At 42.5% G+C, this 130,485-nt stretch overlaps 3 protein-coding genes across 3 annotated transcripts; 2 read left to right on the top strand and 1 right to left on the bottom strand.

Moving 5' to 3' along the window:
* The first annotated feature begins 3,557 nt into the window (after positions 1–3,557).
* Positions 3,558–9,343, top strand: ackr3a (atypical chemokine receptor 3a). Its single transcript, XM_068329034.1, has 2 exons — positions 3,558–3,693; positions 6,390–9,343. The coding sequence occupies exon 2, from the start codon at positions 6,437–6,439 to the stop codon at positions 7,565–7,567; it is 1,131 nt and encodes a 376-aa protein (XP_068185135.1). The 5' UTR covers positions 3,558–3,693; positions 6,390–6,436; the 3' UTR covers positions 7,568–9,343.
* Positions 9,344–34,546: 25,203 nt separating this feature from the next.
* rpe (ribulose-5-phosphate-3-epimerase) lies at positions 34,547–37,763 on the top strand. The gene is made up of 6 exons (XM_068329558.1): positions 34,547–34,726; positions 34,966–35,045; positions 35,165–35,304; positions 35,587–35,721; positions 36,998–37,084; positions 37,167–37,763. The coding sequence occupies exons 1-6, from the start codon at positions 34,608–34,610 to the stop codon at positions 37,287–37,289; spliced, it is 684 nt and encodes a 227-aa protein (XP_068185659.1). The 5' UTR covers positions 34,547–34,607; the 3' UTR covers positions 37,290–37,763.
* Positions 37,764–44,200: 6,437 nt separating this feature from the next.
* Positions 44,201–114,249, bottom strand: igsf3 (immunoglobulin superfamily, member 3). The gene is made up of 9 exons (XM_068328740.1): positions 113,757–114,249; positions 97,907–98,287; positions 72,505–72,924; positions 69,238–69,624; positions 65,910–66,317; positions 61,364–61,789; positions 51,333–51,743; positions 48,180–48,620; positions 44,201–48,106 (listed from the first exon to the last, which is right to left on the bottom strand). The coding sequence occupies exons 1-9, from the start codon at positions 113,794–113,796 to the stop codon at positions 47,856–47,858; spliced, it is 3,165 nt and encodes a 1,054-aa protein (XP_068184841.1). The 5' UTR covers positions 113,797–114,249; the 3' UTR covers positions 44,201–47,855.
* Positions 114,250–130,485: the final 16,236 nt, after the last annotated feature.

Below are 130,485 nucleotides of genomic sequence, written 5' to 3'. Positions count from 1 at the left end.
ACACAAAAGATCCACATCATCATCATCATCATCACAAGCCTGAGCTGCTGATCTTGATTATATTAAAGGTCCGTCGCTCCATGGTGTTCACGATCTCCTTCGAAAGCTCCTTCCAGCACAGCCCCAATCACACAGACCATTATCCTCCTGAAAGATGGCCGCAAATGAAAGAGTAATTAAACAGAGGATGAGTGAGGATGGAAGATCAGGAATGTGAGCAATGTGCAAACAGCAGCAGAGTAGGAGGGAAGTCGACGGTTGAGAATGAGTCCGAGAGGCACCCTCCTGAATGAAGATTTGCACAAAAATAGATCCTGTCAGACCCCCGCTGTCACGCAGGCTCACACTACAATAGAAACAGCAGCCATTAGCAATAACTCTCTCCATCTTTCTTCCTCCTTTTTTTCTCCAACATTTTTTCTCCCACATCCACCCCCTTCAAACTTTTACGTCATATCTGTTTTCCTCTTCCAGTCACCTACCCCGTTCCCATTTTCTAATCTCTTCATCTGTTTTGTTCTAAATGTGTTTTGCAGTGTGTGGGAGCATGAACACACACACAAACAGTGGAAGAAACTCTGCATCCTAGCAACACAGTCTTCATCCAAACTTAGATCAGGTCGATTTTGGATCATCAGCCTAATCACAAATTAGTCATAAAGGACTGCACAATTTGTATGATAAAAATCATTTTTTAACAAGGAGGAATGTAGGGGAATCTGCAGTAGCGGTAAGAATGACTCCTCTTTTTGAACACATAGCGAATAAAATAACTGTTAAACTTTTTTTTACTTTGTTTTTTCTCTTTTTTTTTTACCTAATCCAGCTGATGTGCAGCAGAAGTTTGATTCATGACTCTGGAAATCTAATGAGGGTCAAATATTCACTCGCTGTAAGCTCCTTTTGGTCTCAGTCGACCTCTGGGGGAATTAGTTTGGTTAAATAGAGTACGGGACATAATATTCAGTGAAACGGGATTCATGCTAGAAGAGAAGTGTTTGAGGTGCAGTAAAACATCAATTAACTTTGCAACCTAATTTAATTTCACTTCATTTCATTTCATTTTATGCTCTTTTTTTAAAATTCTATCTGCGTTTCACTTGAGTGCTGAACTCAAGTGCTTTTTTTTCTGAGCGACTGTTTTGCCCAAACTACCCTCTCCTTCAGCCGTAACGTATAGTGTAACTGGGGGTGCTTTTACTCCAGAAACAGCCACATAAACCCCACCACACACCCCTGCTGTTCCAGCCTGGCCTCTCTGTGAATGAGGACTGCAGAATAGAGTTTGGCAGCTGTCTGCTGGGTCGGGGATGCTTATCAGAGGGTTTACAAATCCCCCCCCCCCCCCCCCCCAGATGCTCCTGATATGAAGGACAATGGTTATGCGTAGTGGGAGCTTTCTTTATAGCCTCATTGAAACCGACTTCACTACTCTGGTCTTTAATGAGGTCAGAGAAGCCTGCTGGCTGTATTTCATCACAAAATCCTGCCATAATAAACTTCAGAAGGGCGACCTGTATGAATCAACAATATCTGCTTCCAAAGCAAACATGCCGGACATTCTGCACCAAGTTATATCAATGCTTCAATCATTGGGCAGCACATCAAAAGAAACACTCCCTCACAGACTCCACCAAAGTATATTATCATGATTTGACAATTCAAGCATCAATTGGAATACCTTCACAGTTTGCTCAGTTTCATCCAGAGTCTCCATCTCTGTTGAACTTGGGGTTTGTTTCCCTGATGGGCGCAAATGGGAGGCTCAAAGAGCTGCAGTGTCTTTCTGTTAATCCCTCACACCTTTTTGCTGTTTCCATATAATGTGGAAGAAATTCAACAGCTCAAAACAGCGGGGCTTTTGCAGCTGATGCTGTTTGTCATATAGTTTGAGGATGCATTTTATTAGAAGAAAGAAACTTGAATGCATCTCCTGCACCATCACATTGTCAGACTGTTCTTATATAAAGTTATTCTTTAAAATGGAGAGTTTGCATCAGATTGAAACTCTCATGAATGTTGTTTGTTATTCAGAAAGTGTTTTCCGTTAACCGTCTGGGAGTGGATGCTGGACCCAACCAGTTTTTTTTGTTTTGGGTGGAACCCCGAGACAGTAATGTGGTTTACCAACTGTCTGAAGCTGTGGTTTCATATCTAGGTAACTGGGTGGGGCACTGCGGGGGGCCCAAAGAGGTACGCTTGTAATTTGGTTTCATGTGGTTACCATTTATGCTATGGCAGAAAAACTGAGCGACGTCTCTCACAACTGTGTTAAGAGAAAATTTCATTTTGTGAGCATCAGTATATACTATACAGCTTCAACATATATACTAGATTTTATTTTTAGAGTTATGGCCCTGAATGAATCATTTTCACCTGTCTCAGAACGCAGGAGAATGAAAATGAATGACAAGAACAAGCAAAGAAATTAATAAAATTACTGTATTGTGTAATAATAACATCGGTCATTATGAATGAATATTAATGCAGAATGCTGCACAAGATACAGAAAATGATTGAGGAAAATAACATATAAACGAAATATACTGTTTGATATGAATTGGCTGTATTATTTATTATTACGTATTATTAAAGAGCAATAACTATATCATAACAAAAACAAAAAAAGTGAAAACTGTCAAATTTTCTAACTTCAGATGGATGGATGGATGGATGGATGGATGGATGAGGATGGATGGATGGATGGATGGATGGATGGATGGATGGATGGATGGATGGATGGATAGATAGATAGATAGATAGATAGATAGATAGATAGATAGATAGATAGATAGATAGATAGATAGATAGATAGATAGATAGATAGATAGATAGATAGATAGATAGATAGATAGATAGATAGACATACCCATTAAGACCTTGGAAATTGTAATCCACATTTGAAAAATCCAATAACAAATGGACTGGATGCAAATTGGATCGTATATATATCAAATGACTAAGTTTTGATTCATAGGAGCAAAAATTATTTTACTCTCTATACCATGTTACTACAATTTAATTTAATTTAACTGTACTGCACAATCGATGCTGCTGGGTTCCCAGTTTTCTTCAGGATTGAACTATCTTTGGTTTGATTTGATTGATTTCCCCATTTTTCCACAAGGGTTTGTTTGTGAGGAAGATAAAAAGGTAACAATCCTGACGCTGAATTTTGCAGGATTTGTCCTAGTGTTCATTAAGATTATAATAGTTTCTGAAAATTTCATCAAAACTTCTCATTGTGCAAAAATGACTGAATTAACCTGCTCAGTTGTTGCTTAAAATATTAAAATATATGCAGACCGGCATTCTACGTGAAAACGTGCATGAAGTAACACGTGTTTTTCTGCCATGCTAATGTGTTGTATTATGTAGTTGTTTTTTTTACATATAAACAGGAAATTCCCCTCTGCTTTGCGCCCCAAACTGGCCCGGCCGGGTGATGGCTGTTTGTCGAGCGCCGGGGGCCGCGTCGTGTCAGAGCGCACGGTGGACAGGTCCAGCCTTGGAGGCGTAGCTTCTCTCAGTATCGGCAAGTGCAGAACTTAAACGGGCTCAGATTCATTGAAGGAGGCGGAGGGTGAGGCACTCAAAGTCCTCACAGAGGAGTTGGTTATCATTCAGCGCCAAAAAACTAAGCGACTGCAAATTTGATCTCTGCAAGAAGGGAGGGAGAAGGAATCAGAACAGGTAAGCTGCCAAACGAGCTGACGCAGGGAAAGGAAGCGAGTGCGCAATGAAAGTTCTTAGTTTTATAGTATTTATAGATTCAGATGTGCTCCATCGGTACACATAAACTACGTGTATCATGCTACTAAAGGGAATTTAGACTTTATAACTTTATTATTATGTTTTCCACACTGAGATAAAAACATATTCTGAATATTATCAGTAAAACAGAGACAGAACGTCCATGCAGAATTATGCAAATCAGCTTTAGTTGCGCTTCTTCAGTTTCGCGCTGTTTATTCTCTCCTCTCAAACACGGAGTCAAGCTGCTGTGTACCGAGCTGACATCCCATAAGAATAGTCTGTTTGCAGCCTGAACTGATATAAATCAACAATGACAACAGTGAAACTGTAAGTGATTACGGTCTGAGTCCTTTGCCTGGGTTCTTTACCTTCATTGCGTAAAGTACGCGCGCACGCACACACACACACACACACACACACACACACACACACACACACACACACACACACACACACACACACACACACACACACAAATCTACGCGCAAAAAAAAAAAAAAAAAGTCTTTTAAAGATTTCAACTCCAAACTTAAAGCGTGGAAACTAAGAACAAGCTGCACCTGCGCCATTCTTCTGCGCTGCATTAGCACATGAAACTGGTCACCAATCGCTTTTATTTTGTGTGTATTGAGTAACAATAGACTTTTTCAGCTAATTTGTAACTGGATGCTCGAGGGTTTAAAAGGGGGGAGACACAAGGGGGGGAGAGAGAGGGAGAGAGAGAGAGAGGTGGGCAGCCTGCACTATGCACTATCTTATGGTCCGGGTGTTAAAAGGTTAATTGGCTTGAAGCCTGTGGGGCTACCTGGCACCTCCAGTTACTTTCCATATAATAAAGAGTAATTAGACAGAGAGCATTGTGAGGGATTATCTCAGCATAGAAAATCCCTAGATTGAGTCGTACTCTCCAAACCCGCAAAATAATTGAAAGCAAAATTACCCGGCAGGAGTCTGACACTACTTGAAAGTGCTTCATCACCACGCAGTGACATAAGTGTGGAGATTAATTACTGAGTGGAATAATAAAAAAAAAGCAGCGCATGACTTGAGTAAGATCAAAATTCAAAGTTAAGTAGTTCCTCATTGTTTAGGAGGGAAAGGGCAAAAAGTTGCATCACGGCTTATGATATTTAAGATAACATAAAATACGTACAATATATAATTGAATATATTATATGAAGAGATGAAATGTCTGCCTTTGGCTGCTCCAGTGCATTAAATATGAATAAATATATAGGTGAGTTCAGGTTTCAGGCTTATTAGTTCAGATTTATAGAAAAAAGAAATCTACAGCACCATCTACGGTAACCTTGTACTCACATACGTTATGTCAGTATTCATTAGATTATTTATGCATAAAAGGAATTTTATTTTCTATTCTATCTGTCACCATTCACTATATCACACTGAATGTTTATGATGTATAAAAGCTTCAACGTCTAGTGTAGACATCAGATAAATGTTAAAGATTTAAACGGACAGTGTTTGGCTCCTCGAATGTGTTGTTGTGAAAGTTTGAAGTACATGGAAACACGCAAGTAAACCGAAGCCTCTTAACAAAAACAGACGGAACACACGCTAAAACACCGCACATTTTATGTATTCCAGGTGTCCTTGTATGCACTTATTTTCAAAATGACTTTCCTTTCATCATCCTCTGAGACTCTGTACCAATTATCCCGTGTGCAGCCTGCAGACAGATGTCTGACACGGTCACATTTCACTGCTTTCCGGCATGCTGTGTCACCCACTGGTCACTGACCCTGTTTTTAACCTCGCTTAGACCGTTTTGCAGGCGTGAAATCTCCCACTGATCTCTACACACGAGTTCACCTCGGATGCACAATTCGGTGTGAGGCAACAGCAGGGTTAAGTCACTTGTGTTCTGGTTTTGATCCATTACCTGCCACCTCTGATCTTTCACACTGAGGCGAGCTGCCAGTTAGAGGAGTTGAAAGAGACATCACGTTAAAAAAAACTTTCCACGTTTGAATGTTCTTTCAGGCTTAAAAAGAACCGTCCTGTGTGACTGGCACGCCAAGCTGCTGTAGACTACTGCCCCTGTGATCTTACATATTGCTGCAGTCACCTTTCCCATAACAATAACGCACCTCACACATGTGTGTGTGTATGTATAGGTTATGAGATTCAGCTGTGAAATGACGTATTGGGAAGCCATTTGTTTGATGGTCCGGGTGGTGAAAGCTCCTTTCTCACCCTCTCCTCCAGGAGCACAAGAGAAACATGGGATTTTTTTTTTTTTTTTTTACTATAACAAGCACGTTAATGGAAAACACTCTTTAAAATGGCATCAAGTTTCCCACCCCGAGCGAAGTCTTTATCTTGGAATGCCCAGAAAGCTTCGTGTATACACCCTGTTTGGATTTCTTGATCCCACTTCCTTATGTCAAATGTACTCTGTGCTAGTGGACCAAATGTAAACATTTATTGTACTGCACATCAGTCACACGGAACTCATTTGTGACATAGTACAGAGAGCCCCCATTACCTCCTGAAAACAGTGTTTGAACAAGTTAGTCAAATTAAGATTCCTCAGGTTCTGACGGCATACCCCCAGAGATTAAAGTTATATCTGCACTCAGAAATTTTGATGCGTTCTTCTATTTTTGCAGGATCTACCCCAGTCAGACGTGGCGTGTCGTTCTGCTGTCACAGAAAGATGAGTCTGAGCACCAGCGAGTTGGAGGACCTGTTCGAGTGGTTCGGAGACCCCAACGTTTCCGAAGCCTTCAGCAACCTGACCAGCGTGGACGCGATGGTGTGCGCCACGGCGTTCAACCGTAGCGCTCTGCTCCACTCCATGTGCGTCCTCTACACCTTCATCTTCATCGTCGGGCTGGCCGCCAACGCTCTGGTCCTCTGGGTGAACATCCGCGCGCAGAGAGACTCCACCCCTCGCCACGAGACGCACACGTACATCGCCCACCTGGCCGTGGCGGACCTGTGCGTGTGCGCCACCCTCCCGGTGTGGGTGAGCTCGCTGGCCCAACACGGCCACTGGCCCTTCGGCGAGGCAGCGTGTAAACTCACACACCTGCTGTTCTCCGTCAACCTCTTCAGCAGCATCTTCTTCCTGGCCTGCATGAGCGTCGACCGCTACCTGAGCGTGACGAAGCACAGGGACGACCAGGGGGGCGTGCGCAGGAAGCTGATCCGCCGGGGGGTGTGTCTAGGGGTGTGGCTTCTAGCTCTGGTTGCATCCTTGCCAGACACCTATTTCCTGAGAACCGTGAAGGCCACACACGGAGACGCCATGCTATGCCGACCCGTGTACCCAGACGAGAACCCCCGGGAGTGGATGGTGGGGGTGCAGCTGAGCTTCATCCTGCTGGGCTTCGCCCTCCCCTTCCCCGTCATCGCAATGTTTTACGTCCTACTGGCCAGAGCTTTCATCCTCTCCTCGTCTTCGTCATCCTCGGTGGACCAGGAGCGTCGCGTGAGCCGCAGGGTGATCCTAGCCTACATCGTGGTGTTTCTGGGCTGCTGGGGGCCCTACCACAGCGTCCTCCTGCTGGACTCCCTGTCCCAGCTGGGCCTGGTGCCGCTGACCTGCGGGCTGGAGAACGCCATTTACGTGGCCTTACACCTGACCCAGTGTCTGTCCCTGCTCCACTGCTGCTTCAACCCCATCCTCTACAACTTCATCAACAGAAACTACCGTTACGACCTCATGAAGGCCTTCATCTTCAAATACTCCACGAGGACGGGCTTGGCTCGGCTCATCGAGGCTTCCAACATGTCTGAGACCGAATACTCTGCTGTAGCCGTAGAAAATCCACCTCAGATCTGAGACTCAAGTAGCGTTTGATGAACACTGTTTGTAATGAATGGAAATACTGTATTGCTATGTAAAGTTACAGCTGATTTGTTCGCATCAGAATGTGTCTGACGTTCCTCTGTACAAGGAACCTGCTTTAGGAAAGCTTGAAGACAGGACAAGATCGACTCTGATGGACTGATTTAAAAGCACTTAAACAGTTTTATTATAGCAACTGTTACTGAAATCACATGAATATTGTCTTTTGTAAATCCAAAACAGTGACTTTAAGTGTGTGAACTCATTGCCTGTAAGCAGCGGAAGGATTGCATTGTGTGTGTGTGTGTGAGCGTGGCGGCAGGCTTTGAGTATAGATGGTTATCGGCTGAGTAGCATTTTAATCCTTTCTGTATCAACCTGTATTTATGGACTGCATATTTGAACTGTTTTTGCGTCTTTCACTTTGGTAATCAAAGTCTTCACACACTGATATCTGCTCAGTGCTCCACTTTGTGCGGCGCTGCCTCATCAAGTTAGTCGGGGAACCGACGACTCATCGTTTCAGTCCTGCTGCCTCACCGACGAGCACAACCTGACGACACATCGACTGGACCCGACAAATGACATAAATATAATTTGTGTACATTATACATGCATTATTTAAAGAGTATGTTGTCAGTGTGTCATGGTTAAATAATCAATATATATATATATATATTTTTTTTTTGGTGTTAAAGACTCTTATATGTACATTAAATATGAAACTATAGCCGGCTGCTCATGAACTCAATGCAAAGACTTGAACCAGAGGAACGTAGGTAGCCTCGCCCTGTCTGAAGGCAAAACAAAATCCATCTACAAGCACAGTCGACGCTAGCTAATTAGCACAGTACATCACCTATTTAAACTTTACAGAAACCAAAGTGTAAAAATGGACAGTTTCTCAGCCATTGCGCCAATCTGAGACAATTATAAGACATATTAAATTTATATTTAGCATACGAACATGAGAAAAGTGTTTTATCTTCTCATTCACAACTGGAACCCTGTAACTAAATAAATAAGCTTGTTTACCAAAACGTGGCATAGTGCCCTTAAAGAAAGCTTAAATGTATTTAAAATAGATTTACATCATCTGCAAATTATTAACTTTTAATGTCCCTTTTGGTTCCAAATAGTTAATGTTTAATAATTCCCTGGTGCCTTCAACTAGGACTACTGAGCTTAAAGTGAAGATAAATATACCTCCTGTATCCGAAACGTATGTTATGACACATTAATTGTGTAGTGCAGGTATTATATTTTTGCATCAGTGCAAACTGAACGATATTTACACCAACATGTGGTAATAATTCTGCTGTGTCAGCACAGTCCATCGATGACTGAAACCTTTATGACCAAATGATCTGAATGAATAATTTCACATTTTTTCCCACATTGGCAGCAGCTGCAGTGAACAACAGCCAAATGTTTAAAGGACCAAATAATAGACAGACATAATGTCATTAGTGTTTCAGAGTGACAGTGTAAGTGTGTCAGCGTGAACCCCAGAGATGACATCTTCTGTGTAAGCAGACTTTGTTTTGCTCACTGTGTGTTGTGGGGAGACATCTTCTTTTGATAACGTTTGTTAACACGGAACACATTTTATCATGTGATTGGTAACACGTACACTGAAAAGATTTCATGATGCCATTGGAAGAAACTGGAGACATGCACATGTGTCTGCAAGATCATAGGCATTCCTATGTATTGTGATGTGTAACATTTGTTTTGTCGTGCATTAAACTCAAGATTTCTTTTTTTGAATTTGTGATTTCTTTACTTCTTATCAAAATAATCTCACAATGTAATATTTTCCATGCCTGAAGACAACTACCATAGAGTGATTTAACGGAGAAGTGTGGAAACATGTTCCAGAAGGGCTTTTACTGCTCCGTTTGAGGCAAACAAAGTCATCCAGCCTCAGCCAAAACATCAGTATGTGTAGCTTATCCCAGCTGCCGTGTGACTTCATAAGTCATAGTTCAGTAATGAAATATGGGCTAAACCTGATGTAGAACATAGATTTCATAGACAACAAATTTAAAGATACCGACTGTTTACTTTTACCACCAGTCAAACGAGAAAGTTTAAATTGCGTTCTTGATTTGCATCCAGAACAAATTTATTGAAGCATGAATGAAGCACTCCTCAAAAGAGCCAACATGCCTCCCACCACCCCACAGGATGGTACAGCATGCTCATACCTGTGTGGCTTTGCTGTCTGATCCCACTTCTCACTATTTTCTCGCACAACTGTTACATGGGATAAGCGCTCCTGATTGCTTTCACCCTTTCGCTGCAGTACCAGACCTCCTGCGCTGTGGGAGAGACAGCACCCTGACAAAGCTTCAAGACCTCAGGCCTCCTTGCAATCAGATGTCAAATTTTGAGTACTTCAGTCTCCAGAGGGAAGCTTCTCTCCCCTCCTCCCAAAAGATAATCACAGTCACTGTTTCAAGGCTGCCCTTGTGCTTCTCGCTGTTCTGTTAGAAACGTCTAATGGTGTTATCCTGCTTCACAGCCGATGGGAGGAGGACTGACAGCACTGAATTGTCAGGAAACTAGCAACACAGATGGACAGGAAGTAATATCTGCAGGTATAAACTGGAAGATTTAAGAATTGTTTTTTGTCTGCATGTATTCTCATTGTTTAACCCCATAAAAGGGGGTCAACTTTGAATGAAATCAATGCTTGTTTTAGTCTTGCAGCTAAATTTTTTGTATATTTAAAAATAAAATGTAAAATAAATAAATAAATAAAAAATATATATGCAGTGATACCTCTACTTACGAATGTCTACTTACGAAATTTTCTACTTACCAAATTTCTCAGCAGGAAAATATTACCCGTACTTACGAAAGAAATTTAGACTTACATAATGTAAAAACACAGTATCGGATGATACTTGAATCACCCACAGGTTCCTGAACGCATCATCCTCTTAGCTGCTCTGCCATTGGCTATTACCTATTAAGTATCTTCCTGGCATCCCATTGGCTAAGAGGGATGCCACTCCACCTCTGTGTGGAGCTAGAACGGTGCTTATGGAGTGTCTCTGGCACTGCACACGACCTGTGAGGTGTTCTGATAATTTTGCGCAAATATAATAACTTTTTGAGTTCGTATTCGCTATGGACCCCAAGAAATTGACAGAGAAAATAGGAAAAGAAAAGACGAAGAAAAGAGTTTTTTTGTCCATACAAACAAAGCAAGAGATCATAGAAAAGCATGAAAAAGGGATGCGTTTGGTTGATCTCGCCAAAGAATTATGGCCGAAATGCATCTACAATTGCCACGTTATTAAAACAACAGGAAGTTTAAGGAGTTTAAGGCATCGTGTGGGTGGTTGGAGAAGTTCAAAAGGAGGACTGGGATTTTTCGGCATCGTGTGATAGGAGTGCATGAACCAAAGAGGGCAAAAAACAATGAGGACAGCAGTTAAAAGGTAAATAACCATCATTATTATATACTCTATTCTTTGTTTTTTACCTTATGCACAACTCTCATTTATTGTGTAATAATCTAATTGTAACACGTATTTGTTACATGTTTTGATGCATTTTTATGCTTTATAAAACATTTATGTGGGAATTTTTGTGGGCTTGGAACGGATTAGGGCATTTGCATGGAAAACGCGTCTCTACTTACGTAATTTTCTACTTACGTAACCAATTAATTTAGTAAGTAGAGGTACCACTACCACTATCAATTCTCTTCTTCTCGTGACTTCATTATTTCATTGTTTGCAGAAGGCTGCCTGACGCATATGTTAAATGTCACATTTGCAACTGGCGCTGCAGTTATCCGATACACACGGGAGCTGCGTGATTTTGTTCCATGTAAACAAACAGTGTACAAACAAATCTGTAGTGAAGGGTGTTCATTGCAGAGCTGTTACTAAATGTAATAAGAGTTTGGAGGGGCCTCTTGGTGGCCAGGGACCACATCACTATCCGGGTGTAGAGACGTTTTGATCGTCCTGCCAAGCCTACGGTTTGTTTTTGAGTGAGAAGAGGAGCGTTGATCCAGCGCCTCGTCTGTCTCATGATGCATGGATGAGTCATTTAACTCCCTAAAATGAAAAGTAGAAATTTTGATCACGAGCTACTCACTCACATGTACAGTACATAATTTATCGTGTGCCGGTTCTTTCTGAAATTAACTTCGGATGTTTCAATTTAAACATCTCACCCTGTTAAATTTCCAGTGTCTAGTGCTTTTTGCAGAATCGTGTCTGGTCGCCGACCTGTCAGACATTACAATCGCGCTAAAAGTTATGCTCAGCATTGGCTTTGACAAGAGAAGGGCCGCTCTGATGCCAGGCTCGTCTGATGAGCAAACCAAGGAGGGATTTCCAAAGTTGAAACCGAGTGAGTGATCTTCTTCCAGCCTCCTCCTCTCCCTGTGAAGCCTTGATCTTCCAGAGCCTGATGTGTGGTGCTAACCTCTGCCACAGCCTTGGCCTCCCTCTCATTTCTTGTTTGAATGTTTGCCCCCCCACCACACCACAGGCCGCTGACATCTCGCTCCAGGTCAGTGAACTTTGGCCGACAAAGTTACTAACCAAGTGGTGATATGTGAACAAGCGAGCTTTGTTGTAGCTGCAGTAAACGTGAAAAGCTCTATTAAATGATCATCGTAAGGTGGACATTGAAATGAAGAATATTCACTTTTTAACACAATCACTGAAAGTTTTTTCTGTTTGTGCACGTACATGATGACATTAAAGGCATTCTGTTCTGTTCTATTCTATTCTAAAAATAAAAAACTTTGTTCGTTTGTTTTGTTAGAATAAGAACCTTGACTAGGTAGGGCTGACAATCTAACAGAGTATGTTAAAACTGGCCATCGACTTTACCCATAATGTAAGTTTCTTTGATCATATATTGTTATATCATTTCAAATGAGGCTGTACGCATTAGAGATGATATGCGCACAAAAAAAAGGGGGATTTTTTTAAATGAAGGTTAAATAAAAAAAGGAACTGGGCTACAAAAAAACGTGTATTATTTCTTCTATTTCTGAACTTCAAAATATATCAAGTTTTCTCAAGCTCCCTGTGGAGTCACAAAAGGCTTCATAAAATCTTTTTTTTACATGAGTAGCAGTGATCCCCGGCACCGGTAAAAAGAACTGAATTTGTAAACTCACAGGAGGATCCATTTGCACTTAGTTCCTGCAAAACAGTCCAGCCTGTCGGCTTTCACCACTTGAATAATTCACCTCTTCTGTTCACACAGAGGCCAAAAGCCATGATTCTCTTTAACTGGCTGAGTCTGGGTCTTATGGTGAGTCTACTTCCTTACAGACAGACAGACAGACAGACAGACACACTGTAGATGGACGTGGACTATGAATGTAATTTTAATCATAATTATTTATGATTCCAGATGAAGTGCATGCAGGGCATTTAAGAGGAAAACCCATTACTCCAAACCACCCCACCCAGATGTTTAGGCGCTGCGGTAATATGTGAATATACCCAACAGAGCGTAACACACACTTTTGCTCTTTCATGACTGAACAGGCTGCATTATATTTGGCACACACACACACACACATGCTATGAAGTGTTTTCCTTCCTTTTCAGTTTCTCAGTTAGCATTTCTCTGCTGTTCCCATCATTAGTTGCTTCTAAATGACTTTCCATACAAACTACTCAATCAGTGCTCTATGCGTAATCCCAAACACAGTAAAAAGTGAGAAAAATGTGTGTAAAATGTGTGTAAAAACTCTGAAAGACTGCCGTCGTGACACCTTAACTCTAAGACATCTAGTTGTTGACAGGTTGGTGTTGTCACTGCCTGGAACTCTTCCTTTGGTCTAAATTTATCCTCCAGAGAGCAGAGATTAGATTTACAGCAGCAAATTCAGGGGTCAAAAACAGAACAATGAATCAAGCCCCTCTCAAACTTTTGTTACGAACGGTTCATTTATGAGCTGTAGTGGATTCTTAATGGAGCTATCTGTATTAGTATGATTTAAAAACATGGGAAACAGGCCAGAGATGAAGTCGATTAAGGGAGTGCTGCTTTACAGCACAATGATAATCTACACCCTATGCAGCGCAAAGATAACATTGATGAATAATGAAAGAAGGAGGATGTGAAAAGGTGAAGCGTAATTTAGAACAACTGGATTTTTATGCTCTCTGCAGGAAGGAGCATGTTTAAAAAAAATCTACACCCCGTGCATGTGTAGTTATAAATGTAGCTTACATTATTTCTGGTCCATTTTCAAGCATAGAGAATAAGTTCAAGACTCAATTAAGTCTGAGGGTTTTTTTTTTTCCGTACGTGTGGAAAGTATTTCTCACAAGCACTTAAAAGTGAATATAGGCTGTTGAATAATTAATGAAAGACGGGGAAATGAAGCAGCTGCTTCTCTTCACGGGGAGTTTGTGGTGTGAATATAAAGAAAGGGTTCGTTTGCTTTTCCAGAGCTGCTCTCCTCTCAGGAGAGAAGGGTAAGTGATGTGGTCAGATGTTGGACAGATGTTCTGTCGGAGGATAGAGGATAGCTAAAGACCAACCTGAACTTGGATCAAACATCAATGGTGCACATCAGTTTACAGAGTCACGGCTTATTTAATAACCTCCCAGGTTTTTAGGCCAAGATTAATCTGAGGGCAGATTTTTGTGTGTGACAGGAATACATCAACCGAAGCTGGGCTTGAACCAACGGTGCAATTCATGCTGCTGTGTTTAAGACGAATGTGGATACTGTGAGGGTCTTTGAGGGCCAATGACCCACTCACTCTATATTTTCTGTTTCTGACAAGGTGAAACAGAGCGAAAATTCCTTAGACCCCAAAGCGCGCAAACACACACACACCAGGCCGACTTCTTCCATAGCTCCGTGGTCCAGTCCAGTTCCAGGTGCCCACTGTTTGAGTAGACAGGGGTCGGTGTGACCACCCTGACTGATCTGCATCAATGCAGCACGATACACCACCAGCTGCGATTTACTGTGTGTTCTGACACCTGTCTGTCAGAACCAGCATCGCCTTCTTCCAAACATTAACTCATTCGTCGGATTGGACCACAGGGGTCAGGGTTTTTTTTGTAAATTGGTGTCTTTCATTGCTGCTAATGCTAACATGAAAATTAATCTTGCCTCAAGGATCTGGAGGCAGACACCGCTCTTCACCTTCAACACACCCAGGTCAAATAAAATCTAAACTTTTTGACATCAATCCGCTCATCCATATCCGTATGTCCTTTAGTCTGTCCGGGTCGGAGGTCAGGTACACCCTGGAGAGCTGCTGTGGTGTCTGGTATTAAAAAGGGAGCAGGGCTTCTGATAGAGAGTGATTTTGTAAACAATAGTAATATGTGTGTCTCATTACAAAGACTGAATTAACAAAACAGTGATTTACCTTGGCTGTTTGGTGGAGAGTGATCCCGTCCTGGAGCTGTGTGTCCTCTTTAAGTTATTCCTGACTGATTTTCTCCCCTCTTGATTTAGCTCCTGCTATTAGCTATAAGTCCTTTCCATGCATATAAAACCTCATCAAATGTCACAGGCCAGGTCCGTTTTCCCATCTCCCGTTAGCTTCACCTCTGTTACAACCTCCATTGTCATCCCAGAGCTGGAACAAAGCCCACCCACATCACACCTTCATTGTGTTTATACAGAACATCAGGGCAGAATAAAGGAAAGTCTGTGTGACTGTGGTTTTATACACAAACAACCATTCACGCCCACATTCCCAACGATGGACAATTGAGAGTTGTCAGTCCTTCTAACCTAAATTTCCTTTGGGTAAATGGAAGGAACCCATGCAGACAAAGGAGACCGTGCTAAGTCAGCAGAAAAAAAACACCACAGGATTGTGTTTAAAGCCAGGCTATAGTCCAAACCACAGCACCCTGATAGAAAACATGACTCTAACCATGACCTTATATATTTTTATTTAGCGGAATAACACTTTTGTGGACTCAGGTTTAAGATGAATTGTGCTGGGGAGAGCATTCCTTCAACAATAATCTGAATAAAGAATGTAAGCAACTGCCCCTTAAAAATATAAATATCTATGGCTTAAAACCATAAAAGAAGCTCTTGGCTTCTTACACTCCCAGTAAGATTGCTTGACTGAAATATCCATCATAGCCTCTTGTACTTATTTATGGTCCAAACACAGATTAGACAGACTCCGCTTCAAAATAAGCCTCACATGTACCCTGACTTATGTGTTGTGATGTGCTCTCCAGTTACCTACCGCCCGATGTTTGATAATGACCAACTACTCATAAAGCATCCCATAGCTTATAGTTAGTGTGAAAGCTTTAATCTCTTCCAGATCCACAGATGTAACCGATAGGCCAGCCACACACGGCTGGAGACGTTCGATATTTTGGGGGGGATCTGATTTATTCGGCACTCCGTGCCCGAGATACGGATCCGGTGTTTAGACGTCACCCAATTCATCCAGCGTCCTGTCGACTCTAAGAGCCCAGCCTGATGCGTGACGCTAAGTTCATCGTCACTCGTTTTCAAGACATGAGGAAACCTGAGAGACGTGTCGGAGAAGAAAAGGCAGCTGCTTTATAGATGAATGAGGCTCACAGATGCGCAACAACAATTCACTTTTGTTAGTAATATCTGTCACAAATGTAAATGTAATGAACTCCATAAGTTTTATGTGGCTTTATTTAATCATTGCGTATTTAACTAATTTGTCTTGTTACATTTACACATTAAATATGCTACTTTATGGCTGCAGTCTGAAGCTGATGAGAATAAATTAGACGTAACATCACAACATCAAGACCTAATCCTGCTCTCAAAGAGCAACACTCCAAAAAAAAAAAAAAAGTTCAAAATTCTTTAGTCCATTTATGTAGTATATAATTTTTCACTCATTCAAGTCAGCTGTTTTGAAACTAGATGGAAAATGAATGACCTGTCTCCAGCTCTTAGAGACAGCCTGCTGGTGCGATAGCTTTCTTTGGCCTCTGAGAGGGAACGATAGAACAAAGGTGTCGACACACTTTTATCTCAGCTGAGCGTGTGTGTGTTGACGTTGACGGCTAAAATCAACAGCAAGATTTATGCGCTTCTCCGAGGGAAACAAAAAGATCCACTTGGGTTCGCTGCTGAACGGGATGTTGTGTCTGTGACAGTGTTTGAGGAGCATCACAGACAACACACTGTTCTCTTCTGCTTCCTGTTTGAGGTCAGACAAACATTCTCCAGTGAAAAACATTCGCTCAGAAAAAAAACCCAAAAACCTAGGGTGTTCCAGTCTATTCAACACGACATCACCGCCCCAGGACCCGGTTTAATAAGCTTCATAAACTTGGTGCTGTCTCCTCGGTTGGTCTAATTCGCAAGAAATGTCAGGTTCATGAGACTTTCCTAGGAAAACAGACTTTGTGGGACTCACTCCACCCCTGAGTGTAAGGGACCTTTCAGGGGTCTTGATAATATTCTATAGTTTATATTGGCTTTGAAAAGCATATAATAAGATCTACGTAATATTTTTTTCCAAAGAAGCAAGATACGTTACCAAACTAGACACTGCTAGCCTCTCCCCTCATAAATGAACGCAGCCCAGACACTCTGATGTTCTTATTTCAATCACTGGGTGTGTTTTTGTAACCAAAGATGAAATAAACCATTGGGACACATGCCAGTGCTTGCTAACCACTATATTCATCACTGCATATAGAACACACAGTATCCTCCAAGTCTGAGGTTGTAAATGATCGTTCTTCAGTTTTTCTGGATATTATTAAAGGTCATTAGAAGACCTGATGTCTCCAGAATACTCCATGTAAAGCAATACTCTTAAATCAAAGACATCATAGTACATCCATACCATTATATTTTGTGAAATTAAGTTCTGATTTTACTTTTGTAAGGAGGTATAATTGAATGCTGGACTGTTTTTCCTTATAAAACTTTTTTGTAGTCTTGGAAACATCACATTAATGTTTGGTGATACTACGGTTGATAAAAACAGCCACTAGAAAAACTGAACAGGTCGCGTCTTGTCCTCCGAGTCGCGTTAGATATTTAACAAGACAGTCTTCTGAGTGTATCAACATAACCATTAAGAGACTGAGTCACGCTTTGATTGCTGCACATGCATAAAGTATCACGCAAGAAAAAACACTGCGGGCAAAGTGAGATGTGTTGTCACTGATCATCTTACTGATAACTTTAGATGAATTTTACCCAAAACCTGACCAATCACGTGTTATGTTTAAAAGAAAAACAATCAGGGCACTGTTAAGTTCTATTTAGATTTAACATTTACATTTCTCCATTTCTTCGTTTTTTCCATTAGTAAATCTCATTGTTTATCACAGATATTTAATTGCAAATAAAGAATGTTAGTTTGTTATTTATATGTCATTAATGATGAGTCTTTGTCATTAAAACTAAAAGTCCATCTGCTTCCTTCTCTGCTGTCTTCTTCTCTGAATAGCGATGCATGGTGTCATCTCAACGGTAGCCATGACACACACTCACAAATTCCCACCCTGAGGTGAAAGTGAACGTCTGTGTGTCATTTAACAACCAGCGCAGCGTTTCTTGGTTTAAATGAGAGGTGTTCATCATCCTTCACAGCCCTCCAGTTCCTCCCTCCACAGGAGAGAATCGTCCTCTGTTCCTCCGGCGCTCACTTTATTCTTCCTCTAGTGGGTTGTTTTGCTTTCAGACTCCAGCTCGGCGACCTCTGATGCACATCCTACACCCTGCTGTGACAAGAAGTGTTATGGCCTTACACATACCCATACAAACAAACTAAATTACATGAGACTGTTTGGGCAAAAACCTGCTTTGCTATTGAAGGTGAAATGTCGTGTCTCATCGTGGCTGAGGTTTGCTGGAGTTGGCCTCCGTACCAGCTGATTGTGGTTTCTGTAATCCTTTGTGCCTGGAAAAGACTGTTTTCTTCCCACTGTTTCCCCAAGCTTGGCTTCACAGGCCTCAATAAACTTTAGTACGTCTTGACAAATGAGTTTGGAAAACAGCTCCTGAGAAATAAAACAAAATTGTAGGGAGATGAATGAGGGAGGAAGTTGTAGTTTGTTGTTGGGCATTGGGGCAGTTTGAATGGGGAAGCTGAGCGCTGACACGCCCAATGTCTGTATGTGCATGACACCGAATCTCAGCATTCACCCACACAATTGACCAAATGAAAACATGCCACAGATTGTATTTCGCCCCTAGCTCTATGAATAGAAGATTTCCAGAAGCCAAACTCCGGGTTTCTTCTTTGTTTGTCCCTTTCTTTCCATGGCAGCGGTTTGGAGCGGCCCCCATGTATCTGTGACCTCTCATGTTTGCTTCGGGTCATCAGTTGTCTCAGCTGCAGCAATCACGTAGTTCAAAAACAGACTTCTTTAAATGTAGAAACACAAAAATATGAATGTTGTAAATTTAGTTAGGACTGCTAAAGGACTTATTGGTGAAACAAAACGAATCCACAGAACTCATTTTTCTTGATCCAAGTTTATTATACTCCAGTTGCCTGGATTGAGGAACATCGGGTCAATAAATAAAACTTTTTCTTGGATGAAAAATATATCAATAAGAGAAAATCCCTGATGTCAGCATGTGAGTGCAAGTAAAGAAATTACTCAACATATAGATATGGAAAAATAGAAAAAAAACATGCCTGCAGCAGCATTCCTTCTTTTAGATCTTCTGCATCTGAAGCAAAATTTATGATCTTGAATTTGTGGCTTTGTCCAATTTAAGTTAAACATAAAACATCAAAGGATCATCGTTGCTGATGGGGGCCAAAGAATGTCAGAGACGACAGAAAACATGGAGAAAGTAGCAGTCGGTGGAATGCATCGTTTTCTTATTTAAAAAAATCCTCTTGATTGAAAAGAAGATGCTTTAGATACAGAAATCATTAAAGGTTGAAGAAAAACACAGAGGAGCATGATTCATCTCGCTGCACTTTCATGTAACTCAGAAGAATCACATTCTTGGGGTAATCTCTGCTCACTGTCAGAGACGGGTACAAATGTGGACGGAGTCGTCCATAGCTGTGTTAATTCTCTCCAGATGTATGCATATTTGGGGATGGAGTGAAGCAGCACAACCAAAAAAAAAAAATCTTTGAGGCCAGTGCCACCATAATTCAAGCAAGACAGAACAAATATCCGTGGACACAAACTAACAAAAATAAAAACGAATTGACATGAAAAAGTTTTTGTAAGCCTGTTCACATGTTGTGGTGTGTTCAATGACTTTTATTTGCCGCTTTATGACCACCTCCTCCGTTGTTGCTGTTAATGTGCCTTCAGAGAAGTGTGTATGAAGTTCACATACATAGGAGCCCATATTAAAAACATTAGACCTAAACTTTGCACCAAAATTTAGATAGAGATAAAAAATACATGAACTGTGGTCACTCTGATTAACTTTGCACTAGATGTGTAGAGGGTCTGGACTAATGGAAGCTAAATCATCTCTCCTTATGTATTGAACCAGAAGCAAAACAAACATAACTTTTCAAATACTATTTTAAACGCAGTAGAATTTGTTAATCATAAATACTCAACAGCAGAATCCCAGTACAGTCACTGGATTACTGTTCTTTTCTCTCTTTCTGATGTTGCGCAAAAATTAATCTTTCCATATTAAATGTTTGATTTTTTTTTTCTTTTCGTTTTTTTATATAAATGCCTCACAGAGTATAGTAGAGGAGAAGAAGAGGAGCATTGGTACAACAATGAGGTGAAAACATATGTTGGAGTACTTACCTGTAGGAACACAAGCTCTTTGTTTAATATCATGCACAGATATTCTCAGCAGACAGACGAAGAGGTTCTGTCAGGAATCACATTTTTGCTTTCCAAGCCTCTTGCGATGAAACCAGATGAAACGTCTTCTCATCTGTAAACCCATACTTACCTGTGGTGGAGATTGATGGATGAATGATTTCATCGAGGTGGATATCTCACAAGTAAAGACTGGAATCCAAACTTGGCTTCCCATCTTAGCCTTACACTTGGTAAATAGTTGGTAACTCTATAGGGGAAGTGAGGGAGGGGTTTGAACAAACAGGTTTAAGGGGAGATGTACGTAGGTGTGTGTTTCACCACTCTCTGCTACAGTATTAAATAGCTTTGCTTCACATATGTGTTTTCTTGTAATCAATAATGCTAGAATAACACCCGAAACACAGCGGCCATCGGTGAGAACTTATTCATGCGGATCCCAACGTATCGACACAAGCGTACAAACCCACGAGCATCCATCATCCATGACTGCCAAGTAGCTGCTCAGAAATCACTCATTTGAACAGCTTCAGAGCTTCCAGGCATCATCCATCACCTCGGCCCACCGGAGGGGGTCCACGGCTGGGACGCACACACACACACACACAGACGGACAGCGAACCTGATCCCCAGCAGGCCACAGACTGGACATACACACAACTATACCTCTGGGGCTGTACAAACACAAACACACCTAAAACACCGGACACTTACAAGCACACAGGTGCCGTTTACATGTTTCACAGAGACGGGAAGAAAAGGGAAACGTACCCCCCTCCTTCTCCGTCAGTACGCTGTGTAATTATTTATTGTGACTAATCCACATTCTTAATTAAATCCTCACATATTTTTCCACTACTTTGCTCCTATTCTCTCGCGCTGTGCGGATTATGTTTGCAATGCAGAGTATAAATAGTGCTCGGTAGGCGGCTTTATAATAGAAACAGACATACAGATATCAAAGGCTCAGCTGTTTCTCTCCAATTCTACACATATTTATCAAAACTTGTGCTTCGCAGATGCTGAAAATGTGCACGAGCACGCGTGTCTCGAAATGCGCATGTAATGCCAGCAGAGGAGAAACACGTGACGGCAGAGTTTACCATTTTTCAGGAAAAGCTTCAGGCAGAAGCAGATTCGTGCCTCTTTGTTTCATCTTTCGGGCCGTTTCACAGCCAAGCCGAGGCGTAGCGACCGACAGGAAAGAGAACAGAGGTAAAGGTGTTCGTGACAAACAGTTCTGAGTAACATTATCGACTCTGCTTTTTCCATTAGCATTACTCATGAGATGCTCGGTGTACTTTAAAGTGCATTTGGTCCCTCTTTCTTGATCCTATTCCCATGGCCTGGTTCTTCTCAAATGGCCGAGAGCATGGACTGACAGAACAGCGTTAGTTACTCCAAATATTGCAATGAAAAGTTTTGGTACAAAAGTCAGGGTCTAAAGGTCAAAGGTGAGCATCTAGATTGACTTCTATGAATGTATTTTGTAACACAAACATCTGGTACCTGATTTTTTTTCAGGTTTTCTGGTTCAGGGTGATTTTAACCATTTCTGCTTCTGTGCTCAACATCGGTGATCTGTTGTAACGAGAACATTTCAGTTTAACCCGGGTTCAGGTTGTAGACACTTTAGGTACTATTAGCAGATGTCAGCCCAAAGCAAGGGGCGATCAGTGTCATTCAAATACAACCATGTTTACTTTCCAGGTCATCTTGAGCCCTCTCCCTCCCAACCTTTTTCCACCACTGTCTCCTCTTCTGCTTCCAGGGCTCATGAAAGGCTCCAGCATTTGAAGCGAGATGATTGATGGAGGTATGACGGAGTATTTAAGTGTGTCCCTGCTGCTGAGCAGGATGATGAATGTGAGATGAATGGGATGACAGTTTGGGTTCAGGAATGAGGCGACGCTGCGGTAACTGGGGTCTTCAACATTACCTCATTTCTTTCGCCACCAGGAATTCAGCATGATCTTGACAAGAGCTGCCTAAAGGAAACTCTTTCCTCCATAGGAACACCGATTATCGTGATTTCAAAAATGAGAGGTATTCACATAAAGGTTAGTGTTTGTGATGCACACTGAAGTTTGGGCACCTCATATTTTGTGATTTGGAGAGTGACAATTGCAGCTAGGAATGTCTCAACTTGAATGGCAATATAAGTGGTCTCTACAACTCTAGTGCGGACACAATACCGACTTGTAAAGTAGAAGCAGAAGTGTGCACGTAACCCAAATTGGCCTCTGGAGCCAGATAAATTTCAAACGTTAGCAAAAGGAAACCGCAGCCTGTCCAGGGAGAATCATAACATCGCTCACACACATGCAGGCTTCACAGAGGATTTCAAGCGTGTGTATATTTGCTGATTTGTGACATGGGACAGTAGCTTGACAGCTCAAAAGTTTTAGACCTGCATTAACAGACTGGGCCAAACTGTAAAAAAAATACTTTGACATCAATTACATTTAAAGTTTAAGTGATAAACTGCTGGTAAACAACCGGCTTTTGCTCCACTAGTTGATTCATTTAACGTTCACTGAAAGCTGTTCTTCTAAAGAGTTCTCAATGTCTCAGTCGCTGTCATCCACCAAGGTAAATACCTTTAGCAAATGTCTTCTACAACGCAATGTTTGTCAGCCAGGTGATAACTTGTGCAGGTTGTGTACAGAAGATTTTTTAGAACATCTTAGCTTAAACCAGCTGCCAGTTGCAGGCAAAAAAGAAAAAAAAAGAGCGCAGAGATTGTGCTGAAAAAACTAATAAAAACACACAGAGAGGACTCCAAAAGTCTGGTGTCGATTATCAACTGATTTGTGACGATGAGCAACTCTTGTCTCATCACACTTTGATCCACAATTACTTATGAAATATTTCTGATAGCGGTTTATTATAATGGAATCCGAATGTTTTACTGTGAAACACAGATAGTGGGGTAGCTGTGGGGCACAGAGGGGTAGTATCACAGTGTTCACTGTAACCCAGAAACACATCTGGACCTGATATCTACCGCCGCCTCCCAGGGACGACGTGGAAGGAAAACCAAGAGTCCCACCCATGCAGCCCACGTCTCCTTTCTCCTGATCTTTGCCATCCTTGAATATGTTAAAAAACTCATGGAAGTTTTCAAACCCATGCGAGACAAGGTGATCGATTACAGTCTCTATTTACCTATAAACTACTCAGGGAGCACGTCTCAAATGTGGCTCTGGAGAGAACGGTGAAAATTGGCCCCTGATGGCAATGAGTGCAGCGCTCTGACGTGTTGCCAAGGTAAGGACATAAATCACTGTGTGTTTTTCTGGTATTATTTATAACTTATTTTTATATTATATATTATTCTTTGTCTCTGGCCAAAGGATTACCCCCACCAATCACAACCACAATCATAGCAATGTGTTATCCTGCTATTTATTCATGGATTTCTTAAATATTATATTTTGTGTTTGTAGTTGTCAAAGATGTCAGACAGCACACAATGAGCACATTGGGACACAAGATTACACAACGCAATGAACGAAAACAAACCCACATTACTATGATTGTTTTAATTTGTAATTCAAGAACTTGCCAAAAGTATGCAAAATATATGAAAACCAACCAATGTTATGCGTGTTGAAAAATGAAGATGCTTTTTTTCAGATTCCAGATTTAGTGTGGTTGAACTTTCCCTCACCTCCGGAGGCAGAGCAGGGACACAGCAGAGAAAACAAAGAGGGAGCCAGGGGAAATTCCTGCTCGCGATCCATAAGTGTCTTAATACCACAGGAATGCACTCGTAAAATTGACATGACTATCATGACAGCTACAGATAGACCAGCACATCTCAAACTGAATTATGGATGATTTCTACTGCGAGTGTCCTTTCTTTTTGTTTGTTTGTGTGGACCAAACTATTTGTTTCCAGTTTTGTTGCAACGTTATACACAATTTACGAACTACAAAATACTGCAACAGTATTTATTTGTTTATTGTAATCTTCATCTCAAGCATCATGGAAAGCATGCGGGTTCACACAAGACTCATTATGTTGACATGCACAAGCATCAAAACATACTGAAAATAATACCAAATTTGAATCCATTTCCTTGCAGAAAAACTAGAAGTTGTTGGGGGTTTTTTTTTTCTCCACCAAACAAGATACTTCTTTATTTGGAAAAATTCGTTCCACATTGTACAAGTTCAAAGCAGTTCATTTCAGGATAAAATATGATATTACAACACCCACCAGCACGCCGCAATATCAAAGCACAGTCATTCTTTACTTTTTAAGATGTTAAAACTGAGTTTTCTGAGAGGTAGTAAGTCAGCAAAACTAAGAAAGCAGAGAATGCACAGGTTGGTGAACCCAACAACAAGAAGTGTTTGGGAACCCATACTGGACCGATGAGATTTAATAGCATACACAGCCTTTCTGCATACCGCATGTTAAATTCTCATTAATCCCATTGAACTGGAATCAGCTGTGATTCACCAGGAGGACGCTTGTGAAAGAATTCTCCATGAATGGGAGTGATTGGAGTTACAGGAACTCAAATAATTCTCTTCACATTCTTCCTTCTAGACAAGAAGACCAAATTAGATTTGGATTTGTGTAAATATAGCACTGATTACATTTCATAAATTGAATGAAAAAATACTTCTGTGGCAGTAGCCAGCTGGAAAAGACTCTAGCAGACCTGTGTGACCCGCGAGGTGGATAAGCGGCTGAAGATGAGATGATTACGATCGTCTCGTTTTCAAGAAAATAGATGGACGACCGTTTCATCATCAGGATGAACGAATTAAATATACCGTGTACCTTTAAATCATTTAAAGTCTCTTTATTGTACTGCAGCCTCTCTGGTTGTAAACTGAATGATGGAAACCAGGGCTGGTACGCTAAAGGAGCTAATGACGGAATGGTGAACATGTGTACTGATGTTAGGGGATCACTCACGGGATTTTAGGAACATACTTAGACACACTACTGGGCAAATGAGAAAAGACAGACACCTACGTTGACATTCTGCACTGCATTTTGGCATATGACCGCTTTTTTATTCCACATCAAAGCAGCTTTATATAACTATTTTCCTTAAATCATTGCAAATCTAATGGCCTTTAATAGTGAAAATGACACCTCTTTTTATTACTCTAACACCCATTGTTCATCATCTCTATAGCTGCAGATTCTTTATGTATTCATCCCCAATCACAGATGGTGTTACTTTATCTGGCGTGGACACGTAGTTCATAAAGGCATGATTATGTGTCATTACTTTTCAGATCTCCGCTGTGCAGTCAATATGTGGTGTTAAAGCAGAGATAGAGAAAGTAAAATACCGCAAAGAAAAAACAAATATAAGATGTATTCTTATATCACTGTCATGTACAGCTGGCGTCTCATTTGGGATATTGTCTCTCAACTTGTTTGGGATTTTAACGCAGCTCTCAGCATAGTTGAGACTTGAAGTGTTGCACAAAGCACAATGGGGGTGTGTTGCTTTTTCAGCTAACACCTCCCCGGTGTAGGCCCAAGGGGAAAGTCACCACTTTTTATGGATTGCTGCAGGATTGCTCATTAATTAAAGACAGGTTTGAATTCATAAAGGTCACACGCTGTTCTTAAGGTCCACCTGTTAGGGCAAGGTCTCGTTGGTCCTTTGGGATCCCGATGGACCTTCACATCCTCACCAGGGGGTACGGCCATGATCCTCAGGCCTCTGAGGTAGGACTGACATCATATCAGGGCCTCGACCTGAGCCTGGATCACATCAGGTTTTGAGCCTTCCTAGCAGGTTGTTGCCCTGAGGTCATCCCCAAGGGGGCATCTGCCAACCTTAATATATGTCTCTTAAAATAATTTGTTTGTGTTATGCTGATGATAGTGTGTTTTATTCACATGATTTAAAATGACATTAGCTGTTGCCATACAATTATTAGTTGCCTATGAGATAGGTTATTTTATGATAATAAAGCAAACAAACAAGTAAACAACCATATTTCATTCTCATATACCTCATAAATCAACAAGGGAACACTCAGCCCGGAAAAACAACATGAATCTGTTTCATTGCTGAACTTCAGAACTGGGCGTTTCTTCTTAAAGCTGCCTGTTTATCTGTTTGTCAGATTTCTGCATTAGTGAGGGAAAGATTTGTCGAGGCTCGTGTTGTGGTTTACTTTGTGCCGCTCTTCTTTCTATCATTCGGCGGTTCCTGTTGATGGAGCCGCTTGTGAAGCCTGTTGGCAGGGGGCCCGTTGATCTTTGCTCCTGAACTCTGATCCATATTTTATGTATTCTATTCTTCTCTGTGAATGCCATCAGAGATTTCCTTGTAACAAAGATGAAACGCAAGTAGCTCCTTTACAGAGGTGTTATCCACCACGTTTTCCTCAGGCTTCAGGAAAAGGGGGCCATGTAAAAACCTTCAACAGTTTTATTTGCCTTTCATGGAAAATATACCAGCCGCAATAATTTTAATGCAATACTGTACAAATACTGTACACTGACCCAAATTACAGTTGCCCAAACCAATATAGCAGTTCCTTTCCACTTCCTTTTCTCTCCTCTGATTACTAGACTCCATTATTAGCTTCTATACATGCTGGATATCTGCCAGGCCCTTTGGTTGAAGACACTAAATGAGGCCAGTGCTAGCCAACGGCCCGAAGCGTTCCCATGCCAAACAAAAACACATGAACAAAGTCAATATTAGCCTTTTATACTGGAAGCCAGCAGCAGGAAAAGCAGAGCAAAAGGAATAAAAATACCTCAAAGGATATCTAAAGGCGCCATGAAAGCGCGTAGTTGGAGCACTGCTGCCGTAAAGAAAGTGAATTTGGGTGAAGGGCTTGTGTAGGGCTGTGTGCCCCCGCCCCAGGGGGCTGTAACCCATCAAACTTCCGTCAATTCTCTGTGCGAGGTTAATTAGACAGGACTTCTTCAGGATGTATGCCTAACACCGGCTGCTTTTTAATGGAATGACCAATTTCCTTTATATGGTCCTCACATATTTCACTGTCAGGACTGAAGACAAATGAAGTCAAGGAAAATCCAACCTGTAAAGACTATCAGCAACACGCACCATCCTTCTTTTTTTTTTGTTAAGTACATTTAAATGATTATTGTCTGATATGTGAAGGACTATTTTTTGACTGTACTCTCCTAATGCTAATTGAATTTTTAAACTGATAAACATCAGGGAGAATCTGGTGTCTCACATCTTTTGATGTCAAGTAAAGATTTTAGTATATTACAAAACACTGTGGATTTTTCAGGTGTGTGTCTTTGTTGCTGAATTTTAATCTTTTGAAATGGTTAAATTATGGTTTCTCTATTGAAATAGATTTTAATCTCAAAATCAGGATTTACTGACAGAATAAAGTTTAGATTCCACCCAGAAAGTCATCGCCCTTTCATTTTTTATGATTTGGCATTTAGTGTCCATGACTCAAGTGTCTGACTACAAGATGAGTCAGAAATATGCTGATTTAAGAGCTATCACATCCATTCAGTGAGTTATCTCCTCATCTAAATTAGATTTTTTTTTACAGAGTTTTGTCATTATCGCTGCAATGATGACCCTTGTGCAGTAAAATAACCGTGATGAATATTTTATTCTGTAAACAATAAAACAACATGGTGAAAACACAATTAACCTTCTCATCCTTACAAAGGTCAATCTTGTTTTCTGCTTGCAGGTTAAAGAGCTTCTAAACCTCAACAGTCTCCCCACGTTTTTGGCTGTTTTTTTTGTAACATGTCATGAAAATGTCACCCCACAACCTGCCCATGGCGTCAGATCACTGCTTTCATACAGATTCTGGAGCTGTTGTTTGCTCTGCTGGCCTTCCAGCACCAGACCGGAACGACAATGACTCACATTATGCCTCTGTAACATTTATACAGGGTGAAGAGCAATGAAGGTGTAATGGTACGGCTTTGAACAGGCTGTGTAAACAGAGATTAGCAAATATAAAGTAACAATCAACAAGACTGGATTGAATAAAGTGCTTTATCAGCCTACATAAATGGAAGATGTCTGGGAGGGAGACTTTTCATTTCTATTTTTCCTTCTTGTTCCCTTGTTGATACACCTGCATGAGCGCGGACACTCTTGTGTTACTAGTGGTTAAACGTACGCTGAGTTTGAATTAATGACTCCTAAAAGCGTAAATGTTAATCTTGTATGAAGTCAGTAAGTATGCTTCATTGACAACTGGCCTCCCTGCAGAGTCATCCTGTTTCCAGGCCTGTCAGTGGACCGTTTGACCTCAGAGCACAGAATGTCATGCAGAGTGAGTGTGTGTTTGTTCACGTTTGTGAACAAGTGTGTATGCTTCAACTTGATTTGAAAGTTTGTTTTTTAGCACACTCCTCAGTGGGTCCGACAGCTGTTGAACACACCACATGGGGTCAGGATTCATGCTCCCACTTGGCTCTTGCGATAGCCATAGCCAGTTTTCTCATTTTTTTTTTCATAACAGAGCCTCTAAAGACAATGACTGCATGAGTGCCAAAGTGTTTCTCTCCACATTCTAATAATGTAGTGCAGCTGATGTCCATGTTGAATGTTTATGGCCATGTTCAGAATCACTGTCAGCACATTAAACTCCGCAGAGAGAATCCTCAGGATTCAGAGTGCAGCCAACGCCGTTTGGATACAAAACAGGCTGGGCTCCACAGAGCGAGGACAGATTCTTACTTACTCAGATTTTTTTCCTTACAAGATTTCCTGAACATGACTTTAAGAGTGTGTCTTTGTCACATGTGTGTATGAAAGTATGAGTGCAAAAAGGAGATGGATATGATTGAGAATCAGGGTTAGATTTGTTTGAGAGAAAAAAATACGGAGAAAACAAATGAAATATAAAAACCTATTTCTGTCTGATCTTAAAAGGAAATTTGATTAGAACTGGATTTCCCTTTTTCATAACCCGACCCCTGCATTTTAGGAACACAGCGATGACATTAATCCCTGCTCAGCAGGCCCCTTGTATCCACAATCTTCAAATATTAAAGATTAAACTAGGTGGATTGGATTTTTTTTTTCATGAAGTCGGAGGTGAGCTTTATTCCTATAAAGATATCAGTGGGATGCTGGAATTAATTCCCCAGCAAAATATTGAGATTGATTTGTGTTTTTATTCTTTCATTACCACATGCAGTTATTTTGAAATGTCACCGGTGCCCCTGTGGTCTCATTTCTAGTCCTTTGAAGTGTCCTCCATAAAACACTAAATTATGGCTGCTGGAACGGTCCATTCCTCCCTGGAGGGGGATTTCAAAGGGATTTACTATTACAGGTCATCAACTAGTGCTGTGGTCAAGGTAAATAAAGTTGGGGTCATGTTCGAACACACATCAATCCACATAATATGTTCATGTGGAAACAGTGGTTCTCAAAGTGGGGGCCCCCCACCGAAGGAGGGGAACCAAAGTTCCATCCGTAAGTAATACAATGGCAGGATGAATGTTTTCCCGATTCAAAGCAAAATTGAGGAACCCGGAGAGAAATCTTCTCAAACAGGTTAAATCTGTGTCTGTTCAAATCCTCAATGTGGTTTTGTTTGAGAAATTCTGTGTTAAAGGCCTACCAAGCTGATTTTTATGTGCTGCAATCATGACTTATACTTTATGTTTACTGTATTCTGGTCACATTTTGTGATTAATAATTATAGAATGGGGGCTGCAATGAACCACTGCATCCCCCATGAATGCATCAACACAGTCAAGAGCCTTTTTTATGATAAAGGGAGCTTTGAGTGTTTATGTGACAGAGTGAAGTCTTTCAAAAATGCAAATGAGTATATACAGTATATGTACTATATACAGTATATGTACTATATACAGTATATGTAATATATATATATATATATATATATATATATATATATATATATATATATATATATATATATATATATATATATATATATATAAACCCTGTTCTATATTAGTTTCATGTCCACCTCCAATTCCACGAGCCGAGCCTCTTGCCAATTTAAAGTAGTTTGAGAATAAGTTGAGTTCTTTGCGACCCCTAAAACCTAATCATCAGTTTCACGGATGAAACTGTGAAACTTTGAGCTTCACCCATCCCAGGAGAAATTATGGATGGAATCGGCAACCAGATTGGTCCTTTGTCAGACCACCAACAAACTTGCACAGATCACTATCATTAAGCTTCAATTGGTGATGCATTGGACCCCAGAATATTATATAGTTAAAACAAATCAACCAAAAAACAACAAAACAGAAAAACCCAGTTCATAATATATTGTCTTTTTTTAAAATAATGATACATTTCAGCCAACATTTAGAATTGTAACCAACTTTGCCGTCATGTCTTTAAATATTGGATGTTTGATCCTAGTTACGGAAAAAACACTTGATTTTCCATTATGGATTTCTATAAAGAAATCATCACAGTTTAAAACTGAAATGAGATCCTAAATGTATGAGGTCAAGCAGCAGTCCACAGGATGTTAAGACAATTCTTGTTTGTTCTCTTCTAATCTACCTCCTCGTTCTTTTGGATATCCTGCCATCAAATACTCAATTAAAAATGTGCGTGCTGAGCGTCCAAACTGGACCTTGGCGAACATCCCGCCTGTGTAGGGAAAACAGCTTTGATTGGGAGCCTATCAGGGGGAGGCAGGACTCTCCCCACCATTCTGTTTCCACTTGCGGACCCTGACCACCATGACATAAAGTCCAGGAAGGGGAAGGCTGCAACGGCACATGTTCCACACTCGCCTTCTGACCATCACAAGAAAGTGTTCTCTGCTATCTGTTTGCTCAGGAGGCTCGAATCAACTGGTGGAGGGAAGCAGGAGGAAGGTTTCAATCAACATAAATCATGAAAAGTTTGAGTGTGTGCCAAATCAGCCACTTCATTGGAAAAAAAACAAAACTAGAGCAGTTTCCATTCCAGTTCCTGCTTTCTCCTACAGGGGTTAAAGGTCACAAAAACCCATTATATCTAAGTGTACACCTTATGTACTGCTGAATGCTAATGTACACATCTTGAGGAGCAGTTAACGCACACACAGGAATCCCTTTCTATGTCTAATCAAAATATCATTTCCCCTGAAGATTAGCAATTGTAATATAGCCGGCTGTAATTCCAATCTGCTGTTAACCTTCATTGTTAAATGAGAAACTAAATAAAATGGTTTCACAGACATGGCTAGACTTAAAGCCACAATAATGACTTTATTTATGTAACAGACATGATTCACAGTCTTTATTAAAAGGATATAACTGAGAATTAACGTTGCAGTGCTTGACAACATGAGCATTGAGTTTATTTTCAGTATATTAATATTAATTCCTGCTATTTCTCAGCGTGTGTGTTAGAGCACTGGTGTGTTTTAACATGAGAAAGCAAGAGAAAACAGCTTGACAGCATCTTGAAAATGACTGCAAGTCACATTCCCAAGCTTCCTCCACTTAAGCAGAAAAAGGTGTCTATAATGTGTCTGTAATGGGGGGCCTCCAGTAAACACACGTCTGCTTGACTGGAATGATGTACTTGGCGTTGGAGTTGTTTACAGTGAGGATGAAGAATGTGTCTCGGTGGCAGCTGCAAGTAAAAGAACGACTCCTCTTAAAGACAAAACACCAACCAGGTCGCACCAATGCACCAACCTTGAGGGTGAGCTATGAGAAAATAAGCTGGTTTACCACTCCCAAATTATAATGTTACTGGAAATACAGTTTCAATAATCTTATTTTGGAAGATAATTGTTCCTTAATGAGTTCCAATGAATGTTCCACATCAACCTTTGTCTCAAGTATAAGAGAAGCAGCATGAAGGTTTTTAGGAGGGAATATTCAGCCCCTTGCAACTACAAAGTGACTGTCAAAGCGTGAAGCTTTTTACTACCTCGGACTCCTGAGGGCCCCAGTTATTTAATGTGACATCAACTTACTCTGCCTCGACCCTGCTCAGATATCACATATCATTATATAATTTTCCTGTCTGACAGAGAGGGCCGTGCCACCAAAGTTTCCATCACTGGTGGCGTAACGTTAAACGTCAGTGAAGCTCATAAATGTCACATTCTGTTTAGCAGGTCTGAGTGTGGCTCTTTGTGAATTGAGCTTCAGCAGAAATCTGCAGAGGCTTTTTAAACACTCAGCCATCTGCTTCTTATAAATCACAACGCACGGCCATCTGAAAACATAACATTTCAGTGGACGGGAGGTAAATCAATAAGATGATGCAGGTATTTAAGTCATTTAACAAACAAATAAAAAAAACCTACAGTATATACTGTATATGGGGTTTTTTTTTGCAAAATATACGTGCAGAGTTTAATAAGTCCTAGGTATTGCCATAACTGATTCGACTCAGTCTTATTGTAGATTATGTCTGTTTATGCTATAAGCAAAAACTTAGACATTCCTAGATCCAGGGACTCTGATCACTTAATGCTTGACACTTAAAACAAGCTAAAGCAAGACTTTTAGCTTGTTTTTCTTTTAATTTGCTAATTTTTTAAGTAGTGTCAGATCTTTAAAGCTTTTAGAGTGGTTGTGTATTGTTTTTCTTTAGAGTATTGGATTCATGACAGACAGTTGTTTCACTGAAGGCTGGCTTTTCTGTTCTTCATCCAGCCAGCTGACTGAATCAATTCAACCTGCATTATTATTATGAAATCTGACAATTTGATATAATTAAATCCACGTATCATTCCCATACGTAAAAATATTCCGGTAAAGCTGATTGACAGAGTCGAGTAAATGGTGCATAATTGTTAACAAGAATAAGTCTGTGAAATCTCAGAGAGAAATTACAACACAAAGTCTCTGGACTGAATATGGAGAGAGATTTGAGACAGGGAGGATACTGAATCCTGCCAGAGGATTTGTAATTTGTTTATTTTACATTAGTGACCTGTGTCCTATTTCTTATAGGGGTGTGTCCTATTAAATACAGCACACTGATTAAAAAAACACATCATCTATGCAACAGCCCACATCTAAGCAAGAAAAAATTAAACCTTAGTTTTTCAGAGTTCGCTATCTTTGTTTTGTGCGGTAAAGACACATAACAATATGATTTCAGGAGTATTTTATTTTTTTATGCTGAGGTCAAAAACGTTATCGAATAAAAGAAGCACATATTGACAAAGATTTTACGCCCTGCTGTCAGTTTTTATTCCTGAACGTTGACCTGAACACGCCGGCGATCGGGCGATAGTTCAAAACCAACGAGAGATTTGCGCCATCTAGTGTCAGAACGGAGGAACTGCACCAATTTGAGGCGGAAGAGTTCAAGATAAACCTTTGGTTCAACTGGGAGAGGACGTGAGACTCAACCTTCAAAATAAAACTATCTTGTGTTATGTGTATAGACAAACCCCAATGGTGAATAAACTATATAGATAAATAAAATCTAAACAACCTTGACTTTTGTAAATTACATTTTCAAAGAAATCATCTTGACCAATCATCAAATCATCAATTAGGGATACAAATATATTTAAAAATATTCCAACAAATTTGAGTTGAATTTGAGTGAATTACTGTTTTTTTTAAGTAGCTTTCATTCATTCATTCATTCATTCATTCATCTTCTTTGTCTGCTTCTTCCATTTTGCGGGTCACGGGGGTTGCTGGAGCCCATCCCAGCTGACTTATGGACAAGAGGTGGCGGATACTCCGAGCGTGACTCCTGTGCACTACAAAGCCACATGAATAATTCAAACTCCATAAAGACAGGATTCAAACCCAGAACCTTCTAGCTGTGAGGCAACAGCGTGACCCACTGTGCCACCGTGCTGCCCTATTATTATTGTTATTGCTATTATTATTATTATTATTATTATTATTATTATTATTATTATTATTATTATTATTATTATTATTATCAATAATAATAAGGCTTAAGGGTGCCAAATTCTAAGACCAGCTCCAGTATGCCAATAGCATCACCTTGATGCTATTGGCTTACAATTATATATATAGATGTGCAAATAATTCAAAAAATGAGAAAAAGTGTCTTTTTTTCTCAAATTGACCCCAAAACAAGTAGTGGTAGATTTGTTAAACTGCAAAGACAAATAAACAAAAAGACATTAATTTACGTAAACTCGGTGAACCCGTCTTTCAGTCACTCACTTTTTCGTGATGTGACACACACCGCCTTTATTTTGATAGGGAACGTGTGGCATGCCACCACTTCCGTGTTTTATTTTGACAGTTCTCAGCGGAAGAACACCACTAGTGCTTCGTGTATACTTAGTTACTTGTCCCATCCTCAGCCTACGTCCAGACAGAAGCAGCATGGCTTTCGCTAAAATCGGACCGTCCATCCTGAGCAGCGACCTGTCCCGTCTGGGCAGAGAGTGTGCGCGGATGATGGAGTGCGGGGCTGACTATCTGCACCTGGACGTTATGGACGGGTCAGTTTAGTAGTTAAGCTAACATGCTAACGGCTAGCAGGCTGAATGGACGGCTGATGACAGCAAGCTAAGCTAGTATTTCACAAGTTGGGATGAGGAAACTAATATTTGCACAGCTGTAAATATCTGACTTATGAATGTTATGAAGAAGAATTTTGACATAAGACGTTTCTTAGCATCAGGATGAGAGAAAGGTATCGCAGTTGAAGCTTAATTGCCTTTTTTATTCCATTTTGAAGGCATTTTGTCCCAAACATCACATTCGGTCACCCCATGGTAAAGTGCCTAAGGGACACGGTTGGCCAGGACCCTTTCTTTGGTAAGAAAAAAACCAAAACACATTTTACTTGGTTTAAAAACAATGATCCAGTTGAATTGAGCCATCAATACTTCTGCTGCCTGGTAAAATGCAGCTTTTTGATGAAATCCCCTTTGCAGATATGCACATGATGGTGTCCAGACCAGAGCAGTGGGTGAAGTCAATGGCTGCAGCAGGAGCCAACCAGTACACATTCCATTTAGAGGCCACCAGCAACCCTGGAAACCTCATCAAGGAAATAAGGGAGAGTGGCATGAAGGTAGGAAGACAATGCTGCAGTCATGAAAAGAGAAGAGCCTTACAGTTTGAGTGGGAAAAAAAGAAAACAGAATTTAATCATGTGCTTCATCTTTAAACTTTCTTTTTTAATTAAATCACCTATTGTTTTGGTTTGCCTGAAAAGACTGAACCAGTTTCCCAACATTTTTTGTAATAACGGATGATGAAATGAAAACGTGAAACGATGGATGCAACCACAGACAAGTTATTGCTGAGGTGATTTCATTAATAACTTAACATTTACGTCGTGTGTGTTTTGCAGGTAGGTTTGGCCATAAAGCCTGGTACTACTGTAGAAGAGCTAGCGCCTTGGGCTCAGGAGATCGACATGGCTCTGGTCATGACTGTTGAACCTGGCTTTGGAGGACAGAAGTTCTTGGAAGACATGATGCCCAAGGTGAGGACAGAAAAACAAAATTACTACTTTGAATGTGTCAATGTTTCAGTTGTTATTAATGTGTGTCTACACTTGTATAATTCATGCAGCAATTTATCATGCAACAGCAGTCATGCAAAGGTCAGTGTCAGCAAAACCAGTCAGATTGTGGCATACTGCTCTGCTTAAAATATGGATGTTGCAGCAACGAAGCTGCAAGCTTTAAAATGCTGATGCTCCACACAAATCGTAAACAGCATGCTGCAAGGAAGATCTATAAAAAAAATCACCACTTCAAGGTGGACACCCAAGATTAGTGCCACCAATTTAGCATCCAACAAATTGTGAAACATGGTAACTCCTTTTTCTGAGCTATGGCATTGAATAATGTGCAGAAGTACAGTATGTTTTTTCATTATATAATATCATAGTGAAGTTGTTCACTCACATTTTACATGTGAAATGTTGCTGCTATAATTTGTTGGTCATCCGTGTTGACATTTGTCATACTTAGCATGAATAATAATTGTGTGCTAACTGAAAATGTTTTCAGGTCACAAACTGTCGTTTTGACTTCATGTCACAGTAATTACACTTTTTTTTTGCCAGATTTGAATACATTTCCTTGAAGCATTGCTCACATTTTGTTCCCTAGTGTTTCACAAAACGATGTCTTCCCCCAATGTTGTCGTCATGCCCTCAGTGCCCTCATGGGTGATGAGCTCACGGGAGCCAGGTAGCAATGAAATGCATGAAGGTGGATGTTGCTGTCCATTTTCTCAGATTAAGCTAACTTGAAATTTCCAAGTACCTGAAGCAGAAATCCATCAGATGTCATTCACTTATGACTTTTTTCAGATTTATTCAAAGAGCTAAAGTACACACCTATGGAATTAGAGCTGTCAAACACAGATGGGTTTGAAAAGAAACTCTTTCAAACTTAATAAAAATATAGACAAGTGCAAGTTAAAGTGTCCTTCATTGTGATGTGAGATTCAATGTCACCCAGGTCTGTTATACTATAGAACTACAGACACTTGCATTACATCAATCTTAAATTATGGTGGGTTTTTTCTCTCCTCTTTAAAAGTTACAGTTCACAGCCCAGATAGAAGCTCTTGTTCACTGAAGCACTGCAGTTTTGTCTGACTAAGATTCAAATTGGCTTCAAATATTATTTTTTTAAAATATAAATTTCATCCACAGTGCTTTGCATTGTTGTGAAGTCCTACCAACTGAAAATATAAATGGTGTCATGCTGATCTGAAGCTCTTTTATGTCCATCCTCTGCCCCCAGGTGAGGTGGCTGAGAACTCAGTTTCCTTCATTAGACATCGAGGTAGATGGAGGAGTCGGCCCTAACACCATTCACAAGTGCGCGGAGGTAAGGAAAACAAATGCAGGCATCGGTTTGTTCGATTTGGTGAGTTCTCCCTTTAGTAAGAGTGTGTTCCTGTTTTCCTCAGGCGGGAGCCAACATGATTGTGTCGGGCAGCGCTGTGATTGGCAGCGACGACCCTCGCTCCGTCATTGCTCTTCTGCGCACGGCGGTGGTCGACGCCATCCAGAAACGTTCGCTGGACCGCTGAGATGTTGGATGTGTTGATGCTCTGCCTGCCTGTCCCAGAAACACAGCGTCCAGTGGAAAAAACATTCCTAGGATGGGGGTCAGGGGGTCACGGGCAGAGCTTTGCCTTCTGTGGAGGCATGAGCTGTCAAATCCAGAGCAGTTTAGACATGAGTGTGTAGCGTGTAGACACACATCTCTGAACAGATAACACAAAGTGTGTTTTATTTCTTGGTTGGAGCTGAGGTGATGCTAAACATTCCTTAATATTATTTGATTCACAATGTAAGTCTTAATTAGAAATTATAGAAACAAAATGACCAAAGGAGCACTGTGGATGGATCTTCTTCCATCTGAACCCATGTTTCATTTCTCTTCCAATCAGTTTTGTGTCTTTCTGCTATTTGGGTGATTGTTGGCTACTGTCCTAAATGTGATGCCAAAAAAACCCCAATCATGTGTATTTCTAAATTAAATGAGATAGTTTTACAGTTTTAAAAACTGTTGAGTGAAGTGTGGATTCTTTGGTCTTTTGATCTTGATTGTGGTTCAGTCATTGCATTAAAAAGCATACACCACATTCTAGAAAAGCTTATCTCTCTTCGGTTGCATAAATGAAATTACAGCTGATAAAAAGTTTAGAAAAAAACTTTGTCAAAATATCCGTGATACCTTTGTCTAACTAACCCCGAGTGACTGCTCCCTTGTTAAACTAATCCACCCTTATAAAAAGACATGCATGAATGGCAAGGCTTTGGGAACATGACTACACCAGGTATTGGAATGGCTGCTGATCAACACTGACCTAAACCAATCAGTTCTCAACGTGTAGGTAAATGCGGAACATCCTGTAGACTCATCTTCAGATCTAGGCAGCTGGACAGAAGTCCTTCACAATGTAATCCCAACTCATCAAAAATCATAAATTATAAATCCAGTATTTTCCGCCCTATAAGGCGCACCTAAAAGCTTTTAATTTTCTCAAAGCGACAATGCGCCTTATAATCCAGTGGGCTTTATATATGAAAACATTTTTAAAATAGGCCATTCATTGAAGGTGCACCATATAATCAGATGCGCCTTATAATCCAGTGCACCTTATATATGGGAAAAACGTTTTAGAATGGGTCGCTCATTGAAGCTGCGCCTTATAGTCCGGTGCATCTTGTAGCGCAGAAAATACTGTATTATATATATAATTTATGAGTTACATGCATCTGTAGATGGATGCATGTGTAGATGAGAAATAGTTTTGCCTGTTTTAAATGGCATTTGATGGGCGGAGCTGAGTCCTAATAAGAGACCTTCAACACCTGATTATCTGGGGAGTTGAGGAACCTGACCTTTGGTTAAACACTTCCTATTTAACTGCCTCAACTAAAGTATATTTAATTAATTGTTGACTATTTGTGGTCCGGCTCACACTGTCACATACTTTTTAGCAGGTTGTGATGAAGAAGGAGCTCTTCAGACTTTGATGACAGGTGTCTGCTGATCTGTAACACCTCTGTAGTGTGAGAAACACTAAAATGTGATGATGGCCTTCTGCTGGGAAAACGCCTTTATGTCCAATTATCTGCTGTCTGAATGTGCATATATAGTGTCAGCATCTTATTTGTTCGATTTCTCAGAAACTCAACCAATTAATTTGAAGAAATTAAGTGTTGAATAAAGATGTGCTGCTCTTAGTTGAACAAATTTGTACGCAGTAGTGCTGCTGAATAGTGAATAGCACCGCAGGCTATGTTTTAAAGAATGCTTCATGTTACATTTGTCACATTTTAGTGCTGTAATATAGATCCTGAGGACACCTAGGACGACTAAAGACATGTCGACACTATTTTATTTTTGTATGCTGAAAGAATTGCTCTTGTCAATGAGAATCACCCGTGACATACTTCAAACTTCAAGCAGCTTGTGCTCAATAATGCACTACGTCTTGGAGGCAATCCACAGACCTGTTGAAATATTGATGTCTAAAATCTGTATTTTCACGTTACCATCTCCTATAATTGAAGATAATGTCGTCATTTTCACTCATTAGCTCTTTGTGTACAGTATATGTCCGTAGAGGTTCCCATTGACTGTGCATGTAAAAAGAGTTCATGCATGTTTTTGCCAAAGTCAGGGAGTCTCCTGTGACCAATTTCTGTTCGTTGGATGTTGACAGATGTTTTGTATACTGCTATTACTACTGAATGGGGGAGGGGGGGGGCACAGTTCAATCTGAGGGAGTAGATAGCACCAACACTCGCTCTTCACTCCAAACGTTACGCGAGAGCCTCATAATTGAACTGATTCCCTGTTCATAAGTGAGGATTATGTGTGGAGACAGAGAAAGTGTACAGCAGCAGAGATGCATATATTTCATAAATCACATGCCTGACCTTAACTTATGCATCAAAGACAAGAGAATTCTTACTCTGGTGCCATGGCAACCACATTTGTAGTTAAAAGCATTAGCAGGTGGGGGGGTTGCAATGACAAAGAGACGTGCATTAGCACCTGACCTTTAATACTTATCACAAATGAACTGACTACATTCCACACAACATCCCATGATCGATGAAGACAGGAGTTTCAGTGGATTGGGGGAGGGGGGTGGGGTAGATAGTCAAGACATTCCCACCACAAAATAAGTGTGATAGCCACCCCCCCCCCCATGATTCACAATCACAGGAACACAGTGCAGCTATGGGGAGCAGATACATCCCAGATGCACATGTGGAAGTGTCACAACAGGCTCTGCAGCATTCTGTTACCAGTGTTTCTATATCCATGATCACGAGTGATGAGTTACTGAGAAGCCAACATATATTATGCTGTCAGATATTGAACCGGCTCACCCAAAGACACTGCTTGAAGTAGCTCTTTGTCCTGAGGGAATGTGTTTTTCTGAATCCTCCTCCATTTTCCTCTTACACTCTTCACCATTTGAAATGTTCCATCTTCTCCCTGGTGCCTTCACATCTGCTTTCGTGCCCCCCCCCCCCACACACACACACCACCCTTTTAGGGATCACGTTTTAGTAGAATCTTTCTTCTCATCTCCTCATCTTTAGCAGTAAAGGCTTGGAGTTACTTGGTTCGCCTGCTCCTGCTCATTCATAATTACTTGGCAGCCCGAGGAAAACAAGATGCGTTTTGCTGTTTAGCTTGTTGTCGTTACTTATACAGAAAGGACTCATCTGTTTGAATGTGTAGAAGCTTATGAACAATTAAAAATCAATTTGCTTCAAAATAGAATTCCAAAGGATCCCTCTGCCCTGAAGCAGTGGTGGATGCTGTGCGGTTTTGCCTCATACCTGTGATGGATAACAGAGCTCTGATTCAGTGTGGGGTCGCGGGGGGTCGTGAGGCAGCTGTGCCCTTTTCTGCTCCTCAGCCCCCCTTCAACATAGCGCTATGTGAGATGTCAGACGGAGTATCTGCGCTGGTTTTATCATGAGCATATCTTTTCTTTCCGATGAATAGTGTTCACTTGTATGTCTTTTTTGCAGCCTTGACTCTGCTTACCGGGTTTGCGATTGATTCAAGGAAGGAAATATTTCCTCTTGCTGGATGTACTGTCACGTCACTGCCTTTGTCCAGACAGAAATATATCAAAAACTACTGGATAGATAATAGCTGTTCCCCTGACCTTTCCTTTGCCACTATAAGATTGATATTTGGGATAGTGATGTAAATATTTCTAAAGCTATTAGATAAATCGTCATGTAGCTTGGTGGACTGTTTGATGATGGACTGTAATTTAAAACGTCAGCATGTTAGTATGGTAAAGTGTTGGAGTACCGCTGTTAGCATTTTGCTTAAAGCACTGTCCAGCCTGAGTACAATTTCATAAACGCGATAACATGTCTGTTAGCACCAATAATGTTTGATGCACAGATGTCAAACTGAAGGCCCGGGGGCCAAATGTGGCCCGCCACATCATTTTATGTGGCCCACGAGAGTATATCGGGTCAGGTCTAAAAATAAATAGGTCAAAACAACATTTCCCACAATGCAGTAAGCAAGCCCATTTTAACTTTTACTAAAACGTTTTGAACAAAGTTAATGTTGTAACTTGTGTTTATTTTTCTTTAATTCCAGTATTTTCGACACTATAAGGCACACTGGATTATAAGGCGCACTATCGGTTTTTGAGAAAATTAAAGACTTTTAGGTGCACGGAAAATACTGTACTTGGATAGTTTGATCCTTGATTGATGGAGTTCTGTGGGTTTCATAACCTGACCAATTAAAAGAATTAAAGTTATAGCAGAAAAAAACGCACATTTTCTTTGTGTAACTAATGTTTGTAACTTGAATAGTAATACATTCAGAGTTATTTAACATCAGGGAGTAGTTACAATTATTTTACGTTACATTGAGTTACATTGAGTTACATTTATTAGTTACATCTGGCCCTTTGAGGACAGCCATTATGTTGATGTGGCCCTCTGTAAAAATGAGTTTGACTGCCCTGGTTTAATGAATGAGCAGCCAGACAATAACTTCTGCATAATTCAAATAAAAATCTTGCAAGCATCCTTCAAGCTTAATATTCACTGCAGCAGGACAGGAAAGGTCAAGAATTTGAACCTGGCAAATTTCTTTTCTTGTAAGTTATGAAATATTAGCAAGGTTATCAGGTATTTAAACATTCATTAAAATTTTGAATAAAACAAATAGAACACAGAGTGACTGGAACACTTAATTAGCTCTGAATCTCCAGGCTTTCACGGCCTGGGAGAACGGAGACAGTAAATGCAGCGGCGTCTGGGGAAAGCTGTCGAGATGCAACCTTAGCATCGGTTTACTCCACTATCTTTGGCAGATCCAGAGGTACACACACAATTTTAGTGTTTATCAATTATGGATAAGATGAGAATATTCCAGAGCGTGTGTCAGTTGGTGTGTTTGTGAGTTTTTTTTGCATGTTTTAAATACATAATGAATGATGTGGGACTCTGTGTTTTTGTTGCTTGGATGTCGGTAGGCTCCTTGTATTTTGTGCTCATTACATCCGCCAGGGAGGGAATGTTTTTTTACTAGCCTTGATTTGTTTGTTTGTCTGTAAAGCTATGAAGAGATTTTGATTAAGAGATGTAGGGTATTGGCTCAGTCACATCCCTCTTTGGATCCAGGATTCTTCATTAGTCTGAACAAGTTACAACAAGTTTTTCCATCTAACATGATGGATCAGGTATATAATCCAAATGCATCCAACTACACATTGAAATTTGATACTCAATATTTTGTTATCCAGAATTCTGAAATTTACAGGCACAGGAAAAATTCACTGTGAGCAAACATAACAGGAAACAGACCTGTCTAATTACACCTTGGCTGATTTGTGCAGTTTCCATGACAGTCATCACGTTTCCTGAAATAACCGGCCTTCAAGCAACTATTTAGCTCTTTTTCTCCCAGCAGAGCAGAGATCACTTTGCACTCATCAACAACAACTTGTGTTGCTTTATATAGCAGTACAGGTGATGCATCTGCCCCCCCCCCCACTGTTCCAACTCACCTACATTTCCTCATTGTTTAAACTGGTGCACCACTGGAGATCTTAGATACAGTTCCTATAACAAGATTTCACACTGTTCTCACTGATTCACACGTTAGTCCCTGTGAGTCATAGTGTACAAGACTAAGCAGCATGTGTTTTACAAAGGTGAGCGCAAGAAGTATGTGTCACAGACCCATTGCACTCTGCAAGTTGTCAATGTCGTCTCTTTGTCGTCAGCACCCACAATTCGCAGCATTTGTCCTCCAAATAAAGGATGAAGAAGAAAAAGGTATTTTTTAATATATAACAGGTTCTTCTCTACCAGTCATCATTGATTTTTTTTCTTTGTCCTTGTTATGATGCATCCAAGCTCACCGCCATGAAAGAAGAAGATGTGTCCTTTCTCTTTCTCTCCAGTGCTTCTTTTCTCATTGCCAATAAATCCTAATCTATTTGCCTGAGTGCTGCCCTCCTTCTCTGGATCGTTAGCACTGTCTGGCCATTTGTGCCCTCTGGTGTCTGAATCCTCAGTGAGGACTATAGATTTTTATGCGGGTTGCTTATGCAAAAAAATAAATAAAAAAAAGCTCTTCCTCACAGGATGTTTGTGCGCTTGAGAAAATAAAACCAAAAACAGAAAGTGGGACAGGAGGATCTGGTGCTCAAAGGGGCTGTGAAGTTCTGACAGAGCTAGCTGACAATAAAATCAGCAGTGTCAGTGTGCCTGCTATCAGTGCCAGCAGGATCAATAGTCCACTGAGCAATGGGGGGGGGGGGGTATTTCAGGCAAGACGATTTTGTCAGGGAGTTCTCTTCCATGGGAACCCACATGCATCACAGCATCCACAAAACGATCCAAAGACGCCACCAGCTCACACCAAACTGATTTTCCTTACAGCAAATTCTGTTTTCTTTTTTGTACCGCTGTGATTTATGGGATGGGTTTGTTCTTTTCCATTTCATTGGGTATATTTGAGATGAGTTAATGATTCACATGGAGTAGTGGAAGGCTGTAGTTTACTGTTGGAGTTGTACGTGTGTGAGAGAGAAGGATTGAGCAGGGCAATACATTTTTTGATCTATGAATGTGAGATGCGATGATGAGGCTGCCAAAAAACTTACATGAGGACCTCGAAGATTCATTTAACCTCTGCCACACTGACCCACTCGCTTTCTCTGCCAAATGCAAACACACAAGTGAACGCACGAAACAAACCCTCACGTAGGCTCTGAGGTCAAAAACACAACCGACTCACCGAGACCCCGTTGCCTTCAGGGCATTGATCTCATGTGTGGTTAAAGCACAGCTAGATGGTTGGGAACGTTGCTGGTTGGAGTTATTCTGGGTAAAAAAAAATCTGTACCGCCATCTTGTCTCAGCAACTTATTTATAATACTATCAAATATACGCATGAAAGAAAAGCAGATCAATGCACTGAATATATTTTATTGCAATAAAAGACAATAGCAAAGTGCCTTTTTAATGGTCACGATGGCAACTATTTGATAGAATAACAAAAAAGAAATGAACAAACCATGGGCATATAAAAATACATCACTGAAAATAAAGCGCGTCACTGGCTGAAATAAAAACATCACCACAAACTATTTTAACACCTAAATTCTGGAGTCAGCACACAGCCAATACATGCAGCCCTCAAAAACGCAGCTACAACACTGTCAGGACATTCATAAATCTTGGAATCTTGGGAGGCAACTATGGATGGTATCCATACAGAAAAAAAAAAAAAAAGGGCTGAAGGCTGTGGCGTCACATGACCTACCACGGCCACGCCCTGCACTTCCTGGCTCAAGTCAGGATAGCTAATCAATTTGACATGAATTAAAACGTGGGATTACGTCTGCGGCAGATGTTCACTGAAACCGTTTACACAACCTGCATCTCTGGGAAAGATCTATTAAAGGCAGTTATTGAACAAACAAACAAGGTTTTGGGGTTTTTTATGTAAGAAAATCTTCAGTTGCATCCCTTTTAACATTTACCACCTATGCATGTTAATTAGATATAGAACCACTACTGTGAAATAGCATGACATTTTCATTGGCATCATTATTCTTGCAGATATATTGGGGGCTGAAAGCTGCAGCAGGAATCCCTGCAGTTATGATGAACCTGCTTTGACTACCACAGCCGAGTTCATTCACTAGCGACGGGATGCTGACGGATGCTTGCAAAGTAAAAGAAGTGAGGTTGTCCACATACTGAAAATTGCAACCTAATGATGAAACATGCCAACCACCAGTTTGTGTTGTGCAATCACCTGTGTGAGGAAAACCGGGCCTGAAAATAAAGAACAAAACTATGAAGACCTCACAATACCATCAATAGATGTCTCCCACATTAATTTGTCTAATGCAAAATCACAATATTGTACATTGGTCAAAAATGTATAATACCATATATAGTACATTCAGGATTGTTTGGGCTTATGGTCATTTTTTATTTCACTAATTCAATTGTATTTTGTTTTTATTGTGGATGTTTTCCTGATAGACTTTGATGGCCAAATATTGCCTCATTAATTATTTTGGAATTTACAATATTCAGTGTGTACTATTGCTCTTAAGCCATTAGTGTCTTGCACCCAATTGAGACTGCATTATCACATTTTAAATCTCTACTTATCTAGTGTTTAAATACAAGATCAGCAGACTGCATATCAGTGGGACTTTTTTTTTTTTTTTGGAAGACGTTTGGTTGTAGCTGAATTTCCAACTGCCTGGGTTCAACAGCACCGGCCTTACTTCACCAGCAATAATGAAGTCCACAAGAAATGGATCGGTGACCTTGAAATGTAGTGAAGGATGGAATCTCAGAACACGGTTGCTTGTGTTTGTGTCAGATATGTTTGTATCACCTATGTACTTTTTTTTAATTTTTATTTTTCACATAAGTCTGTTAATGGAGTGCTTTGTAATAGCATTAAAAAGACAAATATGAGCAATAATATCAAACACAATCTCCACAACACCCATTCTTAAAATATAGTACTTCACAGGATCATGGGGCATCTGGAATTAGCAGTCGGATCTACTAAGATGATGAGGGAGGGGGGGGCTTTGTGTCGACTCTTGGCTCAGGAAGTCAGGGGTGAGGTCTGGGCACTGCTCTGTCACACAAACACAATGCTCAGTTCAAAAATTTACAAAACACTGAAATTCCTCCCGCGGTAGGCTATTGTCATGCAATATACATGTCGACATGATTGAGACAACAATGTCAAGTGTTTCACAAGTTTTCATGTCCAGTCTGGCAGTGAAAGGGTTAGGACTGTGTCAGGTGGAGGGATGGGTTCCTCTCCTGGTGGTTTTCCATTTTCAGGGAGGGTGACAGATATTCCAGCCTTCATCCTGCACCAGGGGAACCGGGCCTGGGGCCCGACGCTGGAGTCCGTGATTAGAGGACTGTTCAACAGTTCTTTGATCAAATAACCTACCTAAGTGTTACATCACATTTCACTAGATAAATGCGACTCAAGCAAAAAGCATTAAGTGAGTTTTGTTTTCGTGACTCGTCTGTTCCACTATTGTACATATAGCCACAGTAGTTTCATTCTAGGTATACAGTGTTTTGACATTGATCAAACTTGACAGTCTTGTATGAAATGCTACAGACTGCAATGCGCAGGACAAAGTCTAGCATTTCTACATCTACCACATTGCCAACACACAGGCTATTGACAGAATTTGCTTGGTGCAGTTGCCTGGCAACACAAACAGCATGGTTCTTAGAGAATTTCAAGGCGTAATGGGAAGGGGGGGGGGAAAGTCTTGACAAAGCTATGGAAAGTAGTATAAAACAATAAATATAAAAAATCTTGAAAATAAAAACAAATGTCAAAAGACTCACACACGCCTACCAACTTGTTTCTTACACAATTTTTAGAGTGGTTGACTACACGCGTTGTGTTTTCACTGTGACTACTAATGCATCTTTTTGAGCTTTGATTTTTAAAAACACAACAGGGGGTGCACACATTGGGCAACATGAAAGAAATGTGCAAGAATTTAATTTCAGTCAACCTCCACTACATAATTTAAACAGGACAATTCAACTGATTTCACATGAATGTAAAAATTGCCCTTTTGCCCACAAGGCCCATAAACCCACGAAGGAGATGAGTAGACATATTTACGATGCGCCTCGTCTCCCTTGTCTTTAAAACTTCAAACATTAGCTGCAGAGGACAGACTGGAAATGAGGATGTGTTGGCACTGACAAAAAAAAAAAAAGTATCTTTTCATTCTCCATCATTTCTGACAGTCCTTCCCCCCCCCCCATTTCTCTCGCCGTCTCTTTCTACAGAAGAGTGGAGCAGTCTCTCTGAGGCCGAAGTGTCTGGCAGTATTTAAGTGGGGCACGAGGCCTTGTTTCTTTCCGCCAAGGCAAATTCATTGTGGAGGTATCCATCCTCACTTAGGACACAGACTTGTGTGTTCTGTCTGTCTCTATGCGGACTGGCAACCAAGTCATCAGCTACAGAGTCAGTGGGCGCAGAGAATCACTATGGCAACCAATATAGTGGCCCAGGCTGTGGCTGCTCTTGGATCAGTGCAGAGACGGTTTTTTTTTTTGGGCATCCATTCAGCGCCAGAGTCGATTATTAAGTTCCTTCTCTTAAATGTCCTTCCTGGATTGTCCAGTGATCTCTGTATGTGCAGGTTTTTGTTTTTTTCCTGTTTTGAAAAATAAACAAGTAGTAAAAGGGATGAAAGAAATTTTTAAAAAAAATGTAGCTGTGGGACTAAAGATTCACATTAAACCAAAGACAAAGGAAATGCATGTGACACTCTCTTGAAACGTCAATATCGCACTCAAACATCAGTCGTGCTAAAACGGCACACCCACTCTGGTGCACACAGCAAAACACACACTGTTGTAACATAAAACAGGCAGCCACCAAGGTAGGAAACTTTAAACTGATCAACTGATTGACTAATTCAAGACAGCAGTGAATGACAGTAAGGTCTGAAAGGTGGAGTCCAGATCTGCTCCCTGGAACTGTGTTGGCTGGATCCGCGTTTCACGTGAGGCGGCGGCAGGGGGGATGGAGAAGGGACCCCCCCTGCTTAGTCGACGGAACCGGGGTGTAGGCTGAGGGCAGGTGGGTCCAGACAGGTGGGGGAGTAACTGAGGTGAGGTTCTTTAATCCACAGGAGGGGGGCGCCGTTCTTGCCTTCTTGGCTCTTGCTGTTGTTACGGCTCTTGTAGCGCACAAGCAGCACGGCGATGAGGAGGATGCCGAAGATGGGGAATGGGTAAAAGAAGATGAAGTAGAAGAGAGAGGTGTTGGAGCAGACCACTGACTGGATGGTGGATTCTGTCGGCAAAAGAAGGGGAACATGAGTTTTTCACAGACGCAATTACAACACGCTCATGTTTAACGGACTGACCTTGTTGCACCACGTTGACGGTGGTGAACCCGGAGTTGTTGGTGGTCAGGCGGTACCACGCCTTGCGGGGGTTGAGCAGCCACTCCTCCACGTGGCAGTAGTATCGACCTGCGTCCGTCGGCCGCGCTTCCTGAATGGTCAGGCTGTACTGATCAGAGGTCATCCTCCCAAACTGCAGGCGGGAATTAGGCCCCACCCCTTCTCTGGGGCTGCAATTTCCATTTCCAAAAACGGCATCATGGCCGATGGAAAACACACACTCCCGCTTCCTCTCTTCCCCGCCCGGCTGGTCCTCGTCGTCGTCCTCGCGCTCCACATACCACGACACGGAGAAGCGGGAATCTCGGGATGACTGAGAGGGAATGCTGCAGCCTAACCGAATGGCGTCAGACTCCTCCACCGTCACGTTGGAATCCATTTCCTCCACCTGAAGTCGCACCTCTGAGGCCCAAGAAGAAGAAAGAGGAGCAGAAAGAGCGGAGATGCATTGAAATGCAACAGATTTCTAGATATTCCAGCAAATATTTCGTTTGTTATTTCCTATGATTTCGAGGGACATCCAAAAAACATGTTGAAATATAAAACAGTAATTTGGATTCAGCCGATGAAACTTACAAATGCGCTATTAAGCAGATGACGTGATTTTACTCAATAATGAAATAGTTTTACTATCAGCTGACCCAACATTAAGTCACGCTCCCTATTCCTCCTGAGAGTTTCCTGTCAAGCTACAGCAAAAACATTGATGACTGTTTTACCTGAACACCCCCTTTCTAAACCTCATTTCTTTGATATTCTTTTACATCCATGAATTTTAAATATATTATACGGGAAAGCAATTAAGACTCATAAAATCTAAAAAACATTCAAACTTTCCCGTCTTTCTTTTTTTATTAAGACTCCTAGAAGCTACTTGAGCAACAATTGAGATCATTACCGAATTAATTTATCTGGAAAAAAAACAAAAACATTTGTTCTTCAAGCATCTAAAAATGTGCAGATTACCTGATTGGATGATAGATGGGTGTTACCATATGTTAAACTGTCAATTCGATTAAACCGGTTCCACAGATGTAACCTCTTAAAGTTTTTTTCAGATGTTTAATTTAATTTCAACTTTATGTCACAGAAAGGAAATAACTGCAAACGAGGAGAATACATTTTTAAAACGTGCAAGAAAAGGCTGAATAAATGAGTCCCACAGTGCTGCCCAGAGCTACCCCCGGTCTTTTAGCTTTCCAGCCGGTCAGATCCTGCCCCAAGGCTAGCGTGTCTCTATTGGTATGCTGCAACCCTTCAGGGCCGGCATGACGACCCACTTCCACTCCAGTTTAAAAAAAACCCAAAAACGCAATAAAGATATGACTTGTTTGGGCTCCTCTCACACACATTTCAGAATGGTTTTTGTAGTTAACACAAAATGAGAGCAAGGAAGGACAGCAGGAGAGAGAAGAGAAAAAAAAAAAGCGGCCAGCATTGGCACACACCTCCCCTCGTTCTTCCAGACGAACAGATTTCTGGACGACTTCCTGCATGAATGCATGTTTTCATTCTTTATTCAATATCCAGGGTATTTAGTCAGCATATTCTAGTCATTATATATAAATGTTTATGATTAATTAAAGGTAAATAGCTCTATTGTTGTAAATAACATACATTATTTTTCTGATTAAACATGAAAACATCATGCAGACCTCGGGTGAGTCTCCACACATAACCTGTCTGTTTTTTTCCCCCCAGTCAAAGGTGAAATCAATGCCGCGCTACGCAAAGCACAGCATAACATGCACATATTCACACATATTTGCATTTTCATATACGTTCAATGATTTTGGAGCCGTGTCGGCTTCACCGTCTGCATAGGATGTGCAAACGTTTTCCTCGCCCTTTTGATTCATGAGCGGCGTTTTCAAGCATCACCATTCAGGCTGGACAGACGCCACATCAGGGATTTTACTCTGCATTATAAAGAGGACAGCTGGCAGAAGAACACTGCGCTCATAGTAGTCTGGAAAAAGTGACCTTCAGCTGGTGTCTGACTAGATTCATACAGAAAGGTTATCTCAAGGATGGATGGCTGTTATTTATCTGAATTTGGGGGCGTGGGGCTTGACGGAAGATGCAGAGATGTGTTGGAATTTACATTAAAAGTATTTTTTACTGTAGGAAAATGTTCTTGTCACAAACTGTCAAATACGCAAATATTTTCTGAAATTAGTGGTACATGTCTAGACGAAAAAAGCTGGTGCTTACTTGACAGGACTGGATGGCGCCCAGCTGCTAAACAATCTCAAATGCAGCTAAAATCATTATGTTTTAGAAATTTTTCAAACACATAATACGCAAGCAGTGGGATCAGGGTTTATCTACTTTTCATTTTGGTCTCAGATAATTTTTTTTCAGCCACCATTTTCAGACATGGTCGGTTCACAATCTCTCTGTATATACCTATAAAGTACATTTCAAGTAAGTTCTTTCTGAAAACTATGTGTGAGAGATGCAGACAAGAGATTTCAGACTGATGTTCAATGAAACGCTGCACAGGTTGAACCAGAGGTCTAGAGGAAGGCGTGTCTCTCACTTCCACCTGACTCTTGTGCTCTTTGTGTCCGCAGAGGTGGGCATAAGAAAATGAAATTCTGACAGCAATCCTAGTGCCTGCAAAACACATCACCTGGAGGACTTCTGTCAGCAAATGAGCTGAGAGCTCTGGGCGTAGCGAGTTTAATTAACATTGTTCATTTGCACATACTGCCCACACTGCAGTGATAAAAAGCTGGCTGCAAAACAGAAAATGTACTCCTTAGAATCAGAGAAATGAAATGTCAGTGCATGGGTGGCAATATACATATTATGACCCAATGACGACCTTTGACGATGCACCAGGGATTAGATTGAGAGTTTCCTGCATGATGCATGTGTTTATGACCTCTGGGCTCTGCTGGTTGTAGGTGTGAGGTCGTGGGATTGAGACGCCCCTGGTGCCTTCAGTCGATCCTGAGGGAATACAGTTATTTCTGCACTATAAGGCGCACCCAAAAGCCTTTAATTTTCTCTAAAAACCGAGAGTGCGCCTTATAATCCAGTGCGTCTTATAGTGCGGAAAATACTGTAGATAAATGTTAAAGACAACAAGAATTTGGACTTTCTCACCTGGCTGTCTGACCAGAACTTGTGTGAACCCTGAGGAGTCTTGGGCGAGTTGATACCAGGCTCCTTCCGGGTCACGCAGCCACTCCTCCACCAGGCAGTAGTACGTCCCCGAATCGCTGTTCTCTGCCTTGTTCAGCGTCAGCACAAAGAGACGGGGCGACAGCCTCTCCGCCTGCACCCGGCGTCGCAGCCGCTCCTCGTCCGCATACGCGCCGTATTCAAAGGCCCCCGAGCGTTCGATCCTCAGCAGGAGCTCGTCGGACTCTGACCCGGTCGCGCGCCTTACGTACCACAGCACGGCATGCTGGGAGTACTGGCTGGTCTGGGAGGAAATGGAGCAGTTGATCCTCACTCGGCTGTCCTCCAGGTAAACCTGAGACTGGTTGGTCTTGTGTACTCGCAGCTTGCTCTCTGGAAAGAATTAGGAGGTAGGAGGGAAGGAGGAAAGAAGGAAAGGAAGGAGAGGGACGACAGTCATTCCTTTGGGCGTCAGAAAATGTGAGCACGGGCGACAGGTACACAATGTCATTTGTGTTTTTGTGACAGATAAACTGCAGATGGTTTTATTTCTGGTGGAAAAGGTGGATGGGTGTTTAAGGGAGGCGATAAAGAGAAAAAGAGTGAGGAAATGTCAGACAAATCAAAGCTGGGAGGGAATGCAGGGCCTGTTGGTACCACGTTAAAAAAAATACGGTACCATGCAGAACAGTTGAAGAGACAAGGGATGAAGAAGATGGGGGCGGATCGAAAAGCGCGGGTATATGGATATAATTAGGTAAGAGACGAGACAAAAGCGGGGCAGGGGGTCTGTCAGTCTGCCAGTAAGAAAAGCAAACAGAGGAGGAGAAGAAATGCATTTATAAAGTCAAGCAAAAAGGGGGGTAGGAAGACAAGCAGATAGGAGGGGGTGGAGATGATCTAGAGGTGTGACTGAGATGTCAGAAGGAGCCGAGTGCTCTGACAGGATTGGTTACAGAAACTTGGGTTGTGGGACAGGATTAGCTGCAGGTACATCAGGTGTGACTGCTACCGGGGCCCTGCTGTCACACGCTTGAAGGAGTGTGAGCGTCTTTCTTTCACGCCGGGACCAGCTGTAGTCTAACACTCAAACATTATATGACACAATTTGGACTGTTCCGCCGCAGCTCCGCTAGGACATCTAGAAATAATTGAAATTAATATTGGATAGTTAAGATTTGCCTGAAACAATCATAATCTGGACTCAACAATGCCACACAGCTTGGGAAATTTAATTCCCCGTATGTTTATTTATTAATTGCAGTTTAAGGCCTCTTTTTAAAAAAAACAAAAAAAACCCCCAAACCTGGCAGATCTAGCAAAAAAACCCCAACATCTCTATCTAAGGGAATTTAATTGGTTATGTTTTCTAATGTTCAAACGCTGACAATAAGCCAAAAGTTGTTTCTTGGCTGAGCCCAATTTAGGGAAACAGATTACCTAAATAGATCCCAGTAGCGGACCTGGATTAGTAGCAACTTACTAGCGCCGCTGCCTTGAGAAGGTTCTGGACCTGAATCCAGGTGGATAACTGTTCCCATTGAGAGTCTCATCTCCTGTTTACATGCAATGTAGGTGACTTGGTGTGTATGTGAATGAACGACCGGCTTGCTTGTGTGTGTTGACCCTGTGATGAACTGGCTTCAGCCTCCTGCATCCCTGCACAGGATTATATCTGTTACAGAAAATAGATGCTGGATGCATGTTTCTGAAAGTTTTACTTGTCCATAGAAAAAGAATCCAAAAAAGCCAAGAAAAGCCTTTTTTTGCAACCAACTGGCTGTTTGCCTTCATGGGGTCACAGTCATCCTCCCAGAAAATCTCACCATTATCCACAGATTGCTGCGTGGAGCTCAAATATTCACCATTTATGAATCTGCATATTTGTACTGTACCTACTGTGCGCACATGTTTGATGTCAAAAAGATGGCTGGCTGCTAGGCAGCGCCAGAACACCCAACTGTGTTTTGAACAAGCATCTGAAATTAGTCTCCATCATTGCCTCAGTACCCACAAGAGACTTACAAGGAAGTCTGACAATCTCCCCCATCTGGAATTACAGCAGAGCCCAGTAAAATCCTGGCAATCATTTTTTTTTCTTTTTCATGTAGGAGAATTACCTCTGAACCTCCTGAAGTGGAACCATGCAGGATTGGATTGGCACAGGACAAAGCAATTCTCAACCGTTTCCATTTGAAGATGGAATCAGCAGCCAGGAGGGGGGAAAAAAGACAGCGAGCCGGGCATGTTACTGTATATCAGAGTTAACGGAAATTCCTTTTCATAGATAAAGGATCGTAATTATCTGAGCCTTATTTGGTAGCATCATTAGCCATGACGAGTACACGAGGAGAGAGAAAATGGACAAAACTGGAGAGATTTTGGACAGAAAAATGGGAAGGAATGCTGAGTTTTCCTGAACAGAAATCCCTCTAAAAGTCTCTTTTTCTAGGATCGTCCTGCTGTGAAATGTCTGAGGGATCAGCAGCTTGTCACAGCCTCAGACGTGTGTCCGTTCCCTCTGAGAATGAGGCATCTCCCCCCCCGACCCCAACCCCCCCCCCCCCACCCCTCGGCGTGGTCATCTCATCACGTCTGCTGACACAGGCAGCAGGAGAAGCTAAAACATTCTATACGACGTCCATAAGATGCAACGTGTGCACAGTATGGTACTCTGTGTGTGTGTGTGTCTGTGTGTGTGTGTGTGTGCATTTCTTCAGGAGTGAGGAGTGCATCTGTAGCGTGATCACATGTTCTTTATCGCTGCGTTTCTTTAATGAGCCCCAAGGGTGCATCCACAAAGTAAGACAAATCCATAACTGGAATCCCTTGTTCTTACCGACTGTATTCCATATTTTGCTTAGATGTGTTTGTATTTTCTCCAAATTATTTTTAACTACATTCAAAACTGGAATAAATCTGTTTATTCGAGGCATTGGTGCGTTTCTCGTGGCGTCCCTAAAAGGTTAAGGGCGACTGCAGCCGTTGGACGGTGAGAATAACCTGAGAATGAAAATGTTGAAACATCCTCTCAATTCTGCATCGCGTCAGATCGATTGTCAGCTCGAGCGCTTGTTCAGCAACGAAAACAACAACTCCCATGATTCCATGCTGCTTACATCTTTTGTTTTGGTATCGATTTGAAAAAGCCCCCAGAGGCAGTAATGACATACTGTGCGTTTAAGAATTAATGTTAGCCTCCACCAGCCTGCCCCCCACCCACCCCACCCCACAAAGCCTCCAATAACAATATGGTGTTGGAGAGATTAATTTAAAGACCTCACTTGTCTTATCTTGCAGTAAAAACAAAGAGCAGACTCAATTAAACAAGACCAGATGCTTTTGGTGGCACGATTAAATTACCTTTAATTAAAAGCCTAATTCTTTCTCTGCAAAGTGTGTGTGTGGGAAAAAATATATATTTTATGAGGCAGAATGATATGAGCTGCATCCAGACCGAGTGTCTCTTAAACAACTTGGCATACTTGTGTTTCAGCAGTGCGCTGGGCATGTAACATCATTACAGTACACACACACACATACACACACACACATACACACACCGCAGCGGCTAATTGGCTCATTGAATTCACGTCTCCCCACCCGAGTGTGCTGAATTTGCCTCGTTTAATAGCTATACAGGAACACCAGAGTTGAGACAAAGCGGTATCCCCCACCCCACCCCTTATTTATCAGTGGAGGTAAGTGCACAAAGGCAGTAAACAGCAGCCCAGTTGCGATAAGGAGACAAACACGGGAAAGTGGAGCCCAAACCCCAGAAGTCTCCATTCAAAAACCGGCTGAGGACGACACAGAGACAAGTCGACACACACAAAGACTTTTTGGAAAAATTTTAGGACGACTTCAAAGGGGCTGGGGGAGCGCTGGGATGAGTGTTCAGAGGTGAGGAATACAGGCTGAGATTGTTCATCAAAGAGAGGGGTCCTTTATTCTTTAGGATCTGGAGGAAATCCAATTCATTTTCCCCTCTTAACTTCTCCAGGTGAAGCTTTTTAAAACAAGACAGACTCTAAATACTGGGGGGGGGGGGTCAAAATGTTTGACTGAACCCTCTCATTTCCCTTCCGTCGCCGTCTGTGTTTTGATCGGTGGTCACCTCTTCACCTCCGTCGTCGTTGCCCGTATTTTGTCTCTCCTGATCACGCTCTTCTTAATCACCCTAACACGAAGCTGAATATTTAGCAGCCTCACCTGGGAGCTCATGAATATTAATGACGCCTGAGTGAAATGGGAACATGAGGTGGCTGCTGGCGGGTTCTCTGACATTTCTTTTGGTTCTTTTAATGTCTAGTGGAATATGTACCGAAAGACCACTGAGTGTCCAGATGTCACACCAGAGTGGGCCAGAGACTCAGAGACAGAAAGAGATGAGTGGAATGAATATAAGTAGAAAACTAGAGTCAGAGAGCAGGCTGTTGTTTTTTTGTGTGTGTTTTTTTTAAAGAATACAAGATGAGAGTAAAATAGGATATTTTAGGACTATATCTGATATTCGCTAACACCTACCAAAAAAAAAAAAAAAAAAAAAGAGCGGAGGAGTGAGAATGAGTTTGCAGAAGGAGGAAGAGAACCTGGTGCAGATGAGAGGAGTGTAAAAAGACAGAAAAAGTGTGAAACACGCTCCTGGGGGAATTTCAGAAAGCGGCTTCTCCAGCGCCGCAGCAGAGGGCTTAGTCTTAATGGCTGCCTGCTCCCGCCTTCGCATTAGCATTAGCGCAGCAGCGACCACATCCCCGAGCATGTCCACAGCGAGGGCCCCGATCCCCTGCAGAACAACTTACTTTGGCTTTTTTATCTCTGATTGCACAAACACACACACACACACACACACACATGTCCGTCTGGACCTCCATCACAGGAGGGGCACACAGATCAGAGCGCGCCGCGAGTCGGAGGCAATGAGGGATGGGGTTCCCCTGAGTGAAAAGTGGCTCCCCCCTGCCAAACTGGGGAGCCTAATTTCTATGCTAATGACTGCCATGCATCTATGATCCCATTGTGTCAGAGGGATATTACAACTCCTCATTCATCCCCTTTTTTCCAACTCTCCCTATAATATCATTAAGACTGGGCTAATTACGGGGAGCTGCGCTCACAGCGGCAGCCCTGAACACATCCAAACAGAGTAACGTCCCTCTATACATATTCCGTTTCTCCTTCGCTGCACACGAACATGCATTTCCCTTCTTCCTGCCTTCATGACGGTGATGATGCAAGCCGGCCAGCGAGGCGAGACAGGAAATCAAGAGACGGGAACTCTGGGAGATGCACGGCCCAAAAGAAACTGGCACAGAGTGGAGAACATTAAGACATACCAGACCAAACCATGTGTGTGTGTGTGTGTGTGTGTTCAAAATGATCTTCCAATAAGCATAAAACACATTATGCTCATTAAGCCACAGTGGCCGTTCAGATATTACACGCTGGAGGCTCCTGCGTCTGCATTCAGGAGGCAGAACTGCTGATCCTCTCCTCTCTGCTCTTCTACTATTAGCCTCTGATTTACATGGGGAGCAGCGGCACTGTAGCTAGCTCTGAGTTACGACTTCAATTACATCACACACACACACACATGTACACACACGCATTTGCACACGCACACACACACACACGCGCGCACAGGTACTTAAGAGAGATTGAAGGACACAACACAGAAAATCTCATTGTGTCTGCAGATTTTGGCCCGAACAAGAAATTGAGACTTAGATTGGATTGGGTTTGACAGAAAAATGCCCCCCCCCACCACCACCACCTTTCTTTTTTCTTAGGAGAGAATAAGGATGTGCTCTTGAGGAGGAGGATGATGATGCAGGGAGGAAGCCTGACCTTGAATGTCTCAAACAAGCATGATTAATCAAAAAGTCTTTTATGAAATTATTTTCTGTTCCGCTGCACCTCTCAAAGCCTCTCCATCCATCATCGACTGTGACCCGATGTGTTCACACGCGTCTGCAAGAGAACCCACAGCAGCTCTGAATATTATTTATCAATACGCTGTATGAGCTGTAGGAGAGGCACACACAGTGTGTGTGACAGACAGATTGGCTGCCACGTTGTTGCTTTTTTTTTTTTTTTTTATTATTTATGAAATACCAACAATGGTGAAGGAGCTATTTGAAGAGAAATGTAAACATAATAGAGAGAATTACGAGGAGGAAGAGGGAAGCAGGGAATTATAAAATATTGAGAAATCACAAGAGTTAGAAAGAAAACTGGGGGCGTGCGTGGAGAGGGAGGGAAGGGGGGGGGGGAGCAGACATTAAAAGAGACTTATGGGAAGAGCGAGAACAAATTGTGGAAGAGCTGGAGGAAGGAGGACATGAGTGTGATAAGCAGGGCCCTAATGAAGACAGGCAGCTCCTATCCATGTCCTGATAAAGCAGGAGTTTCCAATCACCACAGCGGTGCCACCGCTATCAATAAAGGCTGGGTGGCAAGCACTTCACTGGCATGAAAGGAGAGCGCGAGCAGCAGCATCTGCTAGTGCCAGCCCATATTAAATGGGAATACACCCTCAGGAAGAAGAGAATAAGGGAGAAGAGATGAGGCAGGCATGATAAAGTAGGAGGCATATATCCTCTAACTCAAAGCGAAACCACAAGAGAGCAAAACAAGAGAAGAACAAGCAAAAAAAAAAAAAAAAAGAGGATCCATTCCTTCATCGTGATGTTTGATCATGTGAGCAAAAAAAAAAAAAAAGGTAGCCAGGAAGGCGTAGGTGTGCGAGAAGAGATGAGGAGAAACTAAGTGGGAAAATCTCCCCCCCATCATCATCATCATCATCATCATCCCAGCTCAGCCAATAACCAGATGGTCTTAATATCCCACTTCTCATGTCAGACGCACACACACAACACACACACACACACACACACACACCGAAATGATGAGAAAACATATTATCCCCAAACCATCATTAATCTAAACTCTGGTTCCATTAGGGAAGATTCACTATAATTAGTTTTGTGTGTTTTCTCTGTACGTGTGTTGGAAGGATGAATGGTGTGTGTGTGTGTGTGTGTGTGTGTGTGTAGCTTGAGTTATGACTAGATATTAGATTGTGTGGTAGAGACGGAGGCTTCCCTGGTGATCCGCCATGCTGAACATGTGTTTCCCATTATTGCATTTTAGACAGAGACAAAGAGAAAAGTTAATCAGGTGAACTCTAATATGACAGTATGTGGCGTTGTTCACCTGTTTATGTTTTTTTGGGGTGTGTTTGTCTGCAGCGAGGACTGATATTGAATTGTGATACACCATTAAAATGTATATTTTTGCTCTGCGAGTGTGTGTCTGCGCATGGCGTGCTTGTGTGTGCATGGGCGTAATGGTTTGTGTACTCGTGTGTGTGCATGGAGCCTGTGGTGGATCATTATAGCCCTGCTGTTGCACAAAGTTGCCCCGACATGGGGCATAAAAACATTACACGTGGGTGCAGACGCGGTTGTGAACTCCTCCGTTACGACTCGTGGGACTCGCGCAGGAATCGAGCTGCTAATGCGTTTCTGGAACAGGAAGTGAGCCTGGAACTGGGCTACTTGGGCGCTTACTGGTTCGCTGATAGAAATCATCCAACCGGCTGCTTCCGTGAGGGTACGGTTCAGTTTTATTTACATCAAAACCATTCAACTGATCTAAGATGCGTGGCGGTTGGCTGAAGGGAATAATTTCTGATGCTACTTTTCACTTCCTGCTTTTTGAAGTTCTAATAAGGAACGCCATTCTGCATTTGCTAAAAGCGCCTTATGTTAGGACAGACACGTGCGTCCTCCTTCTGAATAGGAGATGATGGTGAAATGAACCATCACCAGGCTGAGAGAAACCATTCTGCTGTTGTGTCACTGGTGATCAGGGCTGAGGCTATACGTAGGCATGAGGAAACCCTCGGCGGCTGCATTCATGCAAGAACTTCTGAACGTATTGGTCTGTGCTGGGGAGGGAGCTCATACATATTGAGCAGCTACCTATGGAAAGCATGATTGAAACTCCCTCAATTATGAACCTGGTCAGATGCTGTGTTTGCTCACACCTCATTACCCACAAACGCCCCCCCCAGCCCCTTCCCCCCAATCCGTCGATCTCTGAGAGGATGTGAAAATGCTGGCCTCACCTTTAGCCAGCAGTGGTTAACATTTAGGAAATCAGAGAGGGGGGGGGGGAAGCAGGCAGGGAGGAGAGGTGTGAGGTAGGAACAGATGCTCTACTTTTCTGACAAATGAATCATCAGTCTAATGAAGGTTGGAGTCAACTTTTAAAACCCTCTCGTAAAAAACAGGACAGGATGTGGGGGAGACGAACGCAGCATGAGAAGCTCCTGAGCCAGACTTCAGCTTCCAATTAGATAAAGGAATGGCCTCCCCCCCGGTCAGAGTGCCCCTCACACAGAATGATTACATTGTTTCAGCCACTGATTGGCCTTTTTTCGGCTGATGGCATCACCACGGTAACTGATGCTGCCAGTAAATGGAGTGGGAGGAGCGTCCGGTATTAGTTCTTCTGCTAAAATGTCAGTCTGTGTGGTTGAGACTTTTCTAGTTAAGGATAAACAATTGTAAACTGAACATCAGGGAGGAGGTAAATGAGCATTCAGGAAGATGAGTGGATTTCCAAATCGGCGCTGAAGGGCCCGGGGATGCTGCGTTCTGCCTGAATTGTTAAGGTCAGAACACATTCAGTCAAGCAAGAGAAGCTGCGCTACTGAGCTGCGGTGCTTTTGTGTGTGTGTGTGTGTGTGTGTGTGTGTGCGTGCCTAAGAGAGTGTGTTCATGGTTGGCATCGGTACAGGTATCTGAATCAATATCAGTGAGTAAGACACTAATTATATTATATATATATATATATATATATATATATATACACACACACACACACACACACACACACACACACACACACACACACAGTGATACCTCTACTTACGAAATGTTCTACTTACGAAATTTCTCAGCAGGAAAATATCGCTACTTACGAAAGAAATTTCGATTTACGTAATGTAAAACACAGTATCCGCTGATACTCGAATCTCCCACAGGTTCCTGAATGCAACATTCTCATAGCTGCTCTGCCATTGGCTATTACCTATTACGTATCTTCCTGGCATCCCATTGGCTAGGAGGGATGCCATATATATATATGCATATGTGTGTATATATATATATCTAAACTGGCAAACTTTGATAGTGTTATTGATCTGTAAAGTCTGCTTCTAAAGCAAAAGGAGCAACTTATCCTCACCTGAAGACTGAAAAGACCCACAAGCAAAGCAGCAACACAGACTCACACATATTTATCCATACATTAGACTATAAAAATAATAGAAATAAATTGAAGAAATAGAAACCTTTTTCTTATCCTGGTAATTTTCTTTCAGCCAACTCTGGACCGCTGATGTTGTGTCAGAATGTTTTGGTGGACTATTTTTTTTCTATTAGATGGGATGAATATTTACCTTTGGCACCGTCACCTGCATAAAGTCGTAATGTAGGGGGGGGGGGGTGCGTGTGTGGAGCTAAATTGGGTGTGTGTCTGTGTTTTTGTGCATCACTGCTTGCCGTTTCTGCTCAGCTACTAATTGGGCTGTGTCTGCCCAGACGGCCAATGAGAGGCGGGTAGACGGTTTAATGCCTCCGCTGAGGGAAAAGGTTCAAGGACGGATCACTCGACCGTCTTTAACGTTCTTTCTCGTCTTTTGTCTCCCTCTTTTGCTTCCCTACCTTCAACTTTTTTCATTTTGTTTTTCTGTGGGATATTTAGAAATACATTCTACGTGCTCTATTACGAGACCCCACTCTGCCCTGCACACACACACACACACACACACACGCGCACACACACTCCAATTAAAGGCTAATGCAGTGACTAAAAGCAATTAGAGCAGGGAGTCTTCTTTGCTGTATTCACTTTGTGTGCGTCAGTGTGTGTCTATCCCCATTTGTGTACTGGTGTGTGTCCATTCCAGTGAGGCCTGAGGCACAGAGCCGTGAAAACCTCACCTGGTTGCAGGACGCTGATGCCGAGCAGGTTGGAGGTGCGGTTGGCGACTCTGCTCCAGCTGCTGTCGTAGTTCTTCCTCCACAGGATGGCGGTGCATTGGTATTTACCAGCCTCGCGACGCCCCGCCCGGGTCACCGACAGCCTGAAGTTGGTGTTGGAGTGTGATCGGTCCACGGTGGTGCGAGTTCCCAGCCCCAGAAGCTGCTCCCCCCACTGCAGCGTGCCCTCACGGGTGAAAGTCACCAGTTCCTTGAATTCGCCCTCCTCCGCGCCGTCGGCGTCGACGCCGGCCGGCATGAAGCGCCAGGTGACGGAGGTGGGAACGCGAGGGTTGTGGCGGGGCTTGACCAGGCAAAGGAGGTCAAAAGAGTCGCCAAAGTTAATGGATGGCGTCCGTGACGAAGCAGACACCATGAAGGAGGATTCTAGGCAGGGGAGACAAAAGGAGAGGACATCAGATTGTCGGATGACCTTTAACCTGACTAATGAACACAAAACTACAGACTCCATGCAATATCACACACACTTTAGGTGCACTGACTTTTGGGCTAAAAGGAAAAGCTCTATTGTATTCCATCTATTACCAATTTAATTTTCTTTTCAATAATTTCTCTTTTTTCCCCCTCACAGTATTTGTGTAGTAATTTTACCTCTAATAACAGCTTTGGATTCCTATCAAACAACCTTTTTTTGTGTGTTACTTTTCTTTTGGTCTTTAGAAAATGACAGGTCTGCTGAGAGGTCTTTAGCAAATGCTTCATCCTGCAGCAAAACAGTAGTCATCCTCCGCCTACCTCGTCTATGTTTGCCTGCAATTACATTCATGCCGTTTGATAGACACATGGTCTGACAAAGAAGCAGGGTTAATATCACTTGACATGTTATCACTCAGTAAACCCTGAGATATTAAATAACGCAAAGCCTTGAATAAGAGAATGGAAGGTAAATTCTCTTTCTTGGATTGATTAAGAACCCGGCGTCAATCACGTCATTATCTTCCATGAATAGCAGCTCTATCCCTGGTATTAAGGACGCCCATGCATTCATTCTTATCCAGCACTCCATCCTGATCTTGATTAAAATCTCCCCCCCCACAAAACGATTGGCTCTTGTACTGTCACCCACCTCATGGGAAAAGGACAGGTCGTCATTGTTGGGGTATATGTCAGGCAACTTTAAATTAAATTTATAATTGTTTCAATGCAAATGACCTTGCTTTTAAAAAAAGTTCATTTCTGCAACACTCTTCCTCAGCCAAGAGACTGCAGTTTAGCTGATGGATGTGCATTTGTATGGATGCACCACCTTGTGCCTGTGTGTAAGCACGGGCTTGTGTGCTTGACTGAAAATGTTGGGTTGATGATGCAACGAAGCAAACCCAGGGGACAGATTTCCACTAAGCAGGGATGTTCGATCCAGGCTCAACTCCTTGCCAAATCTAAACTATCCTCATTAGGCTGAAAACGTTCACCCAACTCCACATATTATTGCCAAGATACGTCTACATTGGAGAGAATGTGGAGCTGGGAGTCAGAGAGAGATGGAAAGAGATTAAAAAGTCCCTTAAATAAAATGGCCCTTCTGTGCCTATTTCAGAGCATTTAAATGAATTTGAATGATTGAGTTCCAATATTAGAAAGACACAAAGAAAGAGGGAGGTGGAATGGAGGGGTGCCGATGAAGTCTGATTTTTGCAAGATCAGTTAGTTCATTTTCTTGAGACTTTGCAGATTTCTCCATTATGTTATTTTCAACAGGCATGCCACTTTCTCCCCGTCCTTCAGACTCCCGTCTTCCTCCGACAGTCATTGCCCCCGGTGTCCTTCATGGTGTGTAATCGATGACTTTCTGTCCAGACTTGGCTACAGCTGGGACATCCGCCCAAGGCCATAATTCTCCAACAGACAATAACTCTCCTCTCTCGCTCCATCTCTTATCATCTGAGCCCCTCCCTCCCTTCATCCATCCATTCTCCTCGTTGGCTGTCAGTGACAGAAAAGAGGATTTCACGCTGATCTATTTACCCATACAACTCTGTCTTATTGTTCGTGTGAATTAACATGAATCACTTGTTTTCATTCACTGTACAAGATGCATGTGGTTGAATGGGAGACTTTGTGTAAATGTCTGTTGGGATATTTAGGATTCTCACTTGTAATCACTTGCCACCTCAGAACTCCCCTTAGAGCCACATAAACCAATCAGCTGGAATGAACTCTCTCCACCCAGCATCATTGCACCATCCCCTCCAGGTCTGACCAGGAGCTCTATAAAGGAGGAGTCTATGAAGTAGACTGAGGTGAATTGAAAATATATATTGCTTCAGTCTCTAGACTAGATACATCCTGCGAATCTGTGATGTATTGTAATTGTCAATGTTTGTGTGTTTGTCCGTCCACCAAATATCTTCACAAGATGAAACGAAAAGCACATTACTAGAGCAGCAATAGGGATAAAAATGAGATGATGACCTTGAGAAAATAGGGTCAAGGTCAAATTTCAACTTTTGTACTCATCGCGGATTTTTGGAAGGTAGTCATACTGTGATACCGTACGCGCAATTCTATTGGCTGACGGCATCCGGGAGTGAGTCCTGTTCCGTGAGTCTTGGACTTACGAGAGACACAAAAGTGCTTTAAACAGTCGATGAGAGTGTGGGAAAAGGAAAAGGTAATACAGATAGAAGGTGGGTTAATATCAGTATGGGGAAGGTTCACAAATGTTTAAATTACCGTGAATATTAACAAATAGTTTGTAACTATCGCAGAATTTGTTAATCGCGTGTGGTTCCTGTGCGAGGAACAACGGCGCACTGTATACCATTTTAGGTGCACATCTCTGAAAGCTGATGAGATATACCCACAAAACAAACAGCATCATTTTCAGGAAGCCAGAGGTACACAAATGTGTAGGTCAGGGTAAAATGCTGAATTCAAGGGTGTCGCAGGATGTTGACTGCCTTGTTCACCATAGAGGTATGAAGCCCAATCATGGCTCAGAGTATTCCTTTAAAATGTTTTAGACGTAATAACCCGATGAGAGATACGACAGTGGTGCAAGAGAAGGTTTCCAGTTTTCCATCTGTGTGGCAAGTTTTGACTTAATAAAAGCAAAGTCAGAGGATAAAAAATAAATCTGAGATGAGGAATACATAAATTGAAGATTGCACAACAGCACACATTCAGAAAATCCTTTGATCAACACACTCGAGGGGGGGAACAGAGGATGGCGAGGAGAGAGACCAAAGACAGACGAGCAGATTCAGAATTTCCTCCTGATTTGCATAAAACGTTCCTGGTTCCCGAAACTAATGTTTCTGTTGTTGCCCGAACAAATGGCCACTTAAAGACTGACATTTTCTCTCTGCAGTGCCACACATGGGTCTAATCCAAAGGCTGCATGTGTGTGTGTGTGTTTTGCACAACGCTCCTGGTCTTCCAGCTCCTCACTGCTCCGCTCCACTGGTTTCCTCTGCCTGCACTGAGGATGTTCAGCTTAACTCAGCACTGACAGAGGAGACCCACACTTTCCTGAGAAACACTACTGCTGCATTTCCATTCTAATAATTCTGCCTAATCCATACGGTTGTCTTAGTGTGTGTGTGTGTGTGTCCCTCCATAATGGGTGTCATGGCAGCACTGAACGTGATTGCTGCTGGGTGGTGTGAAAGTGTGTGTGAGAGTGAGAGTGTGTGTGTCATAATAGCTCCTTCCCCTGAGCGGTGCATGAATAAACCATGGTGTATTCTACTATGTAGTCTCCATGTCCTGCCTGCCTGCCCCGCTCACCAGACTTTAGCAAATCACAAACCATATGTCTCACTGGCTTTTCCCTTTTTGCACCTGCATCTTGAGCAAGTTGTCAGAATTTAATCACAATCCACTGATTTATTTAGAAGCAGATCCAGATGCAGATGTATGCAGATTCCGAACCACCTTTTCTCTCCCTCTTTAACAGAGTGGGATACACTAGCTTTTGATATTTAGCAAATTTCATAGAAAATAAACACCCAGGAATAGAAAAAAAAAACATGATGTATTATCATTTGGCACAAGGCAGGCATGAGTAAAGCAACATCACCATGGCGATGCTGTCCTTTGTTCAATTGATCGTCGGTCGATGAATCTCGATTCACTCAAGACTGCTACAGGATTTTGTTCTGGTCCTAGTGACGGTGTCCGCTGAGTGCTCTCTAGTTATATCTACATTTATCTGACCAAAAGTAATAAACAAAATACAGCTTAATTTATGTATTTTTTGCAATAAATTTATCTGACCCATTATGTGCCTTTGAAACTTTAACCTGAATTTTAAACAGCTTTTTTGGAAAATCACCCCGTGTGCAGGCTAATCTATCCTTCACATGTTCTAGATTGTTCATTCTTGGGGACAGTTGAATAATGCATCAACACATGTGAACAAAAACTGTCAAAATGGATTTTTGTCATCAGATGATTTTAAAAGAGTTGCATTCTCTGTTTTTCACTCCATCCAGCAGGGGGAGCTGCAGCTGCCAAATGCCCTTCTTATTAGACTGAATCTTACCGACAGTCTTGACAGTAGCCGTCTTGGTGGCTGACTTCTCTCCTATCTTCTCCCAGTTCAGTTCTAGTCCGGTGCCGGTTTGAAGCCACTCGGTGACCGTGCAGCGGTACTGGCCCTCATCCCCAGGTAAGGCGTTGTACACGGACAGCGTGAACGAGTTGCTCCGCAACTTCTCTACACGAATCTCCCCATAGCTGGCACGCTCTCTGTAGTTCGGACTGTGCCAAACGGTGCCATCCCGATCCACGGAAGCCACTTCCTGTGCCGGTCCGGTCGCCTGCTTGTCTGTCCACAGCCACACAACGGACAGGGGCCCGGTGGCGGCGTGGACCGAGCAGGTCAGCTGGATCACATCACCCTCTAGGACCTCAGAGGAGTTGGTGGACAGTGTCACGGTGATGTTGCTCTCTAAAGGGACATAGAGGGAGAGGCAGAGAAGAGATGAGACACAAAAGGAGTGGAGAAAAAGTTACTCTCAATCTCAACTCCTTATCCTGGAGACAAGAGTCTGACTCAGAGTGCAGTTCAGGAGGCTGGGGGGCAATAAAACAAATCGCTGAGTGTTCTCCCAGGAGTAGAAGCAGTGGTATGCGAGTGTGAGAATGCAAGAGGGCAATAGAGTGATTTGGTAACTGGCCTCGGGCACATCTGAGGTGCGACCGGTGCAGGAGGCCACAGTGATATTGTGAACGTGGTCTCAGATTCTTTCTGAACCCTGTGCGGCTTTTTGACCAAGTCCACCTGGGAACACGAAAGAGGACTGAGATCACAGGACTCAGCGGCACTTGAGAAGCAGAGGAGGATGAAAAGTCTTTACTGGCTCTTCTGCCCTGTTTTTCTACTTTGACTCCACTCATTGCTTCACCGTGCATCAAACATCACGGAGCTGTGGTTGACCCAAAAGGCTCTCTTAGCTCTGCGGGGGCCAGGGGCTCACGTCTCTTGGGGTCGTGGCTTAAGGTTTCTCACTTTTTTTCTGATCTTCCCTCAGGCCAGGCTTCGCCGCATCTCCCTCAGCTCGCCAGCCCTCCTAATGAGGACAAGCTCTCTGTGAATATGGAATAAACTGGCTGCTCACTTCCATCACACTCAAATGAACAAAGGGTAAACCCTTCATCCCTTTCCTCTTCCTCACTGTATTCCATTGTAAAGGCTTCAAAGTTTTTTTTTTTCTAGAGCCAAGGGTTTAATGAAGTCTATCACTTTCAGAGAGACATGAAGAGAGGATTATTAGACAGTTGTGCAAACTATATTAAATTGTGTGCAATTAGATCACAGCTATATTGTCAGTGATTACGTGAATATTAATGTGCAAACATTGTTCTGCTGTATGTACAGGTTATTTATCACAGGTAGAAAAAGACATGGAAAAATAACTAAGGCGCTTCCTGGTGACTCTCTTGTGGCAGTGTGCACTTCTTACACTGATGATATGGGTTCAAACTTAATCTGGAGCAGTTGCTTCCCACCATGTCTCTTCTCTCCCTTTTGTGTCACTATATAAATCTTTTTTTTTTTTAAATTCTAAAATTATTATGAAAAAGAAAACGGGAGAAAAACATTTTTACCATCATCACTTTTGCCTCAAAGTTTGGAAAAAAAATGTAAACAACATTTACACGGAGGAAACAGCTGCTCACCGAAGTTCTTCTCAATCATGTCTTAAGTGCAATTTGATGACCCACTGTAATGTTAAATATGCAATATGCATTTTATTTGCACTGAAAAATTTGCATTCTAAAAGTTGAATATTTAATATGTGTGACAAAAAGTCAATTAGATTAAATAATACAGATTAATTCTAAGAACGTCTCATGTATCCACTAATTGACAGTAATCTAACAGGAGCTGATCTCACCCTCCTTCCCATAAACGCATTTATTTCCTGGATAACTTTCCTTCACCCTTTTGATTGAGCCTCTTCTTCATTTTGTCCAGCAGCTCCTCCTTCTTCATTATTTCAGATCCAGAATGCATTTTATCTCCATTACCTCAGCCCTCTTCTTCCTACCTGTGTACTTGTCCTTTCTGTCTGCCTGACAGGAATTCATTTTGCTGTATATCTTTGTCTCCTTTCGTCACTGGAACGCTAAACTCATCCATCACCTTTGATTTGTCAGACGTGTTTAGCTTTAGTTTTCCTTTGCTGTCACCTATGCTTGCCTCGGACTGATCGACTTTAACCCCTATTAGCAACTCCCACCAAAATCCCCCAATTATAGTGATGAAGCACGTCTGAAACGTTGTGTTTATTTGCAAGTTAGACACAGCGGGCATATGAGGCCAGTTTGTTAATGAAGAACGTGTCCACCTGACCATAACCGCTGTGTTTCATGTGCGTTCTCCTCCAATATCCGTGGCCATTATCCTGTGTAAACCCTATAAAAATTATTTATGGGCATTAAGGTCTTTTGTTAGAAAAACAAAACCTCCCTTACAGAGATGCTCCCTGGAGACCGCTTCAGGCTGGAAACCTTTGTTTGGGGCTTATTTAGCGCGGGGTGCAGCGCGGTCAGGATAAGGTAACGTCAGCGGAGAGGAGATATTGCTCTGTGGGTTTTATGCTTCATAATGCTGGAAGCTGCTGCCTCTACACACTCCTCCTTTTGGAAATAGAGGTACAGGGGAGTAGTGATGAACAAATGATCGCCAAGATGAAGAGAAAAATCAGTGACTGATGAGGATTTCGACAAGAATTTTAAAAGTTTGACTGAAATACACATTGCTCATCTGTAAACCTGACACCACCCTACCGGACAGCCCTGCTTAACCCACCTGAAGGGAGTCCATCCCCCCAGCAGAACCCATTCATTTAACCTAAGGGACCACTTAGAGGGCCACTGAGAGTCAGGGGCCTTTCCCTGCTTCTTTTCTTTATCAGTTCTTTAATTTCATGGCTGTTAGCTCAGCCGTCCTGAGTCTGGTCTCTTATGCTCTCCATTATCCCGCTATAGTATCGTATAGTATTACCCTCCCTCCCCAGCTAAGCCAAGAAAAAGGGCAGGACCATAATGCTGCATTACCGATCCTTTGCAATCCACTCAAATAGAAAACGCATCAGGAATAAGGGTGGAAATAACCTTTCTCCTCTTATTCAAAGTAAACAATAGATGCTGCGCAGCGATCTTTAATAGGACGTCTCGAAGAGAGACGGAGGGAGATGGAGGAAAGGAGGAAAGGTAGAAAGAAGCTGGAGTGGAGCCCTGCATGATATCCAATACTGCCTGTATGAAGATAAAACTGCTATTATGAAAAGCTCATCAATCGTTCGGTAATTGACAACCAAGGACGAGTGAGCCAGCAGCCTCCTGATCAGATTATTACTCACTGAGCGACTGGACGGTGATCTGGACGTTGCGCGACCTCTTGCTGCGATCGATGAAGTCTCCGGTGGGCGTTTTCTCCCGCTCCGTCACGCGGCAGATGTATTTCCCAGCGTCCTCGGGATGGAGGTGCTGCAGCTTGAGCAGGTGGACGTTGGGGCTCTCCTTACGTACGGTCATCTGACCGGCTGCCTCGCGAGCGACGTAATCGGGGCCCAGGAGAGGCACAGCACTAGGGCCCACCACGGCCACCGGTGAGCTGCTGAAGACCCACGACACCGAGAAAAAACGCTCCGGCACATTCTGGGCCTCGATGGTGCAGCGAAGCTCCAGCGACTCACCGGCCGTGAAGGACCGTCGCTCCGTGCTCACCTGGATGCTGAAGTCCCGATCTGAGCAAAAAAGGGAAAAATAATGGTTAAAGTCACAGGTCAAAGTTCATACCACTGGGTTTTATTTAAATCTGCATCTGAGCTCAGTCTTCTTGGAGAAAGAGACATTTTATTACATGATCTCTAAACCTTTTCTTCACGTATATACTGTACGTACGCTGCTATGTTTTGGTTATGTCCACATTATGGGATGCTGAGCCTGAATGTTAAAACAAAAGAGAGAAGACAGGAGAGTGGATACAGATGGTGTTTGAGGTAGATAAGGAAGAGTGGAGCAATAAAATTGTATCAATTAGAGCCCAAAAGAAAAGTGAAGGAAAGAAAAAAATAGCTCGAGGTCACGTAGTGCATCATTTCAGTCAAATGCTGATCTTTCAAAAAAGGACCCCCCCCCCTCCAGGTTTCACCTCTGCAATAAAAAAAAAACAAAACAAACATCTAATTAAAATTCTCTTCTGCAGTCTGAATCGGAGTCGGTCCTCCTCCGCCTCCTGCACAGTCTGAGCCACAACAGACAGGGTACACACTGCTAGCGCTAGCCACATTAAACATGTAATCTGTGCATGTGCAGCTGTGTTTGCATGTATGCATCCAGCTGTTTTTACTGTTTTATTTGTTGTATTTATTTCCAGATGATGAGCGTGGTATGTATCAAAGACGAGCGCTGTGCCTCGCCGAGAGGTGGTCGCCCCAAGCCGTCATTACAAAGACTCTAAACAGACTTCCTGGGAAACCCACTCATACGGAAAAGTTCAAAGCTTGCAGTCAGTTTGGAGCTCCATGTGTTTGGACGAGTGATGGTGGAGTTTACTCCATGAAACCAACATCTTTGCATTTTAGATCGTGTGTCTCTTTACCTCTGGTTATGTTTTTTACTCGTATCCAGTGGTTGGTTAGTTAGCAGAATTATGCAAAAACTGGAAGAAGAAAAATAAATGGAGATGAAGGATCGGTCAGGACTAGGAAAAATTACCAATAAAATTTAGGAAATCTGGATAAGAAATTTTAAAAATTAAATAATTCAAAAGAAACCTGTTTTTTCTCCATTGAAGGGCATTTAAAATAAAAATATTGAAACTCATTTCCACAGAACTTTGCTAAGTTAAAGGTAAGCGGTCTGGTACGTGACGTTCGACATGCAACATGTTGCAGTCTAAATGCTGATTTATCAACATTAGGTTCCTGTGATACATTTGAATGTGATTAATAGTGAAGGAGCGGAAGAAACGGATTTCCACAAATCAGCATGAAGCTCCAGAAGAGACGCGATGTAAGGAAACAGAATTCTGGGTAAATAAAAACAATCTCACAAATCGGGTATGTGGTCATGTTTAGAGTTAATTAAGAAATAAAAGAGTGTTATATGAGAGTAGCAGGGGGTTGAAAGGAGGTGAAGAAAAAAAAAAACATTAATGGGAAGTAACTGGAAAGAACCGGGGTGATGTGAGAGCAAGGAGGACGAGTGACAAAGTGACAGAAAGAGAGAAATGATAAAAAGCGAGAGTGAAAGCTACATTAGGATTCTGTCCATCGCCTCTCTGTGTGTATGTGTGTGTGTGTGTGCGTGTGTGTGTGTGTGTGTTTCTGGAGCTGTGATTAGCTTATGATGGGGTCTATCTTGAGATCCACTCCATCTTTTATAATAAGCGTCCTAATGGAGGATGGAGCTGCTCCTTTCTGAAAAATCTCTGTCAAATGTGAACCTGAGCAGATGCAACATTGTCTGCAGGAGTCATCCTGATGGTATACAAATGGTGTGCTCGCTGTGAGTTAAACACATACATAAGACATCAAATTTAATGCACATTTATGCTGAAGTATAGAACTTCCTTCCAAGGGCCATGAACAACTCTCTTGTATTCTACTTGTCACGAAACAACACCTCCATCCGTTATAAATGACAGAAGAGGAGACTGTGAGGAGGGGCGCTCTCTCCATCTATTGTCTCGTCTCTGAAGTAGCACCAGCTCGCCTGACAAGGCCGCTTCACATCCTCCTCTTCCACAGAGCGCTATCCGGGGCGCTATCAAGCTGTATTTGGTCAGATCAGATCTGATTCGTAATGGGGAAATGGTGAATCAACTCCACTTTGAAACCATTTACTGACCTGACACACTCACCGCTTTGTCTGCCTGAAAAAATGATCTCATGTCAAAGCAGCTCATTGACCGTTTCTGTGGTAAAATTTTTAGGACGCGTACAAAGAGTTTCTTCATAGATGTGGGGACGCGGCTCAGCGTGTGACGGGCTGGGGTCGGATGGAAGGGTTAGACGTACATGCGAGGAGCAGTGAAGCGGTCTTTGTGTCTGCTCCATCACCTTTGACAGCTTGTTCGATCATTATCATACGAGGCCGACTGCTCTATCAACCGTCCCAATGCGCTCTTTGTTTCTCACACACTTCAGTCAAGAAGCCTTTTTTTTCTACTTCCACACCCCCTTGTCTCCTTCTTTCCCCAGTTGGAATCTCCCTTCCTCCCTTGGATTAGACAACCGTCCTCCTTTGAGTTGGCAGCCACACTAAAGCAGCACGGCTTCTCCTGCTAATGCACAAACTAGACGAGCACAGGAAACATTTTTGGCTTCTGATCTCGGGGGCCACTAGTTTCTTGGGTAAGAAAAACAAAACATGGAATCCTTAAACACCCAGTGTGTTTGATTAAACCATTCTTGATTGTGTTTGTAATGTTGGCCATCAAATAGACACCAGTACAAAACATGGAAGTCTGGTGGAGCCCTTTTTAGTGAGTAATGAGCCTAGTCTGAGATACTGATCAGCAATTCCAGAAAGCTGGAGCACATTCTTGTGCACCTCAACTTGCATTTTTACTCACCCCGCATCACCCCCCTCCCAACCCTAACCCCCCCGTCCTCACTCACCAGTAGGCTGAATGCGGAGCTGGGTCTTGTCGCTCTGCTTGCGGGTCATAGCGAACCAGCTGCCGTCAGCGTCCTGAATCCATTCAGCAGCCTGGCAGTACAGCAGCCCCTGGTCCACCGGCTGCAGCTTGTGGATGGTCAGCCTGTAGGCCGTCGCGCTGGTTTTATCCAGCCTCAGGTCCCCCGCTGCCATCCTCTGCCTGTACGGCCCCCCGGAGCGCAGGACGAAGTCCCTGGACAGGGTGACCAGTTCCTGGGGCGAGGCGGATGCGTCCTCAGGAGAGCGCAGGTACCAGCCCACCGACAGGTGAGTGTGCTGCACGGTGGTCCGGGACACCTCGCAGGTCAGCTGCAGCGTGTCGCCCTCCACCTTGGACAGAGTCTGGGCCGGAGCCGTGACCGTCAACGAGTCGGCGATGACTGCAGGAATAAAAACACAAGGAGAGGAGAGAGAATTAGAACTCCAGTACGAGGAGGCTGTTTAAGGCCAGTCTAGGAGGACTCGTTGCAGAATAATATCCAAAATTATTACTTTTTTTTCGGAAACAACTGCACCCTGTTTACTGTTAAATATGGAGGACTTTGCACGGTAAAGCAGACTCTTTTTGTTTATGCTGACTACTGTGGTGAAACAAACAGGCTCTGCAGAAAATGGATCCAAATCTGATTTAGTCCCCAGTGGGAAGAGAAGGGGTTAATGCAGGTGACTGCCCTCCATCTCCTCCTCCCTCCATGACTTTCACATGTCACCATGCCTCGGTGGCATTTTCTCAATCTCAGCCAGTTACCTCCCAAACCCACAAACCTCTCCCGGCGCTTCTTTCAGACTGAAGCAAACAGCTCCGTACCACACATACACACACACCCCCACACACACACACACACACATATATATCACGGCTGCGCTCCGACCCTGTTTTGATCACAAACTAAATACACAAACAGTAACTAAAAATTGCTATCATTAATTCATTTTCTTTCCGTCTACGGTGCAACCGTGAACACAGGAAGGACTTCAAGCCAGATGGTTGAGACTAGCGGAGATGAGAGGGAGGGGGGGGCACTCGAGTGCAAGGACACAACACAGACATCAAGATGTGATCATTCAGCAAAAAACACTAAACACTTCAATGGAAACAAACATGTATAGATGGCTTTTAAAAGGAGTATTTTTGGATACTCATCAGGGAGGTGCACCACAGACAGAAAATAGACTGATAAGAAAAAAGTAGTGGATGTAATTATCCCATAAAAGAAGTGCATTTATGATAATTTAAAAAAAAACAAAAAACTGATGAAAACAGTCTACAAATCAAACCATTAGTCCCTTCAGCGCTCTTTTGATGAGCGCGGCTACATGGATGCCATTTATTTCATGACTTCAGCACTCAGAGAGTTGCAAGCATGTAAATGGTGCAGCCAACACACTCAAACACATTTATGAATACACCATGCAAGAAATTGAGACTATAAAAGACAATATGAAATAGATCTGTCACTTTTATGATCTGGAGACTAAAATCCTGGAGACGTGTGTGTGTGTGTGTGTGTTAACGCTTTGTCACTGTGTTTGGCTATTCAGGCTTCTAAGAGATTTTTATTATAAAGACTACTATTAGTGTGTTCCAGGTATGTTCTTCTCCTGTAATCACCTGGTCTGACTAAACAAGATGCAGGGGTACCAGAACGGGGAGGCTGGCGAAGCTTAGTCCAAGTCTAGTCATTGTTCTGGACTGAAAGGCAGATCGACGACTAGAAAGCACTCGGAGCACACACCTCTGTCATTGTCAGCAGTCCATTGTTGTAATATTACACCGTGGGAATGGTGCACACATGCCAATTTAACACCACCTATTTCACTGATCATTGAAACCTTCTTCTAGCATCTGAAATAATTATCATCAATAGCATGTAATTCATTAACAAAAATGTGATTTTTCTCAAAGGTGGACCCAAGATTCTTGTCCAGATAGGACCTCTTAGATTTCACAGAAAATATAAACCAATTTGAATGATTTTGCGTTAGCGTGTGCCCTCGTTCCTCGTGGTTAATGCGTTCCAGGAACAACACGCGAATAACGAATTCCGCGATATAGCGACAAACTATCTTATGATTCTCGGTAATTTAAACGTTTATGAACCCTCCCCAAACTGATATTGAACCACTTTCTGTCTGTGTTACCTTTTCCCACAATCTTATAGACTGTTTAAAGCTTTTGTGTCTCACGTAAGTCCAAGACTCATAGAACATAGCGTATTTCCTGATGCCGGCAGCCAATAGAATGCGCGTACGGTATCACGTGACTTCCTTACAAAAATCCGCAATGAGGTGAAGTCACGATATGCGCGAGGGCGCACTGTATCTCTACACTTAATAATACCTACAAATTATTAAGGACCCCTAATGTAATATTCCCATTGCAAACATTGCATGATTTATTAGTTTCTGCGTTTTACTCAACAGTAAAACAGGAGTAGAGGTCATGGAAGCTGGAGTAAAAGAAGAGGAAGGACAGCATTCACAAGAACTAAAAAAAATAGAACATTCATTTCTGGTTATGTTCTCAAGCACCAGCAGACAAAAGCCTAAAACCTCTTATCAAACCTCGTGATCATCTCTTCTGATTCACTGAAATAGAATTTTAGCTGGTCTTACCTGCTGCACAGATCAGCAGCTCTTTATAATGAACAGAGATGAGGAGAAAGAGATAGAGGAAGCAACATGGTCGCTCCTCTTATGGAGCTCTGACCCACTGCTCTAATTGGTCCAAAGGTTGAAGGCAGGTCCCTAACAGGAGCGCTTCTGGGATCAGACCTTTAGGGTGGTGGGGGTCAATCCGTAATGAGAAGAAGACACAGATATGGTTTCCAAGCGTTGAATGCCGGTATTAAATAATACCAATTATTCATTGAAACACCATCAGCATCATTATGCGCTGAGAGGACCTTTAGGTGTGCCTGATCACCTTTGATAAGGATTTAAAATTCCCAATAGTCCCAAATAAAGAAAAGAAAAACAGGAAAAGCAGGAAAGGAATGAATGGAATTTCATAAATAAAATCATGGCATGCTTATCGATTGTTTGCTAAAACAAGCCAAGGTCGAACACGCCACACACTGCAGTAAAATACAGACCGGTCCATTTCTTGGTGCTGCGTCTGTACAGGAGGTCAAACTCTAACTTGACGCACCGGTTGGACGAGCGAATAAAGGATGACAGTTTGTTGTCCTATATTTTCTAATTAAAGCCAATTCCCATGATCACTTTCACAGTCATGTTAGCATATTCATCATAATATTCTGGCTTAATGTTGAAGCTAGTTGCAGGATACTGTACGTCTATTCAGATTCACTGTCGAGATTAATATTAGACAGTTTCTTAGAACTGCTCATCCTGGAGGCTGAGTACATCCTGGACAGGCTGCCAGCTGACTCACGCACAACCATCCACACACAAATTCACACCTACAGGAAATTCAGTGTCATCAAGTCGCCCATACTGGACTGTCGTAGGAGGATAGAACGCCAAAGGGAACCCTTAGCGACACATGGAGAACATAACTCCAGACAGGGAGGGCCCAGCTTTGGATCCAGAACCTGAGCCTCCTCTGGTTGAGATGACGATGCTAATAACTGTGTCATCTGTCTATCCACACAGTAATAACACAGTTATTACATTTGATTTATTTGGAGAGATGTGATCAGCACCTCAGTCCTGCCTTTGCGACAATGACGCAGCAGAACTAGTTTTACCAAGAGAATGAAGCCAATGGCGGACATTTATGTAAGCCACATTGAGTTATGTGAAGTAGTATACAATTTACAAAATGCCTGCTCAGTGCTCCATCAGCAGAAATTGTTGGCAGATGATAAAATGTTGAGGTAATTACTACCAAACTACAGCAGAGACTCCAGCCTGTAAACACACATTTATTATGAATATTCAGAACTGTTAGAATAAGTTGCTTTCGTAGACACGGTTTTGTTCAAGGAGACGTAGCATTCCAGGAATGATTGGATGTACAGTTCCAGACAAGTGTCTCAACATATTTTGCGAAAAAGAATCCAAAGTTTTGACTGCTCGTTTATGCATTGCAATGTGCGCACGCACGCACACACACACACACACACACACACACACACACACACACAGTATCTACAGTTAATGCCGCGTGTGTGTCATTTGTCTGTGTATGAGAAAATGAGTGAAATGATGAGGTTCTGGGAAAATAGAGGAAAAAGACAGTTAATGAAATGAAACAAACATGGGAAACAAAAGGCAGAGATAATAGAAAAAAAAGAGAGAAAGAAGTGGAAGGAGGCTTGACATTTGGTCCCTGACGTTTAACAAGATTCACCATGAAAGAAAACAATGATTGCACAGAAGTGGCAGCAAAAAGAGGGATTAATCAGGTGGGTCAGACGTGGCGACACTCTGGTGAGACAATATACGCGGAATATAGCGAAAACAATTGCCTGTTAACCGAGAAAATGTCAAACAATCTGAAAAATAATGTGAAAGTCTGACTGAAATACATCCCCACATCCCCTGCATTCTGCATTACCCAAAGTACTGGATAAATAGCCTCGTAGCCCGGAATGCAAACGGCTGTGACTGGCAGCGATAAAACGATCCTGCTTGATAGATCTTGTTTGTTGGGTGTGTGATGAAATGTCTAACATGTACTGGTACCAGTCCAGCATTAGTGATGATTGCTGCAACTACTCAATGATAACTCCCCAATATTATAAGTGGCTCATTTAGTGATTATGATGAATGAATATTGGTAAGTGAAGTAAAGCTGAACAGATGTGAGGATCAGTGGAGGAGGTAATGAGTTTGATCAGTCGCTGTGGTCTTCAGCACACAATGCTGTGTTGTATTCCACAGATCTATGACAGATAACGCAGCTATCATTGTCATCATCATAAAAATCTGCTCCTGCTGCCTAATGAACTTGGTTCTGCCAACCCTTTCTCACTCCAGCCTTCCATTCAACACAGAGAGCGGCAGCCTCGCCTAGACGCACTGTTGCCACAACAACACACCTACGCTACAACTCTCCATTTCCATAGCAACCCTCCCACAAGATACCGAAGGCTTTGGAGGATAGTAAAACCCACCCCAACACAAACCCAATTCAGAAAAAGATTAGGTCCCCCCTAAGTCCTCCATACCAATCAGATCTCTACATTGAGACATGTGGGAAGAAGGGAACCAATCAGACGGCTTCAGGAGATTCACAGGCCGGCAGGCCTCAATGACCCCCACTAGCTTCAATCTGAAAAGGATTAGGGACGGCAGAGATGACGTTCTTGGGCACACAAACACACACTAGGGTTCATCATTGACATGTGATCGTAACAATTACCAAAGTCAGGTCCAGTGTGTGGGATTTAGGGCAGAGAGGTTTATTGATTCTGATTTTATGAATACTTGACCACTTGAGACTGACGGATTCTCTATTTGCATTACTTTAAACTGGTGTTCCTCAAACCCTGGGCCGTGGATCGGTACCAGTTCGTAGGTCACAGAAAGAATACATGACTTACATAATTTCCTTTATATTTATCATCTGATGCTGACATTGTTTTCTTTTGGAAAACGATTGGATTATCTCCTCCATATCTATGTCTATATTTAATTTTGACACCATGACATGATGACCTTCTTCAAGAGGCCGCTCCCGCCGCTAACATAGAATACATTACCGCTAGGCTACCAAAACCAACAAAAAACAAACATTGTCAAAATGTTACGAGGATGTTGGTAATAAGGTTGATCCACACTGGATTCACGTTTATTATTATGCTTAGAACAAAAAACAGCTTTTATTCTGGTCATTTCATTTTTATCACTTTGTTGTATTTATCTACCACAACTTAAAGGCCAGTCCGCGATAACATTGTCTGACGTTAAACTGGTCCGTGGTGCAAAAAAAGTTTGGAGACCATATTTAAAACGGCCTTACACCATATTTCCACTACGTGTTGCTGGCTCAACCCTGCTCAGTATCCATGTCCATTATATTTTTTGTGTTGAGGTTCTAAAATAGCTAACAGGTCCTAAAAGGTGATATGGATTGTGAGTTGCTGCATCACTGATGCACGGCACACACAAAATATCCTGATCAACACACATACATGGCAGCAAAACTACTACAGAGTCCACAAGGTTATTTTCCAATGGCAGTGCAACGAAATCCAGCTGGATGAAGAGAGTGTTACTGACATGTAAATGTGTCACTAATAGCAAATAACAGATATTTCATATCCTTTTTACCTCCCCCGTATCCCCCTCCTCCCCCCAAACAAGCTTCCAAAAAACTGTTGGTTTTGATGGATCAATTCAGCACACTAGTATTTGAAGCGTTTGCAGCCTTGTCAAGTCAAGGCTGCAAAATAACTCAATGAAATCAATAACCAATCCAGGACTTGAGGGCTTTATGTTTAATTTTCCTTTTTTTTGGATCCCATTTGTAGAGACAGGAGTCTCAGAGTGCGCCAATTAAAATGTTTCCACAGATGAATCTGCCAGTCTGATTCTGAGATCCGGCTCCTCGTGCGCCGATGTGAAGAAAAAGCATTCCTGTGTCATTCTGCGTTTTTGACTGACACGGAAGCCGTCAATCCTTTATAAATCTTTTAAAAGTACTCTCTTCCAGCTCTATCTCATCTGCATTTTCCGCTTTCATCTACCTCCATTCCAGATCTTTCCTGACACTCTCAGCCCTCTGAAGTGAATGATGGTTGTCATACCTCAAGATGGCCTTTTAAGTCCAGTCACACAGGGATGGAATTGAAGGGGGACATGAGGACAAAAATGAAGGAGAGGAGCTTTCACACAGACTGTAACAGAAGATAATGATAATTTATGAAGCCTGATCTGTCTGTACATTTTCCATGCTGTGTCTTAATATCAGTCTGTGGTGTGGGCGATGGAACTTTAGGATGCAAGAAGAGCAGACAAAAAAAGAAAGAACAGCTAGAAATAAGATCAATGTTCGTCCTCCTGGAGAAAACGACAGGATGAACTGGGGTCACCGTGACCGCTTGATGTTACCGCAGATACACCAGCTCTAGTTCATGTAAACTTTACTGACGCACAAATGTGTGTGTGCATCCATGCAGATGTCAATGATTGCGCTTCGCTTCACTTGCAGGGGCATATATGTTTTTATGTGTTATTTTTAGGTGTCGAGTACGAGCGGCAGAGCGGCAGGGCTCTGGCTGGTTTCGATCTTCAGCGAGCGTCTGGTGTCAGCGCTGCCTCAGCTTGGAAATATCAAACTTTTGTTAATGCTACTGGTGTAAATATCCAAAGGTGTGCTACAGTGAATCACAATGATGGAGCTTTTTCTCTCACATATATTTGAAATCATCTATGACAGACGCTGGCAGCGTGATGCAGTTACTATAACCACCTTGCAAGAGCCCACAGCCTAACCTTTCAGCTATGCGCAAGCAAGCTTACGGGAAACTTGTACATGGATGCAAAGACATCCATTTAATAATAATACATCTTACTTCACAACTATGGGTACTCCTCTGCTGCCATAAACCCCTGCTCTACTGGGAAGCTGTTTCACAAGATTTTGCAAAGTGGCTGAAAGGATTTGCTCCACTTCAGGTACCAAACGAGTGCGACTGAGGAGCAGCTACGGTGTTTGGTAATAAGACCGAGCTTACGATTCATCCCCAAGGCCCGGTGAGGTTGAGGTCAGGCATCTGTGCAGGCTGGGTCAGGTTTTTCTCCACATATGACTAAGAATTCGCAATGCTGATCTCAGATCAAGGGGTGAGTGGTGGAAGAAAAACACTGTTCTGTCAGTGCGACAACATCTGGTGCAAGCGCATTTTCCTTTTGCAAGCGCGTATTCCTGAAGGATGTGATGATGATGTGAACTGTTAATGTGACTGTTTGCTTTGTGGTAACCAGGTACAATAATTGCCAATTTCTAGAGTTGTAAAATGTCTTGTTAATTCTGAAAATCGTCGTGCACCATCCTGGTGTCCCATAAACTGAACACATTCATCTTTCAGGCAAACTACATTTCCTGAATCAGATTTCGCCGTCCTCAAAAACACACCGCAGAGGTGCATGGAGATGGTGTCCACGTGGTTTTGGGTCACTCGGTGTATGATCTGAACAGGATGTGGCGTTTTTGGTGTGTTCTGGCCCGAAGTAGGTGTTTGAATGTAGCACAGCAAATGGCCATTTGGCAAAGCCAGCAGGGTAATTATTGTTAATTGCTCTGTGAAAACGGAACGAGTGGGCGATCTTCAGCTCCAGTTCATACGAGTCCAGCCTCATCATCACCACTACGACGCTTGCAACATATGCAGGTGTACTAGGGTCAGAAAATAATAGACAGAATAAATCAAGGAGGTATGCCCACGTGTCCTTCCCATTATTCTGTTCATTCACATCCTTCACACCATTGTTCTTCTCTATGAGAGCTGCTGATGACTCAGGCTGAGTGATGGGGAGGCTCAAATATAAAATCAAGTGAAAAGATAGAAATGTAAAGTAAGAGATTTCAGAAAAAAGTGAGGATGAACACAAAAGAACAGAAATGCAGCATTCTTGACCCATGACACACATGCAACGGCCTGTACTTGTGCAGGATGTGCAAGAAGTAGTGCAGATCATTATTCTTCTTATAGCCTATATATAGATTTTGTGCATGGTGACAAAAATCTGGCAGACAGAGAGAAAATGTTCTCAGGAGAAAGGGAAAAAAAAAAATCAAGCAGATACGACGAGCAACCAGTAAAGCAAACTGTGACAAACGGAGGCCTTCACTCTGTCCTTAAAAGTACGTGAAGATAATAAGGACAAGATACAGAGAGAGGAGAGGAGCAGAGTCAAGCGCACTCCTCAGAGCCAGAACAAAGGTGCGTGGATGCCCTCTTTAACAAAAAAACAAAAAAAACCCAAATGGGGGTGGGGGGACGAGGCTGGAGATGAAGGCTGAGTTGTGGGATGTGGCTCCACGGCGGGGGGTACATTCATAATACAACACACACAGGACGAGATGAGCAGACACCTTTTTGTGAGAGCGAGGCACAGAACACCACTCTGTCGTCTCTGTGTTTCGGTGTCTCCGCATTATTTATGGCTTTTGGAACACAGGCATAAAAGATGTTGCGCATCGTGTGGACCCTGGGAAACAATTACGCCTTCATTAAGTTCTAATGTCAGAATGCTATGTTTGTTAAAACGACATCCTCCTGTGAATTCATAACAATGTGTTGTTCCAGCATAGAGCAAAGCCTGTTATTTCTTTGTACACTCCACAATACAAAGGGATTTTATATTTCAATTTACTCAGTGATGCTTTTCTGTGTGCTGAAGGATGATCTGGCCAGAGGCCATTGTAATTCAATAGGACCTCTGATTCCTGTAGCTCATTGACACATTTAAAGTTGGAAAACACATCGTCACATTCTACCTGGTAAAAATGGATCAAAAAATTTGATAATAAATGATGACATTAGTAGGGCATCAAATAATAATAATGAAAAGAATCAACATACGGCATCACATATATCTTTGTGATGCCATCTGAAATACAAGAAAACATTACCGGATGTTGAAGTTTCAGTTTGACCTGTGTGCTAACCCCAAAGGGGATAACGAACGTTGACGTAGAGTCTCTATTCCACTCAGCCACCAGGGGGCGATCAACATGTGGCAACAACCATTTGAGTCGCTATTGCATTGCAGCAAAATGAATTTTGTGATAATAATGTAAGATTTAAAGATTTAAAAATCCAGAGATAAGTAATAAAGAGGACAAAAGGATGTTTTTCAGTATTAATCAGCAACTTTCAAATATCGGTGCCTTTATCGGACCAAGCTAGCTAATCAAGCTCAAGTGTTTTGTGAAGATAATGTTGAATTTGCTCTAGTTGGCTATTTATACAGTTAGAGCCAAGGCTGTGTATCGCACAATATTTTACATTTAAGCCTGAACTGAAATTCCAATATTCAAAATGACAAAGGTGTAAATACCAGCCAGCATCACTATTCCTCTTTATACTTTTTGTCTTGTATTTTATGGTGTTGCTCGGACTTCTCCCTTTTAAAAGGGCATTGCTGACGTCGTGTTTTGGCATGTGGAGGAAAACCAGACATGCTGGCAGGTCACATCATGACAAGTGCTTTTCAAGGGAAAGTTTGCGCAACCTATTAGATGTGGCTATTGTGTTAAATCCAAAGTTCTTCCATTTGAAATATACTAAATAAACACAAACCATTGAAGAATTCTAATCAAATGCATCCCAATAACTAAATGTAATTAAGTGGTACACATTTAGTCTGATGGTGGGGTGTTGATGGAGCCCTGGGATATGCCTCCTTAATGAGAATCATTACAGCGCGTTCATTCATTAGTCTGATTGTAGGTGACTAAGGCCTCACTGATGCTAGCAGACAGCTGTCATTTTGCAAAACTGTCAGAGGTTTCACATTAACTCAGCAAAAATTTTAATCAGAGTCATAAATGATCTTGCAGTGCGTAATATATTTTGGCACAAGTCGCAGTTTTTCCATTAACACGTTCATCTGCGTGACAGAAGCAACACATCCTAAGTTGTTGTTTTTTTTGTCTTGCATATATTAGTGGATCTGCAGAATGCAGGACTTTGATTAAACGTATTTTAAATGCATCAACAGTCAGAAGAATCACTGAAATTAAACAGACATTTTTCACAAATGTTATTCCACTTGAGACACACACAAACGAGACTACAGTCCAAATAAACGGCCTAGTCTCATACCCGATACCACATCAGCTGGAGCTACTTCTTGAAGAGGTTTTATAGAGAACTTATTCAATTAAAACCCGCATTTTTTGAAAATGAGACTCATTGAAATCTGCGTTGATTGGGCGTCTATCTCATACGATCAAAGAGGCTCCTACACGGTCCTGTAAGAGATCCAATCTTCTGGAAATGTGGAGAGATCAGATCGGAATGAGGGGGATAGGGGAACTGGGTGAGAGGATATGAGAGATCTTCCAGTTGCTCTTATGAGATTTTCAGCTAGGTCTCCTGCTAATGGAACATCAGTCTGAGTGTGTGTGTGTGTGTGTGTGTGTGTGTGTGTGTGTGTGTGTGTGTGTGTGTGTGTGTGTGTGTGTGTGTGTGTGTGTGTGTGTGTGTGTGTGTGTGTGTGTGTCCTGTACTATAAGACGAGGGTCACAATGAGAGAAAATGGACTCTTCATTTAATAAAGAGATCTCTGATGCATTCTTTACTTTGTCTTTACGCTGTTTTTCCTTCCTCAGGCTCTGTCCCATTTTTCTCCTCACAATTTTCTCCATTTATGCACCCCCTACATCCTCACACCCCCCTCCCCCCACTACCAAATAATCTAGCGCCGTTCCTTTCTGTCTGTCTGGTTGTTTGTCACCACCCAATTATCACTTTCTCTGTTTTTCTCATCATCCTTCCTCCCCCAGCTCTTTTTTTGCTGAGCGCTGATCCCTTACCAGCTTTTACTCCACACGTCAGTCAAACTTTCCCTAATCCTGGAGGGACGTGGAACTAGTAAAAGGAGTAACATCGGCTGTGTGTGAGAGGAAGAGAGAAATACAGTGAGGCCTTGCGGCTATTAAAGCTCATTATACCTAAAGGCAGAAGAAGAGACGCATCAAAACCTGACCGTCTCTCTCTCACACACACACACACCGAAACACACAGATCGTCGCGCCTGAAGGAACAGCTGCTTTCTGACACATAAAGTAGAACAAGGAGCGAGGTACACCCCCTCTGCCCGTCCAAACATGTCCTCCAGAGCCGTGACTCAGCTGTACTCCGCCAGAATCACAGTCCTGAGGGGTGCAGCTTATTAACAGTATATTTCAGACGGAGTCTCGTTGCATCTAGAATACAAATGACTGGATATGTGCAGTTACAGCAAGAAGGCACGCACTGTATTTTTTTTCCTATGATAGCGTTTAACGTTATGCAGGATCAACATGTTTTATGATGTCAGGTTGAATCTAAAAGTTGTCCCGATACACTTTTTTTTTTCCACATTAATAACAGATTAAATCATGAATGATGTGAAAAGTGTCAGTTGGGTTGACAAGTCTGTAGAAATTGATCGACTGATTCTGCACTCCAGCACACATTCATCATTTTCCGTTCATTGTTTTGGTTTCACAGCTATCATCTAATGGGTCTTTCCCATCGGTACCTTTGGATGTCGAGATTTGCATTTCCATTACCGCTTTAGATGTGCCGGGTACAGAGTTTAAGATGCGTGTCTGTGCTTGGAGACCCCAGAGAAACAGGAGTATAAAGTCTGAGAATGTTGAGCTCCTCCATGTAGCTGAATCTCTGAGGTTTGAAGTTCAGTATCTCTCCTGCGTCGCTGTTTGTACTTTCAGATATCTGCTCGCTCTCTCTTTTCGGTGTTTCATCATATTCCCTTCAGCTTTATAGAAACTGTGTGAAGATACTGCTGATGAAATGTACCCACTTTTGCTGCTTCACTGTAACAGCCATTTAAAATTGGGGAAAAAAGGGTGGGATTTTCAAGTGATAATAGATAATTACAGTATGTTCCACACCATAAGGCGCGCTGGACTATACGGCACACCTTCAATGAATGGCCTATTTTAAATCTTTTTCCATATATAAGGCGCTCTGGACAATAAGATGCACTGTTGGTTTTTGAGAAAATTAAAGGCTTTTAGATGCGCCTTATAGTGCGGAAAATACTGTAAAGGTTTATCACCAGATAAACGAAGGAATAGTCAGACATGTGACAAAGAGCTGCAGATGGGAGGCGTTTGCTGCACCTTTGCTCACCTCCAACAGGTAGGCCTAAACTATTCCTACCAGCCGTGCTTTTGACTCCAGAAACACTGACCTCATAAACAGAGACTCTTTTCAAATTGCTTTGTAATATCCTGTTTAAAATGATCCTGCGGCAAACAACTAATCAATAAGGGTGCGATAGATTAATGACCAACAATACAGTCTTACTGGACTCCTTAATGCAGTGGTCTAAACGGTGAAAGCTCATTAGAACCATAGAAGAGTCAAGGAATGACTTGAACAAAAACATGACTGGTGAACACGTCTGTCTGGCTGGAAGCCTGAAGCAAGTTGACCGAGGGCTTCCTGCTGAGCTCCCAGCAGCAGTAAGACACACTTTACATCTATGAGGAGATTTAAGCAGCTAAAAAAGAGTCAAATACTACCCTTAAGAAATGGTAGGCATAAATAACAGATAAAAGACAGTTATTTGCCAGTTGACCAAAAACATAACCCGAGGTCGGCAAATATGAATTATCCGCTGGATGTGAAAACAGGAAACTGTAGTACGATCTTCCAGTAAGTTTGTGAACCTTAAAACGCGAGTACGGATCGTCAGCGATGCATTTACTTCTCAGCGTGCCAAGAAAAGAATAAATAAAACAACGAGTGGAGGTTTTTATACCTCTTCAAGAGTCAATTAAACACTCTCAGTTTGCCTCATCAGGAATAAATACATTAGAATATGTCCTTAGAGTTAATAGGAATATGAGCTATTTTCCAGAAACTCACAAGGTTAATAAGTAAGACGTGAGCAAAAGCTTTAAGATATGATACACAGAATGAAATGGAAATAAGTTTCCAATAAAAAGACAAGAAAATTTCTATCCAAGGCCACAGATACCTACAGCACTGAAAATAAGTTAATTTGTGCTCACGTGGGTAGAACATAACCTCTATCACAACAGAATGGCAAAATGACATCAAACATGTTTTAAAATGTAGCTAAAAATGTACAAACTAATCAAAATGAAGACGCCATTATGAAACGCGCACTTTTCGAGTCCCTGTGCGACTAAATGATGGATTTTGAGGAAGCTTAGATGAACTATTCCTCAGGTCAAACACGGTTACTCTCATCCTTCCTGGTTGAATGAATAAGAGCAACCCTGAAAAAATACAAGTCTTTTATTCTAGTCACCATTAATGTTTGTAGCTTTCTATGTGGACCGCTCCAACAACACAAAAGGAGAAAGTAGGAGAAGAAATGAAACGAAAGGTGGGCAATGAGCGAAGAAGTGGGCTTCCATTATTGTTGCTGAAGAATGGTGGCACGGCGTTTAAAAGCTGAATGTTGCGATAAGAGAGGAATCCGCGGTGAAGAGTAGCTTTCAAATATGAGATGCTGTTTACATAAAGGGAGAAGAAGAGGATTTAACACCAACTAATACACACGTAACCACACATGGACACACACCCAGACACACACACAATATGACACAACCTCTCACTGAGGCCCCGCCAGGAAATGAGCCTGAGTGAGTGTGTTGGGAAGATGGAGAGTAAGCGGGAGATTAAAAGGCAAGGCGTGAGAGGAGGGGTAGTCTGAGGAGAGGTGGGAGTATGAAAGACAAATCTTCCTAAGAGCATTTGAGCAGAGCTGTGTGCAAAGCTATCGTTGACTGAAATCCTTTACAACATCAAAGATTTACTCATCATGCCTAAACACATGAAACACCCCCCCCCCCCAAAAACCCCCCCCAAAAAACCCATAGCCCCTCAGTCCGCTTGCCCGCTCCATCCTTCTTCTCATCTGCAGACCCACTTTCTCCATTGCCTCATTTGTCACTTTTTTTTTTTAAGGGGAGGGAGGGGGGGTGCATTTTCACTCTGCTCATGCATCCAATTACAGCAAACACACAAAGCTCCAGACGGGAGACCCACACTACAAACTCCACCAGTGTTTGTCTTCTTCATCTCTACCCTCCTGGAGGTTGTTACCACGTGTGTGTGTGTGTGTGTGTGTGTGTGTGTGTGTGTGTGTGTGTGTGTGTGTGTGTGTGTGGTTTTGGTGCCGACTTCAGCCCCAACACACACCACCCCAGAGTCGTAACCACCATTACCACCTTAAAACACACACACACACACACGGTGCCATGCAATAACTGGTCTGCAGCCAGGCTTGACCATGAACAGGCACGCAAACACACAACCTGCATCCAAGTTTACCCACAATCCCACTTGTGCACTACACACAGCATTCATCAAGTATATTATGATTCTAATATTACTGGAGGTGCCAGCATTAAAACTAATAAGCTGCATCCCTGTGCTGCACTTACCGTCTATCTCAGCTCCTCTTCCCCTTCGGTAACCCTTAGAGGAGCCCCCCCCCCTCCCCCCCGGTCCCCCTTCATCCCTCCATCCATCGCTACAGCCCCAGATGGTAAAGCACTGTGACCAATTAAAGACCTCCCCGAGGATAGAACCAGTTACAGCCCCAGCCATCTGACCATTTCTGTGTGTGTGTGTGTGTGTGTGTGTGTGTGTGTGTGTGTGTGTGTGTGTGTGTGTGTGTGTGTGTGTGTAAATAAGACTAACAAAACATATCACTGTGTTTTAATCTGTGTACAAAGCCCTGTCTTTGGGCCGGTTCCAGATCCCTTCTCCCCTAAAAAAAAAAAAGGTGCACCTGCAGATGAGTCCGGGAATCCAGTCGTGTCTTTTTGTACCGGGAATAAAAATGAAACGACAAAATTTGGAGCCTTTCTTCAGAGTGCGGGAGCTGGCCAGAGGTGTGTAATAGCAGGTGTGCATGTATTTTTTTGGGGTGTTTGAGGGAGTTTCTTTGAAGGAGAGGGGGGATTGTGGAAAGTGGGCAGCGGTTAAATCACCAGGCAGGCACACGTCCAGCAAGGCAGCAGATGAGGGAGCAACTGTCTGAGCTGACATACGCCGACCCCACCCTGCTTCCCATCAGCCATACCCCACACCCAGCTCTGTATACTGTATATGTAGGGGGGGCACAGGTGGCGACATGCTGTTGGCTGCCTTCCACTCAGAGATGGACGGATCAGACATGTCTGTCTGTGGGTGAACGGGTGTGGGCTGCACACACTCAAATATCCCTCCTAAAGCTTTGCAATACACACTTTGGTGAGTGTGTGCACTCATTAGATTCCGCACTGCAGATGTCAAATCGCAGCGTGTCCCTGAGATAGAGGAAGAGGACCTTCACTTTGCATAAGTTGGTGCTGCCTCAAATGAGTTTAACCTTTGACTCCTCTTAGTTTTCACTTCTCACCGCTCCTCTAAACAAGCCCGTGGCTGGCTCAACGGCCCACACTTAAATCCATGCCATCAAACATTTTAGCTAAACCTCTGTTTCCCCATTGCAAATAATGAGGCTGCGATTAGCATGTTAATGAGCTGGATGCAATGCTAATCTTTAAACGGGAATCAGCAATCCTCTCTGACAGCATGGCGATGGGGATCCCACGACGGAGACGGATGCTGCGCTTATCAACCGACCTGAGAAAGGTTTGAAAGGAGGATCCGTTGTGACTTGAGCCATACTTAGAGGTTTGGGCATTGGTATGCTCCAACACCAACCCTGCATGGATTTGAACGGAGATGGGTGGATGTAGCATTTGTGGTACAATTTGGCTTTTATAATTGACACTAAACACACCGTATCAATAATACTGTCTTGTGGCTAAATCAGTCCAAATAAAAAATCTGCTAAGAAGTAAAAACTCAGATTTATTAATTATCCTGGGCGAATACTTGACTAAACCGTTCTTCATCTTAATGGCATTTCCCAAGTCGTCAAACTACATAACAATCATGCTATAACAACCAAAAGTAGTGCACAAACAACTGCACAATTAGTCACCACTAGTCACTCGGTTACAGCAACTCTGAACAGTTATTACATGCTCATGTACATATAGTATGAACATATGCAAATGTATTTTTGTAACTGTGTGTGTGTGTGTGGTGGGGGGGTTATCAGATGTGGGACTTGAACCAGGAACACACACCTCCTCAGATAAAGCTTCAAAGCCACCTCCAACATCAAACAATGCAGCATGGCCCTGGACCATATACTCTGGGGTCCTGCAGGCGATGGCTGTACCCCTTCTTACTTACACACATTACGACATGGGCACAAACACTCGTTAGCATATCCTTTCACATACATATTAATGCTGAATTCATATTAAAGCTGTGACTGTGTTCTGTTAATCTCACAGAGGAGAGGCAGCGGGGCCCCTGAGGGTTGGCGCTTAGCTAAGCTAATCAATTCAACTACGCTAGCACATCTTTAGCTCATTATACAAATGTTAATAAACATATATACAAACACAACATTAGTGAGGTCACACACACACACATACACACACACACACACACACACACACACACACACATCTATGTGTTAACATATTAAATTCTCTCTCATTAGCTTAGCTCGGTAGAGTGGGTGAAAGGCTAAATGAAGAGCGTCTCTGGTGTTGCTTATATTTTAATAAAATATACAAGGCAGTGTACGCTGCAAAGCCATTACACTTGAATCTAACTAGTCTGTAGTGGTAAGCAGCTTCTGACTGCTTCTTAACCGATCTCACGTACGACTACAGCAAGCAATATTTTGCATTAGATGCAGTCCTTCGGCGCTATCCTCACCCAAGGTCTTCAACGGTCCACTGGGCTCGTAGTATTCAAGAGGGTCAGCAGAGAGGGTAGGGTGTGTGTAGAGAGTGTGTCTCTGACACCTGGGTGATTACAAGAGTGAGATGCCTCCCATCATGACAGGACTAAAATGGATAAGTGTGAAATGCGGAGTGTGGAAGATATAGGTCTCTAAAACTTTGGAGTTGTGCTCTTCCTTGAATTCGGCTGAGCAATTCTTATCATCGTGTTTGCCTGAAAGTCTGCCTGTGACTGCTAGAGCATTTATATTCATCTTTAATGGCGGCCACATATTAATTGGCCCCACATGCTACTCAGCAAGCATTATTTTGCTGAAGCACTATCCTAATCCAAGGTCTTCAACAGTCCACTGGGTCTCCAGTATTCAAGGCCAGTAGGCAGGGAGGGCAGGGTGTGCAGACCTGAGGGAACAGGTCCCTCTCATCTAACAAGAGGATATGCATTGCTGGACAGTCATTGCAGAGCACAGATGAAATAAGTCAAACACTTTAGCTTTTTAATGGTCTTCTTTGAATGTGGCAATGGGCACAGTGAACATTCTCTAATATCGAAAAACTGCTTTTTACTTCCAAGTCTGTGCAAGAAGGCAGTTGGCAAGGCCCACCTCAGAGTATCTAGTGTCAGAGGAAGATTTGACAGATAAGTTTTCATTTGATTTACCACCCTAAATTGACTTTATTTACTTCTACACTCATTGAATCCAAAGCCTGATACAACTACTGCCACACTACTGATGCAGGTGTCTGCCTTTTACAACCTAAGAAGACTATATGTTCTGCCGTTGTGTTGTCTACCACAGTCATTCAAAGAGTTGTTGCAGCGCTTCTCACTGATGTTCAGTGGAAAAGATGTTTTACGATGCGAGCGCTAAAGCACATTCTCTTTCAGACTCAATTATGGGTGCAACATCTGTCCTGACTGACAGCTTGTTTGTGTTTGTGCATGAGGGGTTGGATTCGCAGGAAGTCCTGCTCGCCAAAGACGATAAGATATGCAAGGAAACGGCAAGCCAGAAAATGTGCTTACACATACACATATGCACACAGCAGACTGAGTGGGAAATTATTTGTGGTAAAAACAGAGGTAATTCTCAGGCAAGGGAGGAAACAGAGGGACAGAGAGCTAAACGTGTCACCGTGAGGACGGATGAGGACAAAAAGCTCCAGTCAGGCCACTGATCCCAATCGATGCCAGCAGACATGGAAACGACATTTCTAGTCTATTCATTTACACTTTTCCTCCAGTTCGCCTTCCTTTCTAAACACACAGTCTCATCTCCTTTTTCTATTACAGCCTCTGCCATCCTGTCTTTATCCAACCACCGGCTTCCTCCTGTCTTGCTGTGTTCTTCAATCACTCTCACGTCTTTCTCATTTTTCAGTCAATGAACATCTGTATTGACAAAACCATACACCTGCAAGACCAACGCCAGCGGGAGGATGAAGTAGTGACCCAGACTGAATCTCCTCTGGACCTCTGGATTGATGGTAGGAGCAGGAAACACATGAGGAGACAAGAGACCGAGAGAGAGAGAGAGAGAGAGAGAGGGAGAGAGAGAGAGAGAGAGAGGCGAGGGCGACATGGGAGGCGTGGTCTCTGCGTCACCCAGTGGAATAGATAGAATGTGGGATGACATCTCCACATTCGGAGGATCTCATTACGTGAAGTGGAGGAGTGCAACTTGGCAGCGCCAACTCTCTTGTGGAAAGACAATCACATGCACACACACAAACACACAAACACACACACACTGCTGAGCTCAGCTGAGGCATGATTCAGCCTCTGTATGTATGTTTAGCCGTGTACAAGTTCAGTTATACTGAGAAAACCACAACACTCCTGTGTAGGCAAACACAACCAGGTTAAGCTTGGCTGTGTGTTCATTTATAGATTCCCAACTTCCAGTTGGGTCACAGCTTTGTCACGATAAGAGTCCTTCACTGACGATGGGAAACTATACAGTGATCCCTTGTTCCTCGCAATTAAAGCGTTCCAGGAACCATCCACAAATAACGACATATTGCGTTAATTTATTATTTACAGTAATTTAAACATTTATGAACCCTACCCATACTGATATTAAACCACCTTATATCTGTATCACCTTTTTCCACACTCTTACAGACTGTTTAAAGCGCTTTTAAGTGTTTCTCTAATACACGGAAGCACGCCGTATTACGTGAGTCTCGGAACACAGCACATTTCCGGATGCTGTCAGCCAATAGAATGTGCGTAAATTACCACGTGACTACCTACTAAATATCCGCAATGGGATGAAGTCGCACGTCTTGATGCGAGAATGCGCATTGTAAAGGCTGAAACTTTGGTAACTTAAAAAAAGTGAGACAGCTTAAATGTCATATTTTGCCTTGGTTCATTATTCACCCATGCAGTTTCTATCTGAATTTCCTGTGTCATCTCTAGCCTTTTGTCTTCTTCCTCTTTCTTCCTCCTCAATTGGTGCAGGCTGATTGCATTTAGAGTTTGTACATCAGTCGGTGGATGCAATAACTTCGGGAATCAAATCAGTACCAGGCAGGCACTATTTAAAACATAGCCCTATAGAGTCAGCCATAGTGTGGGTAAAGCCTCAGGGAGGTAGCCAATCACACTGAAGTCACAAGGAAGAACTCATCATTTATTGGTCACACACACACACACGCACACTATTCAGCATTGCCCCACTGCCCATTTCCAAAACTGTCACTTCTGTCCCAATCCTTTTCTTTTTCTATTTGCTTATCTCTGCCTTTTCTTACTATCCATCTTCACTTTCCTTTCTTCAGAACCACTCAGTGCCAAACTTGATTTTTTCTGGTGTCACACATCTGAAGATGAACCTCTTATTCCTTTCTCTTGTGTGGTGGGAGTGAACAACGGAAAGAACCGAGAATGCTTCTGTTTGAAATTCACCCAGGCTTTCATTCTCTGGCTCCATTACTACGTTACAGCAGCGCTGGGAATGGATGACTGCTGCCAAACGAGGAGGCTAGAATCTGTGTATCTGCCAGGACGGTGACTCCTGTGTTCGTTCTAGGACACTGGGGGTATGGAGCTTCATAAGTAAGAGCAGTGTGGTGCTTGTCTCAGCGAGGCTTGTTGTTCTGCTGGGTGCTGGACTCGCTCACTGGCAGGATGGTGCGTAGGATAAGGACAAACATGATGGCCATATCACGCTGTTGTCCTTTTCTTCCGCAATCTGATGTGTAGGCGGAAGTCAAACCGGTACACATGTACACGAGCACGCGGACGCACAACAGCACACACACACTCAAACGAAACACACTGAGCTACGACAACCTCAAAGATCAGAGTATGGGGGATGGCTGAGAGGATCCACATGTGACCTTTAACCTCAGAGAGCTTTGCAACATCCAGGTTAAACACATGATTGTATAACGTTTGACCACCAACAGAGCAGGGAGCAAACAACCCCAGCTGGAAAAAAAAAAGTCCATGACTGAGAAAAATAAAGACGAATTAAGCTTTTTTCGTCCATAATGTTATGTAATGTTATTCATTAAACAAGACAGATTATATCTTACAAACTATTCACATCAGCATCCTTAAAATATCACACAGGCTCATAAGATTTTTTCCACAGGATCCCCAATCTGATGATAAAATTTAATTATTATTTTTTTATTGTATGAATTGAATGAAGCCCAAGAGAAGAATCACACATCACGCCATTGTGTTACTTATTTATAGTAAAACAGGCCAATGAAAACTATTCCTCTTTTCATTGGGGCACCCTCTGTAAAGGCTGAACACCACACTGAAAGCCACTGCTGAATTTCAAAGCTCGATTCTTTTGAACTTAACTGTCAAATTAGATAAAAGCTCCCTTCTACAATGTAATACAAGAATAAATACTCAGGATCCTCCAACACAAGTATAATTTACTATTAGGAGACTAAAGGAAAGTTAGCCATCAGTAACGTTCATGTCGTGTTCCGGCATCTGTTGCACGTATGACGATGATTTAACTGCACTTACTTTGGGCCATACTGACACATCTGGTACAAACACGAGTCGTCTCGTCAGCAACTCTGCCCCAATGACGCAAACATGACTCCAGGCTACTGTGAGTTAAATACTTAAGAGCGTCTGTGTGTCACGAACTTAAAGTATAAAGATGTCCTGTCTGAACTTGTGACTCGTTCTAACAGACCTGGTTTCTGTCAAGCCCGTTTCCAGGAGAAGCAGACCCACTCCAGTGACATCTTCACTGCAGAACAGACAATTCACAGATAGGAAGTAGTTATCTACAGTGTTCCTGTTATTGCAGTTCTTCTTAATTGTATATATGGGGAAGGTTTTAAAGTTCCTCTATGGTACATGGGAGATGTGTGAACAAAGTTTTTGTGTGGGGGTATTAAAAAGTTTTTGAGTTATGCCCCATAAACTGCCAACCGAGACAAATCCTACTCAGAAAAAGAAAGTAAATTCAACGTGTAACCATGGAAACAGAACATTTAAAACGGAAACAATAAAAATCCCTAACTAACAAAGGACATTTTAGATGCTGATTGTATTGTTTTGAACATTATGCAGTTTTTTAAATGGTGCCCTGGAAACGAAATGTGACGGGCAGACGGAACCTTTTCTATATCCCTCTCTTCTTTATGTTCACGGATGAAAAGAAAAACAGGCACAAAACAAACATGTCGATTCTACTGAAGTTTTTCGGGGAAGTTTATGCTAAAGATGGAAAACAAGATAATAAATTGGAGAGCGTCGAGGCAACAGAAACCAACTTTAAACACACGCTTTATGATCTAGCAGACATAAATATGAATACACATATTTTCAGGTTATTTTTAGGATACTTGCTGCTCTGGGAAATGTCTATCTCATCCAATGTTAAATGCTACATATTGTTTGGAGCTATAATTGTGGTTGAAGAGAGCTAGACTGTGATTTATCTGAGATTAGTATCACTAGTATTACTATCACTAAACAAACACGCTTTCCATCTGGTGCTCCTCTTCAGAAAACACTCCCGCAGGAGGATCACCCTTTTCAAGACAATCAAGCGCACACGCACTGCTGAGGTCATGTGACACACAAGACAGGAGAACACAGCGTCTCGGTATCAGAAGGAACAGTATCTACACACACTGTAGAAACTGTTCTCCTCCTTAGGCAACAGGTATTACGTTCCACATAAAACCCTCCTCTATTCTTCACACAGGTGACAGTGGATGAAAACAATCTGGCGAGTCAGCCTTAATACAACACTCAGGGCACAGATAACTGTGTGGCCTCCTCACCCCTTTATTAAACCAAACAACCCTTCACCAGTAGCACAAGCTAACACACACACCTCCTGGTCTGGCCTTCCATTTCATGTCCTGTCTTCCAATATTTCTTCTACAACGCTCTCCTGCTGCGGTCGTCCTTTAGCGTTACCCTTGAAACACACATTCTCAAAGGTGCTATCAGCATCTTTTTTTTTTTTTTATCCACAGGGCAAGAACAAATTATAAAAAGGAGTCAAGGCTAATGAATGGAAACAGATGACAGAATGAAAGACAGGAGAGCAGGGGATGGAGGAGGAATAGGAGAGGGGTGGGGGGTGGAAGACAAGGTGTTGTTTGTCTGAGTTGGCGTGCAGCTGCTGGCGTATCGTGGAGGGGCTGATGGTCGGAAGAAGCCCACAGCGTGACCCCTGGGAGTGGGTTAAGAGGTCAAAGACACAGGATGGCTCAGATAACAATAGTGCCTCAACACCTCTGCACGCATGCACACACACACACATACACACACACACAGACAGGCAGGCAAGGACTCTCACACACATTTCTATAAATACTGCATGCGATCAGCAGGGCTGGCTTAAAGAGCCCTACTCCAGTGCCCGGAGCCACAATCAAATCATGCTGTTCATAGGAAGAAATGCAACTCCTGAGGTCCAGGCAATACTTATTCAGCCTATTGATCTGTCCAGCAGACTTCTGTTTCTGCAATCTGGACTGAAAAGACCTAAAAGTTATGTTTCCAGTGACACACCGAGGGGCAAATTAAGTGCAACTCAAACTTTCTGTCAATAACAATTTGGTTTGCACTTATTGTCTTCATCTCTGGTGCTGCTGATCTTCCTCTCGGGGTCAAACTTAAGAAATGGATGGAATACCCAGCCATTACGTTTATGTCTTCAGCAGCGTGGGCTCGTTTTCTGCACGTCTGACACAGATAAGGAGTACAGAAACTAGCTTTCCTGTCTGAAAGAGCTCTACATCAGTCAAACACACCAGGTGTGTTATTAAAATGGTTCAAGGTGAGGGATGGTTTGGGTGTGTCTGTGTGTGACATGGTGGGATGTTTGGCTTCCCACAGTAATTTTCAGAGGGGATCATTGTGACACTAGAAGCACATTTCCTCTCACACTACCTCCAGGAGGGCATGGACCACATCCAGTGTTTGCGTAGACTCAGGTTATTATGTCACTTTATTTTATTTGACATCACACTGTCTGGGTTTTACTTCACAACTCTGACAGCAATTTGTCATTCAGATTGATAGCAGCTTTGGATCAGGCAGCTTCACGGGGCCCCAGACCCCAATCAGCACCAAAGACTGGAGGTTGACACAACCTGTAACAAATCAGTGTCATAAAAAAAATAGATGGCACTAGTATTCCAGAATAGAATCACTTATTTTTTGCAATAATTAATCTCTGTTCATGAAAATAATAATAACATTTATTAATAGTAATAATAATAATAGTATGATCATTAATATCTTGGTTATTATTGTGAGCTAATCCCTGCAAAATATTTATATATAAATGCTGTCACTTCAAATTTCCTTGGAAAGATGCTCCAGTACACAAATAAACACACTTTGTTGGATGCAAATTCATCCTTAATGATGTATATAATGCATCACACAAACAGTTGCGTGAGTCACACATTTCATTGTGTGTATGCCCAATCCTGGATTTTATTATATTGTGCTAATTAAAGTGTTGTTTGCTGCTATTTTTTATGTTAATTAGTATTTTTCTAATAATAAGCAATTATGTGGGCAGCATGGTGATGCAGTGGGTAGCGCTGCTGCCTCATGGAAAGAAGGTTCTTGGTTTGACTCCTCTTAAGGCCTTTCTGTGTGGACTTTACATGTTCTGCTTGTGTCGCTGTGGGTTCTATTGGGGTTCTCCGCAGATTCTAAGGCTTCCTCCCACCAACCAAACATGCAATAGTGCTGAACTGATCACTTTAAACTGACTGCAGCTATGAGTGTGTGTTTGTCTTTCCATGTGGCACTGCAATAAACTGGCAACTTAACCAGTGTCTACCCAACCAAGTAGTAGTCATTCAGTAGTCAGTTAACCCCTGACCTGGATCTGGATAAGCGGCTGAAGACAAGACGATTACAGAGTGTCTCATCTTCAAGAAAATGAATGAATAAAAGTCATGCTCAGCATCTGTTACCAGAGGTCACTAAATATGTGTGTGTGGTACCAGTATTGCTCCACAGCACCACCTGTGGCCAAATACAGAAACTGACATAAATAAGAATCGGCACAATGTCATTATGCCATGATGACGCAGCATAAACCCACGCCTGTGAACGGTCAGGCTAGTATAGCAGTTAGTTTTCCTTTAGGGCAAATAATTATTGACAGTGGCAACTTGAATGACCTCTGAAGAAGTACGAATGACAAACAGGTCCTCCTGTTGTAGAAGTTCTTGCTTGTAGTAACTATGAAAAGGGTGACTTGGCTGATATATAGTGATTATAATGATCCAACAGCAACAGATGGAAGGGTCGTGCTGATCGCATGGTACAATAACAGTTATATGTAGAGCATCGGCACATGGGCTTGTGTAGTAAGAACAGTTTCTCTGTGACGACAGGCGTTGAGCCTGTAAACAGTGCATGTTTAGTGTGTGTAGAGACTCACCAGTGAGGTTAGTACGTGCGCTGTAGGATCCCAGGTAGCGCCCGTCGGTGTTGGGCGTGTAACACTCAAACAGACCCTGGTCCTTGGCTTGTGCTTTGGTGATGTGGAGCACAGCGGAGTCACGGCTCAGCCTCTCCACATAGATCTCCTTGCTGTTCACCCGCTGGGCATAAATGGCGTAGGCATAGTTGGGCTGAGCCGTGCTGACGATGCGGATCTCCCTGTCTGGCACAGACGGCAGATAAACGGACCACTCAAAGTCCTGCTCCACTCCCTCTTTGTAGCCTGTCACATTGCACCAGATGGTCACGTGAGAGCCCTCGGTCCGAATCAGAGGTCCTTCTTGCACCGTTACCACTCTCTGGGCCACGGCAACACCGACTGCAGGCAGAAAGACAGAAAGAGGGTGCAGATAGGGTGAAGGAAGGGAGAAGCGAAAGAGAGAACATGGGTTACTAAACTGCCATTTAAATATTTAACAATGTGAGAGACTATGTACCGCACACATCTCCCAGCATGCTCGGAAACAATGTGATGTGCAGCTGAGCATCCTGCAGAGTGCTTGCTGAGGTTGGCGTATGCACAGATGGACACTCGTCCAAACACAGTCACAGAGACTCGATTATAACTGCTTTTACACGCAATCACCCTTCACCTCTGGACAGCACTACAGCGAGGTGAGAGGCGCCCATGGGGGTGTTCAGGTCGGAGGTCAGTGGGAGCTGGTAAAACACGAGTCAGCGGGGCGTTTTAAGCGTGTCCAGCTTCATAGGTGCTTTTGAAGTGGGCTGTAAATACTGGTTTTACTGACACATCCATCGTCATTGTTACTTAGCGACGATGGGCACAGACTACAGATTAAAGCTACAGACCAACCAGTCAGATTGAAGAATGAGTACTCTAAGTCTAAGGCTAAAACTCCGGACTAAAAAAAAAGGTACACCGATTCATCTAATAGGCAAGAAATACCAATTCAGTTTCAACATTCACTCGCTCTGAGCAGTTTTTCTTTTCACCTCCACCGAGTAGGTAAAACCTGCACCAACAGTGGTTTGTCTTTGTTAGTCTGAGCGTCTGCCAGCAGGATTACACTAAACCTACAGGTTGGACGTGCAGCGAGGAAGAATTATGGAAAAGTTCGGATAAAGGGGCGGAGTCAAATGGGGTCGTTTGGATTCCTTTTGACCTCTAAACATAGACAACATTAAACATAAACAACATGATGGATTACCACGAAACTGGGTGGAAGGGTAGGAGAGGAGTCATGAAGTCACATCCTGACTTTAACTGGTACTTTGTTTTTGAATAAATGTTGAACACTCTGTTTCTTTCTTACCTATATTCAGTCAGACAACATATGAACGTTACCTCAACCCCTAAAACACACACACACACACACACACCACTCAGAGACAACAGAACACTAACACATACCACTAAATCTAGACAGTGCTACAAGCACAACGTTTCCTCTCTGCACAAGCAACTGGGGATTGCAGCTGTGTGTGAGTGTGTTTGCATTTGTATGCGCGTGTGTGTGTGTATGTGTTGCATGTCAACTATGCATGTGTGTGAGAAATACTGTAAGATGCTGTGTCTGTGAGCACAATGCTGGGCATTAATAATGCACCAGAACAGCTTTTTAACTTTAACATCCTCTCTGCTTCACAGTAACTATCTCTTACGTTTACACTACATTCCCCCTCCCACACACACACAAACACACACGCACACACACACACACACACACACACCCTCCCCCTAGTGTTGGACAGTTGTGGCTGTAGGTTAGCTGCTGGTGGTGTTTTTACAAATCACACTGCTTCTATTCAGTATCTCAGCTTGGTTTATTGATCACATGATGATCACACACACGCTGCCGAGGCCTTCCTGAAGCTAAAGAACGGCGGGGCTTTTTCCAGCCTTCTGACACGACACTCCGCAGCATTGTCGGATGACACCACTGTCTCACACACACACACACACACGCACACACACACGCACTGCGTCTGACTAAGACGATTCCAGGACAATGACATCAGAGCCAACAGCTGAGCTGTCTACAATGTCGGGTTGGAGCTGTGAAGGCACTTCGCTGTTCAATCAGTGCTTGAACTACATTATCGCCCCCCTGTTTGTCACTGACATGTCAGTATTATCACTGACATGTGGTGATACTACTGACCTTCAGTGTAACGGTTCAATGGAGCCCTGATGGAGAACAACTTGTTCCTGGGGTTTAGCTCACCACACTTTCCAAACAGTCCCTCAAACATCATGGAGTGAGTTTAAACCCACATATTACTCTGAATGTAATTTATGGGTGATTGATAAATCAGTTCTTATTGATTAGTTATTGGATTGTTCTTCAGATCGCCACAATTAATCAGGTCAATTATGAGACTCTACTCGTTGATACAACTGGAAACTTCTTTTCTATTAAACCAACAGCAGAAATATGATGTCTTCACAGTGATATTATTGAAACACCATAGCAGATAAAATTAGTCAACTGGTGGTGCTTTTTTAGGGGTTACACATCTAACATTTCCAATACAGCTCATATTTTTATAACTAGTATTACTGATTTACAGTATATTTTGAATTTCCTGCCACAGATTTAAAGAACAGTATATAATAAGATGATAATCTTAAAAAGAAAATGACTGAATTTTCTATTAGCATACAGAAATAGAAAAACCAGTCAAAAGGTACAGATTCCAAAAAACAAGGATTCGTTGCAGGTGGCTGCTAAACATGTGTGGGTTTTCTCTGAAAAGGTGTTTCCAATTTTATGTTAGAATTTGAATTACTTTAAAACAGAATTTCTTTAATCATGCCTACATGTCAATTTGCCGATGACAGATTCTTCTATGTAAGAATTTTGTGTTTGTGGTGTAACTGAATAATGTGAATATGCCTCATCTGAACTGATGATGGAACCTCGCATTTCTTTCCACGATGCTAGCTTAGCCAACACGAGACACTTCTGAAGGTTCTCATCCGTCCAGCTCGCGTTTTCCCAAAGGCATTAAATCGAATCAACTGGACGTGGAGAATTTTTCCCTCAAGGCTTCTTCATTTCTGAACTGAAGAAGCCTCTTGGATGAGAGGTGAAACATCTTCAAGCAACTTCCTACAAGTCCAGTCGATCTGATTTACTTCCTTTGGACTTCCACGCTGAGCAAACACCAAACCCTCCTGGACGAGACTGACCGATTACAACGTGAACGCATCATATTTAATGGGATGATTTCAGAAAAGCCAGTTCTTTATTTTCCATTAAGTGCTGATCTGGCGGCACCCAGTCTCCCCACATCCATGTGAGATCGGGTCAGAGCTGAACTGCTGCATCACCGCTTCTCATGTTGCAGCTCCTCATCTAAAGCTGCTGGAAACATATTAGTCATCCATCAAAAGACGCGCACGACTCCTTCTGTGCCGGTGCACTAAAGCCTTCCTCCCCCTGCCCATCTCCTGTCATCCCCCTGAAACCAGCTCCCTCCTTACTCCTGATTACTCTCACTCCCTTCTTCCTCTCGTCTATCCTTCCCTTCATCCTGCCCCTTCTGTCTTTCTCTGTATATATTCCTGTCTTTTCTCCCTTCCTCGCGGTTCTCTGCATCTTTCAGGCAGGATTTAAGCGGCTCTGTGAAACTTCAAAGTGCCCATCGCTCTGCAGGCTGTTTAGAAAGCCTGACAATGACATTCCAAACCCTGCAGACCTTCAAATGATCGTTCTATTCCACCAACTTTCCACAATAATCCTATGCCTGCAACCTCCCCCCGTTTCTTCACCTCTGGCTACACAGATTGATCGTCACGTCTCCGCATTTTCTCAACAAGGCCTCGGATTTTCTATTATTGATGCTCATCTCCATCTTTGCATACCTCAAATATCTGGCTGCCCCCCCCCCCCCTCCATCCTCACATTATCCCTCCCTTCTGCTCCCCACCCCTGTATCCCATCTATTGAATTTTTTTCTGCTGGTTGCTTCCAGCATAGATACAGGAAAGATGCGTCCAGTCAAAAGACAAGCGCTCCAAATGACCTTGATGTTTGTCGGCCGGAACGCACAGGGGCACATGACTCCAACACACAACATACAAATCTGCAAAGAGGATTATGCTAAGTGGAAGTGGGGTCAAACACTAATCCAATCATTTGTGGCCAGTGTCTTATTCTCAATTGGAGCAGCAGTGAGGCCACTGGCAGATATGCATACTAGTCACATCCGCTTTCTGTGACACGGGATAATTATACACCTAGAAAGGTGTATAATAAAAAGCCTGCAGGGTGTGACAATACAGTCACAGCAGTATGGAGATGGGCCAATTTGCAGATTTGAGATGTCCATCACTTTCTCTTTTCTTTTTTCTTATTAGTCACTCACACACACAGACTACAAAGTCCATAATAACCTGTTCTCAAATAGAATATAATTGGCCTTGAGGAGTTTTTACAAATCGACATATTTCAACTATGTAAAAAATCCTTTCAGCCCTAGCGATCAGATCTGTTCCTCAATTAAGGCATCCAGTGAATAATATAGTATCGGAATTAGGTCCTGGAGGTAGAACATGATGAAAGATGTGAAAAGAAATGTTTCTTTTCCATCCTCCCAACAATGGTGTGACATTATGCTGTTCAGACAGTCTACATTTCTGCCTGGATGCAGGGTCACGCAGCTGAGAGAAAATAATCTCACGCACAGGTAGGCTCGCTAAATAAAAAGGAGAACATCACGGTGTGTCAATCACGACACGCCGTTTCATTGTGTGTGCTAGCAGATGAGTTGCGTGTGAATAGCATAAGAAAAAAACAGGGATAACTTTATTTACAGTGTTGGATTTTGTTTCGGTAGACCTCTGTCTCAACAAGAATTTGAAGTACTGCCCATCCCTGATGATCCACATCCTCAAACTTGTTGAAGAGTGGAGGATCTGAAGTAACTCCAGCCAGTGAAATATGAATTAATAATAAGCATGGATCCAGTCAATGTCCTGACTCACAGAAGGAGGATCCTACAGATCTGAAGATTCTCACAGAGCAAAGTAGCAAAGAGAAGAGGAAAAGAAAAATAGGTAGAAGAAGGAAACGACAACTGCCTCCAGGGCGCTGAAGACCAGACAGCGACTGAACGAGGGAAATACACAACGATACCACTGACTAATATGCAGCGCATAAGTGTGACAGAGAGAAATAAATGTCGGGAGAAAGATGAAGAGCATAAAAGTATTTTCCTCTTCACACTTCTCAGCGCTGCTTAACCATTCTCCAAAATCACTCCGATCCCTTCTCCCTCTAGGCCCCTGAAAGCATTTGACCCTGTTAACATCATTACCAGAGAGAGCGCGAGTGCGAGGGAGACAGAGAGATTCCACGATGAGGGAAAACTGAAGGGAGGAAGATGAAAGTGTTGAAAGAGGAGACGGTTTTTTTTTTTCCAGGCGGAGGGGAAAAACGTTAACATTTAGAGACGATACGAGCACCGTTCCAAATGGATCCTGTCCCGAATTCACGCAACAGAATAATCCGGCTTGCGCGCTTTCGTCACGCTTCAACCTAGGCGGTGACGATCTCCTTCATCTCTTCTGATCTTCTCCATTCAAATTTGACACAAGTGGATGTGTGGCGGTGCTGATGCTGGCGATACAGCAGGAAAACTCACATTACCACAGACTGCAGCCGGATATGAACCATAAAATGGCTTAGATTTCCTCCCACATCTTTGGCAGATTCTTAGATTTTTGATCAATGGGCTCCAGACAGCATCAGATACAATTCAGGCCTTTCTGAACTTTTGGCTCTGATAATTATCTGCAGGTATGAATGTAGAAATCAATGTTGCAGCTTTGTCATTAACAACTGACTCCCTGCAAACATAGAAGAAATCTATCACACCTGTCACCATTTTATTGTTATCGTAATAATTACAAATACTAATTTAATTTTATCACTCATTGACAGCGAAGCTCTAACAACACTTTGATCGCACAAAAGCACCTTGTGAAGAAGAGCCGTTTCTTGGCTCCGTCACGTCTATATTTAGACTCTTGTTTGAAAGGTTCCCTAATAGCCAATTGCCTGGATGGACCTGCGGCTGTAGCCATCTGTCCAACCTCAGTAAATTGAAGAGGCGGTCGATCCGTAAATGTCTTTTTAGATTTATGTTATTAGTTGTTATAGCCGCATCCTTTTTTCGGAAAACTCAACAAACCAACGCAAAGTTTTTGGACTCTCCATTTTTATTTGGCTAAAAACCAAACTGTGCCCGGAGCAGTTATGTGGAGTTTGGCCTCGACATGAAATGAAACATGACATTCAGGTCAATAGATGCCCACTGAAATCTGAAGCTCCTGAACTGAGACCGTTATCGACACTAATTTAATACTCCGGGATAAATACCACTTGATGTCATTAGGAAGCTTCATTCAAACCATGGAAAATGATTGGAGAAAGGAGAATTTCTACTTCATCCAGCCGCTTAACCATAATGTATCATAGCAGCTACCTCAAATCATGATGAGATTATAGAGGCATATTTTATCATTTATTCCTTCTCAGTGTCCTGTGAAAAGGAGACGAAGTGATCAAACGTCCGTTGGAGACCCGGTCAGACGGGCCAGACGGCCACTAGCAGCTGACAAACAGTTAACTGTCCATTTGGCCCAACACAGCTGTAATCAGCAGGAACAACGGAGCATACGAGCGCTGTGAGTGGGAGGATGAAGCACACGGGCTCCACTTCACCATTTGATCTTTGCATGGCTCAATTAGACCGAAGTCAGGCGGCGCCGGTGGTGCCAACGTGAGGGTAAAGAGATGAGAACGTTATCCTCACCTGGAGGGAAAAACTTCACCTTCTTTTTCCAGGTGTATCACAATACTGGAAAGCAGGAAAAACAGCCAGAGGGTGAAGAGAGAAGTGAACATAGGAAAAGGTAGACACATTTATTTGGGCTAGGTCTGAGACTCCCCAGCCGCTAGCCGGGGTACAAAGAGTTGACTTGCAAATTCGGATATTGCATTTTTCTCTGTCTCTCTATCTTTCCGTCTCTCTCTCTCTCTCTCTCTGAATCCCAATGAGGGGAGATCTGTTTTTAAAGAGACAGCTTGACATTTCGGATGGGAAGTCATTTTTCTTGGGAAGAGTTGGATGATGAGAAGATTGATGCGCCAAATCCATCCCGTTAGCTTAGCCTAGCATGAGGAATGGGTAATGCCAAGATCGCCCCCTTTCCCCAAACAGAAAAAAGAAAAGAAAAAAAAGAATGTGCCTCCAAGAAGGGTTGTGTGCTGGAGTATTTTTTTGGCTGCCAAGTCTGAAGTCTCTACTGTTTGCCTGGCAACCTCACAGTAACAACAAGACCTCAGGAAGCAGCCAAGAAACGGTTCTGTTAGCTTTGGAACCAGCCCGGCCAGCAATCTTTTTCAATTTCCAGTTGTTCTTGCTACGCTTGCTTTAAGATATCTGGCTGAACTCCTGTTCTGACAATGATTTGACAAAGTTAATAAGATTTCTGCTCGCTTTTCTTTCTAGTTTTAAAGAAGTCTTTATAAAAATCAATCATTTTTATGGCTCCGCGCCTACAGCTCGGAATTTTGGTTTGTGTTGCGCCGTCCTGATCTCGGTATGCAAACCGGTCTGATATTAAGACGCCCCGGGGCCACTTCCAGTTTAGAACACGGGGAGGTCAGGATGGCGTTTCTGGTTATTACATTGTAAGCATAAATACGTCTAAGGACTACTGATTGCTTATCTGAAATGCATGCTGGCCGATTAATATTTTTTCCTCTCCGTTTTTGATGCAGGATTTGTCGAGTGTCAACAGCATGGAGTGGATCGTAATCTCTCCCTCTTCGTTAAACAGCTGCCTCTTCATCCTCCCTCCTACACCCTCAGCTGCTTCTTTTTTTTCCCACCACCACCACCACCACAATGTAAAACAGCTTTTATTTGATTGTTCCACTCTTTAAGTGTTTAAATAAAGCAAAAGAAAGCACACGATCGGGAAGCAGCGGTTCCTCCCTTGAACCTCTAATGCTATGTGGCTCCGTCCCTCAACATGGAGGTGAGGGAACGATCGCATTTGAACTTTATTAGAGGATAATTACACGACTCTGCAGCAGCACAGCCAAGAGGGAGGGACTTTGCGGCGCCAAAACTCAGTTACACAGTCAAGCGTGGCACAGCTACAGTGACATCTTGACATATAAATGTAATTAAAGTCTGCCAATTCTGTGTTTTTGAAAATATTTACTCGCCATCCCCATTACGGATTAATAATTCAAAGACGAAGACAGTGAGAGAGATGGCTGGGAACTGCAGCTGGAAGGAGACGTCTCCCTCGCCTGGAAACACAACAGCTGAAAGAAATGGCTTCAGATCAACACACTGTACGTCAGAGCCACACACACACACACACACACACATCAGAATTAGGCTTGATTCCATTGCTATACGAATCTAATGCCTTCGTTTCATACTTCATTCAACACAACAACAGCACATAAATAAAATCAGATGCTGTAAGCGGATCATAAATCAAACGGGGCTGAACTGAAGGAACGTTTCTCACCGACGGTCTCCCGCTTCTCAACAACATTTGGGAAGTCGTGACGCAGAAGAAAAACAATTATGGGGAAAAGTTTTTTATGTGGTTTCAATACCGTGGAGTCGATCCTCAACTCTGCTGAGAGCCTGACGGACGTTTATAGTGTGACAGATGGTTACAGGCCATCAGTTAGCGGTGAGAGGAGGAAGAGGAGGAAGAGGAGGGAGCGTCTGTGAGCCGCCTCAAAGCGTATGGGCAGGTAATATTTGTTAATCATCATTTCAAAAAGGATAAATCAGCATCACATTTATGGTTCACTCCCGTTCTGAGCAGAACAACGTTAGAGAACAGAGGCAAGTTGACAAACTGTGAAACAGCGCACACACACACACACACACACAAAACACACACACGTAAGTGCCTCTATCTACTCCCATGCTCAAACCCATTAAATCTATAGGACACCTGCTCCACACCATCCCCCACAATCTGTCATGTATACACACACACACACACACACACACTTTAAATGTTCTATTGTGTCATGAAACACTGTTAAAGCAGTTCCAACTGATTGTTTGAATGTTAATTGTTGTGTAAGAATGCGAGGCTATAAAAACTCTGCTATGTTCGGTCATTATCCGTTTTGTGTCTGTGCACAATTAAGCCTCACAGCTGTGTCTACTTCCTGTACTTCCTGTTGGTTGTGTGTGACTGGCAGCCTGCTATCAGCTCCCATGTTTGTGCATTACGCTGTAGATCGGAAAGGAAACTGATTAACTATTAATTAGTCGACTTCAAACAGACTTTTTCCTGCCATTGTCGGCTATTTCGCCTTTCAGGCAGTAAAGACGTACGCTTTAAAATTCATGCATTTATGTATAAGCAATTAGCCAGAAACACACACACACACACACGCGTCTGGTTTTTAGGTGTGAAGCGGAAAAGACAATGAAGAGTGAAGCGCTCTTCATCGCTGAGGAAGAGCATCTTTATAAAAAAATTTAAAAAAAATCACACGTTGTGACATTTACTTCAGCGCATCAACACCTTCAGACGCACACGACGCCGAGACGCTAAATGAGAATCGGTTGCGTGCAGGTGAAGGCTGTGGTCGCCATAGTGACGCCGCCTGGTGCGTAAACCCACCGGTGTGGAATCTGCTAAGTTGGTGGTTGGAGTAGGGGGAGTGTGTGTGTGTGTGTGTGTGTGTGAGGAGTAAAGACCAGTCATCATCACTACCAACACCAACAGCAGAGGGGGGAGGAGCAGACCAAATCCCAAGGCGAGGGGGGGCAGGGTTGGTCTTTTAACTCAACATGGGGCGAGGGGGGGGTGCTGGTAAATAGTCCCAAGTAGACGCTGCTCGGCTGATTCTTCCTTTCACGCCAAGGAAGATGAAAATATCAGCTTTGAAGGTAAGTTGTAATTAGTGTTCTCTGAAGAGGAGGTGGGCTTGGGATGGCATTGTTCAAAGAAAAAAGAAAATTGGGGGTGGGGGAGGCAGTGGCTACTCACTAGACAGGAGGAGGAGGAGCATCGATTCTCCACACCCAACTTTGGATTTTTCATTTAATGCTCTACTGATGATGAAGTTCAACGTTCGATTTTTCCCCTGATCTCTGAAGTTCCAATAAAGGAAAAACTTGTTTATTCCTTCGGATAACCTGTGAGCTGTGAAACCTGTAATACAGTGTAATTAAAAGCGCTGCAAGTAGTGGACGATAATAAGTGATTAATACCCATGTGACGAGCCAACTGGAAAATATTACGTCACCTTTAAGTTCACCAGTCTGTTCTGAAAAACTTCTTCCTCCACGCCGTAATCTCCACCTTTAACCCAGACGTCACGCGTGTACGCATCGAAATGAAGGAGTTTCCTCCCCAAAAAAACCTGAGAGAACATCTTGGTTTAAAAATGTTCCCCAAAAACACAGTATTTTCTTCACTATAAGGCGCACTGGACTATAAGGCGCACTGACGGTTTTTGAGAAAATTAAAGGCTTTTAGGTGCGCCTTATAGTGCGGAAAACACTGTAATTTGAAAAAAAACCTTCTGAATTAAGGAGCAAATCATCAAATGTGAAAGGTCATTTGTCTCTGGACTTGAATTTCTAGAGCTAAATATTCTAGACCTATTATATAAAGTAGGAAACATTGCTCTGAAGCAAAGATATTCTATAAGAAGTTTACTTATAAACAAACCAAATATATTCACGTCTTTAAGCCGACTGAAACCGTAATTTACTATAAGCACTAAAGCCACTGCTTTATGGTGAATATATGAGACTTTCCTCCATTTCTGGGCGGGTTATTTATTAAATACATTCACACGACGCCCCAAAGAGTAAAGATACATCACAGAATGAAAGTTCACTCTTGTCCCGATCCCAACAACCTTCTGGTGCAGCTGAAGCAACAAAGTTCACCTCCGTTGATCTGTGACCCATCACATCTCTGACCGATGAACGCCCGGCGTTTACATCTGGACCTTCCTGAATATTCCGTCACACAGCTTCACCACCGTTTGCCGTTTCGTGTTTGCTTTTGACAGTTGACTCAACAGCGTCGTGATATGGAAAAAACAAGCCCTCAAACGGCATCTTGTCATTGGTTTACACAAAGGCGTGGGTCTGGTGCTTGTGATGTAAACAAGCAGCAGCTACCACACAAACAGACAGCTGCATGCGGCTGTGTCCCCCCACCCTCGACAGGAGGAAGCTGTTCCTGGTAACGGGCACAAATAATGAGCAACACAACTTGGGACGGTCACATGTGCACACGCCAAAATTTCCCATTGCACATAGCTGCATATCAGCTACACAAACAACCAGACAGTGACTTACTGCATCTGGCCTCATCGTCTAGACGACTCTTTTTAGCGTCAGCTGGGGCTTACAGAAAAAACAGAAGGCATTCCCGGCACGGGAACAGCTGATTCAAGGAAGGAAGGAAGGAAAACGCTTCGGCTTGACCACACACACACACACACACACACACACACACACGTCCTGAAAATCCCCGTCCTCCACAGGGTGGGGTGGTTCCAGCTGTCATCCTTATTTTTGACAGAAGGGTGGGCGTCGGGGTGTGGCACTGCAAACTTTGAATGCAGATAAAGTTTGAGATGCCTGCGTGTTGACCTCAACATCCACATGACCAGGAAAATATAATAAAGTCCATTAAAATGATTATGATATGCGAGTCTCCTTTTAATTTGACAGCACCTGTTTTTCCTCTGCTACCGGTAAACATAAAAGGATGTCATTTTATGCTCTGCAAACAAGAGAACATCCTAAATATTCCTTAAATTTACTTCCTACCGTCCATAAAATGCATCTGCTTTAATGAGGATATCTGAAATAGAGAAAGAGACTCTTCAATCTTCGGCTATATTCTAGCACTTGTGGTAATTATCATTGCATCATATAATCAAATCTATACTTCGGTACTTATAGAGGCTGCCCTTCTTCAACCGCACAAAAGATTTTTTAAAAATCCGATTACAAAATGTGGCCCTAAAATGGAAATGAGATGCTTGATGTCGTTTGATTGGGCCAATTACCAAGACTGGCTTTACATTCTGACTGTTGATGAGGACCAAGTTTGATAGTGTCACTACAACTACTTCAAACTTTTCCTCTTTTCAATCAATAGACTGTAATCAGCCATGATGGGCAACTCGTTTCTGCTGCCTCTTCTAACTTGAAACCACTGATCAAAAATAGCATCAAAAAATCTTACCAAAAGGATCAGGATGACTGAAATGAAGCAAGAAAACATCTCCTGCAACCGCCGAGGGAGAAAGAAATAGAGGAGGATGAATGATGGCACCACCGTTTTCACTCGAAGGTTTTACTTCCCCTGACTAAAAAGCATAATATTATTGCTCAACCCTTCCCCGAAGCCGAGTAATTCAACTATTCAGGCTTATTTCACCCCTGCAGCTAGTTGCTGATTTTCATCTATTCCTGTACGGAGTGTTGAGTTGTGTATTGCGTCACTGTATACATTAAGCCTGCAGTGTGTGTTTGTGGGGGGGGGTTTCCATTTAAGCTTTGCTGCACGTCTCCCATCATTGTGCGGTAATCCAGTCGATGTATGTTTAAGGCCTGACATTTTATTTCCATACTCCACAGACGTGAACGAAACCCTGACGGTGTGACGGAAAAATGATGTTTTTCAGCGGGTCAAGAAAATTTTAGGTGACCGCACACGAGTTTAGACACACAAAAAAATAAATAATCAGTTTCAAGGACCTAAATGCATCTGACTCGTGTTGAATGTTGAAATGAAAACGCAGCTTTCAGACATCTTCACAATCTTAACACATTTGAAGAAAAAAAAAAAGGTGCAGAACACGTTCAGATTTTATGAATAGAAGGTGGAGGGAGTGAATTCATAGTTACTGTAATTAAAACAGAGATATATATATGACCACATCGGTGTTCAGAGATTCTCCCTCAGTCTGAGGTGAGGATGCTCTGAAGCTGAAAAACCAGACCAGAGGTAGCTCATCAGAACCTGGGCGACTCCTGGCCGCCATCCTGTCAGCCCGGTAATGGAGACCACTCAGGCATTTCACAGTCAAAGCAGCCAGCCCCACATATTACATTTCAATCTAGCTGCATAAACTAGGACATCTTGGGTACTTTAAGTTGGATTCCCATCTTAAACAAGTTCTTGCACAAACAGAAGTTTCCCAACCCCCACCAAAAAAAAAAAGTTATACTGAGTGGTGAGCAACGAGACAGAAAAAGCATAAACCCATTCCGGCTCTGTGGGGAAGAAGGATCACATCCTGTTTGCAAAACTAATAAAGATCCATTCCTTCTGGCAACTCTTTATACTTATATCATAAACCTGCTAACACACACACACACACACACGAATAACCTCCATGTAAGATTTGCCTGTCAAAACATTGTGTAAGTGGCACCTCTGGGTTTAACAGTGACTTGAACAGTCTCCGTCTCACACAGCTGTCAAACACCTTTATTTTTTCCTGGGTTTTTTTCCTTCTCCTTTCTTTTAACAAACAAACTGCGTACGAGCACGTTCAACATGGAGGCTCACTAATGTGGACAAATCAGACAAAAAAAGGTGGACACAAACACAGATGCTTCCATGCAGACAGCGAGAGATAAACAGCTGATGTTCTCTCGGATTCTGTGCTGATGTGTTATTAATGCTGCCCCCCGCACACACACACCCCCCCAACCCCCTCCCGAAGCGTCTGATTCCAACCAGGACATTTAAACCTGTAACCAGCCCCCGCCACTCCGCTATGATGCCACATGTTACATAAAGACTCATTGATCCATGTTATGATGCAAGTATTTCACAACCATTTGTTATTGAACATGGTTTTTTCGTGCTATAGTGACGCTCAGCTGATTATTATAGGACTACAATTAAATTATTAAATTAACTTACAGCATTTTCTGCACTATAAGGCTCACTGGATTATAAGGCGCACCTTCAATGAATGGCATATTTTAAAACCATTTACATACACAAGGCGCACTGGATTATAAGGCACACTGTCGGTTTTTTAGAAAATTAAAGGCTTTTGGGTGCGCCTTATAGTGCATAAAGTACTAATACTGTATATAAATATTAATCATTACATCTTGATTGAATTATATATGGTGGGGAAAAAAAGACAAAAAAAAACTATCTCAAGTTTCCAGAGCTTGATGCAACATCTTCAAACGTCTCGATTTTCCTGCCTCAGGCGCATTAATTTTAAAAATCGTGAAAGAATCCCAGAGAATTCTCACATGCCAGACGAGGATTGTGTCATTTTTATTTGCAGGATGACTTAAAACACGATCATCATCAAAAAAATTGTTGCCAATAAATTTTCTGTCGCTCAAGCGTCTTTTCAGCTGTGGAGGATTTATTTGCAACTTGTCATCCAGCAGAACTGCCAGCCTGATATCAACAGTGATGCTGACAACATATCATTAGAGCTTATCACAAGTCCTCTTGTGATCGGTGTCGATGAGCCACGTGAAAACACCGCAAACAACAACAAAAATAAGTAACTTACTCCCCACCAGCACCTGTGATGTTCTCCAGCACTCCCCACTGCTGCCCATTAAACCAAAGGCTTCATGATAATTATGTAATATGAAACACAGGCTGTTCCAGCGTGGCTGTGGATCTGTGTTGAGAGTGTGAATCCTCTCCTCTCTGCTCACACACACACACACACACACACACACACACACACACACACACACACACACACACACACACTGGGAAAAGTCATTAAGTCGTCAGCCTCCAATCTCAACAAAAGTGAATTTTTAATGGGGACATGAAGCAAGACACAGACTGGTAATCCTCTTGGCCAAAACGGGTCCTCAGTGGAAAGACATGTACGCCCCCACCACCACCACCACCACCACCACCCCTTACCCCATCCTCCATCCTCCATCCCCCCCCCCGGCAGCACCGACAGGCCTCCCCATCCAGGAACAGCAAAGCCATCTGGTGTTTGTTTGGGACAGTTCACAGGCAGGATGTACTATGTTGTGTTGCATGTGTGTGTGTGTGTGGGGGTACAGGCATGAGTCCTGACATTGTATGTGTGTGTGTGTGTGTGTGTGTGTGTGTGTGTGTGTGTGTGTGTGTTATCAGGCTTGCATGCTTCAGCTCGCATTCCTCTGTGACATCCACTAAATTGCAGGCAAGTGCGAAAAGTGTAAACCCATCGCACGCCGGGCGTAACTTCATGGGATGACTTACTGGAGGTGACAAAACTGTACTAGGTGCCTTCACACCCATTGGATGACTTCACACCCCGAGGAGGGTGGGAGTGGTGGTGTGTGTGTCTGTGTGACCCAGGTGTGTGTGAGTTTATACACTCATAATGTACATGTGAATGTGAGTATATGACAAACAATAGCAGGTTGTCTTCATGATCATCCCTTGGGAGGCAGGAGGTCAGGGTGTATAGAGTTAATCTATGACTTAAGTACAAATAACACATTAACCTAGTTCAGCACGCACACACACACACACACACACACACACACACACACACACACACACACACACACACACACGCATCTGTCAATATCGCAGTGATTACCCATGTAACCTACTTCCACCTGACTCACGCTGACTAGTTCCGCTCCCAACTACCCACCCAACGCAATCCACGCGTTGTGTCACGCAGGTGTGTCTGGATTGACACATCTAAATAACAAAGAGTATGGGGGGGGGGGAAACATTTTCCACGCCAAGAGATGAAGGTTGAAAGCCTCTTCCGGTGACTTACCGAGCAGCGCGCAGAGCAGAAGGAGCGCACCGGTTGCCATTGTGTGCGTTCGTCCCGCAGATTCACCTCCCAATATTCCGCTTTATGTGAGGCGGTGTCGTCCGGTCGTGTGTGTGTATGTGTGTGTGTGTGTGTGTGTGGCTGGTCCTGAATCAGAACGAAGTAGAAGGGAGCTCCGATGGATCACGATCGATCATAAAAATAACATTTAAAAAAAAAAAAAAAAAAGCGGCCGGGATCTTGTCTTGAGAGTCAAATCCACAGCCGGTGATCCTGGTGGGTTTAGAGGAGTCCGACTAACCTCTGTGGTTTGGAAAAAAAAAAAAAAAAACACACACACACACACACACACACACACAAAAACCAAAAAAAAAAAACAAGGAAGGCAAAGGGTGTCGTTTCCTGCTTGATTCCACGCTCACCTATCTGCTCTCCACGGCTGCCGACGTGCGCGTAAAATGCCAGCCAGGCGCCCGGCCGACCCAACCCACTTCCCCGCTTTACTACGCATCCGAGACTGCGGAGACGCGATTCCCTACTCGGTGGAAGAGAAAGTCCAGCGTGACTTGCGCGTATTTGGAAAACCTGCTCACACGCTCCGGGCTTGGAAGAGCACAGGGAGAGTGGTGGTGGTGGTGGTGGTGGTGGGGGGGGCTGGACTGCGTTCGCCAAAATCAAGCCCTCGTTATCATTTCTGTCCTCACCGATGTGAGACCAAAAATCGCAGCCCAAGCAGGATCTGTGGCTATTTCTCCACGGAAATCCCGGAGACTAGAATCAATCTGCCACTATCTCTCCGCAGAAAAGCCCGATGGGCGGGCGCTCCTCGATGAGGCAGACAAGGCTTTGTGCTCTGACACAATGCATCAGATTAATCAATGAATACTTTCACTCTAATCATCAGGTTTCTTAATCACCCTGGCAATACATGAGAGACAATACGCCTAAAAATGCGCACATATTTCTTACAATCAGAACAAAAGCTGCGCTCCTAAAATAAATCTTAATTATAAGCGACTCCAAAAACAAGAAAAGACGCACGTACGCACAGGCACACACACAGGCACACATTCGCGGATATTTCCTTTTTTTCTTCCCCCCCCTTGCTCTCCTGTCAGCCACTTTTGTTTGCCTGGCAGTTTTTTGTTTTTTTTTTGAAAAACTTAACAGCTTGTTAAGAGTCCCAACCCCCCAATCAGTGCCCACGCCCCGGCCGTGTGGGGACACTCCCGCCCACAGTGGATGAGGGCTGAATTTGCATTTCTAGAATTTAAATTCCAGGCCAGGACGTCTGTGGTTTGAATAGGTTAAGCGAAGTGGAGTAATTAAGCTTCTAAAGCTGAGCTATTTTTCCCAGCCTTTTTTATTTTGGAGAGCAGAGTTTAACCACCTTTCTGGGGCTTAAGTAAATGTCATTACTCTGCGTGTTAACTTTACAATGACAGGGCCTTTTTGAAAAGGAAAGAGAAGTAAATCTGGGTTTTAACACTCCACCATTCATTTATGGTGTTTACTGTGCTGATCACAGAAGTCACATTCTCATGCATAATTTACCCAGCAGTCTGTGTGTTATAGATGCCGTATATACTCTCACAACACAAGCAACACAACTGGCAGTCAACATAATGAGTTGCCACACCGCTCAGGGAACTTTTGCAAATACGATATCAGAACAAGCACCTTTTCTGCCAACCCGTCAAAGTTCATCTTTCAGTTTCTTCGACTCAGCAATCCCATCCATCTTTGATTTTGATCACAAGCAGCTAAACCAAACATTACTTTGACATATGCTCGGTTATTTGCCGCGCTGCTGCGATATTAGCAGGATCTCAAAATAGAAAGGGTGAAAAAGGACTTTTGCAGGGAAACAGAACGTAGCGCAATAAGATAATAATGTTTGCTGCAAAGACGTGAAAGAGCATTAACTATGTGGGAACGACTGAAATATGGAATCCAAAAAAGCCTCAAAGTAGTGGAACCGAAAAGCTCCCTCCTGTGTAATACATGAATAAATGAGCAGGCCTTTGCATGTGCATACAGAAAGTAATTGCTACGGACCCATCTGGTATTCTCTTTATCAACTGGGAATTTCAAGTTCCAAACACAGCCTGAATGCAACATGAATGCCATTTTTTGGATCCAGTAAAGATGATTCGTCTGCCTTTGCCCAGCTCATAGATTTCAGCTCAGATAAAAGTTCCTGAACAACCGGTAAAGACTGTTCAGGCCCTGAGGCACCGAGACATATTGACAGAATACAGGCCATTAATAAACCGCAACCTCACATCTGAATAACAGTCGAACCGAATAACATGATGGGAGGTGGGGAAAAAAAGAGGTCGTTTTGTCCCTCCCTTTGTTTAAACAGTGTCGTGGTATTATCTGAAGTGAGAGGCAGCGTGTGGTATGTTTGGATAGAAAAGACAAAGGCTTCAGATGAAATAATAAGACAAAATGGGATTAGAAACCATGATGCACAATGAGCTCATTGATTCAGGTTGTTCACAGGTCCATCCAGGTCCACACACACACACACACACACACACACACAGCTAAACACTGCTAGCGAGGTAGGACATGTGCATTACACCTGGTGTGCTGCAGCTAATTTTAGTTTTTCTCCACAGACTGAGTTCATGTACGAGCGATGGCACACTTTAAACAGGCAGGCTTTGAAAAGGCAGCTAGCTATCATGTCATAGGAGCGATGCATCTTGTTTGCCATGAAAATGAGATCACCTTTGACACCCCCCCCTCCCCTTACAGTTTTAGTGAAGATCCACAAGTGCGTTTAATTCAGAAGGAAAAAAGAAAAGGCTTCAGAGGAATGTTTGCAAGTGTAGTGGGTGCTGGAGATCACAACAGGTCTCCATGGAAACAGAGGAGTCTTCATTGTGTGCACTTCATAACAGGGTCCATCACCTAGATAAAGTCTTGATAGCCAGTGTACTTTTTTTTTTCTTTCAGAAATTCATAATCATTCAGCAGGGATGCGAACTTTCACAAGCCCCACTTTGTTTATTCTCATCTTAATATTTCAGCACCCTAACAGCACTTTGTGTTGTCAGCAAGGTTACATAGGATAGTTGTGAGAGGCTCCATGTGCAAAAGAGAGAGAGGTTTGTTCATTTATTTTATCATACAAACATTTCACAGCATGTCCTAAAGGAATATGAACGATTTATCTTCATTTTTTATTCTGTTTCCACAGGAATATGAACATGAATGCGTTTTGCATGAACACGAACACGCGCGAGGCGTGATCGGATACACACAACGCAAACGTGGACATGCTGATGTGTAATGGTGAATTGCCTCATAGAGAAAATCGCCATACATGTTAAAATTACATGTACGAAGCGAACGAGGAATCACACACGAATCCGTGCTGCTGATAAAACCCGGCTAGAACCCAAGGTAAACAGGGAATACCGTTACATAAATGATCCCTGAAACAAAGAGACATTTATAAATAAGTAAACAAAAGCTCTTTGCTCTGATGCAGTCAAAAAGCAATAAAAACTTTTGAAACTACTTCTAGCTGTATTTATTCAACGTGAGAGGCTTTCCTAAGAGGAGTCAGAGGGATAGGGACATTATCCAGATGGGGAAATGTGGAGGAAAGATAAACAGACAACAGAGAAATCGTAACATTTCATTGTCAAACAAAAGTTATGCTGCAATATGTGCTTCGTATGAATTAATCATGAGTACCAGCAGCATTATGAGGTAAAAAAGGGCATTTATTATGGAGAATGCTGCTATCGTGTACAACCACTGTGCGATCTGCCAACAAAGATGGACATTCACAACGGAATATTTCTCCTAATCCACTCACATGTTTCTGTTGTGTTTATGCATTTATGTTGGGATTCCATTCAGGTTCTCTTAAGGGATCATGAGAGCCTGAAATGCACAGTCGCAGGTACCTGCTTGACTTACTAGGTGCGCGATTGGCCTTGACAGTAGGCAGAAGGCAACGCTCCAGCTGGGTCCAACCAGATTTCAGAGTGCCAGTCTGCAAGCTAGGATTTAATGTAAGCTGAGTCACAACAGTCAAAGCCGAATACAGACTTACTTCTCACTTCACAATGCTCATCACAGCTGGAAATTACACTCTGCACTGCTAGATAACCTTCGATTATCTACATCTGGTGCAGTCAAGTGTATGATTTTATGTAATCCACACCAACTGTTTTTGCCTGTTTTGTTGTTGTTTTTTGGGGTTGTTTTTTTTTTTTACATAATCAAGCTCAGTTCTCCAAATTTACAACCCAACACATCAAACACACGCTGCATGCATTCACAGCTGCACTCACTTTACATTGTATCAGCCTGCCAGCAGCATAAATCACTACATTTTCCAGCAGATTAATTATTCATCATTGCAGCTCTTATTGAAGAGTATTAATATGAAATGACTGTCAAGCCTCCGATTTTCTGTCTCTTTCTCCATTCCTCACCTCTGATCGTTGTTTTTTTTCATGTATTAGCAACATGCTATCAGACTTTCTTTTGCCTCCACTCGCTCCGGCTCTGAGTGACATGATTGCTTCATAATAGCAAGTACTAATGCATTAGTCTAAATGCAAGGTTCTCATTGTACGTGCACGTGTGTGTTAGCACTGTCGTCTTTGTTAAGTTCATGTGTAATAGATGTGTAGTATTTGTATGCTGACACGAGGCGCACAGGCTTTGCAGTAATTGTTACGCTGACGTTGACGTGTGTTTAATAGATTCCTATTTGTTTGAAATTAACGCCACAATAAGGGTCAAAAGTTACAGATCCTCCACTTTTGATGCTGATACAATTACTGTCATCAACATGAAGAAGACAAGAAATGAGGAAACATCTGACAACATAATCAGGACCAGATTTAAAATTGGAAATGCGAAAACAGCAGAGTTAATAAAGGGAAAATAAACTGTATAAATAACGGGCATCTACAAGAAAATGAATGAATTAAGTCCACCGTTTAAATGCAAATGAACTGAACAAATGCTGAGAAGAGATCCTCAAAATTCGTGGGCTTGGTGTTACTCCACTGTGTCACAGCAGCAAATCACCGGGTCACAGTTTAGACAATTTCAAACATATCAACATACAACGGAAATCATATAGATTTAATGTTACAAAAGGTCATCATCTCAAATCAATAGGGTTGATTTTATGCAATATTTGACTCAATATGTTTAACAAAACGCCTCTGGGACCATTAAGTTCCACACAAATTTCCAGATATTTTCTGTTAAACCATTTCTCTAAAATTCTTTTACTTCCCAAATTGTTGCGCTAAATGTTGGTCCACACAAAAAAATGCATAAAGCTTATTGACATCTTATTTCTTTTTCCCTCCTATGCGGTGTTTCCATGTTCTCCACACGTTTGTGCGACTTTGTTTTAGTGGTTTTAATGTTGTTGTTTTTTAAAACTGGGTGCGAATTATTACGTCAAATCGAAATATCTTGAAATTCAATACCCTAAATTTCACACAGATGGCCATACCTGATAAAAGAACATACTAACATAAAACAAGGATGATCAAATAAGCCATTTGGATGAAAATCATTGTGCACTTCCTCTCTCATTACATGCAGCAGAACAACTTTTGGAAACCTTAAAGATGACCTTTATGAGCGTCATGTGTTACTTTGATTCTTCTCTATGCCTTGGCAGTTTGTCTTTCATTCTCATCTTTATTACGTGGGTGTTACCCAACAAACAAACACAAAGAATGCCATACATAATTCATTTATTGTGTATTGGACAAAGCAACACACACAAATTCTGTTCTCTTAGGGACTGTCTCCTGACAGTCAGAGCACCAAGGTGAGCTGAGACGCTCAGCAGACGGTAGAATTTAAAGCCCGAGCACCGACCCCCATTGCACAACAACACACACATTTCATCATCATCATCCCCTCGCGGGTACAGACTTGTCGTTCTCGCTGTTGGGTAACAGCAACAAAGCAGATGCTATCAATTAACACCAGGCCGACAAATACAAGTTTTACACGGTGGCATTTAACTACAGGTCTGACTTGGTGCGTGCAGAACAAGGTATCACCATGCTGCCCTATAAATATGGCATGACTCACAGCTGTAAGAGGAAGTATGTGGACAAAAAAAAAGAAGTCTTTTTGGAGGGACGGATGATGCATCACCATATTCCTGAATCACAGCGTTATTTAAGCGGTGAAACAAGGACGGTGCATGTGAAAGTTTATTTATTTTTACAGATATATAACGGGATGTCACTCTGCGTACTGTTGTTGACTTCTATCCGTCATTTTTACATTTCAGAATTGCATTAGAGTTAATAAACTGGGGGTGGGGGGGGTCTACAGTTGTGTCTCTGTTCCTGTAACGGCAGCAGTCAAAGTGATTTCTGCAAACAGAAGGTCTCTGGTTTCCTCTTAGGAGCTCGTCTGTTATTACCCTCTTCATCATAACACAAACACACAACATGCATGATCAAACCTGGCTTCACAGCCCCTTTTCTTGAACTGTGCTCGACACAGGTGGGATGTTTGCCTGGCTTTGTTTGAGAGGTGATAAAGAGTAATTATGGTTTACGTTGCACCGTTTGTACTGCTGTGTGTCATTATCGTAAGCTGCCGTACAAGTGTGAGATGGTTTTATCAAACCGTTTCTTGTTGAGTTAATGATTAGCCAAAAACGCTGTGATTATGTAATGTATTAACTCATGACTGACATTTCATCAGGCGTGGTTTGTGTGTAGAGAAAGAGAGTACAGAGGTGCCTCGCTTTGACAGAAATCATCACTAGATAAATAATTTATTTTTCAAGATATTGACCTCTTGAGTTCAGACACGGCAGGACTTGATGGAAAAAAGGGTACTAGCACTTGAAAGATTCATCCAGCAATCATAAATAATACATACAAAAGCAAAATTCCAAGTTTAGGTAAAGCAGAGGAAATGGTAATAGGAGTCAGACCCAGACGGAGGAAGCAGCACGATGACTTCCACAATTTATTGATGAACAGTTTACCGGCAGAAGCATGCAGGTGGAGGTCCAGGTGTTCATGCGGATAACAGACCATTAAACACAAAAGCACAAAGCAAAAAAAGCAGCGGGGATGGAATTGACATGGGATGAACAAAAAAAATGGGATATCTGAAGGACCGATGAGGAAAGTGGGGGATTGTGAGGAGGTGAGAGAGGAATGTGGTGTGACTGCAGTCAGGTGATTAGGAAAGGGCGTCTGGTGGACAGGCACAGACTGGAAGTGTGTTAAAGCAGTGGGAACGTGGCTGCAGGGGGGGACGGAGTGTATCAGGAGCCCCACCGGGTGGACTATTCCCCCTTAATTCACTCAGATCCATTACTGCTTTTCATGCTTTCTTTACTTGCTTAACTCAAATGTAATTGTTTTTGCTGCAAATGCCATTATGTCATTATTTTTTAGTTAATTCAATTTCTTTTTTCATTAATGTTGTGCAGATGACATTTGCCACAGAGACAAATAGCGTGTCTTTCAGATTGTTTCAGCTACGCATCCCTCTTGAAAATGAGACAGTGTGTCTCCAGAGGGTTATCCTCACATGCAAATGAAAAAAAACAAAACCCCCAAACAACTGTCTCCCCACACCATCCTTAAGAAAGATCCAAAACCTGTGGAAATTTAGACAGAAAAACATCACAATATTTGTGTTGTTGTATCTCTGCAACTCAGAGAAAGCTACAGACCATTATGGTGGTGAAACCTGAGACGGGACACAGCCTCAGTCTCCAGGACACACTATTAAATCCTGTTAAAGGTCACATTGAGGAACTGATGACAATGACAAACAATAAGTCGCACAATACATTTGGTGTAACTCAGATAAGTGTTAAGATATTGCAGCTGCTATCACTAATACAATCTTTTTTTCTTCAGTTGAGCGATTATAATATAAAACCAGCCGACTCAGCTATCTACATTTACGTTTATTTGACTTGAAGCTTGAAACAGACAATAAGAAATTATGTTTGATTATGTTAACGTAGATCAAGGCGGTCTAAGGCCGAATGCCTAATCAAGCTGTTCTTATAGGAGTTAGCTGATAAGGGGCTCTAAGCTGGTTAGGTGTGTCATTCTGCAGAAGTAAAGCCTGAGGGGTCTTGAACGATCAGTCCGATCTTATCTCTGAATCCTGACAAACAGACGAAACGGGAGCCGCCTGCCGACCTCCAGCTGAGGCACGTACTTCACTTTCTTAAGGAAACACACTTGCATATTCATCCACGCAGTTGCACACAGAGACATTCACAGATGCACCTTCATTTACATCTATTATGATAACCAACGCCTCTGATCCAAACAGCATCACAGGATGCAAAGCATTACACCTAGTATATCTTCATTTTGAAGCGTCTGTCGTTTTTTTTTTTAAATGCAATTCTGTCCCTCCTGTATGAACTTTTAATGTCCATAAACATTCATAAACATATGCACACGGTGCCGCAGCTTTATTCCTGATGAGTGTTTGTCTGCAAAAACCTGCTTCTGTAATCAGCAAATGCAGATCAGCTTCCTTACCTGACAAGATTCTTCTCAAACTTTTACATACGTTAAAAAAAAACCCCGCCTGAAACATTTGTACCACAAAGGACCCAAAATCTCTTGAATCACATCCTATAACATTTGCAAATCTTGACATTCTCCTCCTCCATCATGAAGCCAGAAATGAGTTCTGTGGGCTGGTATTGATTGTTGGATTTTGACCTTTAGGACTGAAAGCTGTTGAAGAGACATAATTATAGTTTGTTATGTGGTTTTATAGTAATGAGACTTCCAGTAGCTAAAAAAATAACAACATATTTCCACATCACAGCAAATCAATAAGATATTTGGACTCGACAACATCAAATCATGTGATATTGGTACAGGCGAAAATGATGAAATGAAAAGTTTCTGTGATGGGCTACTCTAGGACATGCAAAGGCTAAACATAGGTCAGGGAATACATTAGTTATATTTTGGCTTGGATTGCATGGCTCTGCATTATAATTTCAAGGGGTCAGAATTAGATAAAGCTTTTAAAAACACTTTTTATGTTTGTCAGAGAAAACTGCACATATGCCCCTATGGCAACAACAGACTCTCTGTACATGCAACTATTTCTCAACATTGCAAATACGCTCATAAATTAATTAAATGCATGTACTTGTAAAGAAAAGAAGAAAGACATACATGTGGTGCTGTGAGCTTTAAGTAGCACAGATGCAGGAAGATGGAGTTTAACTTCATAAATCCAGGACTTGCATTCACTCCCTCAGGATTTCACATCTTCACTCCTCTCTGTCTGGAATGACCCTGGGCGTTTACATGAGTTTTTCCTGTCTCTGAGTGGTTTTTAATTGATTTTACTGTAGTAGCTGTTGGGAATGCCTGTCTCCATTAAAACGTGCTTGACACACAGAAATCATAGCAACTTATTACCACATCAAAGGGGAAACCATCTCTTATTTGGTGTAAACCGATGGTTTTGATGACTCTTAGCATTTTACAGGAATGTTGATTTGCGTGCTTCACTTCAGCTGCAGCGGTCGTCTTATTGACAGTTCAGGGTATCTGGGAGGGATTATTGAGGGATTGTTGCTTTGAGGTTGAAGAATAGCATTTATAGACGATGGAAGGATGTGGAGAAAATATAATCTCTCCCAACAAAATGCATGATTGATTTGCTTTGGTAAATATTGGGGTTTATTCCCCCTCGGAGCTGTTTATCCTGGTGACATGTCCTCGCTGCTCAGGTTCCATCATGTTCTCTGCAGCTCTGATATCAGACAGTCTCCAGCACAGCATGAGGCTCAGCTCTGGGATAAAGGAGCTGCTTACCAACAGATACACCAATTACTGCACACTGCATCATGGAGCGTAATGGACCCGCTGTGGCACAGACACTCTCAGGATGAAGGACTTTAAGTTTAAGTTCACTTACTGTAAAACCTGCAACTCACCCCTCAGCAGTTTGTTTTAAAACCAATACCAACGAGAGTTTCTAGGGTCTAAATCCGACAACATGTCATGATGAAGCAACAGCTTTATAACTTCTTTCTTAGTGCTAAATATGCAATTTGGTTAGTTTCAGGGGCATCATCTGCTGTAAAAGCGCCTGTAAATCATTTTATAAACTCACATTGGCTACAAATCATTATCTCCAAAAGATGGAGATGATAGAGAGCCTCACACTCATCTTCTGCTTCAGGCTTGTCTTTCATGTTGGGTGTTTCTGCATCTTTCTGAGCTGTCAATAGGTTTATTTTTTCCAATTCTTTTGCTTCAGTTGCTCTAGGAAAGTGTGTTTGGTAATCTGGTGAAAGACGCAAAATGCTCTATGTTGATGTTGAGCCTGTGGTACACACCCTAATGAATAACATGTCACTATTGCAAAATAGAAAATCATATGCTTATAGATGATGTTTGCTGGTGATGTGAAGTATTCCCAACGTTAAGTGCAGTAGCAATTTCCTGTCTCGTTTTAAGGGATGTGAAATTTTATTTTGACTTTAAAGTGAGGTAAAGACAGAAAATGTTGGTTTACATTAATGTTTACAAAATACAGAGTACATAGCCTTCCCATCGGTACAAAATCACTATAACACTATTCAAAAGCTCTAAAGGAGTACCGAATAGATATATTGTGGGTAATTTTCCATTTCACGGTTGCAAATCATAAATGGAGTAAAAGGAGAGGCTTTGGGACGGATGCATCTGTGTTTTATATAATTAAGGGGAGACTGGCAGGTGATGAATAAAAGAAAGCATCACATAAAAGTATCATGGGACCTCTCATTACCTCCATTATGGCTTTGACTCTGACTAGAGGAAAAGATAAACCTACATGGAGACATGGACCAGGCCATTTCTGTGCCCTGGAGGCCCAACGTGTCACAAGGGAGGACCCTGATGATGTGTGACAGGCCGGCTTGAGTCAGTCGCACATCAACCAGCTGCTGAGAAAGAGAGAGAGCAGGTGAGAGAAAGAGAGAGAGAGAGAGAGAGAGAGAGAGAGAGAGAGAGAGAGAGAGAGAGAGAGAGAGAGAGAGAGAGAGAGAGAGAGAGAGAGAGAGAGAGAGAGAGAGAGAGAGAGAGAGAGAGAGAGAGAGAGAGAGAGAGAGAGAGAGAGAGAAGAACAGATACAAAGCTCTCAAGCAAAAAGTCATGAATGAGAATAAAATGCAGAAGTTTAATGGCAGTTATTATAGGAGACATGGTTATAATTATGAAAACTTTTTTTTATGTTTACTGTTAATACTCTCAAGGAGATGGTTGCCATGGTAGCCAGAGGGTGAATATGGGGCGGGGTGGTGGTCATCAAATCCTCCAGCTGAAATGATTATGTACACATTAACTATCAATATTCTCCGGCGTTTCTTGCGCGCATAAGAAAAAGGGAAAGAAGTGCAGAATGTGAAATTTAAAGGATGCACTAAGTATTCTCTGTAAGTAGAACACAAATCATCAGGAGGAAGTATTTGCATTTCTGTGCATCGTTTGTAAACCTCTCACAGTCAGAGGCATGCAACTGTGCATATTTATCCTAGAGAAGTATACACTCCTGAGTGTGTGTGTGTGTGTGTGGTTGCAGATGTGTGTAAACACATGAGTGCTGTCAGGGAGCCAGACCTTTGGTCAAACTTTACAGTTTTCTGGTGGATCAGCGACACGAGTCGCCCGAGGAGCTCCCGAAGCACGGAGAAGGGCTGATGGGAGCTGATGGACACACTAGAGCGTTGTTCCTGGTAACGGAGGAAGAGGAGGGGTGAGGACAGCATCTAAGCCACTGCTGATGAAGGCATCAGCTCAATATAGCATAGCTATCTTAGTCACAAGTGAGGCATCCGTCAAAACTGGCATTGTGGCGTGAATGTATTGCTGCACAGATGGATCGTCAGATGCACGCATTGCAGCGCAGAGGACGAAGACGTTTGTTCCTGTGAACACAATTATCTCACTTCAGCAAGGAAGGTGGTCTCCTGGTGGCGGAGCATCGCCGTGAAATATGAAGAGCCAAGCTAAACTAAAGAAAAGAGCAAATACCATCAGACTGTCTCTGTTTGATGGATCTGTCTGAATTGAGCTGCATATTATTTATTTTTCTACATTTGCCTGCATGACTTTGGTTGGGTGATAAATACAGTAATCTAGGATGGAAGAGAGCAACTTATTTATTTTGATTTTCAGGTTCCTGCTGTTTTTTAACGTTGCTTCCGTTAACAATTTGAATGTTGCAGTTTGGAGTATAGAAAACACATATTTTAAATGTGACTTTTTCACAGCGATGCTTCTGTATTAAACACTGGAAGAAACAAATCAAATCAGAGTGTTGAATGATAAAGAAGGTGAATATTATAGAATTTTTTCCATTATAAGGCGCACCAGATTATAAGGCACATTGTAGATTCATGAGAAAACTATAGGCTTGTAGGTGCGTCTTATAGTGTGGAAAATACTGTAATTAGCAATAAGAAGTATGCATAAAAAAATAGATTTAATTAGTTTCCGATGAGATTATGGATAGAAAACACAAAGATGCAAATAAAGTTCACAGGAAGATGCACAAACAGACCCTGCATAGTAATATGCTGGACAACCTGAGATGTTAACACTAAAAAGTTGTGGCAGCAATCTCTTTCTAAGTCTCATTCTGTTCGTTGTCATTCGCTAAAGTCAAACTTACCGTGACACTTCTCCCCTCTAATCCCTCTAGTAAACATACTGGACGTGATTTCCTGATGGAAAGCTGATATATTGATTGACTAGCAGCTGGCATGGCCTCCACTGATACCGTTCCCCGATAGCCTCAGAGCTGAAAATCGCGGCCCTGCACTGAGATACCGATGAATGATGTTTTGGAAGCAGCTGACATTTTAGGGCGCTCTCAGCCAAGAGGCCTCTTCTGTGCAGCCGGCCTGCCAGCATCAAAATCAGATAATGGCCAAATGTACACAGACGGTGTTTAAACAGCTTAACTGTTGTTGTTGTTTTTTTCCCATTTTCTCATTCAGGAAAGTTCACGTCAATAACTTCACTTTGAAATAACTGCTGTGCTAAATTAAAAACTTTTTTTTTTGCTCTAAAGTTTTGGACTCATCCTTGCTGATGGCATGCTTATAGCTTTTGCTAACACATAATCACCATTGGACAATGCTGCTGTCACTAGAATTGATTTTCTATGCATATTTCATGATTTTTTTTTAATATCATATCTGAATGTATCTTAATGAAAGATTATTTCTTACAGTGGGTAAAACTGTTAGGCAGGTCTGGCTCCACCTGATAACCTGGGACTGTGTCGACATGGATTCTTTCCAGGTATTCTGGCTCCATCCCACAGACCATAAACATGACACAGCATGGTGATTCTAAATTGTGTGTATGACTGTAAATGTTTCACATTCATTTCATGAAAAAAAAAAAATGTCTGTGTGAATTTGTACCACATTTAAACAGCCTCTTTCCTGACCACTACCTCTGTCCCCCATGAGGTTTTGCAGGAACTGGTCCAGCAGTTTTGGTTTCTAGTATTCTGTGATAATGGAAAACACCCAGTCTCACAATTTTAATTTACAAAAAAAAAAAGGAAAAAAATCCTGGATCCATCCCTTGATCCAAAGCTGCACTCAAAAAGAACACATTCTTTCCTTGTCCACGCACCATCCTTCCACCAAGATGAGCAGAAATCACTGTCAGCAGTTATTGTTTTATCCTGCTGATGACTAAACCAGCCAACGGACATGCTTGAGAACGTAGGCCTCTTTGCGGAGTTAATGATGACAGTTGTGATAATGACCAGGAGTAGCTGCGAGGCTTTTGGCACAGCAAGGAAGCGGCAGCGTGAACGTAGAAACCCCACGCAGACGTGTCAACGTTGTCTGTCCGTTTTATCAGCTGTGGAGAGTGTATTGAATTTAATTTAACCCAAAACTGAAACATCTATTTCCTGTTTTGTCAAAGTTGGATGGAAACGTCTTTCGCTGTCTCGTTAAACGGAGCGGATTGTGAGGAATAAAAGAGGGAATGAGCAACAGAAGAGAAGCATGTTCAATCAATACTCAGATTCACTGTTTTATTCATGTGCCCACAGGCGCAACGTTGTTTAACTCAAAACATCAACCACAAACAAGTCCAAGTTTTATTTCCCCCATTATGACACATCTGCCAATGCGCGCTCTCACGTGCTGCTCTAATGAAATCATCCTCCTCTCCATTTTCATGTGTGTGTTGCCAGACGTGGCGTGCTTCACGTGTGATGGAACATGCTCAGAATGTGCAGATGATTGGTTAAATCAACAACAACAGTAACAAAAAGACTGATATGCCTCATGCACGTTATCTTTACATGTAGGTGAAAGTAAATTACCTGCATTTATGATGTTACGTGTAACAGAGCGACTGTGAAAGTGGGGGGGAAAAATGGAAGCTGTGAGTTTCTTGAGGGCTCCCTCGACAAGGAACAGAACAGGCTATTACTTCATATTGCACCATTTAAGTTGTTTTCACTTTGGACTCTCCAGCTCCTTCCACCAGTCAGAGCTGTCTCTGGGGATAACAATCAGGCCCCAACAAGAAAAGGCAGACAGCTCTTAACAATTTAGAGTGTTGTTGTATACACTTTATGTGTGTCTGTATATCTTTGTGTTGGAAAAATTAATGTTATCTCTTTATTTCTGCACGGCAACACAACAACTGTCAGTCATGCTGAGTGCAGCTCAACCCCTCTCAAATACTGGTATTTCAAGCGTCAGTGCATCCTGAGGTGTCGCCTTCACACCTCAGAGACATCTCGCCAAATCCCAGCCTTTCCACCTGTCTCTCCTCTGAGGTTTTTTTTTTCTTTTTTTTTTTTCTCACTCATTCTGAAGCAGAGCTCACTTCAAGTCAAAGCAGAAACTGAAATCTACTGATTCAAAGTGTTGGAGCCTCCAATTGCTGCAATGACAAGCTTTGAAGAACTCAGCCTCCTATGTTGACTTACTATGCCTCTTCCGTGCCTTTCAGGTATCAATAGCGCCCTCTAGTGTCGACAGATGATAAGACAGATGAGGGGAGAAGGATACATGTTTGGGTGCAGAAGTCAAATCGTCTCTTCCTGGTCTCTGTACTCTCCTTTGGTGAAGAAGGAATATTAAAAGGCAAAATATGGTCATGAGGGAGGTAAGAGGAGCTGAGCGAATAAGTTAGAAATAAGTTAGAAATTCGACAAGCTTAGGAGGGAGCAGCATTGTTCACTTGTTCGTTTTGTGCCTTTTGGAAAGAGGTGATATTATGATATTACAGTCAATGTGAGATATGTCCATTGTGTTATGTGAACATTTACAGCATTCATGTTTGTGGAGTTCAAGGAGCACTCCACTCCAACTTTACACTTCCAACATAAACTCATAATGTGAACGTTTGATTTGGAAAAAACTTCAGACGCTGATGCAGCTAAGAGTCTGACGAGGAACTCCTCGCAGGCCGACCAGTTTGTCCTCATTACATTTAGTCTCTGCTGCACAGGCAGAAGCATTGATTTGCCTCTCAAATGAATATTTTTTTTGTTTGCTCTGACAGGCATTGCCATGGAAACGTGAGGGAGCGCAATTACAGTAAAGTTAAGTAAGGAGGTTGTGAAAGCATGTGAGTCCACCAAACTGTGAATAGCTGGTATAAGAGCATATATAATGAGACCAAAGAGAACGTGTCATCGTCTGTCTGAGGCTGGGATAAGTGCTAAAAGTCAGGAGTGTTGTTAGTCTCTCACATCCTTTTAATAAAACCACGATTACCTCGTGCACAGCTGCTGAACACCAACAGGAATTGAGTCTTCCTCTGGATTGGGCTAATCTGGTGTCCAATATGGTTTCCTTGTACCCTGTAAGTGAAAACAAGAAGTGTTCTCTACTCTTGTGTCTCACACAGATGGGGTGTTAACCATTGATGGAGTGGATGTGGGGACAAAGGATGAGAGAGGGAGGAGACAGGGAGGTGTGGCTTTAATTTTCCCCTACATTTGACTTGATTACTTCCAGGATCCATTTGGTCAACTACCAGGATTGGAATCTCACTTGCACTGGTGAGCAAACACACATTTCCCCAGTACTGCAGCTGCAGGATGGATGTGTTGTGTCAGCAGCTACTGTACATCTACAAATATAATTTATGCTTGAATTTATTGAAGCAAACTTTCAGCAATGCCAGAATTAAACATGATAAATCACTATAATAAACAATAAAGCTGGTTGTAAATCACTAACAGAGACAAACTAAAGTCTCCAGCTTATTAACATCAGCGTTTGATGGTGCTCTACCTGTGTTGAAGTCATCTCAGCTCACTTGTAAAAGTGGATTCCACTTTCATCCGAGTCTGAAATGCTCTGCTTCTTCTCCACTTATTCTTTTACTCAGATTTCAAATCTTCTTTGATTCTCAAAAACAATGAACAACTGTTAGCAACACTTTTAGATTTCTGCTTCCTTTGCAGAAATGTACCCATTCAAAGAATATTGTTTTCCTGTATGAGCAGCAGCTTTTCTGACCACACTGCCTCTGCACCCCTTTCAGAACCGCGGAGCGTTTCATGGTTGATTAATCACTGTTACCCATAAAGGTTTGAATCTCTCCACATTGCTTATAGCTGCTTCCTGTGACAAGTTACGCTTTGACTTTTCATCAAAGACATACAGTATTCAAGCTGCCTGCTGCATCGCTATACGTGAAAAAGAATTTGTCGG

Source organism: Antennarius striatus, chromosome 12, assembly GCF_040054535.1.
Source record: "Antennarius striatus isolate MH-2024 chromosome 12, ASM4005453v1, whole genome shotgun sequence".
In the NCBI taxonomy this organism is placed as follows: Eukaryota; Metazoa; Chordata; class Actinopteri; order Lophiiformes; family Antennariidae; genus Antennarius; species Antennarius striatus.
The sequence above is the reverse complement of the archived record's forward strand: the minus strand, read 5'-3'. Positions and strand labels throughout refer to the sequence as shown.

What these genes read in the sequence shown, in the direction of transcription:
- ackr3a (XM_068329034.1), top strand. Translation starts at nt 6,437, where the DNA reads ATGAGTCTGAGCACCAGCGAGTTGGAGGACCTGTTCGAGTGGTTCGGA.
- igsf3 (XM_068328740.1), bottom strand. Translation starts at nt 113,796, where the DNA reads ATGGCAACCGGTGCGCTCCTTCTGCTCTGCGCGCTGCTCG. An exon ending in CATCAGCGTCCTGCAACCAG is followed by an intron (nt 51,744 to 61,363) that starts GTGAGGTTTTCA and finishes AATTCTTTCCAG; the next exon opens with AGAGCAAGCTGCGAGTACAC. An exon ending in AGTTCTGGTCAGACAGCCAG is followed by an intron (nt 48,621 to 51,332) that starts GTGAGAAAGTCC and finishes CTTGGGCCTCAG; the next exon opens with AGGTGCGACTTCAGGTGGAG.
- rpe (XM_068329558.1), top strand. Translation starts at nt 34,608, where the DNA reads ATGGCTTTCGCTAAAATCGGACCGTCCATCCTGAGCAGCGACCTGTCC. An exon ending in TGGAAGACATGATGCCCAAG is followed by an intron (nt 35,722 to 36,997) that starts GTGAGGACAGAA and finishes CTCTGCCCCCAG; the next exon opens with GTGAGGTGGCTGAGAACTCA. An exon ending in CCATTCACAAGTGCGCGGAG is followed by an intron (nt 37,085 to 37,166) that starts GTAAGGAAAACA and finishes TGTTTTCCTCAG; the next exon opens with GCGGGAGCCAACATGATTGT.